Here is a 115,496-nt window from a genome sequence, read left to right as displayed (position 1 = left end):
AGTTCTAAGACGGTGGTTCTCTTTCCAGCCCTCTCTACACCATACCCACTGGGGATGCCATGATTTTCTGTTCTCCTCCTAAGCCAGGAACAAGGGGAATCCCAAGAGAAGGAAGTGGGGGAAGTTAAGAGTGTTTCTCTCCCCCCCTCCCGCCTTTATTTGTTTCTGTTTGTGTGTTTGTTGTTGCTCAAAAGTGTGAATGAATATCAGGAATTTCCAAGTTCACCTCTGGCTCTATGTCAGGGATGGTGGTGCTGTGGGTGTGACAAGAGACCTACAGAGTCCCTTGGGTGAGCTCTCGCCCTCCACACCTCTGCATCTGCTCCAAAATGAGCCCTGCTTCCTCAGCACCTCGTCCCAGAATCCATTGGGTCTCCCCTAGGAAGTTTATTCTGCCAGAGTTAATAGGGCGTCAGCTTGAAGGATATGAGTCAATGAAATAGAAAGCGTTTAGCACAGCCCTAGGCACATAGTAAGCATGCAATAAATATTAGCTATTTCAGTTACAGCTTTTGATAATAGTGATAACTATTATTATTCAACTGATCTGTATTTACCGCTTATTTCTTCCATTCTGGAGATTCTCTCCTTCAAACTGTTGCACTTGAAGAAGCAACCAAACCTTGTAATCTGGTCGCATTTATGCCCATCAATTCTACCTCCAACACAGCCACGCCCTGATACCTCAGATAATGAGCAAAACTAAGTGAAGAATGGAGAAATGTTAAGGGGCTTTTTATAAGACAGGTTTTCCATGTTTAGTGTGTCTGCAAAGTTAACCAAAGTTGTGAAAGAAGGGGTCTCCTTGGTCATGTGGCATTTTTCTGCCTGGCTTGGATTATATGTAGACTGTGTTCCTCTTCCTGACTGATGAAACGGTGTTTGAAGAAATGTGGGATACTGTCACCTTGATTTTGATTTTGATTCAGCCTTAATAAAAGCATCAAGCACCACTCCACTCTCTCAGCGTGTTCTTAGGGAGAATCTGGACAAGATAATCCCCTCGAGGAAGCTGGAGCCTCTTGTAGTGAGAAGATGACTGGAGCCCCTTCACTCTCACCTGGCGAAGGCTGGTCTCCCTCTCCTCAGCTAGAACGTGGGCTCATTGGAGTGGATCATCCCACAGTGAATGCTCCCCTCCTGCAATTCTGCAAAACCCCATCAGTAGGAAGGGGCAAAACTAGGAAGCAAAATTCCTCATTCCTCAAGGTCATAGCGTGAATCTTCTAAGTGAGTGCTTCTCACTAGACTGAAATGCTTTCTGTAGGAATAACAGTTTTCTTAAATTTTCATGTTTCACAACTTCTAAAATTATTTTGCTATCTTTAGGCAGCAGGATGTTGATTATTTTTCGGTTTAGGCTAACACTGACCACATGCTACTACTTAAATAAAGTAAACCATGTTTATTATGCTTAACCCAGCATGCATCACTGTGCTTTTATTGAAATCTGGGTTGCTAAACAGTTTCTAGCTACCGTGTTTCCCTGAAAATAAGACATCCCCTGAAAATAAGACCTAGCACAACTTTGGGAGAAAAACTTAATATAAGACACTGTCTTCTTTTTGGGGAAACAGGGTAGCAACCAGTTGCGTTGGCAGGGCTTGTCCTGCAGCAGTGCAGCAGATTCCCGCCCGATGGAGGGAATCTCTTCTGGACAGAGTCCACGGGCAGCCTTTCCCAGGGTCTCCCCTGCCTGGCTGCGACTGACTAAAGTCTGTTCGTTTCAACTCCTCAAATAAAAAACACACGGCTTGTACTTAATATTTTTCTGTGTGGCTGTACGTTCCCAATGAGAGCCACAAAACTGTCTGACCGTTTGCACTGTTCTGGATATGTTTTGTGGTGCGTGTGCTTGAGTTTTGTTTTGGTTTGTTTTTTAATGTAGAAGAGGGTACTCCTAATTTCTTAACACTGGAAACATCATTTTAAATGATACAGGAAATGGTCGGTTACTTGAATGATTTTATTGAACCATTTTCAGCTTTTTCTTTCTTCCCCGGTGAGGCCTGCACGGGCACACACATGCATGTGGCCCTGGAGCATACGAGCGGGGAGCACGTGTGGCGTCTGTTTCCTGTCCCAGTGTCCGAGTCGGAAGGGGTTTTCTTGTTCCTCTAATCCAGCTCCTAGTTGGTAGTTGAGTCTGTTAACAATTTGCAAGGTTCTGGGGTTTTTTAAGTTGTTGTTATTGTTTGGTTTGGTTTATGTATATTGCAGCTTGACTAACTCAGATTTTTTAAAATAAAAATAAAAAATGTTAATGTATATTTTATGTCTGCTTTATTAAAATAACTTAGTTTAACTTCACCAGCCAGTATGCATGGTTTCTGAGTGTTCGTTGTTTTCGTATCACATTCCTGGAAGTCGTGTTTTCCTTTGTAATTTGGAAACTGTTAGGGCATCTTGAGCAGTTCTTTACCCGTAATTCCTTTTTTTAGTATGTTTTAAAATTGATTTTTAGAGAGACAGGAAGGGAGGGAGATAGAAACATTGATGCTTCAACATCGTCTGCCTCCTGCACGCCCCTGCTGGGAAGTGGTCCTGCAACTCTGGCGTGTGCCCTGATGGGGGAATCGAACCACTGACCTCTTGGTTCATGGATCGATGCTCACCCACTGATCCACACCAGCCCCGTATTCTCAATGTTTCTGAGCTAATGCTCTGGGTGAAATAGTTCTGACTGACTCTCCGTCCAGGTTTCTGACTTGGATGTAGTCACTGGGCAAGCTGAGAGCCCATTTGGAGATCAGTCCACTTACTGATAGTATATGGACTATTGGGCACATGACACTAATTCATGTTTTCCTGCTCTTTTAATTTGTTCTTTTCCACTTTTGCAGAGATTAATCCTAAAAGCTTTTAAAGTAGTAGTTTACTGCTCTATATTTACAACAGCTAAAACCATTCCTAAGAAATTTCTGAGAAATATATACTTTCGAATGAGAATGGTGGTGACAATTTTATTGACAGTTACTGACCTTCAGGAAAATTGACTCCTCTATTCTCATTGTTCTAGTTAGAGCAGTAATTTTTAGAAATTTTAGACTCCCGAACCAGTTAAAAAATTGATGAAAGCTATGGACCAATTTCTCAGGAAAATGCATATATGCATGAAACATCTTATATACATATAGCCAGACTTAAAAACTCTTGCACTAGATTTTTAAGAGTTGTTTTTCTAAGATATACTTTAAAACATTTAGGAATTTGCTTCAAAATAATCCAGAGGGAGAGAGTAGTACAGCTGTAGATGTAGATACAAATGGATATTGAGTAGATAACTGTTAAAGCAACGCAATGGACACATGGGAGTTTGTTATACTATTCTCTGTTCTTTTGCATATGTTTGAAATTTTCTGGGGCAGAGTTTAAATACACACACACACACACACACACACACACTCACACTCCCATTGTAAAGATTCCATAACTCCTCATCAGTTTCATAGATCTCAGAATCTTCATGCTGAAAGGAAGGACCTGAGGTGAGATGAGAGTATTGACCCTGATGAACACAGTTGAGACACCCCACCCCCACCCCACCCCCACCTCACCGCCCCAGATAAAACCAAAGGTAGATTCTCAGGTGAGAATGCTGGGTTGTAGCAGTAATGGCAAGAACTAGGGAAATTTGAATTATTACCGTTAACATGACTTCTTTTGTACCTACCAGATGGGGACACATTTTGTTCTCTCCCTTTAATTCAGAAAGTAGACCTGTGAAAACCTTCGTGGTGGATTTACGACATACAGGCTGAGCTGTGACCCAGTACAGCCCAAAGTACTGTAAGACTGGAGCTCTGAGCCAGGAAGTCCGAGGGCCTGGCCAGCACACAGCCTTGTAGGCCTTGAGGACAGAAACTGAGTGCTACCGAAACCTTGAGAGGAGAGGCCCTCCAGGCGATCACCAGCCAGGGATGCTGGGTGGTAGATGCACCAGTGGCCTGGTGCCTGCCCACTCTCACTGAGGTGCCAAGCCATCATTTCCAAGTGCTTGAGGGGGTCTCTTATCACCAGTACTTTTTGGGTGATTTCAGTCTATTCCATCTCCTTCTTCTTGCCTTCTCCCAGATTAAGACCTGGAGCCCCAGAAGGCACACCCATCTTTCCCAAGACATTTCCTTTTCCTTCTCTTCCTTTCAGTTTCCCTGTTTTATTTCTTTCTTTACTTGGGAGCATTTTTATGACTAGTTTTGCTGGGAACAAACCAGGGATGGGCATGAAAGACACTAAACAAGATATATTTCAGCAATAAACAAGATTCTTGTATTTCTCATGGGATCGCAAAGAAATGAGGATGGGAAATAAAAATTCCTGCTGGAGTATTTACAGTGTGCTCAGCTGTTGAAATGTTTAAAATGCAATCATGGAGGGTAATTTAGCACTTTTCTAATACAATTAAGGATGGTAATAATGTTGAAGCATTTGGTCAAATTTAAAGAACCCAGTGAGTCTTTGAGGACATGAATAAAGACTCTAACCCCCACAAGAACAAAGACATTTTGCTAGTTAATAATTAGTACAGTATTTGTTGTCTGTCCCTATGATAGTGGCCCAGATTTGAAAGAATACAGTTTAGCCTTCCCCTAGGCAGGGAATGGTATGATCCAGATGTTCCTTTTTGCCCTACCTTCTCAGGCATGTGTAGACTATGGATACCCCACTGTCATGTATTTCTCTGCTCTCATTACTTCTCAATGGAACTCTCCAGCATTCTTTCCCAAGTGTCAGTCATCCCTATGCCTCCTCCACAATTTTTGTGAAAGCTGAGTCTACTTCTCCTAGTCTTTATTCTTTTTTTAAACTTACATTTATGTTAAAGCAAAAAATAAATACTTTAAAAAAAAAAAAAAAAAAAAAGCAGGATTCGTTGAAACCACTTGGGTTCAAATTCCAGCTCTGCCTCTTACTAGTTCTATGACCTTGGGCAAATTATTTGATATCTCTGTATCTCAATTTCTTCATCATTGAATGAAGATAACAGTGTCTACCTTGTAGGGTTGTGTGTGAGGATTGGGTAAGATGTCAATACATATAAAGCATGTAAAACAATGGCTGACAAATAGTAACTGTCAAAAAATAACTCTTCGCTGTGGTTGCTTCTATTCCTGTACAGATGCTGTATTACTTGCAATAAATAGATATAAATATGTAACTATTAAAACTAAAAAGGGTTGTTCCAATAATCACCTCTAGCATCCCCAGTGGCACAATAACCACAGGGAAAACGGCATTAACCCATTCTCTTTTTTATTTTATTTTATTATATATTTTATTGACTTCTTACAGAGAGGAAGGAAGAGGGATAGAGAATTAGAAACATTTATCAGCTGCCTCCTGCACACCCCCTACTGGGGAAGTGCCCAAAACCAAGGTACATACCCTTGACCTGAACCAAATCTGGGACTCTTGAGTCAGCAGGCCAACACTCTATCCACTGAGCCAAACCAGTTAGGGCTACCCATTCTCTCTTTTTTTTTTAAATGATCTCTTTTGCTTCCATGAGAATGTAAGGTGTCCCTGACTCCTGCTTTTCCCATTGCGTCTCTAGATTCTCTTTCTCAGGTTCCTCATCCATTGATTCTCTCTTTTATAGATTCAATTGTATTCATTTTCTCAAGGCAGTTTCACCCCCTCCCATGGCCTTAGCATAGGCACACCCACATTTAACCTTTCTCCACTGGGGGCCTTTACCTGAACCATACAACGCAGGAAATGACTCAAGTGCCTATTTTCCTCAATTCCTCTTAGGACAGAACTACTACCACCATTCTAGGCACAGGGGAGAGATGTTCGTTGTTCCAGACAATGGCGGCCTTACAGCATCAGGGCTGGCTTCTCCAGTGCAAACCCAGTGGAGAAAGGCTCTTCAACCCCAGGTCCCCACCCTTATTTCTTCCTAAGGAAATGGGCACCTGTATTCACTTTGTTGCTCAAGCCAGAAACCTGAGTTATTCTAGGACCTCCCACCTCGCTCTCCCTGTTCCTCTTTCATCCTTCACAATCAGCTTCCATTATCTGATAATTCTACCTCAATACCCTTGAATCTTTTCACTGCACTAACGTGATCAGCCCCTATCATTTGGCCCTAGAATCACTTCACAGCAACCTCCACCAGCCCATCCTCCACTGCTTCCTAGGAAATTCTCACTAAGTACAGCCTCATTCTAGCATTTCCTCTTTAACGGCTCTCTAATAAAGCTCCAAACCCTCTGCGTGGATTGCTGGCGCCTACTGTTACACCCACCCCTTCCCTCTCTGCTTGGGGTGCCCTCTTCCTTCCACCTGCTCCTCACCACGACCCCTTCCTTTTGTAAGTCTTACTCATTCTTTAGTTCTCTTCCGGCATGCTGTACATGGGCACTCCTTCTCGAAGGAGGAGCCAGTCCTCTTGGATTCTGCAGCCTGAGAAGTCAGCAATGTTGAAGAGCCTACAGGCCGACCACTGGCACCTGCAGGCCCTCTCCATTCCCTTAGGAGCCTAGCGGATCAAAGGGAGCAGCTGGGCTTCTGTCTCACAAAGTGGCTAACCTGGGAGAACTCAGTTCCCTAAAAGTCTGTGTGTCCCTGGTCGGAGAGCTGAGCTCCTGCTTGTTGCTGCTCAGAGCCTGTAATTTTCACTGTTGGATGCTTTCCTAAGAGAACTTGAATTAATAGCTCCATAATGAGAATGAGGGGCTGGCACCCACTCCTGTTTTCTTAACAGAACTATGGCTGCCAGCTTCACTGTAGTTGCTACAACATTGCAAGGCTCCGATCTCCCTGATGGTAGGAACAGCTGTGGCCTCAAGAAGAGTTCCAAAAGATGGCACTGGAGAAGCATGTGAGGGGTTCGCAGTTCCTTTTTAAAAAAAAATATTTTTTTTATTGATTTCAGGGAGGGAGAGAGAGAGATAGAAACATCATTGATGAGTTCATTGATCTACTGCCTCCTGCTCACCCCCTACTGGGGATCAAGCCAGCAACCCAGGCATGTGCCCTGACCAGGAATCAAACTGGTGACCTCTTGGTGCATGGGATGACGCTCAACCAACGGAGCCTCAGCAACCAGGGCCATGTGTCTTACATTCTTAAAGTATCACTCTGGCTGCTGTATTGAATATTATCAACTTTGCAGGGCAGGGGACAAATGTGGAAAAGGAAGACCAGTATGGCTACTGCAGTATAGTGGCTTGGAGCAAAATGATGGTAGAGGAACTGGTGAGAATTCATGGGACTATGGAGCTGATAGACTGAAAGAGGAGTGTGAGAAAGGTGACTACAGCTGTGCAAGTAGCCTTTTACTGGGTGGGAAATGCTGGGAGGGTGAGAGATCAAGAGTCCGATTTTGGACGCTTCCAAGTAGAGATGCCATGTTGGCAATGCATTTGGGAGTTTGGAGATTAAGAGTGTTCCCGTTATTTTTTGCTGCATTATGAACTACGCCAGATGTAGAGGTTTAAAACAGCAACAATTTATTATTTCTTACAATCCTGTGGAAATTCTGCTCAGCTGGGCAATTCTGCTCCGGATGGCATCAATTGGGTCCCTCGCTTGGCTGCATTTAGCTGGTGGCTGGGCTAAGAAGGTCCAAAGTGGCTTCACTAACATGTCTGGCACCTCAGTGCTCCACCGTATGGCCTCTCCACGTGCTCAGCCTGGGCTTCCTTGCAGCATGGCGGTCATAGGGAGTCAGTTCCAGTCAGGCACACGATCATGAGGGCAAAGAAACAGTACTCGGCAGTGCACTGTATTGTCAGCGTGTTTTAGATGTTGTGGTCTCAGCATGTTCAAGGTAGGCTGGACTAAGGTATGCTATTTAGTAGGTTGGCTATATTAAATGTATTTTCTACTTAAAATTTTCAACTTACGATGGGGTTTATTGGCACGTAACCCCATGGTAAGCGGAGCAGCATAAGTATACACATGCACTTCCTTTACAGATCTAGAGTGAAAGAAACCTTTTGGGTAGTGTTCTCAGAAATGTGAGAACATTTTACATAAATCCAACAATCCTTTCCTGGAGTCTCATTTGGGTTGAATGTGGGAAACACGTGCAATGCTGAACCAGCTCCTGATGTCTGTGAGATACCATGTGCTGACCAGCTGTGGCAAAAGGAAATGAATTCCCTGACTGGTCAGGAGCATGTAAGGCCCACTCCTGTTGCTGGGCGGTCAGCTTCCCCTGAAGCATGTTGGTTGTACTGGGGAGGGGGCAAAGGAGAATGAATGCTGAGTAGATGACTGAGAGATTCTGTTGCTAAAGTGAAGCAAAGAACTGAGACAACTTAATGAGACAGCTTATAGATGGTTCAGGAAAAAAATATCTGCCTTTGAAATTGTGTCATTTCAGTTTTTATTCCAGAATCATACAAAGCACTATCATCTGTATTATGTAGCAGTGGCTTTCAAAACGTTATTACCATGACACACAGTAAAAAAACCCCACACACAATACCCTTTACATCACCACCGAGGTCATATATAGTCTGTCCTTCCTTTCTCCCTTCAATAAGTAGGTACTGACAGTCTACTATCTGCCAAATGCCATTCTAAGCACAATACAGTAGTAAACAAAGAGGGAGGGAGAGAAACAAAAACTCTTGCCTTCAGAGATCTTATCTACTGATGGAACATACAATCAACACCATAAGACACATACACAAACACACAGCAACAAGATTCAAGGAACAAAACCTCCTATTATTACATCCTGTCACTCTAATGAAGTAGACAAAGTGTGTTCTCTTCCTATATTGCAGATGGAGTGACATGTAAAAGAGTGATTAGGCAAGTGAGGCAAATTCACCCATAATCCAAGGGAAGCAATAATGAAACTTCATCTCAGGGCTTCGGATGGAGTCCACTGCTGCCCTTTCCCGCGTCCTCTGTAGTCCTCGCAAGTGCCTTCATTCCTGCTCCTCTGATTATGAAATCTTGACCTGGGACAGCTCTTCCTTGCCTTGCCAGATAAAATCACGCCAGTACTTCTAGGTCTATCTATTATAGAATGCTGCAGGCTCCAGGATGCTTTCTCGTGTCACTCACTGCATTCTGACTTCCGTTAGCATTACTGCTGCACCAGAGTAGGCTCTGCCACTGTCAAGTCTTCAAGAGCAGGTATCACTCATCACCCACCCCTCCCCACCACGAAGCACAGTGTTTTACAGACTAGATATTAATCAAAACATATGGAATTGAGTTGAATTTGAAAATGATTTAAGGGAGCAGGGGGGAAAGTGTTAACTAGCCAGGAGTGCATGATTTAAGCAACATCTATTTAGAAGGCTAGGACACTAAAAAGGGTCTCTTTAACCTAAGTTATAAAAGTCACACATTAGGTAGAGGCTTTGATGGTATAAAAACTACAATCCAAATTTCCTATCTCCCTAGTATCAAGTAGATAGATTTAGAAACATGGATATAGGTCGTGTATCACAAAGAACAGATACTTAGTCACATTAAAAAAAAGTGAGGACCCCTCAAGGAAGCTGGCGAGACCTGAGGCAGATCAGGAGCCCAAGCCCCCAGGGAGCTCAGCAGCAGGCGTACGTACGGGCACCTTTGCCGCAATGGTGACCGTTACAATGGGGACAGCTGCCAACTCACCCAAATGAAGAAAACCAATTCAGATTTTCAAGAGAAAGCATCTAAACGGCACAGCCAATCCTTTTGCCCACTTCTGCTTTAATTAGTTTGGGCAAGATGGGGCTATGTGGTTGGTGCAAATGTCTAGGGAAGGAGAAGAAACTTTTTGAAAAGAGAGATGAACTTGGATTAAATATTGGCCCAGGCTGGAAATTTAAGTTTAAATTTTATCCTACTACTAGAGAGGATGGGGACTCAAGGCCAAGATGAGGTCTGTTATAAACAGTGTATGAAATACTGAACCTGTGATATAGTATAAAATAATTTGAGTCCTATTAGAAGTAAAAAATAATGGAGAGTTTAGCTAAATGATCTCTAAGTTTCAGAGACCTACAAATCTATGAATTTATAAACATATATCATGAAAACTGAATTCTCCAGCCCATGGTTTTCAGACTTTGTTTTGAATTAAGAGATTTCTGATTCTGTAGGACTAGAGTAAGGCTGTAGGGAATGCATATTTAAACAAGCACTCCAGATTCCATTAAAGATGTGTCATATTGAAAACCCAACGCCATTCCCTTTGAAGGAATTAAAAAGAGGCCCAGCTGGCACACGCTTCTAATTAGAACAAAAACGGACAATAAAACCATGCAGGTACACCACTGTAGGAACACTAAATAAGAGCATGTATAAGATTTAAAACCACCACATTTCATACATTTATTTTAATAGTATTCTGTCACCTAATTTATAGTGGCATAGATTTATAAGTGATGTTTCATTTAGTAACTTAATCTTGGATTTTCTTTTAAAATTGAAAAGAAACCAGTTATGAGTTAAAGAATATTTCAGGATGATATGTTGACTATAAACTCAAAAGGTACACTGATACCAATTCTATACACAGCAAATATGAATGTAACTTATTTTAACCTTTTGGTTCACATTTTAAAAAGCACCCTCATTTCTTTACTGTAAATGGCTTTTAAAAGTCTCTTGTGGACATGATGGACTCAATCCAACTATTTGGGGGCTTGGGGGTGGGGAGTAAGTTTATGTGACCATCTAATTGTGAGTCTGATTTAGCCTTAAAATCAAACTGCATTACAAATAAGTTACAGTCACAGTAGCATAATCAGTCCTCGGATAATACAGCTTCCAAAGCTCTCATCATCATCCTGGTTACCTTTTTTTTTTTTTCTTTCACTTACACATACCTTTCTTTTAAGGAAGTAAAAAATATAAGTCCACCGATTCTGAAAGTCACAGCTTGTATAGCACTGAACGATAGTAGCTTTGGCGTTTGATATTACAAAGTCAATGTCATTACAAATAATTTCTTCATTCTGGGTCCAGGCGAGGTAAAACAGGAAGAATAAGATTTCCAAATGCGGAGTCTTGAGTTATGAAGTATCCAGATGAATGGGCATGTGCATGCTGGGAAAGAGTTTTAAAAAAAGGCAAGTAAGCTATTAAGAGTCATAATTCTTCAGCCAAGGCATTAAAATTAATTATCTTTTCTGAGTGCTTGAGATCAATTTTTTTTTTCCTTTTTCTTTTTTTGAGACCAAATTTATTTTAACAATCAGTGCCTATGCTAATTTTGTTAAAATACCCAGGAGATGGACAATAATAAAGAATTCATATTAACAAGTTGCACCAGGTACTCATCTATCATACATACTTTCTCCCCAATGATTCTTTTCAGTCAATAAATGAGTCAAAAGCACAAATGACATACTTTGTTCCTTGAAATGGAGAGAAACTAGTAATAATGGTCCCAAAGTACTCTGCTTTTGATCAACAAAGCAGGAGCTCGAGAAAGAAGGGCAGTAGTTGGAAGGAGGAGGGGAAAAAGGCAGATGAATGCTGGAATATAAATAACAGAAAACCACCAGTGACTCCCAGTGTCACTAAATGAAGGACTGCTTTTATGTCGTCTAAAGTGAGATTATCTCCCCGTCTAAAGTGGTTCACGGAGCGTCTACCCAGGAACCACGACCTTGGCAACTAGTAGATCTCCTGTTTAGCTCAGTGGAGAGAGCACTGTGGCTGCGGACTGAAGGGTCTCGGGTTCGATTCCAGTCAAGGGCACATACCTCAGTTGCAGGCTTGCTCACTGGCCCCGGTCAGGGCATGTGTGGGAGGCAACCAACCAATGTGTCTCCCTCACATCGATGTTTCTCTCTCTGTCTCTCTCCTTCCCTTGCACTCTTTAAAAATCAATGGAAAAATATCCTCGGGTGAGGATTAACAACAACAAAAAAAGTGAGATGATCTCTAATGTTGCTTCCAGTTCTGAAATTCTGAGGTTTAAAAGCACATATAATGATGTCTCTGGGAATCTTAAATTATCGAAGATCAGAGTAGTAGTGAAACTGTTTATTACTATGAGGAAAATATTTTTTTGAACTGATGTATTATTATTTTCCTATAATAAGAGGATGCTTTAAACATTTCCTGTAACACAGCCATGCAGACATTACAAAAAGAACTCACACAAAAATAAACCAGTAAGACCATCAAAAGTTCTTATTTTAAAAAAATATATGAATATACTAGCCAGTTCAGCTTTTAAGATCATTTTGTCCACCCAAATATCCTAAACTCTCGTGTGCAAGCAATCCCTTGCGAGGTACAGCACAGAATCAATCATGACCGAGTCGACACCATAAAAGATATTTTCATTACTGCTGTTTTGGTCCTTCAAATCCTCTGGGCACCATTGAACATCAGCAAACCACTGCAATTATGTGTGGAACATTTTTATTGATATTGCTCCACTGAAATACAAAACAGGAATTGTGCTGGCTTCCAAGACCCAGGGCTCTCCAGGGACAAGAATGTCAGTTGCACTTTGCTCACCTGCAACGCCGCCTTCTGCTGGGCGGCGATGTGCTGCTGCTCGGCGTGGTCCCGGAAGTCCTTATTGAGAGAGGGTCTCGAAAGTGCGATGCTGAAACAGGAATCTTAGTTATGGGGCTGTTTCACATACAGGTTTCCTTACTTCTGAATCACATTTTTTCATTACATCATCTATTAGGATAGAAAAAGACCTTCCAGAATATGCTTTCCTTCTCTCACTGTCTACATTAATATACACAAAGGAAGCCTGTTAATTAGTAGGGCTTCAAATTATGTCCTTTTTATGGATGAATTATGGTCCCTTACTTTCAAACGGATTTGAGGTATTCCAATCTACCATAGGTTACATTTATGATGAAAACTGAAGACTTGAATGTTCTGAGCAGAAGGTATGGCCTGGGAAAGGACCCAGAGCAGCAGGGCTTGACGTGTTTTAAGAACTCAGTTTGGTAGGACTGGATGTCGGGGTTGGGGAAGGGTCAAGAAGGTTGGCAAAAAATGGGGCTGGAGGGGAAGGTAGATGCCAGGACATGAAGAGCTTTGTGAGAGAAATGAAGAAATGTAGACCTTATCCCAGCAGTACAGGGAGACTTCCAAAGAGGAGCGATGTGATCAGAAGTGCCACACGGCAATTCAGAAAGAACACTGCACTGGCAGACAGCGCCAGTCCCCTCCTCAACAGCTGTTTCTCTTCTTGCTAATGGAACCGAACTTAGTTCAATTATCAGTGATTTCATGCTTCCGGGCAGGCCACGCTCATCCCTCAGGGGAGAATTTTGGTGTGAGACAATGCCATCCCCTTTGCTGGTTTCTGGCTTATGCAAGAGAAAGATACACCATTTTGAGCAACTAGATTTGATGGGTAGTCTGTTGGAAGGCTCCTGAGAATATATTCCTCACTCTTACAAAAGGAACATGGGGTAGGAACCTCCTGGCCTTTGCCTCTCCAGGTGGCTTGGTGTAGAGGAGAGGTCTAGGAAATCGCAGTCACATTTTGACCCTAAGGAGCTGCTGACTCATGGAGAAAGGAAAGATGAGAGGAAGCTGGATCACTGCTGACACAGTTGTGCCACCGCATTAATCTGCTCTGAACCACCTGATCTTCACATTCCCCATTAACATGTATCCTAATGTGTATGGAAACTGTTGTTTTTTTGTTAATTTCCAGATACACATTTCCAAGTGTAAACCTAAGAGAATGGTAAATGCTTGGAAACAGTAATTAAATGATAAACAATTAAAATTCGAATTTCTGACTTTGGTAACTAGTAGATCTGTACCTCTCACTGAGACAAAACACACAATAATATTAAGTGGTCAGTTAAAGGAAGGGAAGATGAGTTCGGTTTGGGGACTACTAGTTTAAAATGCCAAAGGACATCAAAATGGAGATGGTCAGGAGGCAGCCTGGTGCTGGGGAGAAAGGACTAGGCTAAAAATGCAAATGTGTCCAAGTTATCCGCACATAATTAACAGGCTGTGGAAGTGGATGCAACTGTCTGGTGAAAAGATGTAGACTGAGAAACGGCCTAGAACAGAACCCTGAGGAACATCAACATACAAGACGCATGCAGTGGAGAAATGTCTGCAAAAGAAAGCAAGGTAGTGTAACAGTGAGTGAATGGAAGCCAACCAAAGAGTATTTTTAAGGAGAGAGTGATCAGTGGGGTCAAATAATGCTAAGGTCTCTAACTAGAAAAGGACTTTTGTCTAGCAGCTTTAGCCACAAGGTGGTTACAAGTGAATTAGGCTCAAACCCATTCTAGGAGACACCTGGTAGTGGGTTGAGGTGTAAATAAGTAAGAAAGGAAAGGTGAGTGTAAACAACTCTATAAGAGGTCTGGCTAGAAAAGATGGGACAGTTAGGGCAGTGGCTGGATGGGATACTCTGAGGGAAGAGATTTAAGATGGCACAAATTGAATCAAGGACATTAAGCTATCTAAATTTACCTACTTTGCAGAATGCTTAAAAAAGTGGGACACTGGAGTCCAACCAGCATAGCTCAGTGTTTGAGCATCTACCCATGAACCAGGAGGTCATGGTTTAATTCCCAATTGGGGCAGATGCCTGGGTTGCAGGCTTGATCCCCAGTGTGGGACATGCAGGGGGCAGCTGATCAATGATTCTCTCTCATCATTGATGTTTCTATCTTTCCCTCCCTCTCCCTTCCTCTCTGAAATCAATAAAAATATATTTTTTAAAAAGTGGGACACTGGAATAATTTAAGTTATAAACAAAACTCATATAAAATCCCTTTTCATAAAAATAGGCTGTAGGGAAAATTAAATATTCTAATTAGAATTAAAATATTTAAAATAGAGTCAATTAAATTTTTTTTTCCCCAAATCTAGCTAGGAAACAAAATATAATGTAAATTCCAATATTAAAAAAACCATTGCCAACCAACTTGAATTATTTTGTCCAAGATATCTTTTAAATCACTGAACTTAAAAATCACATTATTCTTCGGTACCTAGCTCCAGGATGATTTGTTGAAGATTGGTTCTGCATTAGTAGTTTTCTTTTCTCTTTGTCCAATTCTGCCAAGATTGCAACTCTATTTTTGTTTTGAAAACCTAAAAAAAAAAGAAGAAAGTTGGGAGAAGAAAAAGTGAAAGAAAAAAACATTTTAGAGCTATTTTAGGCCACCCAGAAACCCAGGCAGCAAAATTCTCTTCTTTAACATGATAATGAACTCACTAATAAGTAGTCTCTTTAGACAGTTACCGTTCCCTACTGCTATTTCCCAGCAACTGTAACAGCTTAATACATGGACATATGCAAAGATAATGCTGACCAAGGACTTTTAAGACTCAATTCTAAAGAATTTTGATCACCAAGGTATAGGAAACAACATTGTTTTTTAACAAAATCGCTGAGGCCCCAATACTGCATGGACTAACCTCTATCCTGCGCAGTCAACCTCTGGGAGTGGAGATTTTCTTAGTTCTCACTTTTAGGCCTCTTTATGAAAGTCTCTTTCATGGAAGAATAAAGCATTAGACATACTTAGATCAAAACAATGTTTCTTTTTCTCAACTGCTTTCATTCAGAAATGACACAATCTTTCAAGAAGTAAGTCAAAGAATTGCAGCTGATTAGAAAGCAATTCTGAGAAAGAAATGGAGCATAATTGACAGGGTACAAAAGAGTATGTTCTTTAACGATACTTAATGATGGGCTTGATCTTACAAAAGATCTTGGCCCAGAAGCAGTAACAAACAATGTTTTAGAAATCTGAATTCAATTCCAACATGTACAGACAAAATATCTCGTGCCATCCACTCCATCCTGCGAGGGATGTGAATCACCCCTTTGTCCAGTGTATCCGTGCTGCACGTACAGTACAGTAAGATATGTTCAGAGAGACCACATCCACATAGCTTTTATTACAGTGTATTGTTATAACTATTCTATTTTATCATTAGTTGTGGTTGTTAATTTGTTACTAGGCCTAATGTAGAAATTAAACTTTCTCATAGGTATTATGCATAGGAAAGACATACTATACATAGGGTGCAGTACAATCTGAGGTTTCCGGTACCCAGGGGGTCTTGGAATACTCTCCTCATGAATAAGGGGGAGCTACCACAGCTTTAGACCTTTACTTTAACTAATACCAAAGCAACTGATCGCCAAGGCAATCTGCCAAAGGGGTTTAAAAAGAAGGTGCTGCCGAAACCAGTTTGGCTCAGTGGACAGAGCGTCGGCCTGCGGACTGAAAGGTCCCGGGTTTGATTCGGGTCAAGGGCATGTACCTTGGTTGCGGGCACATCCCCAGTAGGGGGTGTGCAAGAGGCAGCTGATCGATGTTTCTCTCTCATCGATGTTTCTGGCTCTCTATCCCTCTCTCTTCCTCTCTATAAAAACTCAATAAAATATATTTTAAAAATTAAAATAAAAATAAAAAAATAAAAAATAAAAAGGTGCTATACAAATAAAGGCCAAAAAAAATATTTTTAACAGTTAAATAACTACTTACAAATTTAGACCTCTAATAAGGCTGGCCATCACAAACCATAAATATCAACTCATCTTTATACAACTAGGAATATTACATAAACATCATAACCACTATAAGAGAACTTTGAATTTATGTATTAAGTTAAATTTATTAAACTGCCTATATCTGATCATTTTTTACTTACAAAAACAACAACTGCATATAATTCACCAACTTCTCATAAAAAAACATGTCTTTCTTGGCCTGGTTAAGAAAGAATAGCCTCCTTAAAGAAATCCATGCATGTTTCACAGTCAGAGCACAGGTTGCTAGTTAACACCATGGAAATCAGGTGTGAAAATTAGTAACTATAGGCTCAAAATTAATATATAATTTCTAAATTAATAGAGTTTCTTTGTAAGTGTTCTTAGTTTACTAAGAACGGCTAAGAACACTTTGTAAGTGTTCTTCATTTACTACCTCATGGTTGGCCTGTTATCCAAATAAACAAATAAATGTGTATAAATGATGTGATAATATATTCGATGGGAAATTCAGAATATGAGTATTATTGATTTTATACACTAAAAACTTCCCTAAAAATGATGTAATACAAATTAAGGTAAGATATTTATGGAGGAATAGGTATATACTGGAATGTGTTCTTTAAGGGAATTCTAAAGTGAGTTATTTGTAAAGTGGGAATGCTTTCAATGGAAAGAAAAGTGGGGCCTAGCCAGAGTGGCTCAGTTGGTTGAGCATCGTCCCAAGAGGCTGCCAGTTCAGGACACATGCCCCGGTTTCAGGCTTAATCCCTGATGGGGGCCCTGCAGGAGGCATCTGATCAATGTTTCTCTCTCTCAAATCAGCTTTTCAAAAAAAGGGGGAAAACTGGTACTCTCCCATGTATGTATGTATATGTATGTGTGTGTATATATATATATATGAAGCTGCATATATTTAAAGCAAGTTACACCACCAGCTATATTTTCAACTATAGTACAAGGTTGTACCTTTGTACTATAGTACCCCTTTTTTTTCAGAAGAGCCTGTTGTATTTTTAGAAACAAATTATATAGTTACATCTTTTTAGATTTAGAGGTACTATAAATATAAAATAAAAAATTTTTGAAAAGGAAAGTAAAAAATCCAAGAGTGTTTAAATTATATGATGAGCAAAATAAGTTACCACATTGGAAAGAACTGAAGTGCTGTTTAGAGAAATATAAATTCCCTAAAGATTAATTTGTTCACAAGAAAATATTTCATACTATCCTCCATTAAAAGGAACCAGGGTTCTTGGGGAGTACTAGTTCCATGTCAGAGGGAAGGAAAATAATCAAGTGGGCCTGGAATATCTTGTCAGAAAGCAAGAAGTGTTTTGTTTTATTTTTAAAGGCTCAGGATATGCTCAAAGAAGAAAGAAGCTAGTTTGAGATTAGCCAGGCTGACACAATCGGAACATTAAAGAGAATAATAAATATAGCTAGATGGAACAAATCAAATCTGTGAGCCATGAATTCACAAAAGGCAAGTTAAAGTACATAAATAAACAGCTGTAAAGAGAGGGTGGAAATAATAGTTACTATGTTAATAATTAAGTTAGTGTTAACATTTAGGTGTTTTGTTTCTACTAGTAAGTATATATCTGTTTATAAAGCATCGCTGTGTACTTTTTCCTTTAGGTTCAGGAGGAAGGGGTAGATACAGGGAACTCAAGCTAAGCTAAAATGTTCCAGAAAACCAAATTATGCACCAGAACAAACTCTAAATTCAAAAGTAGAATACTCAGCACAAGCCAGAAGGGTGAACTTGCTTTCTTCTGGACCATAGGTGGTTTAGGAAGACTTCTACTTGGGTCAGAGGTCAACCAAGACAACCTCCCAGGAGTGAAGCCACCCACTTCCTACAGAGCACCCAAAAATCACAGCTCAGAGCAACAGACTGCCCCCTAGCCAACAGTTTCCACCACTTGATCTGCAGGGTCTATAGATATTTTCTACAAGCATTTTGAGATCATTATAAAATAATGAAAGAGAAGAATTCACATTCTTTACTCAGTATTTCACCAGGATTCTCAGGTTAGACCAGTCCAACTACCACCACCTGATTACAGGACCTTGATACAGTAAGACCAATAATGAAAGACTCTTGCACAAGAATGGTACCTTGGACAAAGTCCAGTCTGAGGATCTGCCTTTATATATTAAAATTCTCAAAATGTTACTTCAACCTAAGAATAATGTTCCACACTACAGTGGATGCTAAGAAGAATATGAGAAATCAGTAACTGTCTGCCAAGAGCTTATGAAATTCAGCAGACCTGATACTAGTACAAGATGATAGAAGGCTAGATCTGAAAGAGGGGTTAGAGGGCACAATGGGATTCTGTCCCTTACACCAGAGACATTAACATACTATAATGTATGGGTCAAGAATTGTTTAGTCATGCTGAAACCGGTTTGGCTCAGTGGTAGAGTGTCGGTCTGCGGACTGAAAGGTCCCAGGTTCGATTCCGGTCAAGGGCATGTACATTGGTTGTGGGCACATCCCCGGTGGGGGGTGTGCAGGAGGCAGCTGGTCGATGTTTCTCTCTCATTGACATTTCTGGCTCTCTATCTCTCTCCCTTCCTCTCTGTAAAAAATCAATAAAATATATTTAAAAAAAGAAAAAAAAAATTGTTTAGTCATTGTTCTTTCAGTTATCACTATAATTATGGCACTTGACATTCAATCCCCATAATAAGTAGTCCCCATACTCATAAACAGTGCAGAAATATTTAATAAAGTAAAATGTAATAGATCCAAATAAATAAGAGTTTAATATTTTCATCGAGAGTCTGGGAGTCTGTAGAACATGACGTGGTCTCCCTCTGCTGGTGGCTGATAACAGCAGTTCCATGACGCCAACAAAATCGCTGACAAAACAGTAACAAGAGCCAAAGTGGTCGTCACTGTGTTTCATAGTGGATCTGACTATGGATCAATCAAAGGCCGCACTAAAAATGATTGTGTTTTATTACAACCGCTAAAAAATGAGTAGCCAGAGAATTGTAAATCTCGTGTATTTGTGTTCCTAGAATAGAGATAATTTAAAATTTTATTTTCACTAGGGCTGCATTGCATTAGCACATTTTCTTTTCAAATTAGACTTCTGTTAGCTTTCATTTTTGTTGAATTTCAATTATTTTCAATATGAGTCCTTATAACTTGGAAAAGAAGAGGTCAAAGACCACAGGGGAATACCGACCTGTGATTTGCGAGAACAGAACAGCACTAGCTGGTTACAGCTGGGTAAAGCTATGACTGCAACTAGCGTTTTACTACACTTTGATAAAACTCATGTAACCTTTAGTTTACCCAAAATCCAACTAATATACTAAAATAGATTCAGCGGGCTTCCAACTTCCAGGAATGGCAGAGCAATTTGGTTACAGCAACCCTATTATTTGAAGGCATGAGGAACTGACCAAAATTGGGCAGAAAGTGAAACTGGTGAGATTTGGGAATCTGTGGCCTTTGCCTGGAGCACTCCTCAGTCCACAAACAGCTTGGACAGCTCACCTTACCGATTTGAGGCATCAGAGGACAGAGTTCAGGGCTGCCAAATATTAGGGGAGGGACTTAAGAGGGAAAGGCAGGAAGGAGTAAAGCCCAAAACATGCCTAGGAAACCCACCCACAGTTTTTGCTTTAAGTAAACTGCACACATCTGGGGAGAGCCCAGGGGGCCCAGCAATAAAGCAGCAGCTGAAATCTAAGGGAGACAATCCGGAGTAAGAGTTGAACCAAGCCATCTGAGGGGAATACAACAGAACCCAGGAGCTCTACAATTATTAGAATATCCCGTATCCAATAACAAATCACTCAGTAGAGGAAGAAAAAGTAAACTGTGACCTATACTAAAAAAAAGTGCAGTCAACAGAAACCAACTCCAAGATGATCCAGATAATGTAGTTAGCAACGACAAAGGACTAGTGTCCAGACTCTTAAAAAACTTCAAAATAAAAATAACCCAGCTTTTAAAAAGAACAGAAGACACGAACAAACACTTCACAACGAGGATTTACAAAGGCCAATAAGCACGTGAACAAGTGCTCCACATTGGTCACAGAGGAAATGCAAGTTCCTACTACAATGACATGACACTTCACACCCCAAATGCCTCCCCCAGAAAAGACCAACAGCCAGGGCTATATACGTGGAGCAACCAGAATTCTCACACTTGGCTGGAGTGAATGCAAATGGTACAAGCACTTTGGGAAAACGTTTGCCCATTTTTTATAAAGTTGACTATACACTGAGCGGCTCCATTCCTAGATGTTTATCCAAATATCTGCAAAAAGGCTTACAGCAAATACTCAAAGTGGTTTATTCTTAATGGCCAAAACTCAGAAAACACCAATGCCTCCAAACAGGAGAATGATTCAATGAATTGTGATAAATTAATACAATGGAACTCCGAAATAAAAAGCACGACATGGGTACATCTCACGCAGTGAAAGAAGCTAGAAACAAACAAGTGCACACTTTACGATTCCATTTATATTAAGACTAAGATAACACAAAACTACCCTAGCCCGGGTTGCTCAGTGGACAGAGCATGGGCCTGCAGCCTGAAGGGTCCCAGGTTCGGTTCCAGTCAAGGGCACATGCCCCGGTCGCAAACTAAATACACAGTGGGGGCATGCAGGAGGCAGCTGGTCAGTGATTCTCTCTCATCATTTATGTTTCTCTCCCTCTCTGAAATCAGTTAAAAAAAAAAAAAAAAAAAAAAAAAGAGAGAGAGAGAGAGAGAGACAAAACTAAGATTTAAAAAAATTGGAACAAGTCATACCAAAGATGAGTAACAAAAAAAATATAGTGGGTCAAATAGGAATTTAAACTTGATATGGAAAAGAAATAGAAGTTTGCTTTGAGTTTTTGAAGCAGGAAACTACTTACACAGTAAGATTTAATACTTTAAATAAAAACTTCTTTAGGATGTGTCTAACTTGATTTGCCTTAGAGAGCTAGCTTAATACAGGTGAAATGTGTAATAAAAATTTTAGAGCAAATAAAGATAAAGGTATGGATATAGTCTGGTGACAATATAACTTCTTTAAAAGTGGTTCTGATTTCAAGTAAAGAGCAAGAAAACAGATGTTAGAGGAGGACCTAAGGTTTACAATGTGAATAATCTTAGCACAGATTAAAAGATAGGATTAATATCTAGTAAGGATATTATCGATATATATCTGATACAATGTTGGACTTGCTTTAAATATGGGGTTTTACTTTGCTGTTTATTTTTTATTCTGGCTACAGTAACTGCCCTATGCCAAAGTTTCTATTAAGTTTAAATTTCTATTAAAAGTTTAAGTTTCTATTACATTTCTATTAAAATATGTTTACTTGTGGGGGGAAATTTCCTAGTAATAAAATAAGTTCCAGCATGCATTACCTTGTCCTGAAGGGTTTGCTGCCATCTTCCTATTTTGTTTCAACTATGTTCTGTGGCAACTGGTCAGCACTTTGCAATCACCTGTAAAAAATGTATACATGCATACAAAATGCACCATACTTTAATAACAAAGGAAAAGGTGTCGGGAGCAGCTAGCCTTCCTACAATGAAACGTTTGCCATTATCTTCATCTCTTCAGAAACATAAATCTGAAAAGCACACAGACTCTGCAAGCTCAAGTTTTCAATTAGAGCGTGAAGGTTCAATCTCTCTTCTTGCAGATGTTGATGTCAACACTAAGCACTGCTGTCTTTAACATGTCATCAGGTTGTTTACCAAGTATCACCAAATGTATCAATCACTTGATACATTTGGTGATACGGTCACAATAGAAGGAAGAAAAATCACTCATCTACGGTGCCTCCCGTTTCACTTACTACAAAATGTAGTCAGCAACAATTGTATGCACTGAAAGCTAAAAAGGAGATCTCAAAAATAAGCGACATCCTACTCCTGCCCTCTAGGAACACACAATCGGAGGGAAAATATAGTCTCATTCAAGAAATCATGCTAAAAAAAAGGTTAACAAACGCGCTCTTTAAAAGGCGTCAACACTGCTCAGGAAGCAGAGAGCGACTGGTTCTGCCGGCGTGAAGAGGATGCCTTCCGGGGAGCCCGGGAAAGTACAAGCGCTGGCACACACAAGTCGGTTTGGAACAGAACATGGTTAGGTGTCTCCGCGGCTGGTGCGCAGAGCTAGCGGAACCCCGTTAGGAAGGCACATCTGCAGAAGGGAAACGTCAATCAGGGAGGTGACGGGGCTGGACCAGCACCGCAGAAGGGTCCCTGCCTGCAGTCTTGGAAAGCAGGCTGGGCGGGGACAGTGGCGGAGACCAAGGAGAGGAGGGATGAGCAACTTTGGAAGGCGAGGGAAGCCGAGAGGCCACTGCCCAGTGGCATCAGAGACAACAGCAGCAAGTCAGCACCGGAGCTATACACCGCCCTCGCCCGGAGCCGCCGGGCGGCCCTACTTACCGGGGACGCGAGGGCGCCGGGGACCGCCTCGCCCGTGGGATCGCGCTCTCCAAGGGGGCGCGACCACTTAAACACCGGCAAACCCAGCGCGGCGTGCAGCTCTACAACCTTCCCGCCCCCGCTGCACTTCCGCCTCCTGGTGACGTCACCCGAGAGCGGAAGTCCCGCCCCCGCCCGGGCCCAACAGCCGCTGGCCACGCCGATTGGTGCTCTAACTGCCGCCTCAGCGTAGATGTCACTTTTCTTCCGAAAACTGACAGCCGAAGAGGCTCATGGGAGATGCAGGCTGCGCTTCAGCGGCCCGGGGCCGAGAGGGGCGGATCGCAGTGACCTAGCGGCCGGCTCAACGAGGCAGGGGCGGGTCGGAGGCCGGCCGGGTCCCTAGTACCTTTCAGCGGCCCCTGTCGTTGTCCAGGTCGCTGGCCGGAGAAGAGCCGCCGCCGAGCCGGCGGGAATCCTCTGAGCCTGGGACTGAGTCTAAGAGGGCGCGTCTTCCTAGGCTGGGTTCGCTTTCGAACTATAACTCCCATCTCGGTTGCACGTTCACACACACACAAATCTCAGGAATATTTCTCTTTTATATAGTTTGTGTAATGGTACACATAAGAAAAGAACTAGCCACGGAGAAGTTTTCAGTACTGTTCAGTCATCTGTGTCTGAGAAATGGCTGAGCCACCTCTCAGAACCTCTAGTGGGATTCCCACGTTTACAATAAAAGCTAACCTTCTATGGAGGTGCGCCGCCTGGTCTGTGGCCGTTAATCCGGTATGCATCTCTTTTAGAATTTGAACATATGTTCTTCATAATGGATGTTTTCTCAGCAGTGAATGTTTATGATGCGCTGTTTTGCTGTGCATGGACCCGTGACTAAAGCAATAAGGCTACCAAGCATTTATCGAGGGTCGGGAGCGTGCTAGGTGCTTCCTGCGCGTCAGCTCCAGGCTTGTCATCTCTGGTCTGCATGAGGCTGAGAAATGTTGAGTTATTTATTCCATGCTAAGCAGCCAGCAGTTTCAAAAGACTAACGAGTCTGCCAGAAACTAAGGCCCAGGTTCTTTTTTATTTTTATTGATTTTTACAGAGATGAAGGGAGAGGGATAGAGAGTTAGAATCATCCATGAGAGAGAGAAACAACGATCCGCTGCCTCCTGCACCCCCCCCCCCCCACACACACACACACACATGAACTGGGGATGTGCCCACAACCAAGGTACATGCCCTTGACCAGAATCGAACCTGGGACCTTTCAGTCCGCAGGCCGACGCTCTATCCAATGAGTTAAACTGGTTCTTAAATCTCACACCTAACTTCTCCTCTGAGGGAAGGAATTCCTTTGAGACCAGCTCTTGCTGACTAATCTAGATATAGTGTAACATAGCGATTTGGTGGTTGGCCAGGAGCCCTTTTCAGTTGAAAGCATCTTTTATTCCTGGCGTGATTAAAAAGATGATCAAGATATACCGTATATGCTGATAGAACCGTAGGAGAACCTTTTGGAGTTAGGTTGCCTGAGTAGACAAACAGAAACCAGGGCATAAGAAAGCTCCCAAAAAAGTTCCAAATGGACCTTCTGAACAAAGCTTATTTAAGGAGGAAAGGTTCTACCTCCAGAACAGCATTTTGCAACTTCCCACCCAGCAAGTTCATCCTCCCAGGGTTGGGAGGCTATTACAAGGAGAAAGATCGATTAACTTGCTGCTAATCATTTTGCCCTTTACTGATGGGTGTTAACCCTTAAATTTTCTGTCTTCTTCTTCTTGAGAGATTTTTGTAATTTCTGCCTCACAAGAATTTTAACATATTGGTTAATAGTAGGTCAGTTTCCTAGAGTTCAAATTCCAGCTCTGGCATTTAAATGTTGAGCCCTTGTTTAACTTTTTGGTGCTTCTGTCATCTGTAAAAGGGAAATAAAAATAAATGAGGAACCACTTCACAACCATGAGATGGTTACTATTTAAAAAAAGACAACACAGAAAATAACAAGTGTTGAAAATGAAACCCTTGTGCACTGTTGGTGGGAATGGTACAGCTGCTGTGGAATAGTATGGCGGTTACTCCAAAAATTAAAAATAGAATCACTATATGATCCAGCAATTTCATTCCTGGGTATATACCCAAAAGAATTGAAAGCAGGGCCTTGAAGAGATAGTTGCACACCCATATTCATAGCAGCACCATTCATAACACCCAAGAGGTGGAAGCAACCTAAGTGTTCAGATGAATGGATAAACAAAATGCGGTATATATATATATATATATATATATATATATATACACACACACACACAATAAAATACTACTCAGCCTTTAAAAAGTGCATTCTGATATGTTATAGCACACATGAACCTTGAGGGCATTATGCTAAGTGACATAAGCTAGTCACAAAAAGACAAATACTGAGCTCGCAGCTCTAGAAACCTTGGGTGTTTCCCAAGCGTTGAGAGTGATAGAGGCGTCTTTTGTTTTGTTCATAGAGTGGTCTTTGGGAAGCACCTCCAGGTGGGGGCTGTTTGCCAGGGGAGCCAACCAAGGTTGGGAGCGTTCAGTCCCACCCCAGACTTCCTGGGATGGGGCAAGGAGCTGGAGATTGAATTCAGTCACCAACTGCCAATGATTTAATCAATCATGCTTATATAATGAAGCCTTTATAAAAACCTAAAGAGAGTGTTGGGAGAGCTTCCAAGTTGGGGAGCTAGAAGGCTTCCATGTGCTCCAGTGCGGGCCCCAAGTTCCATGAGGACAGAAGCTCATTTGTTTGGGACTTCTCCCTACGTATCTCTTCATCTGGCTGCTGATGCATATCCTTCAATATCCTTTGTAACAAATCAGTAATCTAGTGAGTAAACAGATTTTTCTCCTGAGCTCTGTGAGCCATCCTAGCCAATTAATTGAACCCAAGGAGGGGGTCTTTGGAACCTTCGATCTGTGGCCAGTCAGTCAGAAGCACAGGTAACCTGAGCTTGTGTCTGGCATCTGAAGTGTGTGTGTTGGGGAATGGAAGTCTTATAGGACTGACCCCTTAACCTGTAGAATCTGATGCTTTGGAATTGGGTTCAGGAACTCTATTTACTGTGTGATTCCATTCACAGGAAGTACTTAGAGTTGTCAAAATCATAGGGACAGAAATCAGATTGGTGATTGCCAGGGGCAGGGGGGAAGAGAAAAGTGGAGAATTGTTTAATAGTTATAAAGTTTCAGTTTTACAAAATGGAAAGAATTCTGGGGATAGATTGTGGTGACGGCAGCAACTATGAAAGATCTGTGTTTTACTGGATATCTTGGTAGTTGGTCAGTAGGTCTTAGCACCTTCGTATCTACCAGGGGCAAGTCCAGGATAAAGGAATGAATGTTACAGTCCTATGGCTCTGTCAAATGATAAGGAAACTTGAGGAGGTAGCAGTGTGTGAATTACTTCATCCTGAGCCATTATGTTTATTTCAGACTTTCAGTATCAAAACGGAGCTGATAAGAGTCCTCAGTTTCCAATTGAAGCCACCCTAATCCTCTTTTGCTATTCTGTGATAAAATGTTTATAGGAAATGCATTAGGCTAGACAGCCTTTAAAATCAAGTGTGGAGAGCCCTGGCCGTGTGGCTCAGTTGGTTGGAACATCCATCTACACCAAAAGATTGTGGGTTTGAATCCTGGTCAGGGCACATACCCAGGTTTCGGGTTTGATCCCCAGTTGGGACACCTACAGGAAGCAATCAACAGATGTTTCTCTCACATCAATGTTTCTCTCTCTCCCTTCCTCTCTGTCTAAAAATCAATTTTTTTAAAATTAAGTGTGTAGAAATTTGAGACAATTACAGAATTAGTTACCTATTGCTTATAACAAATTATTCCAAAAGTTCTTGGTTTAAAACAACAAATACATATTTTCTTACCGTTTCTGAAGGACTTGAATCTAGGCAGTGGGATCTTTAGCTTGGGATCTTTTCTGAGATTGCAGTCAAGATGCCACCTGGAGCTATATGGTCGTTGGGAAGCTCAGCTGGATGGAAGGATCTGCTTGTAAAACTCACTCACGTGGCTAATGGCAGGAGGTTTCAATCCCTCATCACACAGGCCTTTCCATACGGTTGCTCATGATGTGGCAACTCACAGCCAGAGCAAGTAATGTAAGAATTAAAGAGAGTGCCCAAAAAAGGTAGAAGTCACAGTGTCTTTTATAGCCTGAGTGTGGAAGTGACATTGCTTCTGCCATATACTGTTGATCACACAGACCAACCTTGATACAGTGTGAAAGGGGACTGCAAAGCTGCGAATAACGGAGGTGGGATCTTTGGGGACTGTTTTAGTCCATTCAGGCTGCTATAACAGAATACCATAGACTGGGCATCTTATATACAACAGCATTTTATTTATCACAGTTCTGGAGGCTGGGAAGTCCAAGATCAAGGTGCCAGCGAGACATTGAGGATGCACTTCCTGGTTCATAGATGGCTATTTCTTTTATAAAGCCACTAATCCCTTTTATAAGAGCTCTGCCCTCCTGATCTAATCACCTGCCAGCAGGTGCAGATTCAGACCCAGTGTGGAGTCAGGTCTTAGCCACAGTTTGCAAACCCAGTCTGTGTGGCCCAGACACCAAAGCACGAAGTCACTCTGCCTCTTTCCCCATGGAGGGAGGTAAAGGGGTGCCTCCTGTCGAACATAACAAGAAAGAATCGGGAGGCTTTGGCTACAAATAAAAATGACAAAGATTTATTCAGGGGTCTTAGAGTTGGCAAGCTGTATACACAGCTCGAGGAAACCCAGAAGTGTTCCACAGAACAAAGAAGAAGTATGCATTTTTATAATATAACTGTATCACAAGAGAGAAAGGAGCCCTGCAATCTTAGCTATTTGACCGGTTCATTGTGATGGTTTCTGCCTTATGGATCATTAAGATGATGAATTTCGGGTGGTCATCCAGAGGCAGTGTGGGCACATAGAGGTTTTCTTTGAGGAGGCCTTACACTGGACTGGAATCCAGGCCCATCCATGAATACTGCACTGATGATGGTCTGTATCATGCCTAACACAGGATTGGAGAGTTACAGAAAAGTTTAAAAGTTCAAAAGTCAAAGATCAAACACTAGAACAAAAGAATTCTTCTACTTATCACTTAGGAATTTACAAGGGTTTCAGGAGCTCTGTGCCAGGAATGGGGGTGGGAGGGGAGCGGGGCAAAGACCAATGTATATTTTCTCTATGATATCACAAGGTCAGAAATGGACACATTTTTTTTGGTGCAGGGAATAGGTGAGAAAAAAAACAAATTATTAACTTCCAAATACTTCCTCTGAGATTAGATGAATTCAATAAACTCTTACAAAGCAATAATCAATTCTGGCTAGTGCTGAATGTCCATTCTTTGGCTTTTTTTTTTTTTCTCTATCATTTGTGATTCTGGAGTTGTTATTGAATTATTAGAGTATCCACAACAGTTGTGCTTTTGGCTGAGGAACATTTCTGCAATGTTAAGGAATTGATAGTCTTATATTCCTTTTGTATGTTGGTTGATAGGTACCATGTGTTAAACAACAAAAATTCAATTGAGTAAATGTAAAGATTATATTAGCTTTATTCAACCATTCATGAATCTGGCAGCATCCTATTTAGCAAACAGAAAGGAGCACCAAAAAGCTGCAGGAAAGGAAAGGTTTTTAAAGGCAGGAGGAGAGGGGAACAAGGAAGAAAAGGATTATTTCAGGTAAGGTCACCTTCTTTTGGGGGGACAAAAAGGATCCAGTAGGTGGTTACCCCACTGGTGCTGAACAGGAAATTTTGGACTGACCGATTCAGATTATATTCATAGGGAAGGTCGAAACTGATATTAAGTTAGGAATTAAGTTTTGCTTCAGAGATGTGGGCTTAGCAAAAGTGATTCTATTTGGGGTCTGTTGTTTCTTAACACATGAGTGAAGCAAGACAGATTATTTGCTGTATGACTCTAGATACTACTTTAAGGGATGGTAAAAATTGCCTTCTAAGTGATAATTTAGGGTAAAATTAAAATATAAACGAATATTCTGAGATAATGATTTATCATATGCATTACCATTTCAATGTGGTTTTATTGTTGTTATTAACCACCCGAGGATATTTTCCCCTTGATTGTAAGAGAAAGTGGAAGTGAGGGGAAGCGAAAGAGAGAGAGAAACATTAATGTGAAAGAGACACATCGATTGGTTATTCCCCTGCACCTGCCCTGACTAGGGCTGGAGATCAAGCCTGCAATGGAGGTATGTGCCCTTGACCTTAATCGAAACTGGTTGATGGTCCCCGATTGTGAGAGGGTGCAGGCCAAGCTTAGGGACCCCACTAGTGCACAATCGGGGCCGAGGAGGGACACGAGAGGTTGGCCAGTCCCGGAGGGACCACAGAAGGGTCCCAGGTCATGTCCAGCCCATCTCACTCGGTCTCAATCAGCCGGACCTCAGAAGCAAGCTAACTACCAGTCAGAGCGTCTGCCCCTTGGTGGTCAGTGCATGTCATAGCGAGTGGTTGAGTGGCCTTAACATATCATTATCATATTACACTTTGATCGGTTGAATGGATGACCAGACAACCAGACACTTAGCATATTAGGCTTTTATTTTATCGGATAATAATGTAAATATTATTTTGCTCCTGTAAAAACAGAAAAAGACATTTTATAAACTGTTTATGTATTGATTTTATTATTCATATCAAATATCAACAGACCACCTAGACATGAAACATAATAAATAAGGTGTCTTTGATATTTAGCCAACTTTCAATCATTTCGAAGGCATAGCTTTACACACATTTGTAGCTTGATTTATAACTTTCAAATATTTAGACAGATGGAATGTGAGCCTGCATCTGTAGTCTTGCTGCAGGTCCCACAGATGCTCAGATGGGCCTGACTAGATATACATTTATTTGTGCTAAGCCTGTTACTGTACTTTCATCAAAAGCTTAAGAAAATTAAAGTCAAAATATTTGTGTGGTTTTTTTAAATCTTAAATATAAATGTGGGCACTAACACCTATTTCATTAGTCATTTAAATAGTGTTACCCAGATGGCTCATCATTTGCTATGTTATATTTTATATTCAGAATGTAGTCAGAATATTAAGAAAACTTTTAAGATCATCTTCAAAATAAAGATGCTGAGGACATCCAGCTCCAGTTAAAAACATTATGTATAAAGTTAATAGCAAAGAGACATAATTCTGAAGCAGGAAAAATTCTAATAAGTAAAATTGAAGTTTTTTAAAAATGGGAAATAATTCTGCAGTACACCTCAAATTGTAGACATGAATTCAGCCTTGCTTGTTAACACCTCTCACATCTGATGAAGGTGAGGTAGGACACAGAGAAACATGTCTGTCAGTGGAAGAGAGGGTTATAAGGTGGAAGGAAGCCTAGGACTGTGCCTGGAGGTGTCCGTGGTGCTGTTGAGTAGTGTATACTTTTAATTTGAAATAGAAAGCCATACCTGTCATAAGAGGGTTTTTTTTGTGTGTGTTTTTTTTTTAATGCTATGCACTTTTAATTGGGGTATAAAAGGGATTTCTTACTGTTCTTTTTATAGTTATATCAATTTAGGAGTGAAAAAAGACAAGCAAGAGGTCGACTGACACAAGTAACATTGCTTAGCTTTGGAAAAGAAGTAGGGGGCATTGTAAATATTTAACTCAGATGTTTCATGTTTTGATTTAAAAAAATTTTCTTATTAGAATTTTTGAATTACAAAAGAAATAAATGCTCATTGTAATGTGTGAAAGTAAACATTATGAAGTTATAGAAAGAAAATGGTAATCTGATCCCTGGCTGCCCTGCTGGTCCCTCACCCCAAGTTAAGACCCTTAACAGCCTGGTCCATATTCTATCATGCGTTTTCTGTTCTCATGTAAACATATACTAGTACACATATACATTCACTCATATACAGTAACCCCAGTATATATATTACTTCAGCACTTGCCTTTTTATTTTATTTTTTAAATTTTTTTTTTTGCACTTGCCGTTTTAATTTATCATAGACCTCCCGACACATAGAGCTCTAATTCATTTTTTATTGCTGCATTATATAGTGTGGATGTTAATAGTAATGTCCCAGTGTTGCTCTTTAGTTGTGACAAATGTACCATAATGATCTAGGGTGTTAACTCTGGGTGAGGAGCATATGAGGACACGGTACTATCTTTGCAACTTTTCAGTAAACCTAAAAGCATTCTAAAATAAAAAGTTTAAATTAAGAGGGAGGGGAAGATCCCTTTGCTGGCCGCATTCTTCCTGAGGGAGCATATCTAGGCCAAGGAAGCATCCTGTCTTCTGACAATGAGTTGCTTACTTTGAACAAATTATGTAGGTGGGTCAGAGAGGAATTCTGAAAAGTCATTTCCCCTGTCCAAATCCCCCCAGCAAGCTCAGAGAAGCCTTCCAGAACAGCAGATTCTGACTGTCCTGACCATTCCATGCATCCACCCCAGCAAGCACACTGGTTCACAGTGGCACTCCCGATCCTCTCCTGCCTCAGACACTGCTCAGGATCACCAGAGGGCTTCTTTGCTGGACATGTTGTCCTGGTTCTTGAACCCTGGCTCTTTTCCTCACCACTGACACTTGCTTTGACCACCCTCCCCTTGCTTTAGTGACCAATTCAGAACCTTTACCCTGTTTTGTTTTGTTTTTAAATTTTTTATTTTTAAATCTTGGCTCCCCACTCAACTCTGCACAATCTCTATTTATTTGTGTGTTTATTATTGACTAGTGGCCCAGTGCACGAAATTTGTGCACTGAAGGGGGGGTCCTGCAGCCCAGCCTGCGACCTCTCACAGTCTGGGAGCCCTCAGGGGATGTCCAATTGACGGCTTAGGGCAACTTCCCCCTTCCCCGGGGACATTTTTAGTGCTGCATGGAGGTGGGAGAGGCTCCAACCACCACTGCTGTGCTTGCCAGCTGTGAGCCCTGATTCTGGCTGAGCAGCGCTCCCCCTGTGGGAGTGCACTGACCACCAGGGGGAAGCTCCTGTGTTGAGTGTCTGCCCCCTGGTAATCACTGTGCATCATAGCGACCAGTTGTTTTGCTGTTCGGTTGATTTGCATATTAGCCTTTTATTATATAGGATTTGAGAGAGAGAGAGAGAGAGAGAGAAAGAGAGAGAGAGAGAGAGAGAGGAATGGAGAGAAACCTTAATTTGTTCTACTTATCTATGCATTCATTGGTTGATTCTTGTATGTGCCCTGACCACGAATTGAACCTGAAGCCTTGTCATATTGGGACAACAGTCTAACCAACTGAGCTACCTGACCAACTGCACTGTCTCTTGATTTCTGTACCACCTGAAGCTGTACTGGTAGATGAGAGATATTCTTTCCACTGCCTTTCACTGCCCAACTAGCCAAAGGCCCCCCTGGGTCTCATTTGGAAGGAGTGGACAGTGTGTAGCTTCTCTTATCCATGTGATGGGATGCCATCAGCAGCAATATCTCTACTTTAATAAAAATACAGGAGCTGTACAGACAAGAGTAGCTTTAAAGAGACAGTATTCTCTTTTATTAATTACACACATTATGATTTTTGTAGCATATGTTCCATTTTGTAAAGAGAGCAGTGACATGCTTTAGTTTCTGGTGTCCTCTTCAGTTTCTTGATCCTCAGACAGTACTGGCCATGTACCAGTATTTCAACACTCCACAGGGTTCTAGGTAGCACTGGGGCTAATGGATGGGACCACGTCAACAGAGCAGAACTTAATTCTGAGGCTGGACAGAAACCCAGTGGCCGCGGTGAACCTAGAACTCTGCTCTCATTCAGTGTTTAATTACTTGTATCATCAATCACTTCCTAAGATCCCACTCCAAGGGATTAAATGTGTGGCTTTTCCTAGGAAGAACTTGGGTCTGCCCTGCTTGATGACAAGAAGCAGTTGAATGAGACTAACAACCATATAAGGAGGGATATTGACCTGGAGGAGCCAAGAAACACCATAAGCACTAGAAATTTGGAGTTGAATGAACCTTCATTCTAGTGCAGGACAGCATGGTTTAAGAAGTCTTGTAGAGGACTGAGTTTGATTTTGTAGAAAATGAGCATTCCAACAACTAAAACTTCTAGAAGTTCCCGGGGTGTTTTGGCCTAAGCCCAAAGGCTACTATTCTCACAAGCAGAGAAAATCAGATCAATGGGTGTGTAGCGAGCGCAGCTTCCTAAATCAACCATTTTCTTCATGAGTGATGGCGACAGTGTGCTGCCTGCCATATCATAAGAGGCCTGAGTGGGGCCACAGAAAACCAATCAGAGAATCCTGAAGCTTCAGCATAATTAATTACCTCAGGCAGCCGGGGTTGGGGGAAGCCCTACCTTTAGCAAGTCACCTCACCTGGATCTATAACATGGGGACTGAGTATACTTTTCTTTCTGTGGCCCCAGCACCATCTTGCTACACTGCCCACAGGTTATACAGGTCAAGGCCTTGTGCCTGCAGCCTCACTACCTCTGTGTGACTAGGATGAGCCTATGGGCAGTGTAGCACAGGTCACCTGGTTTACAAAATGCAGGAGGGGCTGGCAGAGCAGGCTTGGCTGGAGCTGCCACAGTGGTGCAACCTGGGGCAAAGGTGTGGGAAGAGCTGGTGGAATTCAGAGGCAGGAGCTCTGTTCCTCTTCTTACACTTTTTCTGCATCTTAGAGAGCAGTGTTTCCCACTGGGGAAAAGTTGATTTAGGTTTACATTTTCCCTAATGAGAAAAAGTAAATACTAAGACATAAGATTTTGGCAGGTAACTTTGGAGGGCCACAAGCCATTGTAATATCTGAGTGTCTTGCCCTACCCCATCCCGAGAATCAATTTCCCCTTTTGAGAATGCATGTGATAGAAGGATGGTTCTGCTGCTGAGAACAGTACTGCCCACAAGGGGAAGCTCGCTTCTTAGCCTCTCTCCTGCCTGCTTGCATCCTCGTCTTCTGAATCTCTAAGGATGAATTCAGCTGCCTGTTACAGGGATTCCAATTAAACTGTCTGAGACCACAGTGGTGTTTATGGTTTGCTTAAGACGTCTGGGTTAGATGCAGAGGCTCACTGAGGCCCTCAGAACACAGGCTCTCATCCACTCCGCTATCATCAGGGTATCGGGTATATCTCCACTCTTGGCCACAAGATGGCTGTAGCAGCTCCAGGCATCAGAACCTCACAAAACTGCATTTGTAGGGAGAGGGAGGAAGAGACAGGACAACAGTGAAAAGGGGCAGATGACTGGTCGGCAAATAAAAGTTGCTGAGCTCTCTCTTTTTCCATTTTAAATCCTCACCTCTCCAAGCTTAGAGAGGAATGGAGACCGAAACATTGATGTGAGATAGAAACAGATCGGTTGCCTTCCTTACGCACCCCAACTGTTGCACAGGCGACACTCAACAAACTGAACCACTCCAGCTGGGCCTCTTTCTTTCTTCACTCCTTTACCTTTTGGCTTTATCTAAACTAGTATTCCCCAAACCCACACATGGACACTGTGCATCCACTCGGAAGTGTGCACTAGCAATCGCACTCGCTGGTTGGCCTTGAACAAGTTACTTAATATCTCTGGGCCTCAGCTTCCTCATTTATGAAGTTAGGATCGTGCACTAGAAGCCTGATTATGGAAACGTATAAAGAGTGCTGATGTGGAGATTCTTGAGCCCATCTTTTGATGAATATACACATGCATTTCTGTTGTGCTCTGGGAATGAAACTGCTGGGTCATATAATATCTGAATGTTCCTCTTCTAGATGTTAAGGATCATTCCTAGTAACGGACCCAAACACTGTCATGGAGCACATAGCCAATAAATAGGTGCTTCTATCTTATCCAAAAATTCACGGTCAATAAGGTTCAGTGCCAGGGCTTGTCAGCGCAGGATTTTCTCCAGCCCAGCCCCTGCTGGGTAGCCACACAAAAGGACACATGCACATCCCCACACTCCAGAGCCTGCTTGTGAAGAAAGCCAGGTAGCAGGGGGCCCTTGTGATGCGGGTGTATTGCAATTCTCTGGCCAGATGAGGCCCTTGTTACTAGGAGCCCACATGGCCAGCCAAAAGAAGTTTCTGGAGCTCTGGAAAATATTCACTCCATCATGAGGCACCTCAGAGCCAGCACTAAAAAATGAATGTCAACAGATAATTTAGTCCATCTGAGCCCCTCTGTACTTGAAGCATCTGGTAGATCCTCAATAAAAATAACCATCAAAGTATAGGGTAAAGTTCGCTGCCATAGCATTTTGTAAGAGAAATTTGTGTTTTAAGCACTTTTCAGGAAACAGGAAATTTCTCCAAAGTAAGCACTTAAAATACTGTATACAAAAGGAGGCTTGGAATGTCAGCTTCTGGGTTAGAGAAATGGGTGGAGCTCTAAGAGCAGTGTCTGTCAAAGTGCAGCCTATAGACCAGCATTAACATGAGCACCAGTTGTTAATAAAAGACTTAGATTTCAGCCCCACCCCAGAGTCAGAATCGCGTAGGTGGGGTCTAGAAGTTGGCGTGTGAACAAACTCACAGGTAGGTGATCCTTAGGCACCGAGCCTATTATCTGTGCTGCATTACCCACTGCAAAGGGTCTCCGTGTTTTAGGGGGCCAGGCACTTCAATATAGAAAGATAAATGTCCTATCATTTACCTGTAAGCATCTCTGCTGGTTCTGGGGCAAGTCCAATTTCTTGTTTGCCTAGCCTCAAGTGGACCTGCCGGCTTTTGCTTTTTCCTGGGATGCCATTGGCTGGATTAAATCACACAATTTTGCCTCTGTTGGTGACAGCGCCTTCTCAGCTGTCCCTCTCCCTTGAGCCAGCCCTCTGTGGCTTTGTCCATGTCACTTCTGAATGCTCTCTGAAAACCTCCTTTGTCCTCATCAGCCGTCCACTTCACAAGTGCTGGTGTTATTTGGAGGCAGGGCTTGGGATGCCATGTAGCATAAAGCCATGATTGTATTAAAAACCAGAAGAGGGTGAGCAGCTAACACAAACACGAATACAGCCTAAGCACATGCTGTACCAGGGGAGAGAAAGAGAATGCTCTGTTGTGGCTCTGCTTTGTTTCTGAGGTCTGGGTGCTCATGTAAAGTCCTCGCAGACTTGCTAGTGAGATTTTCAGGATTCCAGCTTGGCAAGCGTGCCCATTTTGAAGCCCAAGGCCCTGGGCCCTGCAAGGCGCAAGCCTAAATGCCTAGGATTCCCTATGGATGCGGGAAGGCCCCAGGCTCAGTTCTTGGGTTCTGGTGGCATCTCCCCTGTGCCCCCAAACACACATATCTAGTTGTTCTTCCTCAGAGCTCAGCCCTCCACAAATTCCACCAAACAATCATTTTCTGTTCTGATATATAAAATTTTCAGGCCCTGGCCAAGTAGCTCAGTTAGTTGGTGTCACCCAGATGCACCAAGGCTGTGGGGTCGATCCTGGTCAGGGCCTGAAAGAATCAACCAATGAAGGCATAAATGGGAGGAACAACAAATCGATGTTTCTCTCTCCCCCTTCCTCTCTGTCTCTCAAAACCAATCAATAAGAAATAAAATAAAATCTCATAAAAACTTCTCATTTCCTCCTTGGCACCATGTTGCTTTGAGAACCTTTAGTAAAAGCATAGTCATCTACTTTGGGACACTTAACATTATTTCACTGTCAGTTTTCCTCCACAAGGAACACTGCAATAAAACAGGAAATGGTGAAGACGAATAGGCGGTCCTGGGCTAAAAATGAATGGTGGAAACTTTTACCAAAATGTTTTCCACCGAAGTTCACTTTCTTTAGTTTTGATGACTACCCACTGGGTCATTGTGGCCAGATGCCACTGACCAACCAGGAAATTGAAAAATAAATAAATAAACTGTTTCAGTTTTGAATTCAGCCTTTCAGGAACTCTAGTTTTATGTTTTTGTTTGGTTTTAGAGGTTTTTTTTTTTTTTTTTGGCGGGATGGGAACATAGAAAATGGTACTCTGACCCCAACTGAGCAAATAGAGGAGTTTGGAGTGCAGCATGTTTAATTATGAAAACGTTGGGATTTTCACTTCATAAGAGTAGCAGAGAAAACTTGACAGGGAGGGAAAGGAAGGGAGCTCAATGCCACACCAATATTTAAAAAAATATATATTTTATTAATTTTTTTACAGAGAGGAAGGGAGAGGGATAGAGAGTCAGAAACATCATGAGAGAGAAACGTTGATCAGCTGCCTCCTGCACACCCCCGACTGGGGATGTGCCCGAAACCAAGGTACATGCCCTTGACCGGAATCGAACCTGGGACCCTTCAGTCTGTAGGCCGACGCTCTATCCACTGAGCCAAACTGGTTAGGGCCACACTAGTATTTGGCTAGGAATACAATTTCATTCTCACAACACTACCTTGCTCCCTGTAGGTTAGAAAACAGGTTCATTAAGGTTAGGCAACTTGCTCAGGAATTCTAATGTCGATCATGTTTTACTCTTCTTTGGTGTCCTCAAAGAGAAAGTTGTGTGGAGTCTTAATAAAATCCCCACTATGGTATGGCAGCCTGGTTGCTAAAATAAATATCACCATTCAATGAGAAATCCCTATGCTATACATCTATAGAACCCTCATTTCTAGTTATTATATATTCATATTGTTCATTTTAATGCCAATCAGAAGAACCGTGAATGGGGCCTGTAGTAGCTGTCAAGATGCTGTTGAATATACAGTGTTAATTTTACCCAGTTCCAAGAGGACCAGACATTGGCGTTCCTGTGAAGATGCAGCACTTACAATTGTCCCCAGTGCCCTCTGAGCCCTAGTCTCCCCACAAGGCAGACACCTGCGGAGGAGACAAAAGATGATAATTGAAGACTAAGGCCCAGTGAATCACACTGGGAAGAAGAAGGAAGGTCTTTGAAGCTCATTGAGTGATACTTTGGGTCAGCTTGAACTTTCTGCATTCTCCTCCTGCCAAAACATCACTTGTTTCTAGATTAAAGTGTGGTGTAGACCACAGTGAATCCCAGCTTCAGGATTTGTGTGAAACGGGACAAACCTAGAGTTTGGGAACAGATAGGGGAAAAAAAGGTCTCCCTCACAATAAGCCACCCTACCTGTTACATTGTTCGTATTGATTCCTTCTGGCCTGAACTGACTTGGCCTAAGAGCAAACGCTGCAGAGGCAGGTAAGGTGGGAAAGGAAGTGAACTTCCACCCCACGTGGCTGAAGCGATGCCTGCCTATCTCCACTCTGCTAGCCAAGGAAGCTGAGGATCCAGCTCAGCCAAAGGCCTGGAAGAAAGCACAAAAGCATGAATAGGAGCTTAAATCTCACTGTTCTTTCAAAAAGCTTCAATTCAGTCAAGGTGTGAGTTTAAATATATTTTATTGATATTTTACAGAGAGGAGGACGGGAGAGAGAGAGCTAGAAACGTCGATGAGAGAGAAACATCGACCAGCTGCCTCTTGCACAATCCCTTTAGGGGATGTGCCTGCAACCAATGTACATGCCCTTGACCGGAATTGAACCTGGGACCTTTCAGTTCGCAGACCAACGCTCTACCACTGAGCCAAACCGGTTTCGGCAAGGTGCGAGTTTAAAAGTCGTATCATTGGTAGCACTCCCTCTCTTTACTTACAGATGCTCACTCATGAGGTTTAACCTTACATAAACCCAGCTTAGCTGCAGAAGCAAGATGGCACGGGGGTCTCATTTGAAGAAACCCCAGATCATCTCCTTCAATTGTTTGTTCTCTCCTTCGAGCCTAATAATGGTCCTTTATGCCATTCCTACTGTGGCTTCTAATTCCTTCCATTTTGGGTTAAAGGCCAGAAGACCCCGACCCACGTGCGTGCTCCAAAGCCCCCATCTCCAAGCCTGGCTGCCCGTGGGCGCACCAGTAAACGCGGTGGAATGGAACGTCTCTTCCAGCCCCGATTTCCGTTAAACATCCGCGCCGGGCACAGCGCGCAGCCTCCACGGGCCGGGCTCTCGGGGGCCAGCTCGGAGGCCAGGAGGGCCGAGGCCGCGGGCTCCGGGCGCACTTCCTGCGGGGCGGAGCTGCCGCCTCCCGTCCTCCCTCCTCCGGCTCCCCGTGTCCCCTCCCCTCCTTCCCGGGTGGGTGGCCCGGCGCCGCGGGGCGGGGCGCGGGCGGGCTGGGCGGCGTGGCGGAGCTGGCCGGCCGCCAGCGGCCAAGGTGCGAGCGGCCGCGGGGCTCGGCGCGGAGCGGGGGCGCGCAGCGGAGCACCGGCCCGGCCCGGCCCCGCGGCGGAGAGGCGGCGGCGGCGGCGGCGGCGGCGGGTGCAGGGCCTGTGCCAGAGCTGCAGCCGAGCGGGGCCTCGGCCGCGCGTCCCGGGCGCTGCTCGCCATGTCGGGCGGGCTCCCCAAGGCCCTGCCGTCCACGGGGCCCCACTCCCTGCGCGACATGCCGCACCCGCTGGCCGGCTCCAGCAGCGAGGAGGCCGTGGGCGGCGACAGCACGCCCAGCCCGGACCTGCTGACGGCCCGCAGCTTCGGCGACAAGGTGGGGCGCGCTGAGCGGGCGATCGGGAGGGTCGTGGCTCTTCCAGAGGGGGTGGTGGGCACCAGCTCCCCTGGGCACCGGGCCGCGCCCCCCCTGGTGCCCTCTCCCTGGGGACGGGGAGGCGGAGGGGCACGGCCGGACCCTCGCCCCCCAGAGCCTGTCCTTTAGAAAAGGCGTTTCCTCTCCGCCGCCCCCGTGGGGTCGCAGCTGCGGGGGAAGCGGGCGGAGAGCACGGGCTTGCCAGGCTGGTGAGGGCTGGTGGGAGGGGTCCTGCCTGCCGGTAGGGCCCGGAGGCTTGCGGGCAGGGCTCGGCGCCTGTGCCCTGGGATGGGGTCCCGAGTTCCTCCCGGTGCATCCCCGAAAGCTGAGCTGCAAAGTAACTTGGAGGTCCCCCCTGCTGGCGGGGGCTGCCAAGACGTACGAGCTAATGGTTTTCTGCAGCAGGTCCGGGCAGCTTCGCTCTCTGCGCCCGTCCTCTCCCCACGCCTGTCATGTGGGCAGGATCTTTGTTTAGGTTTGTTGTGTGCCCTGCGAAGTCACCTGACTCAGACCCCAGCGGCGGGAGGAGACCCAGCTGTGGTTTTCTGTCTGGGCTCCCTTCACCTCTGACGGCCTCCCACACTATTTAGATTTGGCAGACGCTGGTTTTGTGGTCGAGGGAAAGAAAGCCCGCCCTTTGACCTTCTTTGTGCAGAGAGAGGCTCCTGATTTTTCTCTGAGCAGCGCAGCCCTCCCGCTGCTTCGAGAGACAGCAGAGTGGAGCGGCGGGTGAGGGGCCGCAGTCCCCCTCCCCCATCGCCATTGCAGCTGTGACCAGGGCTGGAGCCGCGATTGTACCAGCGTTAAGGTTGACATGTATTACTAGTTGCAGAAATTAGAATTGTTCTCAACGCTTGTGACCAGGATTTCCTCCTCCTAAGTAAAATATGAAATGGATTCCTTCTTGTTCTACTACTAAGTGAAATCAGGGACCTAACTTTCTTTCCCCGTTAGACCGGAGGGCATGTGGTACAATTAAAAGGAGCATGCCTGCACTGAGTACTCAGAATATCCAGGGCGGGTGTTTGACATACCTTCTTGAGAGGGTTTGCAAAAGCAAAGAGCGGGGAGTCAGGGGAAAAGCATTGGGAGCAAGAAGACTTAAAAAGCTCATGAAGCCAGTGGATTGAGCAACTTGAGGTGTGTGTGAATGGCTCTTTGTCTTTCTTTATTTTATAGATTATAAACTATACGAAGGCTTATTATGTAGGTTGGAAATACCTTCCTCGTATTTACCACTCAATAAGAAATGGTTGAAATGACTGAATCATTTGTTGCTTTCTCGTGGAAAGAGTAATTGTGCTATTTGTATGTTGGTTAGGAACTGAGGTTACATCTTTTGATTTCCATCTCGGGTCCACGTAGGATAGCGAATTAATGTATCTGTTGCTGTGTAATGAACTACCCCAACATTTAGCACCTGAAAATAGTTCCTGTGGGTCAAAAATCAGGGAGCAGTGTAGCTGGCTGGTTCTGACTCAGGTCTCTCATGAGGTTCCCACCAAGCTGTTGAGCGTTGTGTCATCTGAAGACTGGAATGGGGAGTGAACATCCATTGGGCATAGCAACTGGTCTCTTCCAGCAAGTGATTCCAGCAAGCAAGAGAGCCCAAGACTCAATCCCCAATCTTGTATAAGCTAATCCTGGAAGTGACATATAGGCCTCTGCCACATTCTGTTGGTCACATAGACCAATGCCGGTACAGTGTGGGAAGAGGGTATGAATGAATATAGGCACTCTTGTTTATATAATTAGCAGTGGCTTCATGATATGTAGTTTCACTTAAAGTCACAGAACTGATGGGTAACATTAACTTAGGGGTCCTAGGGGCCATCTTGGCAGATGGCTACTCCAGGTGGCTATTTTAAATACTTGCTTAATGGTCCACTCTTGGAGGACACCTGACCCAGAGGTGTGGGCATTTCACTAATAAGTACTGGGAGGACATATGCCCTGTACGACCAAGATCTTGTTGATGGACAGGAGGTCAGGATCAAGTTCAATTTCTGCTGGCTGCTTTTACGGAGACAGTTATATGGGAGAGACAGTCTTGAAGGCCTTATTATTAAGTATTGATTTTTTTGGTTGATCTTTACCCCAGGATATTTTTTCCATTGATTCTTTAAAAAATTTTTTAAATTGATTTTTAGAGAGAAAAAGGGAGAGAGAAAAACAGAGAGAAGCATCAATTGCATGTCCCATGGGGATGGAGCCACAACCCATGTGCCCTTACTAGAAATCAAACTAATGATGTCTTGGTGCATGGGATGATGCTCAACCAACTGAGCCACACTAGCCTGGCTCCATTAATTTTTTTTTTTTTTTTTTTTTTTTTTTTTTTTTTTTTTTAGAAAGAGTAGAGGGGGGAGAGGGCGGGAGTGAGAGAGAGAGGAAACACATCGATTGGGCCAGGGATCAAACCTGCAACCTAGGCACGTGCCTTTTACCAGGAATTGAACCTGACACCCTGGCCGACACTCGAAGCACTGAGAACAATGGCCAGGGATACTTATTGAATACTTAATAAGTTTCCTTAGAGCTGTGAGGAACACCAAAATGACATCATTCCCAAGGGTCTGATGTATAGTAACTCACTTTTCCTTAGAGGATAGGCAATATGATTTGTTTCTCTGGGAGTAACATTTTCCTTGAATCTTGGCATGTGCACAGATGTTTTCATAACTCCGGGGACATTTCTGCAGAGAGAAGTTGACAAGCATCAAAGGTGAATCAGGCCCAGTGGAAGGCGGGCTTGCTTCCCTTTGCCCTGCTTTTTCCTGCTCGGGCAGCATGCAGGGCAGGTAGGAACACTGAGTGCTCCGCTTTGTCTTTAAAAAGAAGTCTGTTCTGCCCTGGCCGGTTTGGCTCAGTGGGATAGAGCGTTGGCATGCGGATCGAAGGGTCCTGGCTTTCATTCCGGTCGAGGGCACGCACCTGGGTTCCTGGCCCTGGTCGGGGTGCATGCAGAAGGCAACCAATGGGTATGTCTTTCTCACGTTGATCTTTCTCTCTCCGTCTCTCCACCTCCCTTCCACTCTCTCTAAAAATCAATGAAAAAATATCATCGGGTGAAGATAAATAAACAAGAAAAAAAGAAGCCTGTTCTCTCGGCTCTTTGGATATGAGGGTTGTGATCCTGGATGCCTGCTTCAGAGTCAGCGCTGGGCTTGGAGAATGAGGATCGGACAGGCTGCGTACAGTGCAGGGTTATGACATTGCGTGAGGGGATTGGTTTCTGTGGTGCCAGGGGCAGGGATGCCGTGTGTCCCAGTCCAGCAGGCAGGTCTGAATGGCCCCTGGGGTACGACCATGGCCTCTCCACCCACAAATCTAAAATCTTTCAAACCATGGAGTAATGGGAGGAACCCTTTCTACCAAGAGTTGCTAAGACTAAGTCTTTTAAAGCTAGCTTAGCTCACCAGGCCTTCTATCACTACATCCTTCTAACACCTAAAATGTAAGCAAACCACTGGTCCTTCTCTCCCCCTCTCTCTCTCTCTCTCTCTCTCTCTCTCTCTCTCTCTCTCTCTCTTTCTTGTTTTTTTTTTTTTTTCTTTTTTTTACTTTCATCTGCAAACTTCTCTGGGCTGCTTCTCCCCTGACTCGGTCTTCAACTCCCCTGTGCCTCCCCAAACTTCACATCAATCCCTCTTAAGCCCCAATGGTGGTTAACACCCCTGCCCACATCCTCAACCTCTTTACTGAACTCTTCCACCACCTTCCACCCCTTAGGTCCCTGCTTCCCCCAAAGTCTTTGAAGTGGAGGTGTCTTCCTCCCGTACTCCACGCACATCATGTTTAGGAGGTAAAACTCGGTGTCCTTTCTCTCCACGAGCCCAGTTCTGCCCCTTGGAGACTTATGCCTTTTTATTTGTTCACTCAGTAAATATGTGAGGGCCTGCTAAGAGTCAGACGCTATTCTAGGAACTTGAGATGAATCAGCCAGTTGCCTCCCGCCCTCGTTGGGTCCATCCGCTGTACCGTGTAATAAGTGCTGTGGAAGGAAGAAGCAGCGGGCAGGGAGGGGAGTGTCCAGGGTCACTGGCCGTGGGGGTGGGGAGGCAGGTATAAGCCTTATTGAGAATCGGAGATCTGAGCAGAGACGTGAAAAAAGTGAGGCAGTTTGTGAGTGGATGTCTGGGGGAGTGTCGAGGTGGAGGGAACAGCCAAAGCAGGGGCCTGAAGGCACATTTTCGGGGTGTCATATAGCCCAGAGGCCTGGTGTGTCTAGAGCGGAGTGAGCAATGGAAAGTCACAGGCTGACGGTGCGGTGCGATGGGGGCAGACTGGGTAGGGCCTGGTAGGCCACCCCGAGAACTTGAGGCTTTACTTTGAGAGACATTGCAGGGTCTTGAGCAGGGGGAGTGCATGGTTTGGCTTATGTGTTGAAAAGGATCATACAGGCTGTTGAATTGAGACTATCCCTTTATTTGACTAGACTACTGGGTTAGGTTTCTTTTTAATTAAAATGCCATACACCGAAGGCCCATTGGCTCATGTTGTCGAAGAGCCCCAGGTATGTGGCTTCAGGGACGGCTGGAACTAGGCGTTCAGGTGATGTCCGGGATCTGCCACCTTCCTGTTGTCTCCGCGTTCTTCTGTGTTAGCTTTATCCTTGGGGAAGGGAGATGTTGTACAAACAAGCTTCACGGCTACGGCAGAAAGCGAACACCTCTTTCCTGACAGTTCCAGCGAAAGCTTGGCCTGGTGTCTCATGGACCCAAACTGGGTCAGGCGCCGAAGCCAATCTTTGTAACTCGGCTGGCTCAGACCTGACCCTTATCTTCAGAGCGTGGAGAAAGGAAGTTTTAGTATGTTCGTTTGAACTGTGAAATCTATATCCAAAGTATATAAAAGGCACCTCTTTAATCTAAAGAATAAAATGTATCTATATGGCTTAGAAAATCATAACATGAACACTCAGGTTCTTCTGTTCCAGGTTAAACTATAGAATATCATGAATATTTTGGAAGTCCTCTCGGGGCCTGAGGAGGAAAGAGGTGGCCTCAAAAGCAAAGTGAAGATGCTGTTATTAGAAATAGGACCGCTGGATATTGGACAAGCAGGAACAACCAAGGTCCACTGCAGACCTTCCACTACCTTTTTCTTCCCACTCCTATTTGTTAAACTCTTTTAGACCACTCCTTTTAGTCTTCTCAAATCATGCCCTCACCTCACGGAACTCTATCCAAAATTCTCAGGATTTAAAAAAAAAAAAATTATTTTAGTGTGCATGTTTGTTTTTTTTACCCTATTTCCAGTCACCTTCACTCCTTTTTTTGAAATCAGCTGCCCTCTCCCATGGCCGCACCCTTGTACTATAACATCAAAACTGTTGCTGCTTGGAGATAATGCTATCACATGCCATCTTTTCTCGCCTTATCCTCTCCTCAGTCAGTAATAACTGACTGCACCTGTTCTCTGTCCGCCTTCGTTCGCCTACCTCCTGTATAGCCCCTGGCTCATCGGGTCAGTTGCTCCTGCCACTGTCTTTTACTCAGTTTCTTTGCTTTCCTTCTCTTACACCTAATCTGGGCCATCCCATTTGGCCAGGTCCTTTGCCTACACTTCGGGCTGAAGATAACTTGAGAATTCCTGCCTGTGTAAAACCACAAATCCCAGCTACACTTGGGGCCTCTGGCTGGGGACTCCTGTCTTCCCACAGTACGTCCCCATGCAGCACCGTGGCTGATCTCAAGCTTTTCTCTGCTCCTCACACCCTTTACCACTCTGCTCCACCCTTCCTTCTGCTACTGGCCTCGTTCTCTAGCTCAGAAAAGATAGAAGCCAGAGTAAAACAACTTCCCCCAAAATACAGCATGTTCTGAATCTGCAGCCATCTTTGCTTTCTGCCCCCTGTTGCCCTAGAAGAGACTCTGAGTGGATCCTGGACTATATAGCTGCCCCGCTGGCCTCTGGGAGACCTGACCCTGCTCTGCTGTCCTCCTGCCTCAGGATTTCAGACTCCCCTCTCAACTGGCTCCATCCCGTCAGTATTCAAACATTCAAGATGCTGTCGTTTCTAAAACAGAGCAGGAGTGAAGAAAGCTCTGCGTCTCTTCCATCTCCTGTCTGATTTTGTGCTTCCTCTTCAGAGCCAGACTTCCCGAAAGAAAGGTTTGCTCCTCTTGTCTCTGCTTCCTAACCTCTGGCTCACTGGCCAGCCTCATGCTGTCTGGTCTCTGACTTTCCTGTTCCGGGCTCCTCGTGACTTCCCTATTGCTAAATCCAGTCGACGCCTCGCGGCCCTTATCTCACCTGACCTCTCGGTTGCACTTGACCCTGTAGAGTGCCTGCCTGCTCGAAACACTGCGCCGGGCTTCGTGTTTTGGAGGGAGGGTGCACTCTGGAGCCAGGTTGTCTGGATTTGAGTCCCCGTTCCACTGCTTGCCGTCTTTGGAACAGCAGATTATTTCACCTCTCTGAGCCTCAGTTTCCTCATGTTAAAAGGGGGATAACAAAGGTACATACATCACAGGGTTGCTATGGTAACCCATTGGGTTTATTGCAAAAACACACTACCATGAGAGTGTCTGGTATATAGTGAGCCTTTCATAAATGTGAGATGGCGGTGGTTGTTTTTAGTCCTAGCTTGCTTTTTTTTTTTTTTTTTTTTGCCTAGTCGTTTGTCAATTTCTGTATTAGTTGTAATCCAGTCAGGAAATAAAAACCACTGTAAGACTATAATGCAGGGAATTAGTTACGTAAGTGATGGAAAACATGAGAAATCTGGCAGAGGACAGAGCCGTAACCTGGAGAGCAGCAGTAGCAGATTGGGAAGCAAGTGGGAGCCAGAGGTGTCAAGATGACTAGGATGCAGTTTGAAGTCAGGAATTCAGGACAGAGTTGCCCGAACCCTGCAGTTGAAAGCCCAGGGAAACATCAAGGCCTAGCACAAATGGTGCCTCAGGGAAGCCCTTCTTTATTACATACTAGAGGCCCAGCGCGCACGAAAACGTGTGCTAGTAGCTCGCACCCGCCCCACCCGCTGCTAGAGCGGCTGCTCGTTCGGTCCTGACGGCGTTACGGCGTGACGGCCTCGGGCTTTTTATATAAGAGATGCATAACTCCAATAGATCTAAATAGAGACGTGGGTGGAAGGTGCAGAGATCGAGGTCAGAATGTAGACCTAGTAGATATTGACAGTCACGTGGAGGGAGGAGGTCATAGCAGTTTAGAGGCTTAGGGGGAAAGACTGATTTGAGGGAAGACTGGGGGCAGGAGTAAAGAAAACACAACAGTTTGGTGGCTTAGGGGGAAAGACTGATTTCAGGTTAAGGGAGAATTGAGTGTTAGTGGAGTTTATGGGCAAGAAGCCACGTTCTATGATAACTAAGAGTCTCTCCAATGAAAATAAGGACATAAATAACAGCTTGGCAAAAGTGTACTGATTCATGTGTGAGCAACTGGGTTTGTTTGCTTGATATTAGAGGGGTCATATGCTGTCTGACATCTGCTTTGCCCCAGATGTGAGAATTCCTTGTTATGACTGCCAAAGCAAGGATCGGGAATTCTTGTCCCGTGTGTGTGTGTGTGTGTGTGTGTGTGTGTGTGTGTGTGTGATAAGGGGGAGGGGGGAGGTGAGTGGACAAGGGTAAGAGGGATGCACAGAACAAGTGTTTCAGGGCTCCTATTTGCGAAAAGGCACAGAGGAAGGAAAAGCACACAGCATGTTTGAGTAGCAAAGTGCAGTTACTCTTCAAAACCCATATTTCTTGAGCATCTGCTACATGCTTGGTTCTCTGCTAGATGCTGGGAATGTAGAAAAAGATTTTAAAAAGGTCTCCCTTGAGAGGGTCATGGTCCAATGGAGAAGAATGAAACGTACACAGATGGTTGTAATAGAATGTGAAAGAAGCTAAATATATTTACTAGCTCTATGGCAGTGGGTGAGTCTCTGAACCTTGTACAGAAGTCCTCACCCCTTATGTGAAGCTTTGCTTTTCACAGTTCATTACCCATGGTCACTGCAGTCTGAAAATACTGAAATTTCTCAGCCATCAACATCTACTCCTGGCATATAACCTATTGACACTGTCATGGCACCCAAAGCAGCTGATCCTCCTCCTGATCTGACATGATCAGGAGGTCAGTATAGCCCAGTGGTCGGCAAGCCACGGCTCACGAGCCACGTGTGGCTCTTTGGCCCCTTGAGTGTGGCTCAGTGTTAGAACCACTTCTTCAAAATAGACTCGCCCAGGCCGAAAACCGACTTCTGTGCATGGGCCACGAAGTTTCAATCGCACTGTACGAGCGCACCCGCACGTGTTATTTTGTGGAAGAGCCAAACTCCAGGAGCCAAAGAGCCGCATGTGGCTCGTGAGCCTCGGTTTGCTGACCACTGGTATAGCCTAATGCTATCCCCATGCCTATGTCATTCACGTCACTTCATCTCATCACGTAAGCAATTTATCTCATATCATCACAAGAAGGGTGAGTGTTGTCCTAACCGGTTTGGCTCAGTGGATAGAGCGTCAGCCTGCGGACTGAAAGGTCCCAGGTTCGATTCCGGTCAAGGGCATGTACCTTAGTTGCGGGCACGTCCCCAGTAGGGGGTGTGCAGGAGGCAGCTGATTGATGTTTCTCTCTCATAGATGTTTCTAACTCTCTATCCCTCTCCCTTCCTCTCTGTAAAAAAAAAAAAATCAATAAAATATATTTTTTTAAAAAAGAAAGAGGATGAGCACCGTGCAAAAGGATACTTTAAGAGAAAGACCATAGTCTCAACTTTTATTACAGTATATTGTTGTAATTATTCTATCCTATTAGTTATTGTTAATCTCTTAGTGTGCCTAAACATTATCATACGTAAGTATCTATAGGAAGCAACAGAGTATATACTAATGCAGGTTTCCGGCGTCCCCTGGGGGTCTTGCGTCTTATCCCCTGCAGAGAAGGGGGGACTGCCATAATGCCCAACGTCCACTAAAATTTGGATTATTTTTCAGGGGTGCTCTGAAGATTAAATGAGTGTTTAAGATAGTGTGTGGCGCACAGTAAAGACTGTGGGAATACCAGGTGTTATTACCTCCGAAGCAGGCCCAGGGAAAACATTTAACTGCCGGTAGTTTGAGGGGTGAAGGGGTGAGGTGGGGAAGGGAAGGCAACCAGTGAAAGGGGTTCTAGAGCCGGTGCTCACTGAGCAGAGCTGGAGCTGTACCCCCCTGGAACCCCTGGGAGCCTGTGTAGACGTGCACCTTGGTTATTATCCCAACCCCTGGTCAGGGGGCTGGGGTTCAAACAGCAACCCTATGGGTCGTTGGTTGCGCACTGCCAGGTGGGGGTGTTTGGGCATGAATCCCCGAGCACGTTCCATCCTGCCGCCGCCTGAGTGAGCAAAGCAGGTTCCGCAGCCAGAGGAAGCAGTCAGGCCAAGAAATGCAGGTGCTGGCAGCTGGCAGTGAGGACAGCGGGCACTGAACGGGCCAGGCCGAGAGGATATGACCCAGACATTGTCTACTGCAGTTGTGAAAATAGTACACAGGGGAAGAAGGGAGGAGTGACCGCGCTGAGGAGGATGGTGGCTTTTCCAAAGGAGATGACGTTTGAGTTGGAGAATGAAGAAGTAGAGGTTTTTACAGACAGGCAGGGGAGGAAGAATATCTTGAGCAGAAAAACCAGCAGGTGCAAAGCTTGGCAGTGTCAGGTTGCACGAGAGTGTGTGGGGCAGTGGGCAGGTGAGCGATGTGGCTGGAAGGGGAGGTGGCGGGCAGGTTGTAGTCTGAAAGGGCAGTCGTAAAGGCTTTATCCTGCGTGACTGGGAGGCCAGTTGTGTTTTCAGCACGGAAGGTGCAGGGCCATGCTTGTGACTGGACAGGTCACTGGCTGAGCCCCTCGCCAGGGTTGGGTGGGCAGGGCCAGTAGGCAAGGACTCCAGGAAGAAGCTGTTGCAGCAGAAAGTCAGGGAAGACAGTTTCACCAGGGCTGAGATTACTGGACTCAGGGAGTGGAGTTTGGTGTGCAAGTGATAGAAATCCAGTGGCGCTGCATTGTTCACAAGGGTCACCAATTGTTGTGGCATGTGACAAAATTTTCTTCTTCTTAAAGACTGAAAAATACTCCATTATGTGTGTATATATATTTTCTTTATCCACTCATCTGTTGATTGGCTATTGTGAATAATGCTGCATGAACCTGGGTATGGAAATACCTCTGCCAGATCCTGTTTTAGTACATATATATATATATATATATATATATATATATATACATACATACACACACACACACACACACACACATATACATACATACACACACACACATACCCAGAAGCGGATTGCTGGATCATATAGTAAATCTTTTTTTAAGAATTTTTATTGATTGGTTTGAGAGAGAAAGAGAGAGAAACACAAATTTGTTGTTCCACACATCCGTTCATTCATTGGTTGATCGAACCTGCAACCTTGGTGTGTCGGGATGATGTTCTAAGTAACTGAGCTGGCAGGGCCCAGCAATTCTCTTTTACTTTTTTGAGTATTGTTTTTTATTGTGACTGCACAATGAAAATTTTACAGTCCCGCCAACAGTGCATGAGGACTCCCATTCATTCTCACCAACCCTTGTTCTTTTCTAGGCTTTTGATTGTGGCATTTTAATGGATGTGAAGTTTTACAAAGTTTTGTGACCTTTGCACAAAACTTTGAAAGTTTGATGTAGACCTGTTTGTCCTGTTTTTGCTTTTGTTGCCTATATTTTTGGTGTCATAGCCAAGAAATAACTGGCAAGTCCAATGTCCTGAAGCTTTTCCCTTGTTTTTTTGTTTTGTTGTTTTTCCCCCAGGAGATTCATAGTTTCCGGTCTTAGGTTTAGGTCTTTAATCCATTTTGAATTAATTATTCTAAGTGGTGTAAGATGAGGGTCCAAATTCATTGTTTTGCATGTGGAGATCCAATTTTCCCACTTCCACTTGCTGAAAAGACTGTCCTTTCCCCATTGAGGGTGTATATACTTTTATTTATTTATTTATTTATTTATTTATTTATTTTTAAATATATTTTATTGATTTTTTTTACAGAGAGGAAGGGAGAGAGATAGATAGTCAGAAACATCGCTGAGAGAGAAACATTGATCAGCTGCCTCCTGAGGCACACCCCCTACTGGGGATGTGCCCGCAACCAAGGTACATGCCCTTGACCAGAGTCGAACCCGGGACCTTTTGGTCCGCAGGCTGAGGTTCTATCCACTGAGCCAAACCGGTTTCAGCAAGGGTGTATATACTTTTAAAGCTCATTTCTTATTAATATTAATAAACCATGTTATGTTAATATTTGAAGTACTAAGTGTATGAGGAACTTCTCTGTACTGTGCACTGTATAGGCCTTATTTTTCTTGAAAGTTAATATACCCAAATTCCGGAATATATATATCCTGGGTATATGTATAAAAATTAGCCTGGGACAGGTCAGATCTCAGATATTCAGATAAAGGATACCTTCTTGTAATTAGAACAAAAGTGGTTATGGGATGGTGGTGGTGTTGCAGAAATGGAAGCCTAGGCCTTCTTTAGAGCTATTTAAGTAGGGCAGAGGTATGTTCTAAGGATCAGGCTTGTCATTCTGCTGGCATCGGCTTCTATGCTGCAAAAATGCAGTATCGCAGCCTTTCTCTGCTCCATCCGGGCAAGAGAATCTGGTTTATTTAATGACTCACATCAGCAGTTGTGAAGGACACTTGGTCTTTCCCTTCCTTCCTCGGAGATTTATGTGGGCCTATCGTGTCCTATGCCCGAAGGATACATAGATGCACAAGATGACCTCACCTTCCAGGCACCTGAGATCCAGGAAGGGAGACAGAAGAGGTACAAGTGAATAATTGCGCTTTAACATGACAGTTAGGGTATATTATGCAAAATGCCATGGTGGTAATCAGAGTGATTACTTTGCGTTAAAGAAATTCTAGAATGAAGCATGTTTGAAGGAGCCCTTCGGTTCTCTATAGTAGGCAATAGCTACCTTTGGTCTTTTAAATTAATGGTCAGGGTAGGATTTACAATGACAATTTGAATAATTGTTTTCTGGTCTGATTATAATGGGAAATTCTTTACTACCCAGCCCTCAGATTTTATTCTATGTGTGTTAATCCAATGAATGTTCTTTACCAGTATATCCAGAGTTGGTTACAACATTTGTGGGGCCCAGCACAGATATAAAATGCTTGTCCCCTTGTTAAAAAAGAATTAAGTAGCAGCAGTAGCCCATGTGATCACACAAATTGCACAACCGTGAGCTTGGCCTGGAGAGTATCTTTGGAGGTTCTGGCTTTTCAAGTCCAGTTAAAATCACCCCTCATCCATTTGGTGTTCTCCTTCAGGACTGTTCTCATTCTCTGGGTTTGCTTGCAATGCGTCGGGGGGGGGGGGGGGGGGGGGAGGGGGTCACAGGGCTTCTCCCCCCTCACCCCCCCCCCCCCATTCTGGATCGACCTGGAGCTTCCTGGGAATACCCATCCTCTGTCAACATTCTAGCAGTTCCTGTTTCTAGAAAAACTTACTGTGGTCTCCTCTACGCTCATGTTGTCATGTTTAACATGTGCTTGGGACTGCTTTTCATTTTTCTAATTGTCGCTGCTTCTCTTTTCCTTCGTTCCGGTCTCTCCCTCATTCAGGGTGTTCAGCCCATGGTCCTTCAGTTACCGCCACTGTGTACTCATTACTGACATTTACGGAACACTTCCTTTGGCTGGGAGCACTCTCCTGTGGTGCAGCTACTATCTCGCTCCCCTTTGACAGCTGAGAAATGTAGGCTCTGAGAGGTGAAGTATCTTGTTCAGGCTCCCAGAGCTCAAAGACAGTAAGGCTGGGATTTGAACTTGGGTCTTTGTAACTTCAGAGCCCACTCTCTCCACCATCACTGCTCCAGAACTGTCATCCTTTCCCTAACCCCTCCCTCCTTTTTTTTTTTTTTTTAAACATTATTATTATTATTATTATTATTCGCACTTAAGTGCATTCATTAGGCACTGTCCTATACAGAAAGCACAGTCCTCAGCCAACAGGGAGGAAACCAGCCTCCACTGTATCTTAGCCCGTGTCTCTTCCCTTATTTCAGTTTCTAGCCTTTTCAGCCGCTTCCTCCTCACTGTGTCAGTCTGCCTTGAGAGAGAAGTGTCCTAAGACTCTCTGCCCTCTGCCCGCTCCCTCTTCCCATCCCCGCCAGGCTTCTCTGGCGAGAGGCCTCACCATCTGCCCGCCTCCTGCCTCAGCATCCAGCAAGCCCCCTGGTCCAGGTTCTGCCCCTACCACTCACTGCTCACAGGCAGCCGCAGTGGCTGTTTCTCTGCTGTGGAAACCCAGGCCCTTAGCACCTGTGGAAATGATCATTGGACTTTCCTGCACTAATCTTTTAATAGAATTAGTTGATTTCTTAACATGGAACCATACTTATGTTTGCAAGTCCTATTAGGTTTGCTAATGTTCTATGTAGAATTTTAGCTTTATTCTGTATTTCCTGTTTATTATGCTATTTTTTTCCCTCCCCTTTCTCCATTTCCTAACTTTGGGTGGATTGATCAAGTGTGCTTTGCTCAATTTGATTTTCCTCCAAGTTCTATTTCCTGTTTCTATTTGACTAATGCTTATAATTCTATTTTTCTCCATAGGCATGATTTAATTAGTGTCTGTAACTTTCTCCAGAACAAGAAGAGGCCTTGGGCTTGCTTTTACTTCCGCTTCTTTGAAATCACTCAGAATTGGAGGGCCTGATTATGATCCCTCTTTTTAAAAAAATTAATGCCCCTTTTATTACATGAAATCTTTCTTAGCAGTTGTGTCAAACTTCACAGTAATGTCAGTGCTCCATTAAACTGTTTCTTAAACAGCTTTATTCCGACTTAGTTTTCAGTGTGCTATATTATGCCTGTGAATAACATAAGGGAAGTAGAAACCCTGGATTATATACATTACATAACAGCACTGAGTTGTATGCATTATTCTTTCATTGTCTGAATGGCAGTTTGTCTAAGTCCCCACTCCTCCCCCTTTTAAGGCTAAATTATATTGTATGTATATACTATACAGACTTTGTTTTTTTTGGGGGGGGGAAAGGAATAAAAATGTTTTAATTTTGAATTATATCAGTAAGTTGAGTAATTTACATTGTAGTACTATGTGGATACACATGATCATTATCAAGTTAAGAACTTTCCAAATACCCCACTAACCCTCACTCACAAGTCCTTGAAAATAGTATAGAATTAACTTAATGATATGCGTGGTTGCAGGAAGGTAGAATGGGGAGACACAGTGGCTAGAAGTATTTGACGTTATATAAGCCTTTGACTAAAGAAAATAGAACGTTAGTAAAAAATGTGTATATGGCATGCAAATTTCAGTGGTTTATTTAAAAATATTCAATGTGTTGGGGGCGGTGACGGCCGGCAGCCCATCTGAGCCACTGGCCAGGGAAGAGGTGGAGGTGGAGGGTATTTCATCCCAGTGGGAGGCTGGCAGGGGGTTTGGGTATCTTTGGAGGGATTGGGGGTTCCCTGTGGGGCCTGCCCCCCTCCTGCCAGGGGTAGGAACCACCACATATATATTCTTATTTAGAATTCTTGGTATATTCTGTATAGAAGGCCTTGTCAGATAGATGCATTTTCTCCCAGTGTGTGTGTGTGTGTGTGTGTGTGTGTGTGTGTGTAACAGGGAGATAGAGAGGGTGGGAGGGAGATTTTTTTGGGTGTGAGCAGTGTATTCACCTGGCACAGAATTCAGAAGAAACACACACTCATCTGTGTGTTCCTTTCGCCCTTCCTCTAGCAGCAGGTGTCCCTCCCAGAGGCCACCACTGTTACCCGCTTCTGAAGAAACTTCCGAGGATATATGTTATGCATAAGTATGAAAAGGCAGAAATGTAGTCTTTAAAAAAAACTCCTGTTCCCTTGTACAGTGTTTTTTGCCCAGCCATAGATCTTGAAGACTGTTGCATATTGGTCCCGAAAAATCTTCCTCCCCTGCCACTCCCTTCCTTTTTAACGATTGCATCATTTTTCTTTGTTTCAGTTACTTCAGCACCACAGTCCCAGATGAGAAGTCTGTGCCAGTGATTTTTTTCCTTCTTTATATCCTTCCACATATGCCTTGATTTTTCTTCTTAAATTCAGAGAGCTCACCAGCCTGCTGGTATTTAGGTGTATATTTTCCTTAGGTATTTCCGCTGAAACCCTTTCAGTTTTACTTGCTGTGTCTATATTCTGTTCATACTTCATTCCCTTTTTCTGGAGAAAAGACTTCTTATGGATATTTGGGTGTTAGTCTCTCCTTTTGTTTGGAGGGCTCATTTATTGCGTTATATTTTCATTCTGTATATTGGGAGAATTCCTTGACTTGATCTTCTGGATGGTGGATTTATTTTTCGTTCCATTCCATTCCAATATTTCTACTTTTCTACTTAATTGTCATTTAACCTCATGTGATAAGTTTAGCAATTATATTTTTGGACCTGCTTTCCAGAATGTGATGTCCAAGATGGTGATCTTAACTTAGGGCGGGAATTGACCACCTGCCTGGTGACCTGGACTCAAGAGCCGCAACTTTCTAGTCTGCACATGTGGGGCTCTGTCGCCTCTACCTTCTCAGAGAGGCACAAGCTGCTGCTCCCAGCAATGAGACTTGTTTTTGTGCCACCACTGGGTACATGCCTGTGTACACGCAAGCATGTATGTACATGTGCTCAAAGACTACAGTTAGTCGACCTTTGTCCTGACTGAAGTTTGGACTGATTTGGGGTAGGGGCAAGCCCAACCATAGCCCTAACCTCCTTTGGTTAAAAAAAACGTTCTGAAAGAAGTTCTGGAGATGGGTTGTACACAGTGTGAATGTACTTAACACTATTGAGTTGTACACTGTGTACACGAAAGGGGCCACATGCTGAACAGAGGAAGTAGGAAAAGAGCTGCCCTGCAGATGGAGGATTTCACAGCTGATCCAAAATGCTCTTCCTCTTTTGTTATCAAGTTGCAATCAAAACTCAGTGTTTGCTTCTGTTCTCAGCCACTGTCCCTCCAGACCCTTCCCATGGCCAGCATTCTCTCTGTGGGCCATTAGGTCTTGGTTGCTCAGCTCTGGCTGCATTTGATTTTGATTTTTAATTTTAAATTTGATCCTATCTGCTGTATCTCTTCCCGAAATTCTTCATAATTTTTTTATTTTTTATTGAAGGACAGGAGCTGCCCCTGTTTTCTGGCCTTTTAAAAATGGATTTATTCTCATTTTGATATTTCTTTAGTCATTTCCTTGGAATTTGGAGTGACACAAGAGGCGAACCCAGGGCTCAGTCCGTCACCGTGTGGACTTAGTGTCCCTCCTTCCTGTCTCTGGCAGGGCTGGAGCTGCCTCTTTAGCCAGTCTCTCTCCTCATCTGTGCCCCTTCCACGTGACTTTAATAATGGCAGCGGCTGCGAAATGGAGTGTTTGCTCTGGGCCGTCTATCATGTCAGAACTGATTGAATTGCTCTTTCATTTTGTACCCGCTGTGTTCCGGGCAGATGTTGTTCTATTTGTGCATTGCCGCTTAGCAAGCCTCTCCCAAATGAAATGGGTTAAAGCACACATTTATTCACATGTCTTGTGATTCTGTGCGTTGCCTCAGCTGTGTGGTTCTCGCTCGGAGTCTTCATGTGGTCTTAGAGGGCTCAGCTGGCCTGGATGCCTAAGATGATGCCCTCATGGCCGGCACTGGACTCAAGTGACATCCCCATGTGGCTCAGGCTGCCCAGAGCATGGCGGAGGGTCCCTAGAGGACGTGTCCCGAGAATGAGCATCCCAAGAGACAGGAAGTGGACGCTGCTGGGCCACTCGAGGGCTCTGCCCAGAATTGGCACAGCATCACTTCTGCGTTACTCTTTTGGCCAAAGCACTCTCAGGACCTGCCCAGATTCAACAGGGCGAATTGATACCTCGTCCCTTGATGGGCAGGCAGTCCCGTCACATTGATGGCATGTTCCATAGGGGATATTGTTATGGTTGTCCTTTAAAAATTACAGGCTGACATAGACACCATGCTGGGGAGAGAAAGGTAACTGATACCAGGTCCATAGCACCTCGTACCGTATGTTTCGGTGGCAAAGGCAGGTAGGTAAACAGGCAATGGTAGTGCAAATGATAAGTATTAGGAAAGCGCTAGGCACAGGGGCCTGATGAGAGCATTGTAGGGGATAACTAACCCACACTCCACAGGTGTTGGCAGGCTGGGGGTGGAGAGGTCTTCTGAGAAGGAAGGCATCTTAGTGGGGATACTTGGAGCTGAGTCTTGAAGCACAAATGGGCAGTAACTAGGTGAACAAGGAGGAAGAAGGCATCTCAGAGCTTCCACTTCCTCATCTGTAAAACAGGGATAACATCTGCCTGCCTCAGAGAGGAAGTGAGGGGAAATGGGTAAAATGCTCAGTCAAGTCCTGTGCAGTGAGTAGGTTCTTCAACTCTCGCTCCCATCCATCTCTTCCCTTGTCTGACCTTTCCTTCAACAATGAACATAGTAACCCTTTTCTACATGCTCATTTGTGCTACAGATGGAGAAACAAAGGCTAGGATAAGTAACAGCAGGGGAAAGAATGATGGAGAATGGACAAAGTCCAGGGAAGGATCCCCAAAATGGAGCTGATGAGGCTTGTTTTGCTACCATCCCCTAAAGCAGCCCATCCATCACTCCATCACTTCTAAGGAGCACCCTACGAGCACACTGATACAGAACCAACTGAGGGCCCTCAGAGGCCAAGCCAAGATTTCACAGAATCCGAAGGCAGACCCTACTTTTGCTAGAGTTTCACCTCTCAGCACATGGGCCAGCAGCAACTAGTTCCTTGCCAGACCTCACTCTCCCAGCAATGCCCCCGAACCCCCATCATGTCTTTGTTGAAAGTATTACATATGTAGCCCTCCCTTGTTGGCCTCCTGTCCCCTCCCCACACCTTCCTTGCACTATTGTTTGTCCATGGGCTGTGCATATATGCATATAAATTCTTTGGTTAATCTCTTCCCACCTCCCTCTAAACTCTTTACTTGCACTTTTGGAAGCTGTTATTTTCACACCAAAACCCTAGAAGAATTGGTTTCCTGCCTTTTGTGTATGGACCCCTCCCTTGGTGTGGTAACACCATTGTGTTTAGGATTAAGCACAGCGCTTGGCTGACAGCCATTTGTGTCTTCCCTTCCTTGGGTGATTTTGAGGACTCTGCTTTCCTGGGGCTTGAATTTCATAGTAAGACGAAATTCACTGGGTATAAATATTACCATCTGCTCTTAGTCACAGCCGACAGAGGGAAGCGCTTGGGTCATTGAAGACAAATGGTGATATCTCCTGCATTTTTGTCCTTGGCATTGACATTGATGACACTTCAACATGGATGAAGATGGAGGGAGAGACACCGGTTCTACTATCAACATTTTCTCTTTAGCTAAGGTTGATCAACCAGTCACAGAGTCCCCTAACTACAGTTTTGTTATCCAGCCCACATTCTCTTCTGGGTTACAAAGTCCTTCCTTGTTCTTTTGGATCTGAACACAGCTTTGAAAAAGCCATTTTGTTTGGTTTTGTTTTTCTAAATATTTTTAGTATGGTAGAGTAGAAACAGTGGCTATAGAATGAGAGGTAATCTTTTTAATCTTTGCCAATTTGATGGGAGAAGTTTTCATTTTGTTGTTTACTATTGATGTTGAACAATTATTGTTTATTGGCTATTTTTATATCATTTGTCCATTTATGTATCAAACTTTTTAAACATTATGTATCAAAACCTTTATTATATTAAAGCAATCAACTTATATTTGTTCAAATCCTTTTCCCAGTTTGCTGCTATCTTTTCATTTTTATTTAATTGTATCTTTTTGACATAGAGAAAAAAATTGTTAAAACGGTTAGTCTTTTTTTCTGTATGGATTCTACTTTTTGTTTTGGGTTTATAAAATCCATCCTAAATACAGGATATTATATACTATTCATGTAAATCAGGAATCATCAAACGAAGGCCAAGAGGTCAAATCTAGCCAGCCAGTGGTTTTGTACAGCCCATGAGTTAATAATTTTTAAAACTTTTCATTTTGAAATAATTATACATTTATAGGATGTTATAAAAAAAAAAATGTGACTAAGAAGGTCCCAGGGGCCTTTTAGCCAGTTTCCTCCAATAGTAACATATTGTATAACAATACCAGGAAATTGATTTTAATGCAACCCACAGAACCCATTCAGATTTCTTCGGTTCTACGCGCACTCATTGTGTTTGGGTGCATGTGTGTATTTCGTTCTGTGCACTTCTGTCACATGTGTAGGTTTCTGTATCCAGCACCACCACAAACAAGGTACAGTCTGTCCCCATCACTACAAGACAAATGGAGATGTTAATGGCTTCTGGTCCTTTATGTTGGCTCTTCCCTGGAGCTGGCGGGCTCTGGAAATCCCGTGAGTGAAGCAGCTTGATTTATTTCTCTGACACTGGCACAGCAGGAATTGTTTGAAGAGATACATGAAGGATTGCTCATGACCAGGTGCTGGTGAAGATGAAAGATGAATGTGGCGGGTGGGGGTCTCCTGTCTGGTAGGTGCCTAGTTAATGAAATCCCCTGTGACAAGGGGGCAGGTGGTGGAAGGCCACTGGCCTCTGCTCTGGACTCTTGGGGTGAGCCTCTGCCTGGCCACCGTCTAACCTCCCTAGGTCTGTTCTCTTGTAGAAAAACAGGGATAATAAAGGTCATCTCCTTTAACCTCCCCCACCTTCGAGTTCTTTGAAGGGTTAAATGAGACGCAATGTGTAATGCTTGCCCAATGCCTGGCTAGAGAGTGAGAGCTAAAACCATTAATTTCTTTTATCTTCCATGACTTAGAGGTTTGCTGTGAAAAGTATGGGCTTTGTCTCCAAATCCTTTAGCACTTCTTAGCCCCAGTAGTTTGCTTTTTATTTGGGGTTGTACTGTGTTTTTGAGTTAACTTAGAACCCAGGCTCCCAGGGCGCTCAGCTGGCCATCTTTGCTCTCTGATCTGCGGGTCATTTGTTCAGATGATCCAAGGAGGACCCTCTGGCCATGTCAGTCAGGCCGTGATGACAGCTGGTGGGCTGTTTTGTCCTCTGGCCTCCTTAAACGGGCTATGGTGCAAAATTCCCCATGCGAGTTCCCACAGTGAGGGTTGCTGGCTTGTGACAGTGGAAAAATGACTTAATTCAGGTGTCAACGAAGTGGATGACGGAAGGTGTAGGAGGAATCCGCTCAGGGAGGCAGCTCCCACCTGGGTACGCGGTGGCCTTGCTTTAGGCCTTTGCGGAACACGGTCACTCTGACAGGACTTCCCTCTTGTCCTAACCTCGGGCTCTGTGGATTTCAGGACGAGCACATAGGGCTGTTGAACTTGGGTTTACTTGGTTTTGTTAGCACTGCAATACTTCTATTCCTCTGTAATTTACCTGTGTTTGAAACAGATTCCCTGGTATGGCCAGACTTTGTTTTTTCCTACCTAAAAAAAATTCCTTAGAGTTTCTCAAGCCATTTGACATTAATGCTGACCACACTTCTCATCCGTCCTTTCCTCCTCAGGTCCCATGGGGGAGGAGGGGGTTGAAAGAGCTAATGATAATAGCTCCCTTAAAGGATCCCTCTCTTATCTCTAATCTCTCCTCTTTTTATTTGTTCTGTGTGCTTTTTCTAAGCTCTTTTAATCAGATGTATATGTAATTGCCACTTACTTGCTGAAAAGCTAGCCATTGTCCAGGAGCTCCACCTCAAATTCTTAAGATCCTCAGAGTCTGGAGCTAATTCCCGGTGGCTCCAGGTCTGTGGGGACGGCGCTCTCCAGCTGTGCCCGCCGCGCGTCTGGGACAGTTTTGCTGGTGCAGTTGCACGCCAGGATCGCCTTTCTCTCCCAGGAGAGCTAGTCTCTGTGGGCTTTCACAGACACACTCCAGAATCTCCACACAGCCTGCCTCGCCACCTGCCCAGTGCTCTTGGCATTAGACAGCGAACATTGGCGTGTTCCTTCACCCTGTACACATTCTGTTTTCTTTTTTCTTTTTTAAAAAAATATATTTTATTGATGTTTTACAAAGAGGAAGGAATAGGAATAGAGAGTTAGAAACATTGATGAGAGAGAAAGATCGGTCAGCTGCCTCCTGCACACCCCCCACTGGGGATGTGCCCGCAACCAGCAACCAAAGGGTATGTGCCCTTGGCCGGAATGGAACCTGGGACCTTTCAGTCCGCAGGCCGATGCTCTATCCACTGAGCAAACCGGCTAGGGCCACATTCTGTTTCCTTATGGCTGCAGAGCTGGTAGGAGAGCTGGAATTTAAACCCAGGCCTCTGCCATTCTATGAAGTCTTCCTCCCAGGGCAGACTTTCTCTAGACTCCGGCACAGCAGGTTTCTCCTTATGCATGTATTTATCACTTCATATCACGTTGCTGTTTGTCCTGGGTGAGTGCCACACCCCTAATACTTGATTCCTCCAGTGAATTCCTTATCAGCTTGCATTCCCCTGCTTCTAGAATAGTACCTGGCCCTCAGTGGGAACTGGATCGGTGTTTGTTTAGATGAATGGGCGAATGAATAGATCCCCCACCCCCCATATCCTCCAATTTGTGGTTTGTGGGAATATAGCGTCCTGGTAATGAAACTTCTTAAATCTCCCATTTGTTGGGAAACATCTGTCTTTTGTTCTAATAGAATAAATAGAAAGTGATCATTACTTTATCACATTTCCTCCGCCATCTCAGAGACATGATTAGGTTTTTTCATTACTTGGAGAAAGGTGCTTAAAACATGTACTTATGTATATTATAGAAATGTTTTTAGAATATTCCTATATATTTTTCAATATATGTATTATTCCTTTCAGCTAAATTTTGTCAAACCGACAGCTAAACCCAGGAGTGGCTTTGAGGAAAGTTAGATCTCCTCCCACCATAGCAGCCTTAACTGAAAAATAATAATAAAAAATAATAATATCCTTCACTTTGGACAGCTGACATTTTCCTCTCATGTGAAGTGTAAATAAAAGCATCTTGAGAAAGGCTTGCTGCTTACTGATCTCTTGCTTATTGGCTTCAAAACAGGCCTCCACCCTCCCCACATGAATTTGGGCAGCTCATGGAATTGAAGTGTGTATCTGTTACCCAGAGCCACCTCCTTTCTGACTCTGTTTTATCCTCATAGTTTATAGGCAAATAAGTTTGTAAGATTTTTTTCCCCTTCATTCATTCATTCCTTGACTATCTGTTTCTGTCCCTCTGCCACCTGTACTTGGTCTGAAATCCTTCCACTTGCCCTTAGTCACAGGGCTCATTTCTGCCTTTGAGCTCAGGTGAGAGATCAGACAGCATTAAGTGTAAGGCCTTTTCCTTTCATGTCCTGTTCTTCCTGCCTCTTTTCTGCTTTCCCTGTCTGGTTACTTGTTGTGAAACTCTTTTGAGCAGTTCTGTTCTAGAATGCCCTAGTCCTGTTTTTTCTTTTACTTTTTACTGTTTAGACTATGATCAGACTCTTGCTTGTTGAGGGCCTCCTCTCCCCCAACTCCGCCTCCTCACCCTTTCCACCCCAGCCCCTCCCCATTCCCTCACCCCGGAAGGAATCAAGTAACCATGGAAATAAAAAGGAGTCCCCACATCCAGTCTGAGCCATGCCAGTAGTAATGTGGGAATTTGATAGCCAGGTAGCCAGATGGATCTTGAGCCTGGAAACCCATCTGCACTGTGGGCGGGAGGCAGGTGCGCCTCAGGCTGCTGAAAAGGATGCCCTGGGGAGACTGTCTCAGGCTTTGAGGGGTTCCACGGGACAACATCTTTGTGGTAAGGCGCAGAATCCAGAATCAATACAACAGTGTTTAATGCCACAAAGCTGGTGTTGGGAGAACCCGATGCATCCGGTAGGAGGGGAAAATGAAGGGACATATTTCTTCAAGCAAGTGTAACCTATTGGGATATAGTCACATATCTCCTTCTAATTTAATAGGTTCTCAGCTCCGGTTAGTTTTAGGTTTGGGTTGAGGGTTTAAGGACATCCCCACCCCCAAAGGTAGGGTGCATGTGTCACAAATGAGGGAATGGGAGAGTATTCTAGAGGGAACTTTGGATTTGGGCAGCTCATGGAATCGAAGCGTATATCTGTTTCCTCTTTTTAGTTTAGAGAGATGGTTCGAATCTGCAGTGTCTAACTTTCTTTCCTTGCGGGCATTTTTAGGATTCTAAAATGACAGGTTCTCTCTGAAGGAAGATTCAAACTCGCATGCTCACATGCAGAATGTGCATATTATCCTGATGGGAGGTGCCCACGGACCCCGGGGGAAGAGGCCCTGTTGCAGAGGCGCTTCGGGTGATTTTGAGGCCAGGACACCTTCCGTCTTGCTAAGCGCACCAGGCTCCTTTGAAGCACAGATGAGTGGTGTGGGACTTGCTATTGGCAGTTGCTATTTGTGGTCGAGTCCTGCCCTATTCTGTTCCTCACTTGAGTGGTTCCTGTTTCTGAAAAGGTTTGGACTGGGGTGATGATTCATCAACAGGCACTTGATCACCTCGTACACATTCAGCTTTGTATAGTACAGTCTTTTGCCTTGGTCTTGGTTCTGAACACCAACAATGTCCTTTCCTTCAATTCTTAAAAAATATTTTATATTGTTTTATTTTGTTTTAATCCTGGCACCCAGACTACATCCCAGACCATTTAAATCAGGGTGGAGCCCAGGCATCAGGATTTTTTTAAAACGATTTTTTAAATTGGTTTTAGAAAGAGGGAGGCAGCGGGAGAGGGAGGTTGGGGGGAGAGAGACATTGATGTGAGAGAGCAACATCGATCAGTTGCCTTCTGTATGTACCCCAACGGAGGACTGGACTCACAACCTGGGCATGTGCCCCGATTGAACCAGTGACCTTTCAGTGCAAAATAGATACTCAACTGAGCCACACCGGCCAGAGCCTTCCCTTTAATTTTTCATTGGCATCTTATTTCATCCAACACTGAGTATGTTTTGTATATTTAGGACAGTGTCAGATGGCAGCACAAAAACATGTAAACTAAGACCAGGTATTGTGAGGTGAACTAGTAAGAGGTATCAGAGACACATTCTCCTTGAATGTGTGCTTTTTGGGGAGGTTTAACCCGCCTCTTTAGAAAGCTGTTCGCTTGGGGTTTTGAGTCCCCTAGGTAGCATACTTAACCAGCCATAGAGGCACAAACCATGTGTTGTGGGTCTTGGTTACCATGCAGTTAGGGACAAACATTTGGTGGCAGTGATTTCTCATCCTGGGATATTCATGCCATGGTCTCTGCCTTGCTTTTCCATGTGGCAAACTTACTTCTTCTTCTCAAGATGCCCAGAATCCTTTGCTTGCTTCCTGCATTGTGCCTTCTGTGTTGCACCATCGTTAGAGGTTTTTGTGTCCACCTGCCCGGCTAGGTTGAGTTATTTAGACACAGATGTCATACCTCTTTTTGTTTGGTAGCCATGCGTCGGCTCTTTGGCTGACGTGTATTAGGTGATCCATATGTGCTTGAAATAGTGGGTTCTCCTTAGAAGGGATGGGAAGGGGTCATGTGTAAGTTCAGCTGAGATGGGGGGGCGGGATCTCTGCTCACAGGAATCACAAGAATGTCTTGAGAAGCGATTGCTAATCTGGAGATTCTTAGAAAAAGCTAGGAACAGACACTGAGGGACACTTAGCTGAGAAATGTGAACTTGTGCTCTTTCATCTGGACCTCCTGTGATCTCATCGGAGGTGTTGTTTTACATCGGGCCGATGAGTGGATTTTACTTGAATGGCAGGTTTACTAATAGAAAAGCTAGGAAAACATTTTCTGTTCCAAACAACTTTGTTAACTTATGAACAAAGCTTTAAAACACGTGGTCTCTTAACCCGGGTCTAAAGAAGAGTCCTCACCTCATAAGAAATGGTCCAGAATCTAAAGCAGGAGAATACGATTTTTCAGGGAAGATGCTAGAAACCACAGACTGCTCAGCCTTGGGAACTTTTTATTCTTCCACTGTCTTTTAACTTAACTTACTTATTTTTAAATGGAAGTACAATGTAGATGTAGCCTAAAGTATTCTATTTCATGGGATAAATCTTTTTCAAATGTTATATATATATATATATATATATATATATATATATATATATATATATATACGCTCTTGAGGACTATGCATCTTTCTTCATATTTTGGTTTTCTTGGGTCTGAATGATGAGATAGTGCAGCTGGATGTATTTTTCGGTTTACTTGTGTCTGATGAGGTGTAATGTAGGTCTGTGAGTTGCCTCCCATCAGAACAAGCAAATCATTGGGTCCCCTGTGTTTCTACTGGATCTTAGAATTGTCTCCTCGGATCTGAGGTTGAGTTGAGTAATCAGCTGACAGATGGGTAGAATGATTTTTCAGTGGGGAAAGGAGTCAGAAGAAAGCATACCAAGGTCCTGGACAGTTGGTCAAGGAAACTGGGCCTGGTTCCTCTCTGTTGGACCCAGTGTAGCCTGGCTTCCTTCTTGTTCTAGGTGCTCTCTCCATCTGCGCAGAGACCACCCCTTCAGGATGCGCAGTCTCGCCTGCTCTGCGCTTGGTGGACCTGAGTAGGGCAGCTGACCCAGTTGCTCTGATCTTTGTTACATCTCTGCCCACGATGGTTAGATGAAGCCATGTGGGCAGGGTGCCCTCTGCTGGTGGACCTCACATGGTGTATCTGCCTGTGCTTGACATCCCCTTGCTGATAGTGAGACACTTGGGTGGTCTTGCTCTGCCCTACTGTCGGCCCTTCCGCTCTCCCTAGGCAGTTGCATTTACAAATTAGAGTGGATGTGAGGAGTTCATGTCATTTGCTGCTACTTAGGCAACCTTGCTAATGTACGTAACCTCTGTGCCACGGGTTAAAGATACCTCTTGGTTCTTTTCTCAGTTATGTCCCAATCATATCCAGTAGAAAATCTTTGAAAGTTTTGGATTCCACTCTTTTCTAGTTTCCAGTCTGGTACAATTCCAGCCACTGTTTCTCTCTTTCTTTTCCTCCCTCCCTCCCTCCCTCCCTCCCTCCCTCCCTCCCTTCCTTCCTTTCTTCCCTCCTATTTTCTAGGTTGTTAGGTTAGGACCTGGAAGGTGGAAAGAGAGAGAAAGCAAAGGCTTGTGCCCAATTCACTGACTTTATCTAGACCAGAGTATAAACTTGTGATTTTGAGTGTGTATCATTCTAGTTGGTAAACACAATCATTTCCTGGTCATTGTGCCATTGGGGTTTTTCCAGAGCTCACTCTGTGTTCTTTGCTGTCAGGAACATCTTTGAACAAACATTTTTGGGATTTTTCCTTTGAATTTATTCTCCAAAGTGGGCCTAACTATAAAACTTTACGATGAAGTCAGCAATCAAGAATGTTCTGTTCAGCTCAACCAGTGTTGCTCAGTGGTTGAGCGTTGACCTATGAACCAGGAGGTCATGGTTCAATTCCAGTGTTGCCGGCTCAATCCCCAGTGTAGGGCATGCAGGAGGCAGCCGATCAATGCTTCTCTCTCATTATTGATGTTTCTATCTCTCTCCCTTCCTCTCTGGAGCCAATAAAAGTATATTTTTTAAAAATAAAAAAGAATGCTTTGTTCAGTTTGTGTAAGATATATTCATTCTTCAAGCATCTGTCTGTGCTGGCAGGAGCTGGGTGGGGGAGGGGTGGAGAAAGTGAGGGAAGTCAGATATAGTCTGCACATTCAGAGACCACTCGTCCTCCATAAGGATGCCTTCAGAGGCTTTTCAAGCTCTTCTGAAGTTATTTTCTTATGATGAGAACTTTTAAGATCTACTCTCTTTACAGATTTTGAATATGCAATACAGAGTCATTAACTATATTCAACAATGATTAACCTTTTTCAAAGGGCACTCTGGCTGCAGTGGGAGGACTGACTGTGGGAGAGCAAAAATAAAAGGGAGACTTTTGTGTTGAGCCCAGAGGACCTTTCCCTTCTCCAATCCTGCCGGTCACAGAGTCTAAAGGTGCTGCTCCCCCCCAGCACCTGCGCCAGCCTCTGCCTCTCAGCGCGGCAGGTCCATTGCTGGGCCACTCTGAGGGCAGGGGACCCGGGGCCTTCCGTCCACCTCACCCTCTGCCCTTTCCGCCCAAGATTTTCATCTTTTCTCTCCACGTGAGGACCATATTTTGAGGGGAAGCCTTCAGGGAACACCTTTAATTAAGACCCCAAGGAAAATGTTAGCTTTTTAAAAATATATTTATTTTATTGATTTTTTTTTCTTTTTTTTTTTTTTTACAGAGAGGAAGGGAGAGGGATAGAGAGCTAGAAACATTGATGAGAGGGAAATATCAGTCAGCGATGTGCCCACAACCAAGGCACTTGCCCTTGACCCGAATCAAACCTAGGACCCTTCAGTCTGCAGGCCAATGCTCTATCCACGGGGCCAAACCGTTTAGGGCGGAAAATGTTAGCTGTTCTTGACTGGCTTCAGACACAGAAGCCTCATGTTTCCAAATGGATTTCTGGCCAGGGAGTGGAGACGAGGGGCCAGGTTGGGTTGGGGAAAGCCACCTTAAGGGGATTCAGTTTGATAAGAACCTAGAACTCGGAACCAGAAACCTGGTTCAACTCTTAGCATAGCAATGACTAGTGTCCATACATTTGAACACGATATTTACTCTTTTTTTAATTTTTAAAATATATTTTATTGATTTTTTACAGAGAGGAAGGGAGAGAGATAGAGAGCTAGAAACATCGATGAGAGAGAAACATCGACCAGCTGCCTCTTGCACACCCCTTACTGGGGATGTGCCCGCAACCAATGTACATGCCCTTGACCGGAATCAAACCTGGGACCTTTCAGTCCGCAGACCCACGCTCTACCACTGAGCCAAACCGGTTTCGGCAGTATTTAATCTTTTTGGATCTACTCCCTCATCAGCAGAGACCGTGTCTGTCCCGATAACCTCACCAGGCCCATGTGGGGTGCAATAAAATATGAATGTGGAAGCACTGTGTCCAGAGGTGCCTTGGAAACCTGCGCTGGCAGCACCCCTTTTTAGGAAACCACAGATGCTGGTAGCTTGGTGCTGTTTGTATGAGTTCAAATAATTGTCTGTGAAACAGCCGCAGCAGGAGTGCAAGTGTTTTCCTTGGTCACACAGCCCTACGAGGAGAGGATGTGCCATGTGCCACGGATCCGGAGGACTGCCTCCCCCCTTCCTCCCCCACTCACTGGTTCGAGACATAGTTCACGTCCCACTGTCTGGCCAAAACATTTCAGACTTTGTGTGGGCTGTTCCTGGAAGGTTATTGGCTGAAGTCCCCATAGCAAAGGTCAGGGAGGTTGGCTGGGAGTCACCGGGAGACCTGCAAACAGACACACACACACACACACACACACACGTACAATTACAGTTGTTGGGGACTCACAGTGTTTGCAGATGTTATACATGTCAATTATTAAAACTGTGACAATTGCTTCAAAGTTTTGAGAGGGGAGTAACTAATTCTGCCAAGGGTTCCGAGGGGAAGGGGAATGTGAGCAGATGCCTGTGTGATACCTGGAGACCCGTACATAGAAAGGAGGAGGGGGCTTTGCAGCAAAGATCAGGGGTGCGAGACAGCCTGGTGGGTCCCGGGAGCTGGTGTGGTGAGAAGCGCGGCTGCTAAGATGGGTCCAGGCCAGACTGTGGAAAACTGCTGCGGAAGCTGCGTGGTTTATCTGAGTGAAGATGTTGAATTCTTCTTGTGCAATATTTCGTCACCGACAGAGCCATTCTGGGGCCCGGGGCCCGAGTGCTGATGAAATGTTAGGGTGGGTCCCCGCAGTGCCAAGCACGGTGCCTGTTTAAATATTTGCTGAAGCGATGAAAACATGACAGTTATCTCGGAGCTTCAGAGAAGGTGCCTCTCTGAGACCCCCAGATGCCCCGTGCCCTGTGGTGTCAGCATGCTGAGAAAGCAGGCAGAACCAGCCGGCGGCGGCTGCAGCTGGGCTCGCAGTCACGTCCACAGCCAGAGCAGCTGCCGAGGGCGAAGTGGAGGTGGCGTCCATTCTCTGGAGCACCTCCTGTGAAAATGGTACCCTCTCAGTAGCTTTGATGTCACGTAATCGAGTGTGTGACTAAATTATCGGTGTTGGTGACATTGCCCTTGACCCCAGGCCTTGCTTCCCTCTGTCTTGTCCAAGCCCTCTTCCCAGATGTCCCAGGATTCGCTGGAGCTCATGAAAATGATCACTAGGTTGACCTCTAATTTCCTGTGTGTTCTTTAACCTGGGGGCTCATATCTAGCCTGCAGACAAGAACAGGGGTGTCTATAAAAAAGAAGGAGCTCTTACCACTTGCAACAGCATGGGTGGAACTGGAAAGCTTCATGCTAAGCGAAATAAGCCAGTCGGAGAAAGATAAATATCACATGATCTCACTCATATGTGGGATATAATGATCAACATAATTTGATGAACAAGAATAGATCCAGAGACAAATGGCAGGGGAGGGAGGGGGTTGAAGAGCAACCAAAGGACTTGTATACATGCATATTATGATAGCATAACCAATGGACACGGACACGGGCGGCGGGGGCTTGCCTGGGTTGGGAATGGCTGGGGGTGTGTGTGTGTGTTAGGAGAAGGCATCTTCCAGCCCCATCCTGGGCCCTGAGACCTGTGGGTCAGGAATGTTTTCCGCATCCCTGATCAAGGCACTTTCCGTGGTGCCACCTCGCTTTCTTGCCATGTTCCTTGGTGTTTGTCTCCTGGTGACGACAGCAAAGGGACATTCAGAGGTTTTTACATCCAGGCAAGGCTTTGTTCTGTTGTCAAATCTTAAAACCAAAGAAAACTGTAAGATTGCACCTTTTTGGATATTAGGGACCTAATTTATTCAAATGGTTTCCTACTAGGGCCTAAAGAGAAATTTAAAAAAAATCTTTCCTTCTCTTTTTTTCCCCCTGGCATTTGCCCACAGCTCCCATTCCACCCCTCCCAATATTTTTTGATTGTGGAAAATTTTAAACATTTACAGAAAAGGAGAGAATTGTATAATGGACCTGCAATTACCAGCTTCAACAATTATCAACAATGGGGCATCTCATAGTATCTATATCCCCACCTACCTATCCTTAATTATTTTGAAGCAAATCCAGACATCCTATCTTTTCATCCATAAATATTTTAGTATATATTTCTAAAAAATAATTTCTTTTTGATAAAAATTGATTTCAGAGAGAGAGAGAGAGAGATTTGCTGTTCTACTTATTCATGCATTCATTGGTTGATTCTTGTATGTGCCCTGATTGGGGATCCAACCTGTATCCTTGACATATCAGAATGATGCTCTAACCAACTGAGTTTCCCAGCCAGGGGCCCTAAAATTTTCTTAATATCATCGAACAAATGACCACTATTCAAATTTTCCTGAGTGTCTCAAAATCTTTTAACATTTTATTGTAATCAGATTCCATTGTAATTTTTTTATAAGTCTCTTAAGTTCTTAAGGTTTTTTACATCTCTAGGTTCTCCTATCTCCCTCCCTCTCTCCCTCTCTCTCTCTCTCTCTCTCTCTCTCTCTCTCTCTCTCTATTGAAGAAACTGGGTTTTTAGTTCTCTTTAATTTCACATAGTAAGGAGTTTGCTGACTGCATCCTCATAATATTGTTAATATCTTCCTCACTCCTCTGTATTTCCTGTAAAATTTTCTTGTGTACAGAGACTTGTTCAGGACTCAGATTCAGTTTTTTGGCAATTATACTTCATAGATAGTTTTGTGAATGAGCTTCTTTCAGGAGGTACAAAATATTTAGCTGTCTCTTCCCATTGGTTAATTGAATTTTTAAATGTGTTAAATATTTTAGAGGACTTAGGTCCCTTAATGTTTACTTGGGCCCAGGTGGTAGGTGAGAAAGTGGGAAAGAGTTTATGATGTGCTCACCAAGTTCACTTGCTGTTGAGGTCTGATGATGGTGGGGGTTTTATATTCTGTCTGAATTATTTGCTTCTGTTGGTTCCTCCATTCGTTGCTGGAAGATGAATCAATGTGAATCTGGTATAGAACTCGGCCATGGCTTGTTTCTCTTGGTCATAAAAGAACTGCTCACTTAAGAAACGCTATGTAAGGAGAGGTTCAGATTTTTTGAAAGTTTTGTTTGTTTGTATTTAGAGGTGTTTATTGCTTTGGGTAAACTAGCTACTTTTGCTGATATTCTCCAGGTATGTTTTCACTTAATCTGTAAGATGATTTTTTCTTCTTCTTTCAGGATCTCATTTTGCCCAACGGTGGAACTCCAGCAGGCACTTCGAGTCCAGCTTCTTCATCTTCCCTTCTCAACAGACTTCAGCTTGATGACGACATCGATGGTGAGACCAGAGATCTCTTTGTCACCGTTGATGACCCCAAGAAGCATGTCTGTACCATGGAGACCTATATCACGTATAGGATCACCACCAAAGTAGGTCCCTTTATTATCTTGTTGATTGGTCTTGGAGAATGAGAGTCCTCCTCCGGGATTTCTGCCTTTGCTTTCTCTCTCCTTTTGTACAGTTCTGTTCCCCTTTTATAATTGTGGGTATGGCTTTCTGAGAGAGTAGATATATTCAGAGTAAAAGGATTATATATATAAGTATTTTTGATCATAAAATGAAGGATAAATTGTGACTACAGTCTTTCAAAAAAAAAAAAACTTTAATCCTTATATATATAGTTGATTCTTCAACAACATGGGTTTGAATGGTGTGGGTATTTTTTTTTTCATTAAATACTGTATAGGTATTTCTCTTACAATTTTTGTAATAAAATTTTCTTTTTTCTAGATGTATTATAAGAACATAGCATATACTACATATAACATACAAAATATGTGTTAATTGACTCTTCACCTTATTAGTTAACAGTAGGCTATTAGTAGTTAAATTTTTTGAGAGTCAAAAGTTATATGGATGTGTGTATGGGGATCAGCACCCCTACCCCTGTGATTTTCAAGGGTCAACTCCACTCTCACTTATTTTCTATCATGATACTATTTAACGTATTATTATCACATTGCATTTGAAACTTATAAGTCATTGTGTTAAACTAAACCTCTGTGATGATGTCATGATTATAATTTGGTATAATTAGGCTTGATGGTAGGGGGAGAAGGAGTAAGAGAAGGATGGAAACTAATAGTTCTGGACTTTCTGCTATGTGTCACTGTGCTATCACTGCCTTGTCCTCTCACACCTGGTTCACATTTGAATATTTGTCACATACACATGCACTCACACAGTGTTCCCCCATTGCCCTTGCCACTGGGTACCTACTGCCTCCCAGGCACTATGGGCTAGGTGCTTGGATGCGTATTATCTCCTCAGAAGTCCTAGCTTGATATAATGTATTCCCATGAATTATTTCCAGTTACTTATTTTTTTCCCCTAGGGTCAGCTTATTTTTTAACCTGCAGTCAGTGAAATGCAAAACCTGTTTTTCTTGGATTTGTGCTCTGAACAGTTGGGTGACAAGGTGACTGCCTTGCCGCACAGCGATGCTTGCCTCCCTGGCCCTGCCGTTCACCTCCCACACGCTATCCTGCAGGGCCTTGCTCCACAGGCTACCCCACGAGCTCTCTCCTGTGCCTCTTGTTTTCACTGGCTTCCTTGTCCTTTCTCACTGTGGTCTTATTTCTATTCCTTTTCCTGGGGCTGTTTGATTTCCAGTAAGTCAGTTAATGTCTCAGTATAACCTTTTCCAAGCTCCAATCCCACATTTTTCATTTGGCTGCGATGTTAACACCTCCAGGTAAACTTATTGCAATATTAAGTTTTACTTCTTACTGTCAATTCCACTTCTGATCTTAGACCAGAGTCTTTTTCTCTTCCGGTTCCAAGGTTTAATGTCTGGGTGACGCATTTGGGGCCTTCTTTCTGAATGTTGTGTTAAAGGATTCCTGCAAGGATGAGAGAGAGGACAAACAGGAATACAGGGTCCCAAACACATGATCTTGTCCCAGAGCCCCTACTTCTACTGAGGTTCTCAAGCAAAGTTCATGGTCAGAAGACAAGGTCATACATATACTTACTCTATTACTTTGAGCTTTGATTTCCAGTCCTACTTCAGATTCCTGATGACCGAAAAGCTGGACAAAGTACAGAGCTGCTTTTGTCTGAGCTAAAATGAGCCTAAAGATTCCATTGGTTAGAGTGTCGTCCCGATATGGCAAGGTTGTGGGTTCGATCCCAGCAAAGGGCACATATAGGAATCAACAATGAGTTTGATTAAAAAGTGGAACAACAAATCTCTCTCTGTCTCTCTCTCGTTCTCTTTGTCTCTAACTCTATCTGTGTGTATCTGTATCTTTCTCTCTTTCTCAAAATAAATACATAAAAATTTAAGAAGAAATGATTCTAGGCCTGAGAGACACTGTAGGCAAAGTGAATCTAAGTCGTGGATTTCTTATCTCCCTAATTATGGAGAGATCTTTTCAGGGCAGGCTGAATTGGCGATTTTCTCAGCTGGCTCCTAGAAAGTAACATCACCATAATAGCTAATTATTGAGCACTTACCATGTGCTATACTTGTTTGCAATAGAAACGCTTTAAATTTTATTTTATATAAGTAATATATGCTCATTGTGGAAAACACAAGCAAGCTAAAACAGTGAAATAAATTATCTATAAGCCCTCTAGCCAGAAATAATCACAACTTTAGGAACCATTTGTTTCTATTCATTTACAAAAATGAGTATTTTACATGCTGTCAATTCACTTACTATTTTGCAAATGTCTTTCTGTACTAACAAATGCCAGTAAACATGCTTTTATGTTGTCATTTCTGAGTCTGCAATAGTGCTCTGTGGTATGGATGAGCTGTCACTTATTTTGTGCTGAGTGCTTTAAAGGTATCACCAGTTAATCCGAACACACAATGGAATAGGTACTGGTGGTATTTTTATTTTGCAGATGAGGAATCTGAGACACAGAGATACTAAGGAAATTGCTCAGACATACAACTAATACGTGGTGAAGCTAGAACTTGGACTCAGGACATGACATGATTTTTAAGAGAGGATTCCCTCCACCCCCACTCCTTACCCCTGCCTTCCCCTGCCTACCCCAGCACTGTGGTTTACTACCGCTGCTGTTGACACTGACGATGATGTGGAAGCAGACTGGAGGTTAAAAGACATCTTCCTCCTGTCTTTTACCCTATCACCAGCCATTACCAACACTTAGGGCCCAACTAGTTTTTCTTTTCAAATGCCTCAGTGGTTCAACAGGCTGAATCTTGCTAAAAGATCAGGTTATAGATGATGATTACAAAATAAACGGAAGATTTAATGGCAAGAAGGTCATTGCTGACTGTGGGAGAGCAGTGCCGTTGACGTGGTGGGGTGGAGCCCAGTTGGCAGTGGGTTAGAGTGTGAGAGGAAAGAAAGGTGGTAGTTGTGAGTGGTGGTAGTTTGGCAATGAAAGCGAGTCTAGGGAAAGAACAATAGCTGGAGGGGGATGTGAACTGGAGGGGGTGGGCTTCTTGTTTGTTTTTTAAGGATGGATGAAACCTGTTTAAGAGCCAGGTGGCCAGTGTGGAAGGAGGAGACATGGGGTTGAATATTGGAGAGTAGAAAGCCACTGAGGAGGTAGTACCCTGGGCAGAAGTGGAGGGAGGGAGTGGCCGCTAATGAGGGAGGTGGACTTCCTTCCTTTCTGGAGAAAGGAAGGGAGTCTTTTTGTGGAGGAAAGTTGAGGGTTCTTTGCTTATAGCTGCAGTTTGCTCTGTGGAGAGGTATGAGGTCTTGTACTGGGAGTGGTAGGGAAGTTTTGAAGTGGGGCTTACCAGTTCTCAGAACTTGTACAGGCTTTGTATTAACTGATGTGGAAAATGAGGAAGAGAATTGATTAAGGAAGTAAAGAAAGATGGCTTGCCAGTATTGAGAGTCCAGTTGGGAAACTTATTGTGCTGACCAGTGTGTCTGCTGACTTGGCCTTCAGGAATATGCTCACATGCCCGGGTCCATGTGAGTAAGAAGTGGTGGTTGCATTTCTGAGTCGTGGGATGGACAGTGGGAAGGGGCGTATTGGCAAATCAGAGGCCCAAGTGATGGCTCATGGAATTGACTCTGACTGAGGAAGAAAAAAGACACTCTTGGGGTCAGTAGGTCCCAAGAGGCTGAAAACCCAGGGAAATGGAGCCTGGGGGGGTAGGGGGGGGCTCTTTGGGATCTCAAGATCATCCGTTCCAACTGTCTTCTAACTGTGGAGGAGACCCAAGAGGCTTAGTGGTGTTCCAGGACTGCTCATGCGCAGAGTTCCTCAGGCGACCTGCTCTCAGTATTTCCATGATCCGTACGCCTGAGAATTTATGGGCAGTGATTTGTTCTTCGGATTTAAGTATTCTTTTCCCCTCACCCCCAATTCTACAGTGCTAATTCCTTTGGGGAGTCTTCCAATAAGTCACAAAACCCTAAGTTAAATGAATTCCCCCACATTGTCCCATCCTTATGCTCCATCATAGGAGAAGTTTGTGTCTCATGGGCATAAGCTAACGCGAGGGGCTCTGAAAAGGGGAAAAGATGCGGAAAGAGTTAGCTGGTGTCTGGTCCAAGGCTGATTCCTTTGACTGCATGATTTTAGCCAGACTGTGTGAGCACAGCTTTCGGGGAGGGTGAAATCATAATTTTCAATGCCAAAGCCTCTAGCAGCTTTTTCTTTGATGAATAACTCTTTCCTATGTGTTTCAAAGATACTCTTGGCGGTGTGGTTAAAACAGGCTTTTGGCTTTAAAGGGTGATTTTACGAAATGTAGCTTGAGTCATTTTTATTTTGTACTTTAATACCTGAGAAGTGTGACTGTCCTACAGTTGTTACCCTTATAGAGAAGATGGTTTGGCTGAGACAACTTTAGTTTGGGCAGATTAATGTGTAAAAATCTTGTTTTCCTGTAAATTAATTTAATTTCACTTAACATTGATTTTCATTATCAAAATGCTACAATCACATTTCAGAAAAATTAAATTCAGAAATGGGGATGAGAAAAATATTTTTATTCCATACAATGACATTTTGGTATTATTTACTTGTAGATTTTTTTTTTTTCTTATCATCTGAAATACAATGTAATTTCAAGGTTATGGTTCTGGCCAGAATATGGCAAATGAGGCAAAACCTTTTCTATTTTTATCTAATCTGGCTCCTAAATGAGCTGATGGCCTGTTCTTCCTACTTTCTGTTTGTTTGTTTGTTTCTCCCCTGCCTTTGGCAAAACTTGTGAACATATTTATCAGAAAGTGAAGATGTAATTCCTTTTCACAGATTCACGGATTCGGATTCAGTAGCAATATCTTCAGTGGAGTGATTCGGCTAAAGAAATGCTCAAACTGAAACTTGGAGGAAATGAATCAAATGTTTCGGAACACAATTCTGAGGGATAGCTGAGTTCCACTTCGTGAGGGTGGAAAACACACTCACACACGTGGACCTTTTCATTCTGGATCCTCAAACTTTTTTTTAAAATATATTTTATTGATTTTTTACAGAGAGGAAGGGAGAGATAGAGAGCTAGAAACGTCGATGAGAGAGAAACATCGACCAGCTGCCTCTTGCACACCCCTCACCGGGGATGTGCCTGCAACCAACGTACATGCCTTTGGCCGGAATCGAACCCGGGACCCCTCAGTCCGCAGGCCGACGCTCTACCGCTGAGCCAAACCTGTTTTGGCTGGATCCTCGAACTTTTAACTGGGCCCTGTGGCCCAGACCCCCTTCCGTGTTGGTAGGCCCTGCTCTTTGGCTGTGTGTCTGGTGGAAGGAAAGTGTGTTCTTGTCCAGTCTAGTCATTCACAGGGAGTGTTTTCCCTCCCCTTCTGCCAAGACAGACTCCTATTCTCTATGCTTACTTTGCCCCATTCTTCTTATTCGCAGAGTACTCGGGTGGAGTTTGACCTGCCAGAATATTCTGTCCGTCGAAGATACCAGGATTTTGACTGGCTGAGGAGCAAACTGGAAGAATCGCAGCCCACTCATCTCATTCCCGTAGGTACTAAGTCACTAGAGCTTATTACTCATTTTTCCTGCATTTTCTTCTCTGAGGCTGTCCACTCAACTCTCACCCCTTAAGTTATGGGCAAACTCTGCCTTACATTTTAGACCAGATTCACCAGTCAAATGTTTATGGATACTGTGTAAATATATATTACCCTTTGGGTTTTGGTTTCTTTTAAAAATATATATATATATTTTTATTGATTTTTAGAGAGAGGGGAAGGGAAGAAGGAGAGATAGAAACGTCCATGTTGAGAGAGAATCACTGATTGGCTGCCTCCTGCACATCCTCCTTACCCCCACTGGGGATTGAGCCCAAAACTGGGCATATGCCCTTGACCAGAATTGCATTCAGTCCACAGGCCAACACTCTATCCACTGAGCAAAACCAGTTAGGGCTGGGTTTTGGTTTCTGATTTGCTATATAGTATACTGCTTTCTTGAGTGGGATGGGGTAGTTCTTCACTGCCATTATGACAATTTTAAAAAAAATAAAAATTGTTGAAAATATTACACATGCCTCCCTTTTCCCCCCTTTGACTCCCTCTAGCCTTCCCCCAGCCCCAGCCCCAGGTCTTCACCACCCTGTTGTCCATGTCCATGGGTTATGCATCTGTGCATACAAGGTCTATGTTGATTACCTCCCAACTACCCACCCACCCCCGACCCTGCCTTCCTCCTAGATTCTGCACTCTGTCCCATGCTTCCATGTCTCTGGATCCACTCCATTCACCAGTTTATTTTGTTCATTAGATTCCACATATGAGTGAGATTATGTGATGCTTGTCTTTCTCTGACCTCTTTCACTTCCATTATGACAATTTTTGAAGTATGGAGAGTTTTAGTTCCCATTTGCTGTCCGTTTAAAGTCTGTTTCCCCTTCGGAGACACTGTTCCTGAGGTTTGGACAGCTGCCGCCAGGTGCAGATCGCTGCCTCCGCTCGCAGCTGCTGGGCGTTCTTTAGACGTGGGTAACTCGGGCAGGAATCTGGCACACGATCCACTCCACCAGTTTTCCGTTTAAAAAACAAACCCAAGGCCACCTAACTTTTATTTATTTAAGCAGCATAATATTTACCTCTGACTTATATCTGCACATTTTAAACCAGAACCAGAGTAAATAAAACAGAAAAGACTACTTGAAATCAGCATACTCGTTGAGTGCTCTCCTGACTACATTTATTTTTAGTGTAGAGGTAATAGCTGTTTACATTCCAGATGTTTCTTGGGGTTTTGGTGGCTTTAGGGCAATTGAGGTCATAAACCTCTTCAGCGGGGCTTTCTCGTTCTATAATAAGCTTGGTTGAATAACTTCTTAGCCCTACCAGTTTTCCTGTTCCCACTGCTGCTTTTTCACAAACAGGTGGGAAGGGCTGAATATACGTGACACTCTGGTGGTTTTCTTTTCTTTTTTTTTTTAAAATATATTTTATTGATTTTTTTTTTTTTTTTACAGAGAGGAAGGAAGAGATATAGAGAGCTAGAAACGTTGATGAGAGAGAAACATCGACCAGCTGCCTCTTGCACACCCCCTACTGGGGATGTGCCCGCAACTCAGGTACATGCCCCTGACCGGAATCGAACCTGGGACCCTTCAGTCCGCAGACCGACGCTCTACCACTGAGCCAAACCGGTTTCGGCAACACTCTGGTGGTTTTCAAGGCAAAAGCAGTCATGTTGCTGGTGCTGCGATGCGAATGATGGGAGGTGGCTGGGGCTCTGTTCTTAGGCACCTACCCCTCTTCTACCCCTACCCCCCACCTCCTCCACCCTTCCGCTCTCCAAGCCTGGAGTTTTGCTTTTCTGTCTTACAATCACTTAAAAATGTGCCCAAAGAAAAAAACTATAGCTTTGAAACCATTGGAACTATTCCTTAAAATAGAATCTTTTAAAAAAAATCTTAATTTGGCAAAACTAGCAGCTAGCAGATTTTTTAAAAAAATAGATTTTATTTTAGAACAGTTTTAGAATTCCAGAATTATTGCAAAGATAGTACAGTGAGTTCTCCTACACCCCACACTGTTTTGCTTATTGACACTTTAATATGGCGCATTTGTCACAGTGAGCAAACTAGTCTTGGTACTTTATTGCTTCCTGAAAGCCCTTTATTTCTAGGGTTCCCCATTTTTGCCTAATGTCCTTTTTCTGTCCCGGGTCCCACCAGGACACTGCATTACATTTAGTCCTCAGGTCTCCTTAGGCTCCTCTTGGCTGTGATGTTTCTGAGGCTTCCCTTGTTTTTGATGACCTTGGGGGTTTGGGGTGTGCTGCTCAGGCATCTTGTACAGTGCCCCTCGGCTGATGTTTTCCTCATGATTTGACCAGGGTAATGTGTTTTGGGGAGGAAAAAGCATAGAGGTAAAGTGCCTTTCTCCTTGCATCTTATCAAGGGTCCCTACTATGCACGGTATGTATCACTGTTGATGTTCACCTTGATCACCTGACTTGAGGTAGTGCTTGTCAGGTTTCTCCGCTGCGGATACTCTTGTTTTCTACCCCTTTCCACACTGCTCTTTGGAAGGAAGTCACTCTATGCGGAGCGCACACTGCGCGCTTTAGGGAAGTTGTGCTCCATCTCCTGGCAGATAGTGCATTTTAGGTTTAGTGCTTTACCATCAAAGGTCAGATAGCAGCCCCTGCTGGTGAAATAGTAGCACTCCTGGGCAGGCATTGAAGCCAGAACTGGAAGAGAATGGAAGTCTCCAGAATGCTTAGCATGATCCAGAGTATCTTGTAAGTATGGTTTCCTATGGTCTGGGTAGAAGCAGTGAGGAGGAAGGGTTTTAGAATCAAGTCAAAACTTAAATTTCTTCATAAATTTTTAGTACATATCTGAGCTGCAGAAAGATTTAAAAAATATATATTTTTTAAATTGATTTTTGAGAGGTAGGGAGTGGGAGAGAGAGATAGAAGCATCAACGATGAGAGAGAATCATTGATCAGCTGCCTCCTGCATACCCCCCTACTGGGAATCCAGCCTACAACCCAGCATGACCTCCTGGGAATCAAACCATGACCTCCTGGTTCATAGGTCAATGCTCAACCACTGAGCCACGCCGGCTGGGCTGCAGAGAGATTTAACATAGGAGACCATCTCTGACTGAAGCAGGAAAGTCAAACTGGGAACAAGAAAAATTTTCCCCTATGGAAATTCATTTTGCAGCACCTTTGCTAGGAGCTGTCTACCTGTTATTAAGCATCATCTTTGTACCTTTGAGAAGGCGACGGCTTATAAGACAGACAAGAGACTCTCACCCTGAAGAGTTTGTCAGATGGAGTCCCACTAAACTTTACTTAGTGTAATCATTGTATACATTTTTGTTTATTTTTAAAAAATGAGATAAAATTACTATACCTACACAATTCACCCATTTAAAATGTACAAGTCATGGGCTTTTAGTATATTCATAAGTTGTACACCCATCAGCACAATCAATTTTAGAATCATTTTGTCATCCCCAAAATGAAATCTACTCCTTTCACTTCCAAACCTTGTCTTCCCTAGTGCCCGGCAACTGCTAATGGACTTTCGTCACTATAGAATTGCCTAATCGGGACATTTCATATAAATAGAACCATACACTACGTAGTATTTTATGAGTCGATATTTTCACTTAGCGTTATGTTTTTCAGGCTCATCCATGTAGTAGAATGTTTCAGTTCTGCATTCTTTTTGTTGTTGAATATCGTTCGATTGTGTGGATATGCCACATATTGTCTATCTACTCACCTTTGATGGACACTTGATTTGTTTCCACTTTTTTGTTATTATGAGTAATCTTGCTACGAACATTCACATGCAAGTTTTTGTTTTCTTGGGTGTATCCCTAAGAGTGTAATTGCTCAATCATGTGTAACTCTATACTTAACCTTGGGAGGGACTGCCAGACTGTTTCCCAAGGCGGCTGCATCCTTGTACATTCCCGCCAACAGTGGGTGAGGAATCCAACTTCCCCACATCTTCATCAACATTGGTTATAATCTATTTTTGGTTATTGCCATCCTAGTGGGTGACCAGGGCACGCTTTATTTTTCAAGATGAACTTCAGAATCTTTTGAATCAGTGGGAAGATTAGGGGGGAGGGTGGGGAGTTTCTGATTTTTGTCTGTTTGTGCCAACTTAAGTCAATTGTCATTAAAAACATGTGAGAGTATTTGAGCTTTCAGACTCTACTGCTTATGTTGGGAGCCCGGGGATAAAGTTCCCACTCTACCGGGGCTGCAGGGGGGTCATGTGAAGCTGTTGGTGAACCGTCAGCCAAGTTCTGGGGTGGCACCCAAGTTCTATGCTTTGTCTTTCCCTATTGGCTGCCTTGAGGCCGGCCTTTGTTTCTAGGCTCTGAACTTGGCAGCTTCTGGGGCTCAACTGGAGAAACCCAACCCCTTACTTCCTGAGCCTACCTTTCCTTTGCCTGAGATGGTTGATATCGATTGACTTTTCTCTCCACCCAAGCTTTTCTGCTTTGTGTCTTTAACAAACTCTGTCCTGTCAACAGTATATTTTCTGGTGCTGCAACAGCCTTTTCTCTTTTTTATATTGCATTGTGCCTTTGGAATTTTAAAAACAGAAATAAATAACCAGATGTTCTTAAAATGCCATCTTAAAACTAGAAGTGTGCTGGCTGTGTGTGTTTGTTAGCACGTAATTGCATAGAGAAAAGAAGGGAAGAGAGAGAAAAATGTTGATGTGAGAGAGAAACATTGACCTGTCGTTTCCTGCATACACCTGGACCGGGGATGGAATTCACAACCAGGGTATGTGTCTTAACCTGGGTATGTGTCCTGACTGGGAACCGAGCCATCGCCTTTTGGTGCACAGGATGACACTCTAACCAAAAGCATTAGCAAGTGTGTGCTGTTGTGTTTTTTTTTTGTTTGTTTGTTTTAAATATTTTTTAATTGATTTCAGAGAGGAAGGGAGAGGGAGAGAGAGATAGAAACATCAATGATGAGAGAGAATCATTCATCAGCTACTTCCTCTATGCCCTACACTGGAGATCGAGCCCACAACTCAGGCATGTGCCCTGACAGGAAATCGAACCATGACCTTCTGGTTCATAGGTTGATGCTCCACCAGCTGGGTCTAGCTATATTTTTATAGACTCAGGGCATAGAGCTGGATGAGAAGGAGCATGTTCTCCACAGGGATCTGAGGAATGGAGGTGAGGGTGGTGCCCAGTAGATGGGTTTCTGTGGAGGAAGCAAAATGATTAGGGAATTCCCATGTGCTGCCCTTGTACCTTCAGAGAGACGGTAATCTGCTTAGCATGAAATGTTGGCAGTTGAGTGTAGGGTTTCAGGAGGATGGCTGTCTAAGGTAATGAGAGAAGAATAGAGCAGAGCGAAGGAATTATCCTAAAGGACAACCATACATGCCCTGTTAAGGCAGCTTCTCTGCTGCCGGAACATTGGGCTGGGTGGCCTTCGCTTCTGAGCTAGTCATGCATGTCTAACGTTCTACCCAAGTGTGGACATCTGACTTAGACATGTTATCCCCATGCAGCTCCGTCATTTTATTCCTGACTCTCCTCCCTTAAGAGCTCTTCCTGTATCACTAACCCTTCCCACTGTGCCCTGTAGAACTCCTTCTCTGTTAAAAAGAAATCCCTCAATTCGCCTCTTCTCCAAACACCCTTACCGTCTCCGGGTCTACCTGAACAGTAGTCCCCTGAAGCTGCAGCCACTCCTACAGCCCAAAACACACAAACTTCTATCAAGTGTCTGCTCGGTGGCAGCAACTGTTTGAAGCACAGTCAACCTCATAGCTAACTTAGTCCTCATGAGGTTGGTACTATTGTTATCTATTTTTTTTTACAGAAGAAAAAACTGAGGTACCGAGAGATTATAGAACTTCACCAAAGCCAGACCCTTTGGCAGAGGTGAAAGATGATCCCAGGAGGCACGGCGCCCGAGCCTTCACTCTCGAGAACTAAAACATACTGGCTCTGCAAAGCTTTCCTAAGAGTCCATTTCCAGGGGTGTGGTGTTGCCAGTTCCTAAGTCTTTCTAAGGTTTCGTGTTATCAATCTGGGCTGCTTCTTGTCTCTCCTGCTCTACTTGATGACTTAGTATTCCCCTTCTTTGGGTTGGCTAAGTCCTTGCTGCTGTATCTTATTTCTGTTGTTTTGTGTGTGTGTGTGTGTGTGTGTGTGTGTGTGTATGTGTGTGTGTGTGTGTTGTTCTCGAGGATTAATAAGTTAAAAGAAAACATCTCATGATGGCCATATTATGGAGTTTGAACAAGTTGTGGATTTAAGTACTGGTTCCAGTTTTTTCACAACCTTGAAAACACTTGGTGTGTTTTTTTTCTTCTTCTTTTTTCTTTTTAAGATTATGGCCATCCTAGTGAGTATAAAAGCGTCTCTCTTTGTGGTTTTGGTTTGTATGTCTCTAAGGTCTAATGATATCGAGCAATGTTTCATGGGCTTATTGGGCCATTTGTTTATCTTATTTGGAGAAATATTGACCAGATCACTTGCCCATTTTTTAATGTAAATGCTCTTTTAATATTTCATAACTAGTACATTTCAAATTGTGCATTAGCAAATACTCTCTTTCCCGTGGTGGCATCAATGAGGAAGGCCTTTTAATTTGATCAAACTACTACCAAAATCGGTTAAAGCTTAGAGATCCTACAGTGGCCAAGTAGTTTGAAATTACCCACAATATTGGCTCAAAGAAAATATGATAGAAAAATTTGTTTGTGTAAGGGAAGTAAAGGAAGTTACATTTTAAAGAACCTTTTCCTATAAACCTAAACAAAAAGGGGGAGAAGGAAATGTATTTTTAAAATAACATGTACTTTTTTCTCTATCCACCAAATTCTTTTTTTTTTTTTTAAATATATTTTATTGATTTTTTACAGAGAGAAGGAGCGAGGGATAGAGAGCTAGAAACGTCGATGAGAGAGATACATCAACCAGCTGCCTCTTGCACACCCCCTACTCATATTTTCTTTGAGCCAATGTACATGCCCTTTGACCGGAATCGAACCTGGGACCTTTCAGTCCGCAGACCGACGCTCTACCACTGAGCCAAACCGGCTTCAGCTCTATCCATCAAATTCTTTTACCTCTTGAGCTGGGAGTAGAATCTTATTGGATTTAAATATATTTCTGTGTGGTTGATGTTATCTGCCTTCTTTCCTTAGACTATTTTATCTTGTTCTGACTTTCTCATTATATCATCTGTGCATCAAGCAATGTGAAGGTAACTAACTATTGGATTTACTGGATAAATGCTGACTGGCTGTTTTCTATAATCCAGGAAATATGCTCTTGTGTTTTATATCTTGCATTTAAAAACTGGACAGGGTAGTTTTGATTTATTCTGTCTCTATATATATTTTTAAATGTTTATATTGATGACTTCTTAAAAATCTGAGCAGTTAAGAAATACTGTTCTTGGGCAGATGGGTCATAGGAATGATTGGCTAACCTGGTGGGTTTTCTTTGCACAATTTTGTCAGTTGCTCTGAATATTTTTCTTCCTGTCTTCATAGCCGCTTCCTGAGAAGTTTGTGGTGAAGGGTGTTGTGGATCGTTTTTCAGAAGAGTTTGTGGAGACCAGAAGAAAAGCTTTGGATAAATTCCTAAAAAGAATTACGGATCATCCTGTACTTTCTTTCAATGAACACTTTAATGTTTTCCTTACTGCAAAGGTAAGGACAGATTTTTTCATATTCCTTCCCCCAAAACAGCATTCTCCAGCCCTTTCTGAAAAGCTGTTTCCATCTCTCACAAGCCACCTTCATGAATGGCCCACTGTCATGGGTGCCATTGACTAGCCTGTGTTTTTGGTGCCCTTTGCAGTAGCGTGGTTACTGTGATAGGATTTAGGAGAAACAGCCCCTTGCACAGAGGAAGTTAGAATATTTTCACTTGCCAAAAGCAGGGAGAAATGTTTCTTTAAACACTTCCTATTTCTTTAAACACAAATAATTTCACGGTAAAAATTGGGAAATATTTACAGGTAACATTAGTGGACATTAAAGTCTTTAGAGATGGTGTCATTCCAGACAATGGAAATCACACGGGAACGTCCTTTCGTGTTTGAGGTCTTTGTTGTTGTTTTTAAACTGCGGTTGGCTTTTAGCCTCATCGATGGCATTCCCATTCGTATTCTCTTTGTCCAGGCGGCCTTTTCTCCAACGGGTCAAACTTGTGTTATTTTTAAAATAAGTATTTTTAGTGAACTGATCCCCAGATATAGTTCTTTCAGCTTATATACAAAGTAAAATCCGTCCTGTTCTCCAAGGTGCAACTCACTGATTCACCTAAATTATAGGTCCATGGCCAGGCGGGCCCTCAAGCTTAGTCATTTTAATTACACAGAGAGGTAAAGGGGTGGGGTGGGGGGTAATTGGGCCCTGGTGATTGGGAATCTGTGTGAAGAATAAATAGGTATGTGTGTGTGTAATTTATCTGTGGCCCAGGCGGTATGCAATGATTTTAAAAAAATAGTTCTTCAATGTCTTAATCAAAATCCAAATTCATGTGAGTAAGAGCAGTTGGTTTGGTAAGCAGAACAAAGCCTAGCCCTAATTCAGTGTTATTTATCAAACTACATGCACTAAAGGACCCCAATGTTTTATTTTTAACTATGGAAAAATACATATAACATAAAATTGACCCTCTTATTTACTTGAAAATGTATAGTTCATTAATGTTAAGTATTTTCACATTGTTGGACAGCTAATCTCCAGAACTTCTTCATCTCGCAGAACTGAAACACTCTACCCATTAAAGAACAACACCCCATGTTCCCATCCCTTTGTCTCCCCGGCACCCCACCTTTTCTTTTAACACATCAAGAAACACTTAGTCCTGTTCTTAAATTACCCACTTGCACGTTCTGCCACAGTGAATGCAGAAGCATCCTTCTTGTGATGACATGATCTTATCACAAGCTACAAGTGTCTTGAAGCAGCAGCCAGGAATGCTGGGAGTGGTAGGGGACACTCAATATCAACTATATGTTCATCGTTGTTTTCATCGTTGGCAGAATGGGTGCAGCAGTCAGAGAGGTACTGTAAATAACTGTTCAGCATGTTAATGAACCTGGATAACTGCGGTTGCCCTTTCAAAGCTCTACTCGAACTAGAGCGCATGCAGTTCAAGGAGCCCTTTTGAATCTAGCCTTACACCAAAAAATGTTGTCTAGGGAAGCAATTCTGAGAATCCCAGTGCTTCACTTACAGTCTTGTGAAAGCCTGGTGCTTATGAGGATATTTTTTGGGGGGGTCTAGAATGTCTGAAGTTATAACAGGAAATGGGTTCTTTAGAACATTCTCTCAGGCAGCCAGACTTTGAAAACAAGGTAAGAAGTAGAGGATGGGGGCTGGAGGTGGTTTCTGCCGTTTTTAAGATGGGCAAGCCTTGGGTATCGTTTACATGCTGAAGGAATAGAAGTTGAAAATACAGAGAGGGGAGGGGGAGGGTGGTTGGGAAGGGGTAGAAAAGGAAGGATAGAATCAAGAGCAAAAGTGAAGGCCCCGACTGCTTGAAGAAGGAGAAGGAAGTGAAATCAGGAGGAGCCTACACTTCAGTCATGGAGATCCAGGCCTACGATTGTGCATCAAATGGACAGCTGTTTTCACTGTGATGCCCTGTTCTCTGCCCTGTCCCTACATCAGACTGGGTCACCAGAAAGCAGTGGTCCCTTATCTCCCTGTGGATATGCCTTTCTAGGACTAGGAATTAACATTCTGTTTGTACTGAGGGTGAACAGAAGGAACAAACACCTGCATCTTTTTAAAAAATATATATTTTATTGATATTTTACAGAGAGGAAGGGAGAGGGAGAGAGAGTTAGAAATATCGATGAAAGAGAAAAGCTGCCTCCTGCACACCCCCTACTGGGGACGTGCCCACAACCAAGGTACATGCCCTTGACCGGGATCGAACCTGGGACCCTTGAGTCCGCAGGCGATGCTCTATCCACTGAGCCAAACCGGTTAGGGCTGACCCCTGCATCTTCTATCTTCTTGAACAGGCACCATTCGTTCAAGTTAGGGACATAGAACAACCTAAGACACTGACAGCTCCTCTTGGAGTTTAGCGATAGGAAGAAGTTTGTGGTTTTCAAGCTGAGATACAATGGTTATGTTGCTCACTGTATGTCCCATGTATGCCTTGACAAAGAAGCCCAACATGAAATGTTTTGTTACAGCAGCTGCCCTTGCCCTGAGTTTTCCAGCCCTGGCTCTTCTGTCCCCATGTCTGACTTCCCACCCTTTACTCTCTACGTATTTGGCTTTGGTGGAAATATAAATAAGATGAATGGAATGAATTTCAGTCCTTGAATTTTGGTTCTGAAGACAACTTAGGATGTTTTGCAAGGGAGGAAGGTGCTTTTTTGTTTTGGTCAAAGTTTTTAAAAAATGATGTTGGAAACACAGTGTTGTTCGAAGGAGAGCATGCTCAAGTAAGTGAACCTGATTAGAAAGGCAGGCCATGAGCTTGGTGGCAGTGATGGAAGGAGAGGACACCTCTGTGTATGTGGTCAGGTCCTCTCACTCAGCTCCTTATCTTCCGAGTCCTCCTGTTTCCAAGAGCAACTGCCTGAAGGAGCTGGTTACTGAGTCCTGGCTGGGTTTGTCCATCTGTCATCCTTAGGACCTGAATGCCTACAAGAAGCAAGGGATGGCGCTGCTGACCAGAGTGGGCGAGTCGGTCAAGCATGTCACTGGAGGCTACAAGCTGAGAAGTCGGCCTCTGGAGTTTGCAGCCATCGGCGAATACTTAGACACGTTTGCACTCAAACTGGGAACCATAGACCGGATAGCCCAGCGGATCATCAAAGAAGAAATAGGTGAGTTTTTTGTTTCGAGTTTGATCGTGCCCAGAGGCCACATTTGCAGAAACGTCAGTCGTGTGCTAAATGGGATCAAATGGGGACGTGCTGGAGTGATGGAGCGAGGCCACGTTCTGCTTATAAAACTAACGAGTAATAACAAGGAGGGGAAGAGGTAGTTGTGAGCAGAGTATAACCCTGTGCTCCCTCCTTTGCCCTGCGTTTCAGCCTAGTGTTTGCTTTCCCCGGGGACAAACAGCCACCTCTGAGCATCTAGGCTCTCCCCCTTCCCCGTTAACTTTAGCTTTAGAAGTGGAGATACTGACGCAACCTCGCTTCATTAATAAGAATAGCTTAAAAACAAACTCAGGTATCTTTTCTGGCAGAAAGGTGGTTCAAAAGGACAAAAGGCCCGGCTGGCATGGCTCAGTGGTTGAGTGTTGATCTGTGAACCAGGAGGTCATGGTTCATTTCCCAGTCAGGGCACAAGCCTGGGTTGCAGGCTTGATCCCCAGTATTGGGCGTGCAGGAGGCAGCCAATCAATGATTCTCTCTCATCGTTGATGTTTCTATCTCTTTCTCCCTCTCCTTTCCTCTCTGAAATAATTAAAAAGGACAGTATGGTGACCTGTGCTTGCTGAAGTTATGATCCTAACGAGCCCTGCTCCTGCTGCATTTCAAACCCGCTCTCCTGGCCTGAGGAGTTGTGAGGTCTTTCTTTATTCTTCCTGGCTGTTCTTCCACTTCCTCCCCTCACCTCTTGTGGCCACTTGCTTTTCTGTATCCCACAATGTTGGGGCCTTTTATCTTTTTTTTTTCTTTCATTTTTTAATTTAAGGTATTATATATGTACATATCTTTCATTTTTTTATTCAAGGTATTTTATGTGTACATATTTTACCATTGCCCCTCCCCTTTTATTTTCTTACACACATGTGAGCCAAACATACCTGAACAGTATTAATGAACATGCTGGCAGTGATATGAAGCACATTGGAAAGGATTCTCCAATAGTCGCCACCCATTGGTTGCTTAAAAAAATGGCAGCAACATTTTGTTGTCATGGCAAGCATCCTGGTGACAATGATGAGCCAGGCTTTCTTTGTGAGGGGAAATAACATTTTTCTTGGTTCCTGTGATTTAGTTCTCCTTTACCCACTGATGGTATCATGTGGGGCCTGCAGGTTTGGGATTTAGCTGTCGGTACCGTCCACATCTAAGGACCAGGGACTGGGGCGACCTTTGACTGAAAGACTGAGTCTGCCTGTGTAAGACCACATCTCCTGTATCAAATGTTTCCTAAAATTCCATTTTTCCATTGTGACTGACTTAAAAAACAAACAACCACACACATCCCCATAAACCTATAGGAAACTCTACCACCACTGTTAAAATACTGCTTCTCTGTGTGGGTAGGAGAGTGGTTAATTTTTTCGGTATTTGATGGATGTGGTTTCTACCACGCCCCCCTCCAGAAGGCAGTATGGTCCCCATTACCCAGAGGCAGGGCATTCTCATTGTGGGGTAGAGCTGATTGTAAGATCAACTTTTAGAGATTAAAAAATTGTTATAAGCGGTGTTGTGTTTAAAGAGGAGCAAGCTCAGGTGAGTGAACACGTCTTGGTTACTGAGTCCGTCATACCAGTGATTGCTGCCCAGCCAAGCTTATTGGTTCCTCTTCCCGCTTTAGAGTACCTTGTAGAGCTCAGAGAATACGGGCCTGTGTACTCCACGTGGAGCGCGCTAGAGGGGGAGCTGGCCGAACCCCTGGAGGGCGTGTCAGCGTGCATCGGCAACTGCTCCACAGCCTTGGAAGAGCTGACGGATGACATGACAGAAGACTTCCTGCCAGTGCTCAGGGAATATATTTTATACTCTGATTCCATGAAGGTAAGCTGGCTCACTTCTTGTGCACTTTGGTACTTTCTTTTGTTGTAATTATTATTTTAAAAAAGCAATTGATTATTGCCTATTTGCATGTGGTACAGTTTTCCTTTATCCTGGGTGGGCAGGATCAGACATGTGGATGGACATCATGGAGATATAAATAGAACACCTGGTGAACCAAGTATGTGAATTAAGTGAAAAAACTAGTTTGGGAGAAATTCTTAATAGTGTTCACTGCGAGTTCAAGGGGGTATAAAGTCTTCTAAACAAGAACAGGATGCTGTGGGAAAGGAAAAATTAGATAATTAGAGCTCTTGGAAGTTAAAATATGGTTGGTGAAATAAAATTGAAGAGAAAAGATGGAAGATAAGGATGAAGAGATCTTGGAAAGTAAAACAAAGTTGTTGAAAAGTAGAGCAAAAATACTGAAAATGTGAAAGAATGGTAAGAAGGCTTACTCTCAGAGTTTCAGCATATCTGACTAATAAGAGTTTCTGATTGAGAGAACAGCAAAAAATGAATGAAAGAAATAATGCAAGAAAATCTCCCAAAGCTGAAGGTCATGAGTTTTCAGATTAAAAGGACATCTTAATTGCTCAGCAAAGGGAATGAACAGAGAACCAACCCAAAGCATATACTTGTGATGTTTTAGAAAAAAGTCATAAAGATGAAATACAGGATCAAAAGCTTAAATGCCCGCACTAGAAAGTACCCAGCCTGTACTTGGGCTGTTTGGAGAGCAAGTATGTTTGTACTTAATGTATGTTTGTACTTGAAGCAAGATTTTAAATTATCATTTAGCAAGGATTTATCTGATGTCTTTATTAAAATATTTTTACACAGTGAGACATAATAAGCTAGTTATCTCTCTTTCTTCACCCATTGTGTGACACATATGTATTAAGTTCCTTGTTCACTGGAGAAACATTAATTGGGTTAATCAAGCAGCGATTTTCAATCGCTGTGCCATGGCAGGCATACTGGTGTGCCGCAAGAACTTTTAAAACATGCAATACCTGACTAGTCAGGAGCAATGACCTCTTTTCCCTTAGATTGTTCAACAAAAAAAAAATTGACAATAGGCAACACAATAGCCATCTATAATAGTATGAATGAATCAAAATTACACCTTTTTTGTCAGACTAGTAAAAAATATATTTTTCGGTGTGCTGCAGAATTTTAGTAATTAGTGTATGTGTGACATGAGATGAAAAAGGTTGAAAATCGCTGGTATACAGTGTTGTCTGGGGAAGTGTTGACTGGCAGCCTCTGAAATCCTGTCTGCCCCACAGTGAGCTGAGTTAAGTCCATTTAGAAAGAAACTGGCCTCCTGCTCCCTATCTTTCCAACAAGAAAGTATCTGCAGGGTGGTCTAGGCAAGGCCAAGATTGCACATAGGGTTGTCAGGGTCTGTTTGGCCAAGACTAAAGACCTCAGGAGAGTTAGGTGTCTTAAGTGGCTCCCTGGCCTTTTGACTATTCTAACTTTTTAAGAATTCTTATCTACATTTTATTTTTCTAAAAATGTCATATAATTTTACTTCCAAAATAACTTTCTGATTTTTTAAGGTATACATGGGACAGACTTTGTTATTCAGCATGAAAACTAAATTTGGAATAGAAGGCTTGTGAAGGACTGGTGTAAAACCAGTTCAATATCTATCTATCTATCTATCTATCTATCTATCTATCTATCTATCTATCTATATGTATAAAAGGCTAATATGCAAAGTGTCCCCTTGGGAGTTTGACCGGGATACCGGGAGTTCATTCGCTTGCTATGATGTGTGCTGACCACTAGGGGTGGTGCAGAACATGGCAGGCTACCAGTGGCAGTGGCGGAGCACTGAGGGAGCAAGGGAAGGAGGAGGTAGGAAACCTGATTGGCCTTGATCGCTGGCAAGACCTAGGGACCCTACCCATGCACAGATTTTGTGCACTGGGCTTCTAGAGTGTGTGTGTGTGTGTGTATATATATATATATATATATATATATATATATATATATATATATATATATATATATATATATATTTCAAGGAGGAAGGGAGAGGAAGAGATAAAAACATCAGTGGTGAGAGAGAATCATTGATCAGCTGCCTCCTTCACGCCCCAAACCTGGGCATGTGCCATGACCAGGAATCAAACAGTGACCTCCTGGTCCAACCTCTGAGCCGTGGCAGCTGGGCATGAAACCTGTCTTATCAACCACAGAGTGATCTCCAGACCTGGGGGCATCATGGTTTGGTTTGGGCAGGGAGGTAGGTTTTGATGTGGTGATGTTTGTCAGTCTGCAATGGCCTAGAGTGAACCAAAGTGAAAATTTGTCCTCATGATTTGGAGGCGGGCCTGTGCCGGAGGAATGGGAAGCAGCTGAGTGTCAGTGGAGCCCCGAGTGGAGAAAATGCTGGCGTTCACTGAAGCCGTCTCCTACTGGGGCTGAGATTAGGGTTCTTCTCTGAGGTCGAAAAGGCCTTTGGGAATCATCTCCTCTAATTTATTTCATAGATGAAGAAACAGGGCCCCTCGGGTAAATCTTTTCTCTGTCCCATGGCCACCATTCTAACAACCAGTGGCCTTGAGTCTGTGTCTTTACATCAACTAAGAAGGAAACTAGATCAGCTCTGCTTTTCAAGGCTGAGTCTCAGTTGTCTCTCTTTGAGCGCAGTTTTGTTTGGGGACATTCTGTTCCCTTTGGAGGCAGAGGGAAAGCACAGAAAAAGGAGGGCTGCTGTCAGGCCCTGTGGAACAGGTGCACAATGTTTAGGGAACAGTGGGAACATCTTGTACTAGAGAGATGGTTGAAGATGAGTATTCTAAGGATGCTGTGAAGCGGGAATGAACAGTGCCCCCAAAGGAGGGATAACAAAGTTACCCTGGTGCCCAGGACTCAAGTTAAATACCCTGTAGACATCTACAGGTGAGCCCTGAGAGGGAATTTCACATTCTATACATGGTGAGTATGTAGAATGTACTAATTAGATTAGTGATGGGCTAGGAGAGAATATCTTAGAGATTTTACCAAATTTCTGTCAATGCTTTTTAAACACTGGTGTCATTATGACCAGGCCAAGAGCTGGAGAAGCTGTACTTAAGAGGGTTAGGACAAGGCCATCTTGTTTCCCACACTGTCAAGTTCATAGAAGGTGGTCAGCAAATATTTAATTGAACTTGACAATGTGATGATGTTGAAATATTTATAGATATACAGGGTGGGGCAAAAGTAGGCTTACAGTTGTGAGTACATTAAACACAATTTATTCTTGTATTTATTAATTAATTATTGTTTTATTTTCCATAGGATCAACTGTAAACCTAATTTTGCCCCACCCTATATAACTATAGCATGCCATGTAACTTGTTATTTTTAAGAGATAAATGTATGTGAAAGTCCAAGATCATGCTTATCTCAGAGGTGTTGGTAAATGACTAGGGTGAGATGAGAGAAGAGTGGGTGGCAGGGAAAGCCACACAGGAGAAGAGGCTTCAGTTGGAGACTTGGATGACATGTAGGATTGAGCATTTTAGGCAGAAGGAACAGGCAGTGCAAAAGTTCTGAAGCAGAAATGAGCTTTGTGTCCTTGCAAGTCAGAGAGGCCAGTGTGAGTAGAGCCCAATGAGCAAGGGAGGAAGAGGGAGGGTGAGGTGGGGGCCAGGACATAACAGTAGTATTTGTATCTTTAAAGGCCATGGTTGGTAAGAGTCAGGATTTTATTATCCTATCTAATAAGTCTAATAAAAGGCTAATATGCAAATTGACCAAATGGTGAAATGACTGGTTGCTATGACCACCAGGGGGCTGACGCTCAACACAGGAGCTGCCCCCTGGTGGTCAGTGTGCTCCCACAACTGGAGGGCCACTCAGCTGAGCTTATGGCTGGTGAGTGCAGTGGCGGCGGAGCCTCTCCCATCTCCAATGGCAGCCCTAAGGATGTCTGACTGATGGTTTGCGGGGAGCAGGCCTAAGCTGTCAATTGGACATCCCTCAAGGGCTCCCAGACTGCGATAGGGTGCCGGCTGGGCTGAGGGAACCCCCCATTCCTGAGTGCACAAATCTTGTGTGCTGGGCCTCTAGTTAGGAATAAAAGGGAAATTATCTGGTTTTATGCAGGGGATGACAATATATAGTTCTTCCTTTAAGAAGACAACTAGTGCTGCAGTATGGAGAATGGGTTGTTGAAAGTGGGAGTGAAGGTAGGGACCACTTAGAAGACTGTGTCAGGTAGCCAAGTGGCAGATAACCCAGGTGTCAGAGCTTACACTAAACAGTGATGGGGAAGTGAGTGTATTTGGGATATATTTTATTTATTTATTTATTTATTTATTTTAAATATATATATTTTACTGATTTTTTTTACAGAGAGGAAGGGAGAGGGATAGAAAGCTAGAAACGTCAATGTGGAGACACATCATCTAGCTGCCTCTTGCATACCCCCTACTGGGGATGTGCCCTCAACCAGGGTACATGCCCTTGACCGGAATCGAACCTGGGACTTTTCAGTCCGCAGACTGACGCTCTACCACTGAGCCAAACCGGTTTCGGCTGGGATATATTTTAGATGAGAGCCAAGTAGACTTGCTGCTGTATTATTGTGAAGTAAGAAAGTCAGGAATTGCCCTGGCTGAATAGCTCAGTTGGTTAGAACATTATCCTAATACAACAACGTTTTGGGCTTGATCTCTGGGCAGGCTGCATACAAGAAGCAACCAATGAATGCATACATGTGTGGAACAACAAATTGATGTGTTTATTTCTCTCTCCCCCTCCCTTCCTCTTCCCCTTCCTTCTCTCTCATTTTTTCCTTTCCCTTCTCCTTTAAAAATCATTTTTTTTAAATCATTTTTTTTTAAAGGTAAGAATTGAGAATGATTCCTGGGTTTTTACTTCAGTAACTGGGTGGACAGTGGTACTGTTTATTGAGCAGGACAAGTCTGGGAGAAATGGATTGGGCAGTTGGGAATCAAGTTGTTTTGGCCAGGTTGAGTTAAAAATGCCTATTAGTCATTAACGTAGTAATGTCAGAGTGGGAATAGAAATGTGGGAGTCGCAGAAGCCGGTTTGGCTCAGTGGTAGAGCATCGGTCTGCAGACTGAAAGGTCCCAGGTTCGATTCCGGTCAAGGGCATGTACATTGTTTGCGGGCACATCCCCGGTGAGGGGTGTGCAAGAGGCAGCTGGTCGATGTTTCTCTCTCATTGACGTTTCTAGCTCTCTATCTCTCTCCCTTCCTTTCTATAAAACATCAAAAAATATATTTAAAAAAAAAAAGAAATGTGGGAGTCGTATGTATATAGATGGCATTTAAATCTGTGAGAACTGGGAAGATCATCTAGTGATGAGATTGAGGTTAACAGTCTAATCTGTGCCCTGAGGCTTGACAATAATTAGGAGGAGGAAGAGTAGCAAATGAGCCTGAGAAGGAACGGTCAGTGTAGTAGGAGGGGGAAAAAAGTGGAGGATTACCTCTAGAAGGCCAGATGTTTTTAGGAGAAGGACCATGATAAACAGCAACCATTGGACTTAATCATATGGATGTCTTCGGAGATCGTGATTAGAGGTCTCATGTGGATGCATAAATTTGGGTTTAAAGACGGAATTCATCTTTGATTTAGAGATACTCAAATGCCAATTGTTGAATAGTAAGATGATTTCTTCAGCCAAGATTATTTCTTTCCCCGAAAAGGCCTCAAGGTGGCGCTAACTAGTCAAGTAATTAGTTGATGCTTTAGGTCAGTGATTTTCTCCTGGTGTGCTGCAAAAATTTTCAAAGCATGCAATATCTGACAGTTTAATACAGTTTTATTAAACTGTCAGATATTTTAATTAGACTATCAAATTAAAAAATGACAACAGACAACACAATAATAGTTGCCTGGTGTGATTGAATCAAAATTTTAACTAGTCTTTTGTCAGATTGGCAAAAATTATATTTTTTGATGTGCCACAGAATTTTAGTAATTAGTTTATGTGTGCCGTGAGGTGAAAAGGGTTGAAAATCGCTGCTTTAGTTTGACTAGCTCTGGTGCTTTTCAAAAACTAAGATTTCCTGGAAGATTGAGTGAGGGGGTGGGGAACTCCTTGCTAAACAAAAGTGATTATAGATTGAGGTCCTAATTTCTTGAAAATATGAAAAAGTAGGATATAAAAATGTACATGATCTCAAATTTTTTTAAAAAATTAAAAAGTGTAAAATTAAAACTGTGAGATTCCTAGTGATAGCAGATTGAATACATTTTTTTAACTTATTCATGAAATTGTACCAAAATGACACCAGAATGATTTTTTAAAATATCTACCTTTATTGATTTCAGCGAGGAAGTGGGAGGGAAAGAGAGATAGAAACAACAATGATGAGAGAGAATCATTGATTGGCTGCCAGTAACCCAGGCATGTACCCTTGACTGAAATTGAACCTGGGATCCTTCAGACCGCAGGCTGAAACTCTATCATCATCTCTATCAATGATGAGAGAGAATCATTGATTGGCACGCCAGTAACCCAGGCATGTACCCTTGACTGAAATTGAACCTGGGATCCTTCAGACCGCAGGCTGAAACTCTATCTACTGAGCCAAACCAGCCAGGGCCAGAATGATTAAAAAAAAAAAAAAAAAGACATACACCTGTAAGGATTAAAAGTGACAGAAGGGGAGGCAACATCAGTACATTTGGGGACTAGAAAGCAAATATAGAGGTGAGGAGGGACTTATGCAACCCAAACCAGCTGCCTTAGGAGCTCCCTGAAGGGTAAAACTAAGAAGCCACCAAGTTTACACTGTGGAAATTTTCAAAAAGGCCAAGAATTGGGAGCACCAAGAACCTCTCGGACTAACAGAAAGGTAGAGCTAACCAGAAGAACGTTAGGAGCCCCAGAAGCAGTTAGAGCTTCTGATTCTTTTCTCATTCCTCACACCCAAGCCTCTGTCCCTTCCCCATATAGCAGAACTGGAGGTAAATTCTCTGGTGGGGGTAAAATAGAGAGTTTGTGGACACCAGGCCCAATTGAAAGTAGAAACAAAAATCCTAAAATCAGGATGTTAAGTAAAAGGTTACTGAATATCGAGACTTTGGCTCTCAGCCTTATATTTTCCCTGCAAGGATTAGAGGCATTTCTTGAACATCTGGACAGGCCAGGAGAGGAGACTGGGAGATACTGATATTGGAGGGGAGGGCAGATCCTCAACAGAATGACCCAGCAGAGTCCCTACAGAGAATTGTCAACAAGCCCTCGATGTGCAGAGAGCTTTCAGTCAGATTTTCAGTTTTTCCATCTCAGCTTGTTGGACAGACAAAAGCCACCAACTATTTAAGAGAAGATTCTAACAAGAACATGAAGTAAAAACAAAGAAGAAAAAGCATATTGAGTGAAGCATCATTGAGGGAGAAGAAACTTTCCAGGAAAAAAAGATCATTAATATCCTCAAAAAGAAAAGAGCTATCTTAGCTATAAATCAAGGAGTTTTAAAACCCAGAGAACAAAGAGCACATGGAAATTAAGATCATGATATAAATGAAAAAAAAATCAATAGAAAACTTAGAAGAAAAAATTAAGGAAATCACATATAAAGTGAAATAACAACAACAACAACAAAAACAGATGGAGGACTGGAGAGAAAATATATAAAAACAAGAGGACTAGACTATAAAATTCAACATCTGAATAACTAACAGAAGTGCCAAAAAGAGAAAATGGACATTGGAGAGCCTCAAAGAAGTCATTCAAGATAAGAGACGAGAAGTAAAGACATAATGTGCTACTGCTTGTGCCTGAGAGATGAGATTTAGGGATGCCTTCCCCTCACCTCCTTCTACATTTTTCTTTAATTTCCAAATTTTCTGTAACAACTATCTTTTAAAATTAATAGGAAATGCATGGTTTCAATATTACCAACTTTGCCCTAGAACAGTGTTTCCCAAAGTGTGGTACGTGTACCCCCAGGGGTACTGAAAAGTTTGGTGGGGGTATGCGTTGCACCGGAGTTTGGTGGGGATATGCACTGCACCGTGCTTAGCTGCGCCTAATTCTACATTCTCATGAGTACGAGGGGTACTCAGAGTTACGAAAATCATATGTCAAAAGTTTGGGAAACACTGCGCTAGAATATTGAACTCACAGGTGATCTTGTTTTCAATAGAATAAATGTGTAAAAGGAGCATGTTGAAAGGGGAACTTAAATTTAATCATCCTATATAATAAAAGCCTAATATGCAAATTGTCCCCTCAACTGGGAGTTTGACCAGAGGTTGGGGTCAGCTGGCCAACCACAGGAAGGAAGGCCCTGGCCAGCAGCCCACAGCTGGCAGCTGCTAGGGTCCCTACCTGTGCACGAATTTTATGCACTGGACCTCTAGTTTAAACATAAATGATGTTACCAGTACCAAGTCAGACTCATTTATTGCCTGTAGGAAAATGCTCTCCTAGAGAGCCACCCAGAAACAGGCTACAGGGCTGTGTTCAGTATTTGATTATTATTAGTACTTGAGCTTTTTTCCTTCATACTAAAGACTCATTTTACATGAATTCCTCTGGGGACTTGGGCTGTCAGCCCCTGGCCAGAGAATGAACCATTCTGTTCTCAATACTCTACGCATGGCCAACCTGTCCCCGATATACTTTCTCACCCTGCATCTGAATATTTTGGAGCTTAAAAACCATCTGGACTTGGGAAGATTTTTTGTTTGTGTGTGTGTGTGAGTGTGTGTGTGTGTGTGTGTGTGTGTGTGTTGTTTTTTTTAAATAGCTGCTCACCTTTTGCACTGGGGCTAGTTTTGGACCGCCAATTTCTCCCCCTACAAGTTTGTGAACCCACAGCTGCCCCAGAGGAAGGTATGAGCATGAGCACTGGGGGAGAAGAGGGGAGTGTTGAGCTTTCCTGTTGATACTAACCACTGTGGCACTTTCTTGGAAAGAATCCAGTGGTGATGTCGAAAGCCAAACCACAGACGGCATATGTAATCCAACTCCCAGACACTTTGGTCATTTCATTTTAATAACTGTTATTAGTTTCTGATAAACACTTTGGATGACACGTATTATATTTCCATTGTTTAACTTTTATTATAGAAAAATTCAAACACATTCAAAGTAGAGTGAAAATATAACAATTCCCCATTGTACCCATCAGCCAGCTCCAGCAGCTGCCCACTCATGGTCCATGTTGTTCTAGCTCTGCTCCCACCCCCTCCCAGCTCCCACCCCTGGGTTGTTTTAAAGCAAATCCCAGATATCATGTTATTTCATGCAAAAACATTTAATACATATCTCTAAAATACAAGCATTCTTTTGAAAAAGAAAGAGAATCATGTCATCATTAATAATAAAAAGAAGTTTATATCCTTATTAGCCTCAAATATCCAGTTAGTGTTCAGTTTCCTCAATTGTCTCAGATGCTGTTTTTATCTAATTTTTCCAAATTGGGATCCAAATAAAATCTATACATTTTCCAAATATCTTCAAAATCCCTCCCCCTCTATTTCTTTTTCCTTTTATTTGTTAAAGAAAAGGAGTCATTTTCCCTCTCTGTATTTGAGAATAAGGTAGTGAAATTCCATATTACTAGGAATACTTTGAAATCATGATGAACTGCTCCACATTAAAATAATACAAGGTTAAAAAAAATACAGTGTTCAAGAGAGATTGGCTCCATGATGTGAATTAAAAGTCACCTTGTCCCCGAGGCCCTCCCTGGCCACCCAGTGAACAATCCCGCCATCTCCCAAACCCTGGGCACTTTACACCCCCCTTTCCTCTTTCACTTTTCCTCCCCTGGCACTGCCTCGGGGCCTCTGTATGAATATATTTTACTTGTGTACTGTCTACCTACCCCCTAGAGTGTAAGCAGCATGAAGGCAAGGGTTTTGTGGGTTCTGTTCTCTGCTGCAGCCCCAACACCTGGGAGGTGAGTAGGAAACATTGAGGCAGCACAGAAATGGGGTGCGGATGGCTGTGGAAAGGAGGTGCTGAGGAAAGTTTCTCCAGACAGGCCACCTCTCTGGTTCTGGTGTCACTGGATGCAGAGATCCCTACACAGTTCTGTGGGAAGCTCAGGGGATGGGTACCTCTCTGCCAATGCTGACTTAGTCTGTTGTCCCTCTCACCCCATTGCAGCGTGAGGCCCCATCAGCCGCAGGTTGGTTGACCAAATTTGTGAGCAGAGCCCATGTTTGGGGTGGGAGACCAGTCCTTTCAGACCATCACCGCCCGTCTGAACAGGGTTGGTGGTCGTGCCCAGATTCTCTTGCTTCAAAACGTGTTTCCCCACCTTTCTTGTGGTTGGCCTGCAGTCAGACTGGGAAACCCCGGGTGAGTCGGCACCGTGGCATTAACCAGCGGCTGCCTCAGCCGGTCCCTCCACTGTGCCTTCCCTTTCTCCATGTAAAATGGGACAGTACCCTTTCAGCCCCGCAGGGTGGCTGCGGCTTTCATTGTTGTGAGTTTTTCCTGCTGCCCAGTGATGTGGTGGGGAAAGGGGGTGTCAGCCTGCACAAGGCAGCACTCTGGCCTCGGGAGAAGTGAGGGTGACAGTGACTGAGCAGACAGAGAGCAGGGAAGGCCCGAGCTAACTGGGGAGGGAGTATAGCTGAATCTTGGGGCCCTCACCTGCTGTGGGGCAGGGCGAGGAGATGCCCGGGCTGTTCAGCTGTGTGGAGCTGACGCATCTCTCACCATCCCTTCCCTTCTTGCCACACTGACAGAGGACGTGTTACAGGGACGACTCATTCACGTGGCCATCCCTCCACTGGATATGTGTGCTTTGTCCCATAAGGTGTGGGGCTCCCTGTGAAGGCAGGACGTGGCAGTGACCAGCATTCCAGCGCCCCTCCCTGCTCTCTCATTGTCCCTCAGGGGGCCACATGGGTGTCTCCCAAAGACAGCATCCTGGTTATTTCTCTGGGTTGGGGACTTGGACTTTTACTGCTGCTGGTACCAGCTAGCGCATTTAGAATGTTTTCTGGGCTCTATGAAGTCCAGAAAGGACCCCTGATTTTTGTTGTTGTTGTTGTTGTTGTTTTTTGTTCTCTAGACTTATGCAGCCACTCGCTATAGGTGACTACATTTAAATTCAAATCAGATTCAGTTAAATAAAAATTACACCCAGTTCCTCAATCATACGAGCCATATTTTAAGAGCTTAGTCAGCACAAGAGGCTGGTGACTACTGTGTTATATTATAGAATATGCCCTTTGCAGTGGAACATTCTAGAAGGCAGTGCTGGAAATCTTTCTGTCCAAGGACCGTGGGGAGGGAACTCCAAGCACATGGGAGAAAGATGAGTGGCAAATAATGGAAAACAAGCCATTGCAGGTTGGACCTTGTGTTCTCTTTTCACGGTAAAACACATCTCCAATGAGTTCTTACTTTGGGGGAAGACTAACCGGTGTTGAATTTCCATTCCAAGGCTGTCCCCAGAGTGCTCTCAGCCATGGAGCCACTCACCACCTTTCAGCACATTGTCAGGGACCCAAGCTGCTCCTCCACCCCCCAGCTTAGCCACCCTACCTCACACTCTGCTGCAACGACCCCACCCTGGGGAGAAGTGAAAGATTGGGAGCTTTTATAGCAACCTGACTTTGGAATTAGTGGGAAAGGACATTCTTACCACTGTTAGTTTGCCATTTGTAATTCTATGAAAAGAAGAAAAGAGAAACCCTTGGATGAAACAGATGCTTCCTTAGAAAGTCAACGGCATGCTTTTCTGGTCTACCTGTTGGTGTCTGAGTCGAAGAGCCAGGCCTCCGTGATCTAGGGACACACTCACACTCATGGGTGAGCGTCTCCTTGAATTTTGCATCCTGAGCATCTGGTTTGTCACTTTCACTCCGTCCTGCTGCTTCGCTTTGGGCCCATTTACCACTCATTCTGGCGGGCTCGCTCTCAGGCATCCTGGACTTGCACACAGCTCATCAAGCACCTGCGTCTGCACCTCTCCCCGCTCTGGAACCCCTCAGGTAGGGACTGGGCCTCTGGCTCTTTGTATACCTGGCCTAGCCTGGAGGACATGTAAGTAAGTAGCTAATGGATCAGTGAGCAAATCAGCCTGCCAGCGATCAACTCTCTTGGCTTAGACTTCTCCATGAACATTTCAGAGAACATCGAACATTGTCACCTGCCACACTCCACATTTCTGCACAGCGCCATTCTCTCAGCCGAGAGTCCTCTCCTCACCATGGCGATGGGTGGGCACTGGTCACTCCACCTGCCCTTCTCCGGAATCCTGTCACTTTCAGAGACGGGCTGAGTTATCTCACTAGAGAGCTATCTCTCAGAATGGTTCTCCTCTCCTTAAATTGGAAAATCAGTTGAAAATTATGGATAATAATGGTTCCCCTTCTCTCCTTAAAGTGGAAAGTCAGTTTGAAAATTATGGATAAAAATGTATTTTATTCAAATATAGTAAAAAAATGTTTCTATACATTGTTATTATTTCCTCCTGGAATTGGTTTGGGGATAAGTGTTTCCTCTCTCTCTCACCCAAGCTCATGTCATAGAAGGCCTTTTGTACCAGCTTTGCCCTCTCTCTTTCTCAGTTGGAAAACGTTTGCTTGAATGAATACTAGTAAACAAGTTTACAACAACAAAAACCCTGCCTCCTCCAGAGTCCATGCCACCTGTCATGCACAGCCAAGCTATCCTAGGAGCACATGGCTGGGTCTGGGGGCCATGGTTTGGGAGGAATGGGGTGAGGACACAGTCCGTGGGGTTTGCAGGCCCTGTTGTGAACCCCGTGTGACATGCTTCCCCTTTCTGCCTCCCACAGAGCGTGTTGAAGAAGAGGGACCAAGTGCAAGCGGAGTATGAAGCCAAACTGGAAGCCGTGGCTCTGAGAAAGGAGGACCGCCCCAAGGTCAGGGAGCCCCCGGGGAGGGCGGGTACTCAGGCTGCACCCTGAAATCCCTGCTGGAGCCCAGTGAATGGCCAAAGCTTTTGCTGTGCTTTGTTTTATACATTTTAAAACATATGTTTTATATGTTTTTAAATATATTTTTATTGATTTCAGAGAAGAAGGGAGAGGGAGGGAGAGATTGAAGCATCAATGATGGGAGAGAATCATTGACTAGCTGTCTCCTGCACGCCTTCTAATGGCGATGAGCCTGCAACCCAGGCATGTGCCCTTGACCAGAAATCAGTCTGCAGGCTGACACTCTATCCACTGAGCCAAACTGGACAGGACATGTGTTATGTATTGTGTTTTTTTTTTAATGTGTTTTTATTGATTTTCTTAGAGAGGAAGGGAGAGACAGAAACATCATCAATTAGCTGTCTCCTGCATGCCCCTCCCACGGGGATCGAGCCTGCAACCGGGCATGTGCCCTGACCGGGAATTGAACCGGCAGCCTCTTGGTTCTTGGGTTGATGCTCAACCGCTGAGCTACACCAACCAGGCTGCTTTGTGTGGTTTTGAGCTTCACTCTCTAGAGCTCCTGTTGGTGAGATGAAAGTTGAGATACCAGGAAGTGGGTCAGGGCTGACTTTACCCCAGGTCTCCATGAGTTCTGCCGTAAGTAAGTTATAGAGGGAGTAAGATTGTTCGCAGGCCCATCACAGGGATGAGGGAAGGAGAGGAACGATGGGGAGTTTTCCTGGGGGAGGGTCCAGGTCTGAGAAGACCTGAGAGGGGCTAGGGCTTCCTGTTTTGAAGTGAAATCTTGAAAAGTTGCTCTGAAGACTGAGGAAGTTGATTTTTGTGAAGCCACAACTAGTAGCAAAATCTGGCCACTTTCCCATCACCCAGAAGAAGGAAATGGCCTCGTGGGCCTCTGTGACCTTCACTGCGAATTTCGCGCGGGAGTGGATGTCCGCAGGATGAAGGAGGGAGCCCTGTGGCCCCGCTGCGGGGAGGCCTCTGCAGGGAGGGAAAACGTTAGTGTCTGAGAACGTAAAGTTTTGCTCTGTGTTTAGGTTGGGGAAACTCAGCAGACTCTGCAGTGGTTTGTTCTCAGGCAGATGGAGTGTGGGGCTTTGGATGGCGTATACTTGGCTTTCTCATCTTAATTTTTAATTTGGAGAAATTACGGGTTCTTAGTTGTAGCCGCTGCCTTGGGCTGGATCTGTCAGAACCACAGGCGTGTGTGAACCTGCGAGTCTGACCCTCCTTACAAGCCAAGGACGATACCAAAGCTACTGCTGGAAACAAAGAGGGGCGGGAATTGCATTTAAAATGGGGCTGGAAGCACACCTACCCTAATGTGATCATGAGGGCAGGCCACAGAGAAAACGTGCAGTTTATTCTGCATTTGACTTTTCCATGCTGATATTGTCAAGTGTGGCCAGTTTATAAAAGAACGAAGAAGGGATGCCAAGAGAAAAGGCTTTATAAAAACCTCACATTTGTTGCCAAAACCGGTTTGGCTCAATGGATAGAGCGTCGGCTTGGGGACTGAAAGGTCCCGGGTTCAATCCCGGTCAAGGGCATGTATCTTGGTTGCGGGCATGTCGATGACTCTCTCTCATTGATGTTTCTCTCCCTTTCTCTCTGTACAAAATCAATCAAAATAAAAAAATAAATTAAAAAAAAGAAAGCATCAGCTTTCAGGCTGAGTTAAAAAAACAAACAAACAAACAAAAAAAACCTCTCACATTTGTCTTCTAAAGGTAAAAGGGAGCAGGGGGTGCTCTTTTAGGCCCTGACCCGTTGGTGGCCTTGAATTGGGTATTACCAGGTGTCGGAGCTTTGGGAATGGCCGTGTCAGTGTGGAGGTGAGACGGAGTGACCCCGGGAAGTGGGGTGTGTGCAGAAAACAGGAGGGACTGAGCTGTTGCTTCTCAGGTTTAGCACAAGTAGTGAGAACTTGGGGCCACTTGGACAGACCTCACCAAGGCGGTGGACAAAGCTCTTAGGAGTACAGAATGGTCAACCTTCTGGGTGAGCGCAGATGTGCCAGGAGCAAGAACTCCAGCTCTGAGGTGGCAGATGGGAGTGAGGAGATGCTGGTCTGGAGCTTCTGCAAACCTGGTAGTTAGTTAAGTGAGTGTCCTTGTTTCCAGGCACTTCTGCCAAGTGAGGACAGACAGGCCTGCAGTTTCCCAGTTCTCCCCGCAGCAGCCTTGATCTCAGCCTGGGTTCGAAAGCCAGAATAATGAGGCAGAGGTCACCTCAGCCAGAGAAGGCAGGCTCTGTCACCTCCCTTATCTTGTGTAATTCCTGCCTCAGCCCCTGTGGGTGTGGTTGTTCTCATCTTACAGATGAAGATCCAGGACTCAAGGGAATTACATACATAGCGCGTGTGCCAAAGCTAATAAGTGGTGGAGCAGGAATTGGCCCTCAGATGTGTCTTCCTCCAGAGTCGGAGCCCTTTATTCCTACGGCTCGGGCTCCCAGCAGTGTTTGGGGAGGAGGGTCCTGGCTTTTGTAAGCATGTACAGATGAGTGCTAGAAGGACTGAGGGAGAGAAAGAACGTGGACCTTCTCCTGAGTCTTCCATCTCTGTGTCTGCTCACTCCTTTCAGCCATGATCAGGTGGTCTGAGGCTCCTCTGTTCTCAGTGTATCTGCTCTTGACTCACCTGTGCCCTTTCTTTGCTCTCCTCACCTGCCATTCTCTGAAGTTTGTTTCTTTTTCTCCTTTAATTAAAAAAAAAAAAGTCATATCCGTTTTTTTGGCTCAGTGGATAGAGCATTGAGCTGCAGACTTAAGGGTCCCGGGTTCGATTCCGGTCAAGGGCACATGTCCAAGTTGTAGTCTTGATCCCCATGGGGGGTGTGCAGGAGGCAGCCGATCAATGATTCTCTCTCATCGTTGATATTTGTATCTCTCTCTCCCTCTTCCTTTCCCTTCCTCTATGAAATCAATCTGTTTATATGTATGCATATAGCTCTGCCCGGCCTTTCACCTGGCAGCATGCGGCCGAGAAGATTCCCATCTCGAATTGCTTCTGACATCGGTCCTGGCACCTGTCCCATGGTAGCCATGTGTCCCCTCTCCCCCAGGTTTTGGGATCATGTCTGCTTTATACAACCTCTGGGGACTTTTCAATCTACCGTCATCGTGGGAGCAGACAATATGACATCTGCAGCCTTCCTCCAAGAAGGACACTGGGTAGGGATTTATATCAGGGCCTAGAAATCCAGGTACAAGGGAAGGACTCAGTCATACATTTAAAAGTGAATGTTGTGTGAACTTACATTACCACCTGCTTTCCAACACACACAAATGCTTTAGCCCCACATGACCCTTCTCTCATCACTTCAATAACCCATATTCTGTAGTGGATGTTCTCATGAGCGATAAGGAACCTGATAATAAAAAGCAGTCTTGTTCTCTATTTAGAAGTTTTTCTTGCCACCTTTTGAGGTCTAATCTGGTGATTTTTTTTTTTCTTGGTGTCTTGGGATAAGCAGCGCCCAATCGTTAGCATTGGATATTGCCACCTCAGTATCCTTCAGACACAAGATAGCACAACTCTAACAATACCTCAGTCAGAAAATTAAAACATTGCGATAAAAAGGAATGCTGGATGTTTCTGGTCAGTGAACTGATTGTCACAAAAACACTGTCCTAAAAGAAACAAAAATGAGAAGAATGTGATCCTGAGCATCTGATGCTAGCGGCCCTCCTCTTGATGAAGTTGGAAAACGTCAGGAGCTAGTCACTTCAGGCTGCTCACCCCAGTTCCTCTTATTCTTTTTAAACCCTCCCCTACCCCTCTTCTAACCCCTCTGTCCATTCCTGTGTTTCTAGGGCTCTGTTCTCTCTGACTCACTTCCTGCTTCTGTGCCCATCTTTCCTAATAACCTTTTCTGGTTCCTTTATTAGCCCTATAAATGTAGGCTTCTCCATGAGTTCTACCCATCGACCCTTTCTTCCTCAGACTCCTCTTCTATTCCCTCATATATTAAAAATTTTAAATCATGGAAAAATACACATAACGTAAGATTTATCATCTTAACCATTTTTAAGAGCACAGTTCAAATGTGTTAAGTAAATTCACATTGCTGTGCAACCAATCTCTAGAACTCTTCTCATCTTTGAGACTGGAAATTCTTCCCCCACTAAACAACAACTCTGCATGTTCCTCTGTCCTCTGGTCCCTGGGAACCACCATTCTACTTTCTGACCCTATGAATTTGACTGCTCTAGGTACCTCATATAAATCAGACAGTATTTGTTCTTTTGTGATTGCTTATTTCATATAACATAATGTCCTTAAGGTTCATTCATGTTGTAGCATGTGTCAAAATGTCCTTCCTTGCCCTGGCCTGTGGCCCAGTTGGTTGGAGTGTCGTCCTGTACATCAAAAGATTTCTGGTTCAATTCCCGGTCAGGGCGTATACCTAGCTTGCGGTTGGATGTGTATGGGAGGCAACCATTGATGTTTCTCTCTTATATCCATATTTTTTTCTCTCTCCTTACCTCTCTCTCTAAAATCAATAAACATATCCTCGAGTAAGGATAAAAACATTTTTTTTTTCATTCTTAAGGCTGAATAATATTCCATTGTATGTATACACCACATTCTGCTTATTCACTCATCTATGGATGGGCACTTGAGATGCTTCCACCTTTTGGCTATTGTGAATAACGTTGCTATGAACGTGGGTGTTCAATATATATCTTTGAGACCCTTTCAGTTTTTTTTGGTATATACCCATAAGTAGAATTGTTGTATCATATTATAATTATTTTTTGTTGTTGTTGAGGAACTGTCACACTTTTTCCATGATTGTGCCATTTTTCATTCCCACTAACAGTGCCCAAAGGCTCCAATATCTATATTCTCAACAACACTTTTTATTTTCTGTGTGTGTGTGTGTGTGTGTGTATGTGTGTGTGTTTTAAATAATAACTATGCTAATGGGTGTGAAGTGGTCTCATGTTTTTGATTTGCATTTTTCTAGTGATTAATGATGTGGAAGATTGTTTCATGTGCTTATTAGCCATTGTGTGCCTTCTTTGGAGAAATGTCTGTTCAAGTCCTTTGCTCTTTTTAAAATCAGGTTATTGTTGTTGTTAAGTTGTTTCATCCCCTTCTTATGGAGGGCAGGACTCAGTCTTCCTGTGGCTGCAGCTACTGCCTTTATCTGGTGTGTGGTCCTGACCTTTATCCTGAGCCCTACAATGGACTATTGCTACCCTAGTCACCCAGACTAGAAAGAAACTTCAGGATCTTCTCTGACTTCCTGTATCTTATATCTCACGTGCAGTTGTCTGCCAAGTCTGTCAGTTCTGTCTGCACCGGTTGGTCTAAACTATCCCCTCCCTCCTGGACTTACAGCCACTGCCCCGGTTCCAGGGTGCCAAGGATGATCTATGACAGTAGGGTTTGGTGTTGACTCATCTCTAATCTCTGGAGAAATCTTGGGTTGGGTAGCAAGGGTGAAGAGTGACATGGAGTTTGAAAGACTATATTTGCTTATATTATAATAGTTTATATTTGGAAAACAAAAAAAGTACATTTTTTATAAGACATGGAATACAGCTCAATAAAATATTCTGACCTAAGGAACTATGCAAATGAGAGATTATCTTCTATGAACTTCAATTATAATGTTGATATTGACCAGAGTAAGCAAACATTTATTGAGTGTTTAATATATGCCAGGCACCAATTGTTTTATACATTCTATCTCATCTAACCTCAAAACAACCTTGTTAGGTGGAGAATATTATCCAGAAAAAGAAGTTGAGGCATAGAGAAGCCCAAAGTTGCCCATCTAACAAGTGGTAGATGTCGTATTTGACTCTGGAAATTTGGCCCATAACTGACAATACAGTTGGAGGAAGCACAAGGCTTTCTATTTTCAAAAAAAAGGGGGCATGAGGGAAATGGACCCCAGAAAACCTGGCCTTCAAGAAGAGCCCCAGGCTTATGCCCTGCCCCCACCAATCTCACCAGCTGGGGTTCTATCTCTGTGCCTTTGTGGGCACTGTGGCCTGTGAGCTGTTCCAAGGTAGGTCTAGGTGCTGTCTCACTTCTGTCATTTGCACCGCTTGTCACTCTAGAGTGCCCTCTCCCTAATGGTCACACTTCTCTGAAGAGTGGCCTCAGTGGAATGTCTTCAAGGAAGCCTGATCCCTCATCCCAGTTGGACTCGCTTTCCAGTTCCGCCTTACATTTTGCTCATCACAGGGCTCTGAGTGCAGAGAGAGCATCTTCCCAGGTAGATTGTAGGCAACTTGAGACAAGTTTGCCTGTGGAGACCTAACCACTTTCATATTCCTCACTGCCAGCTGGGGAGTATGTTGTGAGAATGATGAACTAAAAATACTTCCCAAAGCCAGGCTGGGGCGATCATAAACTCCAGAGCTGCAGTCCAAGGCTCTTGACTTTTTGTGGGTCAACTAGAGCTTCCACTCCCCTTTGCTGTGAAGGAACTCCTCTGAGTCAGAGAGCTGAGCCTTCCTCTTCTCCCTGTGCCCCACGAGGTTCTCTTTTCAGAGCTTTACTTTTCCTCTTTGCTGAGGTAGTTTTGCTAAGCAAACAGGAAGTTGCTCCCATGCACTCACTCACCCACATGCTGAAATGAGCAGTGCCCACGAGAGGAATAAGGGAAGTGGACTGTGCCTGCAGGGAGCTGAGGCCTGGCCAGAGAGCCTGGCCCCCGGGGTGTCCATGGGGCCGGTTGACTGGACATTTATGGGGGAATGGCTCTGGTGCAGCTAAGTCAGGACACTCTTGTTTTGTTTCAGTTTTCCCTGAGGTGGCCAACAATAATGGGTGAGTCTGCAGGGAAAGGTAAGGGTGACTTCAGGCATGGCACCAGAAGAAAAAGTCAAGTTTGTTTGTAATTCCAGAAGCTTCCGTGCTTTGAGGAAGGCTCCTTTTCCCCCTCTAAAGAGCAAAGTTCTTTCCTTTTGAGTTGCCTAGGATGCCTTGCTGTCTCTTTCTCTCCAACTCTTCCTTGTCTCACCCAGGTTTCATTTCCATGCCGCACACTCTCAGATCCCCTCACCTAAGGCTGCTTTCCTTTCCCTGCTCCTGTGTGCTGCAGCCATCTCCAAGTGGTCTGGGTGGCAGATGGCCAGTGCCCTGCGCACTTGTAGAAGCCCTGAAAGTGCCCAGCTCCCTCAGGATTGGCCTCACCATTATTGCTGTTTCTGAGTTGGCTCCTTGCCCGTAAGGCCTGAGTATAAAAATCCCTTGGTTGGTAAAGATTGACCCTGAAGATGACCCACAGTTTAGAGACACTGGGGTTCACAGGACCCGGCACACAAAATGTATAAGGTCTTATTTGTTGTCAGGAAGCTTTTGGCAGGTGGGCGTGGATACAACTTTGGGCACCCTGAACCCCTGACCACCATCAGGGCCCAGTGGAGCTGTTGAGTTAGGAGATAATCTAGCTTTGTGTTTTGGCAAGCAGTGTAATAATTTCCTGTTACCTTTTCATAATATTGGATTCTCTGTCTAGATATGTAGGATGGACAAAACTCACCAAAGCAAAATAAAAGTTGTAAAATTCAGATTTTGTTCCATTTTGAGAAAGTCTTCTTTTAGAAAAACTTGAATTTGTACCTCATATTCGTTTGACATGTATGCATAATTTTTCTCTTACTTCCCCAGAATTGCCTAACTTTAACTTTTTTTTTTTGGTAATCTATTATCTTGGGGAGCGTAGACAAGTCTCCAGATTATATGTAATGTGGGTTTCAAAAGAGGGAGCTGGCCAACAGTAATATTATAGCAATTAATTCTCTGATTAATGAGGATAGACATTGTCAAGCATGAGAACTAATGGAATAGTTCACTTGATATGGGAGAACCTTTTCTAGTTCCATTATTGGACATGGAAAACTCTCAGTGCAATACCAAATCCTGCTAGCTATTTGCAATTTTTACACACATTTTTACATTTTGTTAAAAAGGAACCAAAGATATATTGCTCTAATTACAGTGTTTCTTCTTTCTGTTTGTAAATGGGGTGGGTGTTTCCCACAAGTCCCTTATGCTTGGATGGGTTTGAAGATTTGGGTCAGGATTGTTTCTCAGAGTTTCTTCTTAGACCTGAAACAATGGGCCCTGCTTCAGGTAAATGCCTCCAGAGGAGAGAGTGTGTTTATGGCATTTTAATGTAGTGATTTGGCCCTTCACAAATGTGTGAGCAGAGAAGTTTGGGGCCTGAGAGACCAGTTACACCCACTTCTGCATCGCCCTTCAGGTGCCCGCGGACGTTGAGAAATGCCAGGACCGGATGGAGTGCTTCAATGCTGACCTGAAAGCCGACATGGAGAGGTGGCAGAACAACAAGAGGCAGGACTTCCGGCAGCTGCTCATGGGAATGGCTGACAAGAACATCCAATATTATGAGAAGGTAAGGGGCACGCCGAAGGACCACAGCCCTCTCATTGAGGAAGTATTTCCCTAGGCAGAGCCTTTCTGGAGGGCCGTCAAGCCCAGAATTAGGGATCTTGCCAGTTCCAGCTCCTTCCCTATTTTACTTTATTCTTAGCAACCCCTGCGTGTCTGTGCCCAGCTGTGCATGGTATGGTGCTGATTTGGGGAGCAGAACCCCCACCGGATTTCAGTTGCAGTCTTGGCAGATGGAAGTGGTTTTCTCTTCCGTGCCCCTGGGCCCCGGCAGCTCCACGCTTCCCAGAATCAGTCAGGCCTTGAGCGCAGGGATGCCCCCAATCAGTGGAGGTTTGGGGCTACATTAATGTGGTTTGGGGGTTATTTTAATGGAGGCTTTGGGGTTACAGCTTAAAGGAATCACCTGCTGTGGTTCTGTCTCTAGGGGTTCCTCACTTCCATTGTGCCATGGATCCCTTTGGTCATTTGCTGAAGCCTGTAGACCCCTTATCAAAATACTGTTTTATTTTGTTTTAAAACAGACTTTAAATACCTTTAAAAAAAAAGGTATGTAGAATTATAAGGGAATACAATTAAAAACAGCTTTTTTCATGAATTCCCTTCTATCACAAATAGGGTCACTGTCTTGAGATCTCATCTTGGCTCCTACATACATTTAACAAATGCTTTCTGTGTATCTGCTGTGTGCAGGGGTGGGTGGCACATTAATAAGCAAAACAGCAGGACTCCTGCCATTAAGGAGCCCTCAGTCTGGTGGAGGATATGCATTGGTACAATAATTCCACCACTGCAGAGTGAGGGAAAGAACAGGAAACTGGGAGAAAGTACTAGGGGCATAATTCAGATTAGGGATAGGAAGAGGCAAGTGGAGTGGGCAGGAAAGGCCAAACTAAGGAAATTGCATTTAATCTGATTCTCAGAGACAAGGATTTGGGGAGTAAGTATTCCAGGCAAAGGGAACAACATGTGCAACATATGCAAGGTCGGAAAAAGCTTAATCATTGGAGGATCAAAAGGAAAATTGGTGTAACCTTGGATCTATCCCTGACATAGAAGGATCCTTAAGGGAGAGAGCCTTGGACCTCGCCCTGGTCTCTGGTTTTGAAAGTAAGCTCAGTGTCCGGCTTCTTCTCCAACCTCAGAGTCACCAAGAAAGAGTAGCGGGGAGTGCTTTCCCTGCTCTTGGCCTAAGGATGCCTCTTTCCTCCCATCTCCTCTGAATCCATCCCCAAATAACTCAGCACAAATTCCTGCTTCTAAGAAAGGCCTTGTGTGATTCCCCTGCCTGTCCCTCTTTGCAAAAGACTTGTCAAAGGGAAAATCAGTTCTGCTGAGTAGGGTGGTCTTAGAGGAGCGTGCCCAAGTAGTTTGGACCTGGGATGCAGGGGGATTGGTATAGTCAGAAGAACTCTTTTAAAAAAAATTTAATAAATCCTTATTGTTCAGATTATTACAATTGTTCCTCTTTTTTCCCCCCATAGCTCCCCACCACCCGTTTTCCACCCCACACTCTGCCCTTATCCCACCACTGTTCCCATCCGTAGGTGTATGATTTTTGTCCAGTCTCTTTTTGCACCCTCAAATCCCTTCTCCCTCACCCCGAGAATTGTCCGTCCACTCCCTTTCTATGCCCCTGATACTATTATATGCACCAGTTTATTCTGCTCATCAGATTTCTTATTCACTTGTTTTTAGATTCATTTGTTGATAGGTATGTATTTGTTGTTCATAATTTTTATCTTTACCTTTTTCTTCTTCTTCTCTCCTTCTTAATGAATAACTTTCAACATTTCATATAATACTGCTTTGGTGGTGATAAACTCCTTTAGCTTTTTCTTATCTGTGAAGCTCTTTATCTGACCTTCCATTCTGAATGATAACTTTGAAGAGTAGAGTAATCTTGGTTGTAGGTTCTTGCTATTCATCACTTTGAATATTTCTTGCCACTTCTGTCTGGCCTGCATTGTTTCTGTGAAGAAATCTGCTGACAGTCGTATGGGTGCTTCCTTGTAGGTAACTAACTGTTTTTTCTCTTGCCGCTTTTAATATTCTCTCTTTGTCTTTTGCTCTTGGCATTTTAATTATGAAGTGTCTTGGTGTGGTCCTCTTTGGATTCCTTTTGTTTGGGGTTCTCTGCACTTCCTGGACTTATAAGTCTATTTCTTTCATCAGGTGGGGTAAGTTTTCAGTCATTATTTTTTCAAATAGGTTTTCAATATCTTCCTCTCTCTCTTCTTCTGAGACCCCCATAATTCAGATTTTGGTACACTTGAAGTTGTCCCAGAGGCTCCTTACATTATCTTCATATTTTTAAATTCTTTTTGCTTTTTGCTTTTCCAGTTGGGTGTTTTTTTGCTTCTTTGTATTTCAAATCTTTGACTTGATTCTTGAGATCCTCTTGTCTGCTGTTAGATCTCTGTATATTATTTTTTATTTTAGTCAGTGTATGCTTAATTCCTAGTTGGTCCTTTTTCATATCCTTGAAGGTCTCACTAAATGTATTAGCCTTTTCTAGAAAATTCTTGAAAAACCTTATAACCATGGTTTTCAACTGTATATCCAATTATTTGCTTTCCTCCATTTCTTTCATTTGTGATCTGTTTATTTGTCTCTGCATTTTGGCTGCTTTCCTGAGTTGATAGAGTGGCTTTGTGTGCTAGGTGTCCTATAGGGACCAGTGGCTCAGCCTTCCCAGGTCCTCTGTGGGCTGTATGCACAGTCTTGGTGCACTCCTCTGTGGGCTGTGTGCACAGTCTTGTTGTAGTTAAGTCTTGATTGTTGTTGGAATCACTAGGAGGAATTGACCTACAGGTCAATTGGCTGTGAGAATCAGCTGTGTCTACTCTGGGAGAACTTCTGTGCTGGAGACACCCTTATGAGAGAAGACTCAAAAAGCCTCTGTGCTCAGCTAGGATGGGGAGGAGTCTCAGGGCTGAGCAGACAGTCTTGGCTTCCTGTCAGCCCTTCCCTAAGAGGCCCCTGGGTCTCAGTGTCACTCAATAATCGCTGCAAGCACCTCTGAGAGAAAGCACTCTTGAGTTTTGCCCACTGCCAGACAGTCCAGTTTCTCCCCATATGAGTCTGGGTCCCCAGAGTCTCACCCAGAACTGGAGTTCAGCGCAGTCAAGAGCTTTTGTTTCCCTCCCAATTGAGAAAGCCAGCGGCATACTCAGTTGCCCGCCCTCTTTATGCGCGTGTCTCCATACCTCTACCTTCTGTAGCTCCTCTGAGTCTCAGTGTGCTTTTCTCTTTCCTTCTAGTAATAGAATTTCCACTCAGCCAGCCTTCCTGTGGTTCTGAATGATGTCTGTTTTGTCTTTTAGTTGTAGTTCTGAAATTGTTATGTAAGGCAGCAGTTTAGGTGTTTACATATGCCGCCATCTTGGTTTCCCTCCCAGAAGAACTCTTGTTTTGGAGTCATGAGCTCTGCCATTTACTAGCAGTGTGTCTTGGGCAAGTTACTTAACCTCCTGGGTTTCATTTTCCTCATCTATAAAGTGTGTGTGTGTGTGTGTGTGTGTGTGTGTGTGTTATGAGGACTACTGATAGTGAATGTAAAATACATGGCAGTGTTTGGACACAATGAAACAATAAATACAGAGTTCCCTCCCACCATTGTCCTAGTTGGGAGCTCCTGGAGCCACCAAACAAGCAAAAGTGAGGCTGGTGAGGAAGAGCGGGTTTCCGCCCCCTCGGAGCCGGGTGGCTGACTCATTTCAGTGTGACTTACAGCCTTATGCAGGCACCACCCATACCTGGAGCCATGTCCCCATCCTGGCTGAGAACCTAGGGCCTCATCAAGGGTTTGCAGCCTGGTCTCTTCTCTGCTTTTTGAAGGGAAGAAATTTCTTTCAGTGACTCCATTTCCACTCACCGGATGTGAGCGTTAAGTATGGACAGTGCATTGCGACCTTGTACAGACGCTGTGTATCTTTCATAGAAAATGGGGGTGAAATATTCAAAACCAGCACCTGTTACCTCCTCCCTTGCTAATAGTTATGGATAACGCATGTGGGCATCATTAGACAAGGTCACCCAGCAGGATCGGCAGGATTAGAGCAGAACTAAGAAGCTGACCCCGAAATCTGAAACCCGATGCTGATACTCCGTGCCCCGTGTTGTTCTTTCAGTGCCTCATGGCGTGGGAGTCGATTATTCCACTTCTACAGGAGAAGCAAGAGGCCAAGTGAGTTCCTTCTGGGGACGGAGGCTCTTCTACCTACACAGGGCACACACACCATCCCGGAATGTCCCTGCTGTGCCAGAGAGCAGGCACAGCAAGCAACCACAGAAACATCTCTCATGTATTTCTTTCCTTTCCCCCACCTGCCTTGGTCTGACAGTTGTTTTCACTTAGTATTTATTCCCTGGCGGAGGCGTAAGGCTATCGTCATCTCTCAGCAAAAGCCGCAGACCTCCGTGCTGTGAAGGAACCTATGACACGGAACACTACGAAGATTCGAAAGTGAGGGACCAGACATCCTCAGTTGACACTCTGACATCTTGTCACAGTTTCCTGTTCTGGGGCAGCGGAGCTGCCTGTTGCGGAAGAGAACCCGGGCCCCGCTTTTCAGGGATGTGAAGAAGGTACAAACAGGAGGCCGTTCTTGCTTCTCATGGACACACAAGCTCTGGACTGACCTCTGTGGGCAGCGACATGTTCCAGCCTGGCAGGAGGTGTTGGCACCTCCCTGGAAGATCCTTAATGTACAGTGGCCTCGTGATGAGTGGTGCCCGTTTGATGGTTTCTGGTTCCCGTGGGGCCATTTAAATCAGTGTCTACATGCACCCGAACTAGAGCCAGCCAGCCAGCGTCCTTGTCCTTACGCGATGCCTCAGGGAGCTGGAGGACAGGGCTCCCCAAACTTGTTTCTGACACTAGAAATGCGGAAGATTGGAAACTGTTTTTGTGTAAAATGGGGGGAAAAAGGTGCATTTTTCTCTGTGACATCCTCCCATGTTGTTGTTTTGTTTGTGAAATGTCATCCAAGTAGAGAGTAGGCCTGTGGGGGAGTAGCTATAGTCTCGAAGTAGCTTCCCCTGTTGTTGAGTTTATGGGGCAGATACCAAGCCCCGCCTCCCACGTCTGCTTTGTGCAATTGCCTTCACCTCACCAAAAAGTCCTCGTTTAATGTTTCCTATTACGTCCACCGAGTGCTCGGGCAACGTGTTGGCGAGGGGCTGGTGTGTGGTTATAACACAGTGGAGATTCTGCAAACTCCGTGTGAGTGTCCTACAGGAAGTGCTTTAACCCCTCCTTTTTCCAAGCAGGAGGAAAGTCAGTCCCCGGTCGAACCTGC

At 43.9% G+C, this 115,496-nt stretch overlaps 2 protein-coding genes across 5 annotated transcripts; one reads left to right on the top strand and one right to left on the bottom strand.

The window, feature by feature from the left end:
* Positions 1–8,321: 8,321 nt before the first annotated feature.
* Positions 8,322–22,997, bottom strand: INIP (INTS3 and NABP interacting protein). 3 transcript variants are annotated; one of them, XM_084899986.1, is made up of 6 exons: positions 22,860–22,997; positions 21,825–21,905; positions 15,343–15,417; positions 14,913–15,015; positions 12,439–12,529; positions 8,322–11,010 (listed from the first exon to the last, which is right to left on the bottom strand). In XM_084899986.1, the coding sequence occupies exons 4-6, from the start codon at positions 14,948–14,950 to the stop codon at positions 10,915–10,917; spliced, it is 225 nt and encodes a 74-aa protein (XP_084756112.1). In that variant the 5' UTR covers positions 14,951–15,015; positions 15,343–15,417; positions 21,825–21,905; positions 22,860–22,997; the 3' UTR covers positions 8,322–10,914. The 3 variants fall into 3 exon arrangements, with proteins under 3 accessions (XP_084756112.1, XP_084756111.1, XP_084756113.1); XM_084899985.1 differs by lacking the exon at positions 15,343–15,417; XM_084899987.1 differs by lacking the exon at positions 22,860–22,997 and having other exon boundaries at positions 15,343–15,415; positions 21,825–21,879.
* A 15,900-nt stretch (positions 22,998–38,897) lies between these two features.
* On the top strand, positions 38,898–115,116 carry SNX30 (sorting nexin family member 30). 2 transcript variants are annotated; one of them, XM_084899236.1, is made up of 9 exons: positions 38,902–39,301; positions 70,517–70,708; positions 76,152–76,262; positions 83,773–83,931; positions 86,888–87,083; positions 88,756–88,955; positions 101,709–101,795; positions 110,045–110,197; positions 114,327–115,116. In XM_084899236.1, exons 1-9 carry the CDS (start codon positions 39,146–39,148, stop codon positions 114,384–114,386), a joined length of 1,314 nt encoding a protein of 437 aa, XP_084755362.1. In that variant the 5' UTR covers positions 38,902–39,145; the 3' UTR covers positions 114,387–115,116. The 2 variants fall into 2 exon arrangements, with proteins under 2 accessions (XP_084755363.1, XP_084755362.1); XM_084899237.1 differs by lacking the exon at positions 101,709–101,795 and having other exon boundaries at positions 38,898–39,301.
* The last annotated feature ends 380 nt before the right edge of the window (positions 115,117–115,496 follow it).

This window comes from Pipistrellus hanaki (assembly GCF_964339955.1).
Source record: "Pipistrellus hanaki genome assembly, chromosome: 11".
NCBI classification, from domain to species: Eukaryota; Metazoa; Chordata; class Mammalia; order Chiroptera; family Vespertilionidae; genus Pipistrellus; species Pipistrellus hanaki.
This window is presented reverse-complemented; position numbering and strand designations above follow the sequence as displayed.

Coding starts and splice junctions, on each gene's coding strand:
- INIP (XM_084899985.1), bottom strand. CDS start 21,849: ATGGCAGCAAACCCTTCAGGACAAG. Junction 15,016..21,824: donor AGCAAACCCTTCAGGACAAG/GTAATGCATGCT, acceptor TTTTTTTTTTAG/GTTTTCAAAACAAAAATAGA. Junction 12,530..14,912: donor ACAAATCATCCTGGAGCTAG/GTACCGAAGAAT, acceptor TTCCTGTTTCAG/CATCGCACTTTCGAGACCCT.
- SNX30 (XM_084899236.1), top strand. CDS start 39,146: ATGTCGGGCGGGCTCCCCAAGGCCCTGCCGTCCACGGGGCCCCACTCC. Junction 88,956..101,708: donor TATACTCTGATTCCATGAAG/GTAAGCTGGCTC, acceptor TGCCTCCCACAG/AGCGTGTTGAAGAAGAGGGA. Junction 110,198..114,326: donor ACATCCAATATTATGAGAAG/GTAAGGGGCACG, acceptor TTGTTCTTTCAG/TGCCTCATGGCGTGGGAGTC.